This window comes from Mesoplodon bidens (genome assembly GCF_964165515.1).
Source record: "Mesoplodon bidens genome assembly, chromosome: 8".
In the NCBI taxonomy this organism is placed as follows: domain Eukaryota; kingdom Metazoa; phylum Chordata; class Mammalia; order Artiodactyla; family Ziphiidae; genus Mesoplodon; species Mesoplodon bidens.
The window spans coordinates 7,804,766-7,948,944 of NC_138165.1; positions in this window are offsets into that span (position 1 = coordinate 7,804,766).

Consider the following 144,179-nt stretch of genomic DNA (forward strand, 5'->3'; position numbering starts at 1 on the left):
GTATTCTATGGCTAACAGGCTAAAAATACCACCTCCCCCCCCTCTCTCTCTCACACACACACACACACACAAACATGAAGCAAGATAGCAAAGCTTAGCTCACTGGTTGGAACCAGAAACTGAGGCAGGTCATCCTTGCCCATAACTGAAATCTGAAGAAGTTGTCCACCTTGTCCTAGGGATGAAGAGAAAGTTTACAATTAAGACTTAAGAGAAATATCCTGCTGGCTCTTTAATCCCATGGGAATGAGAAACCCAAGCCACCAATATAAACCATAATGTTGGTCTGGGGCATCCCAGGAGAAGAAAGGAACACAACTACAAAGCCACTAGACACTAAGTGATAAGCAAAGGGAGAAAGAATGCAGAAAAGAAAAATTCTTATTCAGGATGAACCAACCTGCAAAACAAAGTTCCAGAATACATGAGGAAAAATGATTTTTTAAAAATCAGGTTAAAAATATCAAATTAGATTTGTTTTTATCCCAAATGAAATGAAAATAAGAGGGAACTCTGAAAGTGACTTTAAAGTATGACTATGAAAAATGTAGTAGGTTGTAGCAGACCACTGATTTATAGCAGCAAATTAAAAGTCTAGATAAATTGCAAAAAATCGTGTTTGTAAAGATTGAAGAGTTGTAGAAACAAAGGATTCAATGGACTAAAATTTCAGAGAAGAGACAGTTCTTCTAAGTGAATAGTCACTTACTAGTTGTTGGATTTAGCTGAGGGGCAGACCTAACCAACACAAGGGGATTTTTTAGAGGAAAGAGAAGTGAGCAAAGCTTTTGGAGGTTGTGTAGAGCTGGCATAACAATTTGGAAACCTCAGGAAACATTAATGCACAATTGGTGTTCCCCATGGTTAATTTTCTAAACTTAGGGTTATGTGAAAGGCTACAGAACTTTGACAAGGGGGGAAATACTGACTAACCTCACAATATTTAGGAGAAATTATCCTGCTTGAGGAGTGTGGCCCATCTCAAACACATGCCTGTCCTCCTCCTCAAGACATTTGCCAAATTTGGAAGAAGCAAAACTGAAAACCTCTGAAGGATGAGTCTAACTTTCTCTAGTATTTTAAGATTTAGGAGATAGAAAGCTACCAGTCTATCAATCAAAAGCTCAGGAGGAACATGTCTAAGAAATGAAGAGGAAGCAGAGGTGAATGAGATGAATCTTACTAAAGCTACAACCCAGTCCCAACCTGGCTCAAACTCTGATTAGATTGATGTGGTCAGCTCCTTATAGGTCTACCTAAAGGTTCAGAGAAACTTTGCTAGTGGAACATATTGTCCAGAGTGTTCATAAATCATTTTTAATAAAATGTCTATTATATTTTAAAAATTACCAGATAGTGAATTATAAAAGGAATCAAATGAGCATTCTAGAACTACAAAATACAATATCTAAACTTAAGAATAAGAACAGATAGGATTGGATAAGATAGGACAAGATAGGATAGGATAGAAACTTGAAGATAAGTGAATAACAGACATAAAAACTGAAGTTTAGGGAAAAAAATACATGTGAAATCATAGCAGCGCACAAGTGATGTGGGAAATAGCATAAAGGACAAAGGTATGTGTGACTGAAGTCCCACTAGGAGGAGAAAGAGAGAATAAAAGTAGGGATTATTATAGAGAAAATTTTGCAAAGCTGATGAGAGATACCAACCTACAGATTCAGAAACTCTAAACAATGTAAACACAAAGATAAAGAAAATTAAGGCATGCAGAGAACATGTTACTTTCAAAAGATCAACAATAAGACTGAAGGCTAACAATAAAATACTAATAAAACAACATCTTAAAATGCTGAGAGCAAATGTTCCAATCTAGAATTTTCCTCCCCTGAAAAATACTTTTCACAAATTTAGGTTAAAAAGAAAATAACCAATTACAAACCTTGGAAATGATGTGTATTCAACTTAATAAATAAAACTTCAAAAATAAAGTCTAGATTGGACACAAAGAGCAAACTGTGAAATGCAAGATAGTTCTGAGGACTTAACCCAGATTTAGCACAGGAAGATAAAGATATTTAATATTGTAAAATGAAGCTAAAGATGGGCTTAGAGGGAATTTTATAGTCTTAAATGTATTTAATGAAAAAATTATGTGTTTAGTTCAAGAAATTAGAAAAGCAATAAAAACATTAAGTAGAAGGAAGAAATAGTCATATGAAAAGAAATTAATGGATTAGAAAACAAGCTAAGAAATCAAACACATCAACAAAATCAAAATCTGGTTATTTTAATTAAGACAAATTTTAGCAAGCCTAGTCAAGCAAGTAGTAGAAAACACAAGTAAATGACATTAGGAAGTACAAATGAGACAAAATTATAGATATAATAGAGATTTTCTCTCTTTCTCTGTATATATATATATATATATATATATATATATACATATATATAATATATAATAAATATTGTTAAAACACATAAAGAATATATATTATGGATACCTTTTTAAAATAAATTTTAAAACTTAGAATGGTAAAGTGTCTGGAAAACATAAACTACAAAACTTGACTAAGAAGAATAAGTACTGTGGTACATTCAGACAATGGAATATTATTCAGCACTAAAAAGAAATGAGCTATCAAGCCATGAAAAAGCATGGAGAAATGTTAAATCATATTACTAAGTGAAAGAAGCCAATCTGCAGTGGCGACATACTGTATGATTCCACCTATATGACATTCTGGAAAAGGCAAAATTACAGAGACAGTAAAAAGATCACTAATTGCAAGGGGTTGTGGAAGGAGGGATGAAGAGTCAGAGCACAGAGTATTTTTAGGGCAGTGAAAATTCTCTATATGATATTACAGTGATGGAGACATCATTATACATTTGTTCAAACCTGTAGAATGTACTACACCATATAAACCATGGACTTTGGGTGATTATGATGTGTCAGTGTAGGTTCATCAATTGTAACAAATGTATCACACTGGTGGGGGGGGTGGTTATTGATAACGAGAGAAGCTATGCATGTGTAGGGGCAGGGGGAAATGTAGGAAAATTCTGTACATTCCGCTCAATTTTGCTGTGAACTTAAAACTGCTCTAAAAAATAAAGTCCTTTAAAGAATTGACAAAGGAATGAATAGAAAACCTAGATGATTCATAATCATTAAAGTAATTGAATCTATAAATATCTATATCATTACCTTATATCTTACAGATTAAAGCTTATCCATAAAAGATACCAACAGATGCTTTTCAGATGAGATTTTTACCAGCCTTTAAAGATCAGATAAGCTCTATATTGTATAAGTTGTTTCAGAAAAAATAAAAAGCAAGAAAGTGTCCCAGGGCTTCCCTGGTGGCGCAGTGGTTGAGAGTCTGCCTGCTGAGGCAGGGGACGTGGGTTCGTGCCCCGATCCGGGAAGATCACACATGCCGCGGAGCGGCTGGGCCCGTGAGCCATGGCCGCTGAGCCTGCATGTCCGGAGACTGTGCTCCACAACGGGAGACGCCACAACAGTGAGAGGCCCACGTACCACCAAAAAAAAAAAAAAAAAAAAAAAAAGTGTCCCAATATATTTTATGAGTCCAAACTTGACATCAACACTGGAGAAACATGGGCAAGAAAATATTATTGATCAATCTCACTTGTGAACATTCATGAAAAAAAAGTCCTAAGTAAAACTATAGCATATCAAACCTATCATTGTAAAAACAAAAACGTTTCAAGAGTAAGGTTTATCTAAAAACTGCAAAGATATTTAGGCAGTCCTATATATTCATATGTATGAATATTATCCTTTAACAAAATAAGAATAAAAACCTATAATAATTTTTAAATGCAAAAAAAGAGAAGCAATTGTAAACTTCAACAGTCACTCGTGATTTTAAAAATAAAATAAAACTGTTAGAGATCTAGGAACCTCTTTTAACTTGATAGAATATATCACAAATCTATGGAGAGAGAGCGAGAGAGATAGGAAGTGAAAAGGAAAGGGGAGAGGAGAGGGGAGGAGAGAAGAGTAAGGAGAGGGAGAAAAGGAAAAAAAGGGAAGAAAATCCTTACAAAACAGCAGCATTTCATTACAGTCAGGAACAACACAAAGGTGACTACCATCATTACACAGTATCGTCAGTGGGGAAAAAGATAAACAAAGATTAATTGCCATCGATTTTTAAACAGATTTATTAAAGTATATGTGACATATAATAAACTGCGTATATTTAAAGTGTCCAATTTGCTAAGCTTATAACCATCACCACAATAAAAGTAATGAATATATCCATCACTCCTAAAAATTCCTCCATATCCCTTTGTAATTCCTCTTTTTTTCTCCCAGACCCAACACTCAGCCCCATGTAACCACTGATGTGCTTTCTGCCACTATACAGATTAATGCAGTTTCTAGAACTTTATATAAATGGAATCTTGCAACATACACTCTTTTTCATCTGGATTCTTTCACTCATCATATTGATTTTGAGATTCATCCATGTTTTTGCATGTCTCAAAAGTTTGTTCCTTTTTACTGTTGAGTTGTATTCCATCATACAGATATATCACAATTTGTTTATTCATTAATCTTTGGATAGACATTTGGGTTGTTTCCAGTTTTGGGCTATTACAGAAAAGGCTGCTATGATCTATATATTAAATATAATCCCAATCAAAATCCCATCAAGCTTATTCTTTACAAAAATAGACAAGCTGATTCTAAAATTTGTGGAAATGCAAATGACCTAAAATAGCCAAAACAACATTGAAAAAGTGAAAAGTTGGAGGACTTAATAACTGATTTCAAGATTTATTATAAAACTACAGTGAAACCTCAAGACATGTAGCTCAATGGAACAGAATTGAAAATTCAGAAGTAAGTCTCACATATATAGAACTGATTTTCAACAACGGTGACAAGGAAAATCTTTTCAGCAAATGGTGCTAGAACAATAGGATAAACACATGCAAAAAATGAAGCAAAACAATAAACAAAAAAAACTCAAAAAGCTCAACACTTACCTGATGACAAAAATTAACTCAAATGGGCAAGGTTAAATGAAAGAGCTAAAATTATAAAATAAAACTTAGAGAAGAAAAGGAAAATCTTAAAAAACTTTATTTGGGTTTGGCAAAAAATTTTAAGCACAACACTAAAAGTATGAACTATAGAAGAAAAAAATCAATACATAGGACTTCATTTAATTATAAATTCTCTTCTTCAAAAGGTAATCAAAACAGCACGGTACTGGCACAAAAGCAGACATATAGATAAATGGAGCAGAATAGAGATCCCAGAAATAAACACATACACCTACGGTCAATTAATCTTCGACAAAGGAGGCAAGAATCTACAATGGAGAAAAGATAGTCTCTTCAGCAAGTGATGATGGGAAAGCTGGACAGCCACATGTAAATAAATGAAGTTAGAACACTCTCTCATACTACACACAAAAATAAAGGCAAAATGGCTTAAAGACTTAAATAAGAGACATGACACCATAAAACTCCTAGAAGAGAACATAGGCAAAACATTCTCTGACATAAATCATAGCAATGTTTTCTTAGGTCACTCTCCTAATGCAATAGAAATAAAAACAAACATTTAAAAATGGGTCCTAATCAAATTTAATAATCCTAATCAAATTTATAAGCTTTTGCACAACAAAGATAACCATAAACAAAATGAAAAGATAACTTACGGGACGGGAGAAAATATTTACAAATGATGTGACAAAGAAAGGCTTAATTTCCAAAGTATACAAACAGCAAAACAAAAAACAAACAACCCAATCAAAAAATAGGCAGAAGACCTAAATAGACATTTCCTCAAAGAAGACATATAGATGGCGAACAAGCACATGAAATGATGCTCAACATCACTAATTATTAAAGAAATGCAAATCAAAACTACAGAGAGGTATAACCTCACAGTGTTCAGAACGGCCATGATTAAAAAGTCTACAAATGATAGATCCTGGAGAGAGTGTGGAGAAAAGGGCACCCTCCTACACTGTTGGTGGGAATGTAAATTGGTACAGGCACTATGGAAAACACTATAAAAGTTCCTTAAAAAACTAAAAATAGAGTTACCATATGATACTGCAATCCTAATCCTGGGCATATATCTGGAAAAGACAGAAGCTCTAATTCTAAAAGATCCATGCACCCCAATGTTTATAGCAGCACTATTTACAATAGCCAAGACATGGAAGCAACCTAAGTGTCCATCAACAGATGAATGGTTAAAGAAGATGTGGTATATATACATACATTTGAACATTACTCGGTCATAAAAAGAATGAAATAATGCAGTTTGCAGCAGCATGGATGGACCTAGAGATAATCATACTAAGTGAAGTAAGTCAGAGAAAGACAAATATATCACTTGTATGTGGAATCTAAAAGATAGTACAAATGAACTTATTAACAAAACACAAACAGACTTACAGACATAGAAAACAAACTTACAGTTACCAAAGGGAAAGGAGGGGGGAAGGATAAATTGGGAGTATGGGACTACAGATCAAAAGCAATGATATACTGTATAGCACTGTGAACTATATTCTATATATATATATATATATATATATATATATATATATATATATATAAAAGAAAACAACAAACAAAAAAGAGACAAAAGCTACTGTTAAGAAAATGAAAAGACAAGCCACAGACTGGGATAAAATAGTTGTTAAACTATCTGTTAGTCTATCTAACAAAGGACTTTGAATATATAAAGAAATTTTACAAGTTAATTTTAGGAAGACAGACAACCCAATTCTAAAAACTGGGCAAAAGATGTGAACAGACACTTCATCAAATAAAATGTTCAGATGACAAGTACATGAAAAGGTACATAACTTCATAAGGCATTAAGGAAATATAAGTTCAAACTACAATAAAATGCTTCTACATACTAAGTAGAATATCTAAAATTAACAAAGCTGAACATATCAAGTGTTGGCAAGGATACCAAGCAACTGGAATGTTCCCACACTGCCAGTGGGAATGAATGGAAAAGTTTGCCACCATTTGGGAAAGAGATTGGCAGTTTCTTAAAAGTTAAACATTTACTTACCATAAGACCCAATCATTCCACTCTTTACTTAAGAGAAATGAAAGCTTTTGTTCACCTAAATATTTATACATGAATAATTATGACAGCTTTATTTGCAATAATCAAACACTATAAAAATTTGAGAGTAATAAATTCATTCTTATACTTATAATGTAAGTATCTAGTTAGAAAATCCAAGAAAAGTTTTGAAGCAGCAAGAAAGCTCATAAAGATTTCTAATGGACCTTGAGGGGATTATGCTAAGTGAAATAAGTCAAGGAAAGACAAATACCATATGATCTTACTTACATGTGGAATCTAAGAAACAAGCAAACAAAAAACAAGCTCATAGATACAGAGATCAGATTGGTGGTTGCAAGAGGTGGGATGTGGGAGATGGGTAAAATGGATGAAGGTGGTCAAAAGGTACAAACTTCCAGTTATAGAACAAATAAGTCCTGGGGATGTAACATAGAGCATGGTGACATAGTTGCTAAGAGAGTAGGTCTTAAAAGTTCTCATCACAAGGAAAAAAATGTAACGTGTGGTTTAGGATGTTAACTAGATTTATTGTGGTGATCATTTCATGATATATACAAGTATTGAGTCATTATGTTGTATACTTGAAACTAATATAATGTTGTATGTTAATTATAACTCAATAAAAATCAATTAAAATGATTTCTAGATTGACATACAAAAATCAATATCATTTCTATACACCAAAAATAAATTCGAAAATATCATGGAAAAAAGATAATATTCTAAGTGGTAACAAAACTAAATTTTTTTAGGAATAAATCTAACAGAAGACATTTTCAATAAACTTACTGGAGAAAAATTACAAAATATTATTAAGGAAATAAAAGATAATCCAAATAGAGGTATAGACCTCATTAAAAACTTTTAAGTGTTCAAAAAGATGGCAGTCTTACCCAAATGAATCTATAAATTCAGCATAATTCCATTCAAATACCAACAAGAATTTTCATGGAGTTAAAAGAAAATACTAAAACCCATATAAAGGAACAAAAGGTCAAAAGTAGCCAAGTAAAATTTGAAGAACAAGAGGGAAGATTTACCCTTTCAGGTATCAAAACCCATTATAAAACTATAGTAATTCAAACAGTATGGTGTTTGTTCAAAGATAAATAAATAGAGCAATAGAAGAGAGTATAAATATTAGAAAGAGAACTGCCGTGGATAAAAACTTTGTAAAATGACAGAATGGTAGAGCAAATCATAAGGAAAAGGAAGGACTATATCATATATGGTTTGGGGAAAATCAGAGAAAAATTAATTGCAATTCCTATCGCTTTACATACTGGGAAAGTATATTTGCTATTCATATAATTAACTAATGCTTGGTATACAGATGCTTGGTATATCGAACATATAAACAATGCTGCAAATTAATAACACCACCTAACAGAAAAATAAACCAAACATATGAATAGTCATTTTCACATACAAGAAAGTCTGATCAATATATGTCAGATAAATGTTCAATTTTATTAATAATTGCAGGAAGAATCTTTTGAACAATTTCACATCAGATTAGCAGAATTTTTTAAAGTTTCACAATACCAGCATATGGTGACTTGGGAACTCTCATACACTGCTTTTGGGAAAGTAAATTGGTGTAAGCTTTCTGGGGTACAATTTGGCAGCATCAAGTAAAATTGAAGACAGGACATGAGTCATAGACTGGGAAATAGTGTGATTTATAGATCTTTTAGTGAGGATCAGATTGGTATGTTGCTAACTTTGTATTTTGATTTCTTTCCAACAGCATTTCTCACAAAAGAAAGAAATACAGAGAGGAAGAAAGAAAGGTAGAAAAGAAGAAAGGCAGATAGAAAGGAAGGAGGCAGGGAGGAGGGAAGAAAGAAGAGGAAGGAAAAGAAAATTTTGAAAGGAAAAGAATAGAAAGAAAAAGGTTGGATCTTTCATATAAAAGTACTATAACCTATTGTTTTTTAAGCTGCTAGTCTTGGCAGTTGGTGTCAAAAAACAATTTAGTATAAACTAGCATCTTTAAAAAATATTCTTTGTTTGGGGATGGTTTTCCTTCATAGTTTATTTTTTACCTTTCATCACACTTTGCAAGAGTACTATTTTGTGAAATTTTGGTGTCAGATATGTGTGTGTGTGCATGTGTATGCACTGATTTGCAATGTGAAATATATTTATTTCTACGCATTGCAGAGAAAAAATGTTTGGAATACATGGCTATACGGTACCACTGTGAGTCATTTACTCATAGAAAGAATGGCGCCTGTCATGAATGTGTCTTTCTTTATAGAGCTATGACCCATGCCGAGGGGCAACCTTGGCCAGTGGGGTGCCATCCACACCGTGCTCTCATCCATTGTGCTAAGTAAACAGTGCTGTACAAGAGGACTGATCAGAGAAGTTTGTATGGTCACCAGAGTATGGCCTTACAGCCTTTCCTACTTGGATAGGGAGCAGGTAGCTGTCCAACTGACATCAGTGTGGAGTAGATACTATTTGGAAGGTGATGACATCTGAACCCACCTGCACTTAGGAAATAATCATTGTAGATCATTTACTCCTGGATGTTATCTGTCCACACTCTGCTCTTACAGCAAAGAAAAGCAATGGATCCTAACAACAACAATAACAACAGCATTTCCCAATTGTGTAGCACTTCCATGAAGGTCAAAATAAATCAAGAGAAGACATTTCCCCTTCCCTTACTCCTAACCTGTGATATATCTAGACCTGTGAATAGTGCATATAGTTCTGTCCTTGACATCCAAAAGAGGTGGGATAAAGGTGGGAGGCAATCATGATAAGCAATAACATTGAAACACTGTCACGTAAACTCTGACCTAAGTGCATAGACATTTTAACTCTGAGAATAAGGCCGAAAAGAGGTTAAATCGCCCATTTGTAAAATCTAGAGGAGTTTAACCACTCACTCCTTGAGTTCTGAAGTCATGGTACTTCCCACCAGTGTCACAGGAAAAACAAAGACCTACTTCATAGACATGGGCTAAACAAACAGAATCTTACTTAAAAGATGATAAAGAGATGTACTATTTTAAAAAGGGTCTGGATGAATTCTTGAGTGATAAATCTACCCTTGGTTAATATGGGAAACTAGAGCTATTTGAGACGCATCCCTAAAGATGTAATACACTCTTTTCCTTGGTGACTCTCATCGGGAAAAACAGAATCCTGGCTTGGTGAACCATGAAAGCGACCTTATAAAATGTTTCTAAAATCCTTAGTATATTACATGAGAACCCTTCAGACCAAGGACACCAAGCCACTAAATAGTCAAAGCCCACTGCTTCTCAGGGTGGAAGAGTAGCAATCTCATCTTTATTTGGCCCTGGCTCCCCCAGTACTGAGAGCCTCCTTCATTGTTCTCCTTCCCCTTTCCCAGCAAATTCCCAAAGGTCTACCAAGGCCAGATGTGAAAGAAGGTGAGACACAGATGCAAACATAAATTCTTCCCTCTGTGACAGTGATTGCTCAGCCATGCATGCCCCCACCCATGTTAAATGCACGGTTCACTCGGAAAAATCAGGGACACATGGTGTTGACATTGCTCAGGTTCCAGAAACAGAGCTGGGACAGCAGGTGATATGTGTGTGTGTGTGTGTGTGTGTGTGTTTGTGAGACAGGTGGTGGGGCTTGAGGAATGGAGTTGGTGTGCTGGTGTGACTTTATGGAAATGAACTTTATAGAAATTGATTTAATTTCTGGCCCGAGTCTGAATAGAGGGCAACAAAAGGAGGTAAGAGTTAGATTTAAAGGAAAGTCAAGGAAGACAGTAATACTGGCCTGGAGTCAGGGAGATGTGAGATCATGTACCGATTCTATCATAGCTGTGTGCCTTGAGGTCAGTCACTTGACCTCTTTAGACTTCACTTTTCTCTGGTATTAAAGGATAGAGTGAGAAGGTTCTGACTACCACGGGACTCCATGATTCACCCTGTGCCTAGCATCAGAAAAAAAGTAATAAATTGCTGCAGTGTAAAATTCAGTGTGTCTTTGCCCAATCTGGTTAAATTGTTCTCAGACAAGTAATACAGAAAATGTATCCAGTGTTTCTCACAGGTGCTGTCAGTGCTCTGGCCTCATGGTATTATTCATGTTACCTTGCTTACTTCTCCTGGTCCTTCATCCTCAGTCCCCACTCTCAGTGTGATTAGCATCCCCTCAACTGGTCTCCCTGCATCTCCCAGTGACTTCTCGGAAAGCAACTCTGACTGTCCCAAGACTATGCCTCTTGGAACCCAGAGTGCTCCTGATGCCACTTTCTGCCCTGTCTCCCCTTTATCCCTAATTTGCCTGGTGTTGAGTTAGAAGCAAAGCCTTGGGACAAAACCAACAAAGCAAAGACTTGCAGAACAACCGAAGCCTTCATGTTCCATCTCAATAGCAAAAATTTAATCTCTGCTTTTTACAGGTTAAACTCAATTAGTTGTCACATAACTTTTCCCTAGACTTTAACTATATGACAAGAGAAAGACTAAATTGTTTTTAGTATTTGATATCAAGAAAATTAGGTTCTTGGTTCTAAAAAATGATATGGTTAGGATCAGTGCTATGATTAACATACTCTTTTTGTTCTCTAATTAGTGCAACTTTCACCACCAAACAGCCAGTCAATGACAGAAGAATTATACAATGAAGGTTTGATGATGACATTTATTGAGCAATTATCAGACACTCTTCTAAGCACTTTACATGTACTGACTTCACTGTACTCTCCCTAGCCCTATGAAATAGCTACTATTATTATCCTCATTTCACAGATGAGTCAAGTTTGGGGCTCAGAGAGGTTAAACAACTTGCTTAAGATCACACAGCTAGTCAATGGTAAAGCTATGTTTCTAACATAGTGACTCCAGGAAGCTCCTGTGTCTTTGGTGTATTTATTTCCTGCAGGCATGTACCTATTCATCAAATATTTATTGAATTCTTGCTGTGTGCTAGGTAAGCTTTCATGTCATAAAACATTTTGTCTGGTGAGAGAGAGAGAAATTAAGCAAATAATTACACAAATAGGTATTTGAATAATGATTATAATAAGTGCTATAAAGAAGAAGCTCTGAGCGCTTCTTGGGGAAACTATAATAGAGAGAATGGATCTCTGCCAGGGGGTCAGGAAGGGCTCCCTGAGAAAGTGACCTGTAAGCTGAGAGTTGAAAGATAAGAAGGGGGAAGGAAACATGTACTATAGCAAAGACACAGCATGTTCACAACAAAGGCCCTGAGTCAGGAACCAGCTTAACATTTGGGAAACCAAAAAGATGAAATGATGGAGTCAAGTAAGAGTAAGAGAGGAGGGCAGGGTGAGAGACCAGTTGTGTAGACCTTTATGAGACAAAATAAATCTTTGGCCCTTTATCCTAAGAGCTCTTGGTAGCACTGTTAGATATTCTCCATTTGCCCTTCCAAATCCACTCTAACTTCCTCACCCACTTCTGGGCCCCATGGAGGTTGACCTGAATTGTCTATGTTCACAAGCTCCCTTATGCTCTGGTTCCAGTTGGGTCAGCCCTTGGAAGCACATGCAGAGCAAAGGGCAGGTGAGGAGGGAGGTAAGGGTATCTGCCCCCCAACCTCCCTCCATGCAGGTCATGGCCACTATATTCCTCTACATAAGGCCATAGATTTTATTTCTCCATCTTTTTTATTATTATTATTACCTCTTTAAGGAAACTTTTAAGACATTTTATTTTGCTAATCACTCCCAAGTGAAATGTGTTCATGTACTCTGTATATCTGTGCTCTATACATAAAATGGAAAATTGTTCATATCCCCCAACCAATTTTCTCCCTCCTGGGAGTGATATCACTCTTACTGAGAAAGCCTTAGTTATAGTTGTTCCCTCACACTGACCCTTCAGCCGAGAGGGTCATTGGTGATGGCTCCCACTGTTGCTAGACTGGGGATACACCACCATGCCTTGTTGGTTTCCCTCACCCTTGTCCACATTTTTGTAAATAACTCCTTTATTGAACTCCCCTGCTTACCATTTGAGCCATCATTTTTCTATCAGAATGCTGACTGGTACAGCACCATTAAAAATCTCTAAGAAGGAGAATGGCATTGTCAGATTTGCACTTTAAAATACATTGGAATTGTGTGAAGAATGCAGTGAAATAGGGTAGGAGTAGGGAACCAATTCCAAGGCCATTAACATGGTGACAGTGACAGGCAATGGCATTCTAGTTACTGGGGTAGACTTTTCAACTTTATCCAAATAATTGGTGTCACTTCATTAAACTCGAATCTCTGTATCAATTCCAACAGTAATGACCTCTTGAAGGAAAAACATTATGAGAGAATCTGCCAATTCATATTATCACACAAGCATTTGTAAAACTTACAAGAAGGCTGAGGAAGGAAGCAGGGGAAGTTTTCTCCCCTTTTGGATATTATACCCATTTTTGGTATGGGAAGGGCTAAGCTTAATTGTGTCTACATGCAGAGTCATGGACCAGATGGATCCTCAAGCTCTTTAAGGCTCAAAGCCAGTCATAGTAGGAGCCACAATTAACTGAATGTCCCCTGATACTCTAGTAGGCACTCTACATTTATAATTGTATTAATCAATCCAATAGTCCTGCAGGATTTGTCATTATTTCTCTACTTCAGAGATGGGTAAACCAAGGTTAAAAAAAATAGATGGTAACATTTCTAAAGTTAAACATATGCAGATGGTGCTTTTTATCATTTAAAAGTCAAACTCATTGTATCTACTAAATGGTACTAAACTCAGCGTGATCCTGTCCATAGGAAGAACATAGTTGGCAAATAAGTCTCATTCCTCATTCCAATTCCATCTGATTGGAAGTGACTGCCTGGAATGCTGTATTTAGAATTGTGAGAGTGGACCAGGCAAAGTGGGAAAGATGGCTATAATTGATTAGTGATGTCTGTCACAGATAAGAGTGGGAAATGGGGGCATATATGCTACTTACACTCCATCCCTCATAGACTTCTGCTATTGTAGGAGATATAAAAATCAATAGCCCTTACCTCATGCTTACCCCTCACCAGTCTGAAGCTTGCACTGACTGTTCTCAGGCCGTTAAGTCTATCTGTAAATGTGATGTTATACTTTCAAACAGGATTTTTTTCTGTTATTCCACAGCTTGAGCCAATGAGCCCATAAAAATAATGTGTTGGAACAATCTTCTTTCATTACCTGTCATGCACTCAGCATGTTGACATCTCCAAATCTCAAGGAAGTATTTTCACATCATATCACTGGGCCAAGGAGATGTAGACTAAGTTCTTTGGCGTTCCCCCCGCCATCCTCCCCTGCATAGGTTCTAAGGTCTTTCATGGAATAAAGGTTAGAAAGACAAACACTCAAAGCATTGTCAGTCAGGCAAGCACCCTAGGATTCTAGAGAGTGGTAATGTTTGTTTGTTTGTTTGTTTTCTGGCAGAGGAACATGAAATCTCCTATAAAATAGAACAGAAGCACCAGATCCCCTAGTAGGGATAACAGTTGAGGATGAAAAACACAAACATTTAATTTAAACTAGATATAAACAGATCAGTTATGTCATGGACTATTCTCTGATATACCATATATTCATTTATTCACCCAACAAGTCTATATGGTGGATCCATGCAAAGTAATATGAGATAGTGTGTCCACCTCAGGTTGCAACTGCGGCAACAGGTCATCTACTAAACAGAAAGGAAGCAGAAGAAAACACAAGAGCAGTGATAAGACCACACCTGCATCCTGGCCAGCTGAGCTACAGCTATCACAGTAAGTGGAACATGTTCACCAGTTGAAGGGACTGTGGCGGGCTGTGCTGGTCACAGAGATTGCATAGAGGGAGCAAGGGCTGCTCTGAGCTCTGACGGGGGGCAGACACTGAGTTTGTTCTGCTAAGACAACTTTACTGAAAAATAACTTCTAAATTTCAAAATGTATAGTGGATGAACCAAACCCATAGTGGTCAACCCATGCCCAAAACATCAGTGCTCCGACTAATATAGCAATAAAATGAGTGCAGTCCAGTGCCTACTTCAGAGGCAGTTTTAAATGATGAAATGAGTTAATACAGTGCCTAACACATGGTAAGTGCTTAATAATATTAGCTCTTATTACTATTATTATATCTGTTATAACAGATGATATTCACAATGATGATTATCCAGCTCCTAATAATATTAGCAAATACTGGTACAACTCAGATTACTAAATATCTTCTGCCTTCAACTGCATCTTCTTGTTTCTTCCTCACCACAGCTCTCTGCTGGTATGTATTACTATCCCCATTCTACAGATGAGAAAAGTGAAGCTCAAAGCATTGAAGTGGACTCTGGTCTGGGTCTCTCTGCTGTCAGAGCCTATTCTATATGTTCATCATGGAAAATCAGGGCATGATTAATTTATGCATCCCCAGCCCTGACTCCTGCTTGGGTTGTGGGGGGATTTCTCCACACCGCTCAGATTTTACCCAGGATAGCCAAGCAGGATTGAGTTTTAAACTCTGCATCTTGGTCTTCTGCATTCTGCCTGTCTTCTCCTAGCCTCTCTCACCTGGTGGTCAAGAGCAGCGGAGCCAACTCCGAGCTGAAATTCTGTCTGCCCTTTAGTAACTGTGTGAGTTTGGGCAAATGACGGAGTGCCTCATTGTCTCAGTTCCCTTATCTCCAAAAGGAATGATGATGATGTTGATGATGATGATGAAAGCTCCAGCACGACTTTCTCTGAAGTGGAGCCGGGGTGGAGGTAGGGCGCGTGGCTCTTCTCTTCTCCAGCCACGCACCTTTCCCTCTGTATCGCTTTCCTGACCGCCACTCCCCATTTCTTCTTCACCTCTACAACCTCGGCCCATCCTTGGGGCCCCCGGGGAACTCCGCACCCCTCCCGCCCTGCCGGGGACAGCATCTTTGCTGAACCCGCGCAGCGGTTCCACACTCACATACTATCGGCGTCTGTGGTGCCCTGTCCCCATCCCACCGTGACTTTCTCCCCTCAATGAGGTGGAAGGACTGGAACAGGACCACAACAAACACACAGCAATTCCTCCAGCCTCCTGGACGCACTCCTCATCTGCTTTCGTTTCTTCCCACAACCCCGGAGACTTTTGGTTTCTGGTGTTTCCCCGGGAACCTTCAGACCTCATTACATTCCTATCTCTACAATCAGCCGCCTTCTCCTCCTCAGAGATGGGTTGTACCTCATCCTGTGTCCTCTCATCCCTCTCTCCCTTCTGACTTTGTCTCTTCAAGGTATGCACACCAGGGACACAGGGCTGGTGGGCGGTGGAGGCACCTGGTGGGAGCAGGTTGGGGGTTACAATTTCTTACATCCCTGGTGTGCCAGGGCCCAGCAGGGGTGAAGGAGTAAGAAAGATTGGGCAAGTGTGCAGGATCGTGATCATCACAATAATGACATCATAAGAAATTACTTGGCATCTATCAATATTTTAATTTAATTAATTTTAATGTTTAATTTAAATTCTTTAATTTTAGTTTTTTGAGCTTTATAAAAGTTTTTTTTTGCGTTCTTCTTTTTGGCATTTTTTTTAATATACAACAGGTCCTTATTAGTTATCCATTTTATACATATTAGTGTATATATGTCAGTCCCAATTGCCAATTCATCTCACCACCACCACCACCCACCACCGCTTTCCCCCTTTGGTGTCCATACATTTGTTCTCTACAGTTGTGTCTCAATTTCTGCCCTGCAAACAGGTTCATCTGTACCATTTTTCTAGGTTCCACATATACGCATTAATGTATGGTATTTTTTTTCTCTTTCTGACTTATTTCACTCTGTATGACAGTCTCTAGATCCATCCACGTCTCTACAAATGACCCAATTTCATTCTTTTATATGGCTCAGGAATATTCGATTGTATATATGTACTACATCTTCTTTATCCATTCGTCTGTTGATGGGCATTTAGGTTGTGTCCATGAGCTGGCTACTGTAAATAGTGCTGCAATGAACATCGGGGTGCATGTGTCTTTTTGAATTATGGTTTTCTCTGGGTATATGCCCAGTAGTGGGATTGCTGGGTCACATGGTAACTCTATTTTTAGTTTTTAAGGAACCTCCATACTGTTCTCCATAGTGGCTGTATCAATTTACATTCCCACCAAGAGTGCAAGAGGATTCCCTTTTCTCCACACCCTCTCCAGCATTGGTTGTTTGTAGATTTTCTGATGATGCCCATTCTAACTTGTGTGAGGCGATACCTCATTGTAGTTTTGATTTGCATTTCCCTAATAATTAATGATGTTGAGCAGCTTTTCATGTGCTTCTTGGCCATCTGTATGTCTTCTTCAGAGAAATGTCTATTTAGGTCTTCTGCTCATTTTTCGATTGGGTTGTTTGTTTTTTAAATATTGAGCTGCATGAGCTTTTTATATATTTTGGAGATTAATCCTTTGTCCCTTGATTCATTTGCAAATATTTTCTCCCATTCTGAGGGTTGTCTTTTCGTCTTGTTTGAAGTTTCCTTTGCTGTGCAAAAGCTTTTAAGTTTCATTAGGCCCCATTTGTTTACTTTTTTAAAATTTCCATTACTATAGGAGGTGGATCAAAAAAGATCTTGCTGTGATTTATGTCAGAGAGAGTTCTCCCTATGTTTTCCTCTAAGAGTTTTATAGTGTCCTATGTTACATTTAGGTCTTTGATTCATTTTGAGTTTATTTTTGTGTATGGTGTTATGGAGTGTTCTAAATTCATTCTTTTACATATAGCTGTCCAGTTTTCCCAGCACCACTTATTGAAGAGGCCGTCTTTTCTCCATTGTATATCCTTGCCTCCTTTGTCATGACTTAGTTGACCATAGGTGCATGGGTTTATTTCTGAGCTTTCTATCCTGTTCCATTGATCTATATTTTGGTTTTTGTGCCAGTACCATACTGTCTTGATTACTGTAGCTTTGTAGTATAGTTTGAAGTCAGGGAGTCTGATTCCCCCAGTTCCATTTTTTTCCCTCAAGGCTGCTTTGGATATTCGGTGTCTTTTGTGTCTCCATACAAATTTTAAGATGTTTTGTTCTAGTTCTGTAAAAAATGCCATTGGTAATTTGATAGGGATTGCTATGAATCTGTAGATTGCTTTGGGTAGTATAGTCATTTTCACAATATTGATTCTTCCAGTCCAAAAACATGGTATATCTCTACATCTATTTGTATCATCTTTAATTTCTTTCATCAGTGTCATAGTTTTCTGCATACAGGTCTTCTGTCTCCCAAGGTAGGTTTATTCTTAGGTATTTTATTCTTTTTGTTGCAGTGGTAAGTGGGAGTGTTTCCTTAATTTCTCTTTCAGATTTTTCAGCATTAGTGTATAGGAATGCAACAGATTTCTGTGCCTTAATTTTGTATCCTGCAACTTTACCAAATTCATTTATTAGCTCCAGTAGTTTTCTGGTGGCGTCTTTAAGATTCTCTATATATAGTATCATGTCATCTAAAAGCAGTGGCAGTTGTACTTCTTCTTTTCCAATTTGTATTCCTTTTATTTGTTTTTCTTCTCTGATTGCCGTGGCTAGGACTTCCAAAACTATGTTGAATAATAGTCGTGAGAGTGGACATCCTTGTCTTGTTCCTAATCTTAGAGGAAATGCTTTCAGTATTTCACCATTGAGAATGATGTTTGCTGTGGGTTTGTCATGTATGGCCTTTATTATGTTGAGGTAGGTTCCCTCTATGCCCACTTTCTGGAGACTTTTTATCATAAATGCGTGTTGAATTTTATCAAAAGCTTTTTCTGCATCTATTGAGATGATCATATGGTTTTTATTCTTCAATTTGTTAATATGGTGTATCACATTGATTGATTGGCATATATTGAAGAATCCTTGCACCCCTGGGATAAATCACACTTGCTCGTGGTGTGGGATCCTTTTAATGTGTTGTTGGATTCTGTTTACTAGTATTTTGTTGAGGATTTTTGCATCTATATTCATCAGTGATATTGGTCTGTAGTTTTCTTTTTTTGTAGTATCTTTTTCTGGTTTTGGTATCAGGGTGATGGTAGCTTCATAGAATGAATTTAGGAGTGTTCCTTCCTCTGCAAATTTTTGGAAGAGTTTGAGAAGGCTGGGTGTTAGTTCTTCTCTAAATGTTTGATAGAATTCACCTGTGAAGCCATCTAGTCCTGGATTTTTGTTTGTCGGAAGTTTTTAAATCAGTTTCAATTTCATTCCTTGTGATTAGTCCGTTCATATTTTCTATTTCTTCCTGGTTCAGTCTTGGAAGGTTATACCCTTCTAAGAATTTGGCCATTTCTCCAGGTTGTCCATTTTATTGGTATAGAGTTGCTTGTAGTAGTCTCTTACAATGTTTTGTATTTCTGCATTGTCTGTGGTAACTTCTCCTGTTTCATTTCTAATTGCATTGATTTGAGTTCTCCCCCTCTTTTTTTGATGAGTCTGGCTAATGTTGTATCAATTTTGTTTATCTTCTCAAAGAGCCAACTTTTAGTTTTATTGATCTTTGCTATAGTTTTCTTTGTATCTATTTCATTTATTTCTGCTCTGATATTTATGATTTCTTCCCTTCTACTAACTTTGGGTTTTGTTTCTTCTTCTTTCTCTAGTTCCTTTAGGTGTAACATTTAGATTGTTTACTTGAGATTTTTCTTGTTTCTTGAGGTAAGATTGTATTGCTATAAACTTCCCTCTTAGAACTGCTTTTGCTGCATCCCGTAAGTTTTGGATCATCATGTTTTTATTGTCATTTGTCTCTAGGTCTTTTTTGATTTCCTCTTTGATTTCTTCAGTGATCTCCTGGTTATTTAGTAATTTATTGTTTAGCCTCCATGTGTTTGTGTTTTTTACGTTTTTTTCCCTGTAATTGATATCTAGTCTCATAATGTTGTGGTCAGAAAAGATGCTTGATATGATTTCAAATTTATTAAATTTACTGAGGCTTGATTTGTGACCCAAGATGGGATATATCCTTGAGAATGTTCCATGCGCACTTGAGAAGAAGGTGTACTCTGCTGTTTTTGGATGGAATGTCCTATAAATATCAATTAAATCTATCTGGTCTGTTGTGTCATTTAAAGCTTCTGTTTCTTTACTTATTTTCATTTTGGATGATCTGTCCATTGGTGTAAGTGAGGTGTTAAAGTCAACCACTATTATTGTTTTACTGTTGATTTCCTCTTTTATAGCTATTAGCAGTTGCCTCATGTTTTGAGGTGCTCCTTATGTTGGGTGCATATATATATTTATAATTGTTATATCTTCTTCTTGGGTTGATCCTTTGATCATTATGTAGTGTCCTTCCTAGTCTCTTGTAACATTCTTTATGATAAAATCTATTTTATCTGACATGAATATTGCTACTCCAGCTTTCTTTTGATTTCCATTTGCATGGAATATCTTTTTCCATCCCCTCAGTCTGTATGTGTCCCTAAGTCTGAAGTGGGTCTCTTGTAGACAGCATATATATGGGTCTTGTTTTTGTATCCATTCAGTGAGCCTGTGTCTTTTGGTTGGAGCATTTAAACCATTCACATTTAAGGTAATTATCCATATGTATGTTCCTATGACCATTTTCTTAATTGTTTTTGGTTTGTTTTTGTAGGTCCTCTTCTTCTCTTGTGTTTCCCACTTAGAGAAGTTCCTTTAACATTTGTTGTAGAGCTGGTTTGGTGGTTCTGAATTCTCTTAGCTTTTGCCTGTCTGTAAAGCTTTTAATTTCTACATTAAATCTGAATGAGATCCTTGCCCTGTAATCTTGGTTGTAGGTTCCTCCCTTTCATCACTTTAAGTATGTCATGCCACTCCCTTCTGGCTTATAGAGTTTCTGCTGAGAAATCAGCTGTTAACCTTATGGGAGTTCCCTTGTATGCTATTTGTCATTTTTCCCCTTGCTGCTTTCAATAATTTTTCTTTGTCTTTAATTTTTGCTACTTTGATTATTATGTGTCTAGGTGTGTTTCTCCTTGGGTTTATCCTGTATGGGACTCTCTGAACTTCCTGGACTTGAGTGGCTATTTCCTTTCCCATGTTAGGGAAGTTTTTGACTATAATCTCTTCAAATATTTTCTCTGGTCCTTTCTCTCTCTCTTCTCCTTCTGGGACCCCTATAATGCGAATGTTGTTGCATTTAATGTTATCCCAGAGGTCTCTTAGGCTGTTTTCATTTCTTTTCATTCTTTTTTCTTTATTCTGCTCCACAGCAGTGAATTCCACCATTCTGTGTTCCAGGTCACTTATCCATTCTTCTGCCTTAGTTATTCTGTTATTGATTCCCTCTAGTGTAGTTATCATTTCAATTGTTTTATTGTTTATCTCTATTTGTTTCTTCTTTAATTCTTTGGTCTTTGTTAAACATTTCTTATATCTTCTCCATCTTTGCCTCCATTCTTTTTCTGAGGTCCTGGATCATCTTCACTATCATTATTTTAAATTCTTTTTCTGGAAGATTGCCTATCTCTACTTCATTTAGTTGTTTTTCTGGGGTTTTATCTTGTTCCTTCATCTGTTACATAGCCCTCTGCCTTTTCATCTTGTCTCTCTTTCTGTGAATGTGGTTTTGGTTCCACAGGCTGCAGGATTGTAATTCTTCTTGCTTCTGCTGTCTGCCCTTTGGTGGATGAGGCTATCTAAGAGGCTTGTGCAAGCTTTCTGATGGGAGGGACTGGTGGTGGGTAGAGCTGGCTGTTGCTCTGGTGGGCAGAGCTCAGTAAAACTTTAATCCGCTTGTCTGCTGATGGGTGGAGCCGGGGTCCCTCCCTTTTGGTTGTTTGGCCTGAGGCAACCCAACACTGGAGCCTACCTGGGCTCTTTGTTGGGGCTAATGGCGGACTCTGGGAGGGCACACGCCAAGGAATACTTCCCAGAACTTCTGCTGCCACTGTCCTTGTCCTCACGGTGGGACACAGCTATCCCCAGCCTCTGCAGGAGACCCTCCAACACCAGCAGGTTGGTCAGGTTCAGTCTTATGGGGTCACTGCTCCTTCCTCTGGGTCCTGACATGCATGCTACTTTGTGTGTGCCCTCCAAGAGTGGAGTCTCTGTTTCCCCCAGTCTTGTTGAAGTCCTGTAGTCAAATCCCACAACTCTTCAAAGTCTGATTCTCTAGGAATTCCTCCTCCCGTTGTCAGACCCCAGGGTTGGGAAGCCTGAAGTGGGGCTCAGAACCTTCACTCCAGTGGGTGGACTTCTGTGCTATGAGTCACCACACCCAGCAGTTATGGGATTTGATTCTATTGTGATTGTGTCCCTCCTACTGTCTCATTGTGGCTCCTCCTTTGTCTCTGGATATGGGGTATCCTCCTTGGTGAGTTCCAGTGTCTTCCTACTGATGACCGCTCAGCAGTTAGTTGTGATTCCGGTGCTCTCGCAAGAGGGAGTCTTAGCTGCATTCTTACCAGTTTTGTAACATTGGACAAGCTATGGAAAGTTCTCAAGCTTTATAAAAGTTTTTAGTAAATGCTTCCATCAACTTATTTTCTATATTCCTTAAAAACAAAAAAAATCACATTTAATACTAATGCTTTAAAATATTAAAATGTTTTAATTCTATTTTTTAAAAATCTTTCATTTAAATATCATCTATCTGGATTACTGAGTTTTGGGGTACCCTCTTAAATCTTTCACCGGACAAGCTTTCTGTCTCATTTGCCCCACCCTAGTCCCCTCTTTACTACTAGCTTTTTAAACATACACAAGTGACTAAAATCTCTGTGCTTCAGTTTCCCATCTGTAAATGGGTATCATACACTCTCCTTCAATGCAGTCCTGAGAGTCAAGGCTAAGTGAAGAAATGCATGTGGAAACTTAGATCAGTGCCCAGAACATTGTCAATGCTCCAGAAATGTTATAATTATCATTACATGCAGAAGTGGAATGAGCACAGCCACGTTCTGCCTCATATTCAGATTATCTTCAACTATCATCAGAAGACTCCTTTGCAGTCTTCTCTCTATTCCTCCTCCAAACTCCCCTCAAGCGTACGTCATCCCAAGAATGACCCCAGCCACCTAGCAACATGTCACAGAACTAAAACTTCTCAAAATGAAATTGCTGATTTTTTTTAACATTAGCCAAAATTATCATGTGTAAGGATGCATATGGCAGGGCCTGCAAGAGTAAACCAAAGAAAAGACTCTCCAACTTTAAACATCACACATTTAAAATCCACATCTCTGAAAAAAAATTACCATTAAAATCACTGTGTTGAAAATCCATTGAAACTAAAAAGATAAGAGCAATGACAGTCAAGGGGTATCCTAAGAGGACCTTGGAAAGACCTTATGGTTTGGAGATGGCTGTGGAGGTGGAGAAGGGGTGGAAAATGAATCCCAGAACACCTATTATCTTGGGAATAATAAAGGCAGTTTCGGCTATCAGCTTTCAATGCAACCATCCTCCAAAGCTGGAGAGAGGCCATCACGGAAGACTTTTCACTTATCAGCTGACATATTTTTCAACTGAATTCACATTCGAATTGTCCAGCCCTCCACTTTGACAACTATTGTTTCCCACTATTTCCCCACTAGAAGGGAACTTTAATCCATATGTCTCTGATCCATTTACACCTAACGCATCACAACGTTACATTGAGAGAGCCGGTAGAGAGTCAGGAAGATTCCAGTCCTTCTTTCATTTTCTTGTTCTGCCCCCTCAATTCCCACTTCCCTCACTGTGTGGACCTGGACTCTTCCTTTAGCCAGCCGTAAATCACCTCCACTCCAAAGGCTGCAGTTGAATTCCTTGTTCCCAGCTCAGGATATTTCTATGGGTTTGCAATTTGGCAAACACAGTTTCCTATAAAATGGAAATCCAAACATATCTTTTATAGAAACCCCACACTTATCGACCCCCCTCCTGCTACCCCCTGACCTGCTACAGCCACCAGGCTGATACGAAATAAAACAGCTGTACTCCGAAAGGCACCACGCTCACTAGTCCTCCCTAAACCCACCAGACCCCCAGCACCCACTGCCAGCTCAGTGACTTCTACAGTGCAGACCAGCAAATTCTGGAGCTCAGTGCTCTTTTACTGTTGGTCCTGCCGAAAGTCCACAGGGTGTCATTTGCATGGTCAAATGACAGCCAGCAAGAGGTTAAAAAATATTCATCCCCAAAGCTCTTAGAGTATTTGGGATAGGTGGGTCAAATGTAGAGAGACATAAGAACACATTAAAATGGACAGTTTAAAGCCTGCAATTTGTGGCGGTCAGAGCTCATCTACTCAGCAAATGTCTTATTTAAAAGTAGTTGAGTGCGTGTGTGTGTGTATGTGTGTGTTGTATTTGGATTTTTTTTTAATCCTGTTCTCAAAGACTCGTTAACATATCAGATGCATACCCTTCCAGGAAAAAGTTATCAGTTTCATGGCTTGACCATTAAACTGAGAAAAACAAGTCATTTGTAAACCCTGTACAATTCATAAGTTCCCAGTTATAAAGTAATCCCTGATATCCACTCCAAAGCCCCAGGGACAGCTCAATACAACCAGTTTTTGGTGATCTGGTGATGAAAGATATATTATTGAAATCCAGGAAACCTTGGGAAAAAAATGTATAACAAAGCTATCTAAATTGAAATGAAATGCAGATCGCTTGACTGCCAGCAGAAGTTTCTTTCTTCCTTCCTTCCCACTTTTTTTTTCCTGCAAACAATTCCACATAAATGTCTCAAGGCTTAAGACATGCAATTAAAAGTTTTATATGTACAGTACACTGGAAGCAAAACAACTGCATGGGTTTCAGGGTCTGGGGCATTTTCAAGATGATTTGGAGAGGCTTGTGGAGGTTGCAAACTGACATATGACCCATTTCCTCTGCCCCACCAGCCGGGCTGTACTCTGGGTGCCACTCTCAGAACTCATTTTCCCAAGCTCTCTAAGTCTGTCCTGCTCTCTCATATGACTAGAATTACTAGAATGTCCACTACGTACAGTCGTTGGTGAAAGCTACCTTGTCCTGAGTGGCATTTTTCATTAAGCAACACCACTCGAGGCATGTTTGGGAAAAGAAACCCTATGGGAAAGTCAGATAGCTTAAAAAGACAAAAGAGTCTCTGTCTGGCACAATGATACAGTTATTGTAGGATTTCACACTTTCAGCTCAACTCGCAAGTCCTCTGTAAGCCAGACTTATGATCACAGTCTGACTGTCCCTCCTCCAATTCAAACAGGAAGGTCTCCAGATTCAGGAAGGATTTCACTTACAGTCACAGAACTTTGCCTGTGAAAGGGACACAGACTCGTGTCTAAAAGTTACCAGAGAAGACAATAATATTCATTAGAATTACCAAGCCAGCAAAAAGATCAGCAGTTTCTCTCATAATTGCTTCCCTTTCTCATCTGCCAGAATTAGAATTTCAAATATATTAGCTCTTTCTCCCTGGCCATTCTTTCTCACGACACCACCTCCATTATCAATAGCTCCCCAGAATTTAGTAATGAAACCCTGGTGTGGAGTAGATTCCTTCTGAAAGGAGATGTTATTAAGAGAGAAATGTACCCTGACGAGTTCAGTGTCTGCAGAAAGAAAAGTCGGATGTGATTCAGTGACCATATTTTCAGAACACTCTATCAATGACAGTTGGAAACATATGTTTTTTATAAATTTCTCATTCCAAAACAAAGACTGACAGTAAAGCCCAGGGCTTTGATATTTATATAAATTGTTAAGTGGTTCACTGGGGAAAGTACATTTCAATTAGCGTGTCACTGCTCATCGTGGAGTCTTCAAGAAAGGCGTTCTGATTAAGCTGGCTGTTTAGCAATACATCAAAAGTTGGGGCTTACCTAAGCGCTGCTCGCTTCCAGGCCAGTTGTGTCACCTGATGCAAGACAATGTTTCTGAGTTTTTATTTAAAACCAAATTAGGCGTTCAGAATCCTACTTTAACCTACATCAATTCAAAACATCACTCCATTTTAGTTCAATAATTATGAACCAAGTAACTGTGTGGTGTCAGGCACCAGGCTAAGCGATGTAAAGAACAGCCATGAATGAAGCCTAAGTAAGTCCTGGCTTCTTGGAAGCTATGATCAGGATGGTTCTTGGTGTAAATGATTACTGATTACCAAATGAAAAATAAATCTATTTCTAGTTATGAGTTCTTTGTGGGGAGAAGAGATGAGCTATGGCCAAAACCAAATGAAAATAAACTTTGCCTTTGCTTGTGGCTTTGCAAAACTACAATTCTACTTCTTCAAATAAGAGTTTTTCTTTCTTGAAACCTCTTCTCATTTGTCTCTTGAGGCTGAGATTATGTCTATAAACTGTAGATAAATCAACAACTCATCACTCAAAAGTCTTACTGTTAGTGGTACTTTTCCCCTTTTAGGTACTCTGCTGCTGCCCTTAGGACAGCATTGTAAGTTATGAGGTTTTCAGTTGGACTGTTTTCTTTGACATGTCACTATTTGCATCTCATTAGCTAAGCAGACTTCCTTAAGATTGACGGTAGAATTTTGTGCAACTCAATCCAGGGGAACATTCCAATCTCTCCAAGTCTGAAGAGTCCGGGAAAGACAAGGACACCAAATTTGTTCTCCTTATCTACCCAATTTAGTAGCTATTTGTCACAGTCAATTAGTCAAGGGTGAAGTAATTACCCATGGCTTCAGTTAGGGAACAAAGTCTGGTTGGCTGCAAAAAAGGGAACAATCAGTTCATATGGGAAATGTGAGGTGAGTAGGTGGTATGGTTAGAGGACACAGGGCAAGACAACGCCCAAAATATCTCTGACTCACGTCTGAAATTCTGCCATTTATGATTCATCCCTTTGTGTTAAACATTGCTTTCTTCCTGGAGTTGTTTTAAAACACCCACAGTCCAAGAAACAGTAACAAAATAAGTCTCTGCTTCAACAAATCTATATTTATTGAGCCGTTTCTACAAATCAAGTGTGACATTACAAAAAGTAATAAGATGTGGTCATAGCCTGCAAGGAGTGGTACACAAGAAGTTCCATTCTTGAGAGGACACACCCCTGATATCCCAACACTTTAATGACTGCTCTTCTCACTCCTTCATTTCTGACTCAAGCTTATTGAAAATAGACTTTACTTTCACTAACTCCACTCCCATGCAATTAATTTATTCCTCACCTCAAGGCTCCTGCCCTCACCAAGCCTTGGAATAACGTCACCAAGAACATTCCAATCACCAAACTCAAAGATCATTTTTGTTCTGTCCATTTCTTATGTAACCTCTCTAGAGAGGTTGACTTTTCCAAACACTTCTCTCTTGGCACTCTCCTCTATTCATTGTTCAAACTAAACCCTCTTTCTCTACCATACTTTTATTTATTGATTTATTTATTCATTTATTCATTTATTTATTTATTTTTAACATCTTTATTGGAGTATAATTGCTTTACAATGTTGTGTTAGTTTCTGCTGTATAACAAAGTGAATCAACTATATGTATACATTTATCACCATATCCCCTCCCTCTTGCACCTCCCTCACACCCCTCCTACCCCACTGCTCTAGGTGGTCACAAAGCACTGAGCTGATCTCCCTGTGCTATGCAACTGCTTCCCACTATCTATTTTATATTTGGAAGTGTATATATGTCCATGTCATTCTCTCACTTCATCCCACATTAACATTCCCCCTCCCAGTGTCCCCAAGTCCATTCTCTATGTCTGCGTCTTTATTCCTGTCCTGCACCTAAGTTCTTCAGAACCTTTTTTTTTTTTGATTCTGTATATATGTGTTAGCATATGGTATTTGTTTTACTCTTTCTGACTTAACTTCAGTCTATATGACAGCCTCTAGGTCCAGCCACCTCACTACAAATAACTCAATTTCATTTCTTTTTATGGCTGAGTAATACCCCATTATATATATGTGCCACATCTTCTTTATCCATTCATCTGTCAATAGACACTTAGGTTGCTTCCATATCCTGGCTATTGTAAATAGTGCTGCAATGAACGTTGTGCTACATGACTCTTTTTGAATTATGGTTTTCTAAGCGTATATGCCCAGTAGTGGGATTGCTGGGTCACATGGTAATTCTATTCTTAGTTTTTAAGGAACCTCCATACTGTTCTCCATAGTGGCTGTATCAATTTACATTCCCACCACCAGTGCAAGAGGGTTCCCTTTTCTCCACACGCTCTCCAGCATTTATTATTTGTAGGATTTTGATGATGGCCATTCTGATTGGTGTGAGGTGATACCTCATTGTGGTTTTGATTTGCATTTCTCTAATGATTAGTGATGTTGAGCATCCTTTCATGTGTTTGCTGGCAATCTATATATCTTCTTTGGAGAAATGTCTGTTTAGGTGTTCTGCCCATTTTTGGATTGGGTTGTTTGTTTTTTAGATATGGAGCTGCATGAGCTGCTTGTACATTTTGCAGAATAATCCTTTGTCTGTTGCTTCATTTGCAAATATTTTCTCCCATTCTGAGGGTTGCCTTTTCGTCTTGTTTATGGTTCCCTTTTCTATGCAAAAGCTATTTTCATTAAGTCCCATTTTTTAAAAAATTTATTTCCCTTTCTCTAGGAGGTGGGTCAGAAAGGATCTTGCTTTGATGTATGTCATAGAGCATTCTCCCTATGTTTTCCTCTAAGAATTTTACAGTGTCTGGCCTTACATTTAGTTCTTGAATCCATTTTGAGTTTATTTTTGTGTATGGTGTTAGGGAGTGTTCTAATTTCATCTTTTTACATGTAGCTGTCCAGTTTTCCTATCACCGCTTATTGAAGAGGTTGTCTTTACTCCATTGTATATTCTTGCCTCCATTATCAAAGATAAGGTGACCATAGGTGTGTGGGTTTATCTCTGGGCTTTCTATCCTGTTCCATTGATCTATATTTCTGTTTTGGTGCCAGTACCATACTGTCTTGATTACTGTAGCTTTGTAGTATAATCTGAAGTCAGGGAGACTGATTCCTCCAGCTCCGTTTCTCTTTCTCAAGATTGTTTTCACTATTCAGGGTCTTTTGTGTTTCTATACCAATTGTGAAATTTTTGTTGTATGTCTGTGCAAAATGCCATTGGTAGTTTGATAGGGATTGCACTGAATCTGTAGATTGCTTTGAGTAGTATAGTCATTTTCACAATGTTGATTCTTTGAATCAAAGAACATGGTATATCTCTCCATCTGTTTGTATAGTCTTTAATTTCTTTCATCAGTGTCTTATAGTTTCTTCCATACAGGTCTTTTGTGTCCTTAGGTAGGTTAATTCTTAGGTATTTTATTCTTTTTGTTGAAATGGTAAATGGGAGTGTTTCCTTAATTTCTCTTTCAGATTTTTCATCATTAGTGTATAGGAATGCAAGAGATTTCTGTGCATTGATTTTGTATCCTGCTACTTTACCAAATTCATTGGTTAACTCTAGTAGTTTTCTGGTAGCATCTTTAGGATTCTCTATGTAGAGTATCATGTCATCTGCAAACAGTGACAGTTTTACTTCCACTTTTCTGATTTGGATTCCTTTTATTTCTTTTTCTTCTTTGATTGCTCTGGCTAAAACTTCCAAAACTATGTTGAATAACAATGGTGAGACTGGGCAGCCTTGTCTTGTTCCTAATCTTAGTGGAAATGCTTTCAGTTTTTCACCATTGAGAACGATGTTGGCTGTGGGTTTGTCATATATGACCTTTATTAGATTGAGGTGAGTTCTCTCTATGCCTAATTTCTGGAGGGTTTTCATCATAAATGAGTGTTGAATTTTGCTGAAAGATTTTTCTGCATCTATTGAGATGATCGTATGTTTTTTATCCTTCAATTTTTTAATATGGTGTATCACATTGATTGATTGGTGTGTATTGAAGAATCCTTGCATTCCTGGGATAAACCTCACTTGATCTTGGTGTATGATCCTTTTAATGTGCAGTTGGATCCTGTTTGCTACTCTTTCATTGAGGATTTTTGCATCTATGTTCATCAGTGATATTGGCCTGCAGATTTCTTCCTTTGTGACATCTTTGTCTGGTTTTGTTATCAGACTGATTGTGGCCTCATAGGATGAGTTTGGGAGCGTTCCTCCCTCTGCTGTATTTTGGAAGAGTTTGAGAAAGATGTGTGTTAGCTCTTCTCTAAATGTTTGATAGAATTTCCTTGTGAAGCCATCTGGTCCTGGGCCTTTGTTTGTTGGAAGATTTTTAATCACAATTTCAATTTCAGTGCTTGTGATTGGTCTGTTTATATTTTCTCTTTCTTCCTGGTTCAGTCTCAGAAGATTGTGCTTTTCTAAGAATTTGTCCATTTCTTCCAGGTTGTCCATTTTATTGGCATATAGTTGCTTGTAGTAATCTCTCACGATCCTTTGTGTTTCTGCAGTGTCAGTTGTTACTTCTCCTTTTTCATTTCCAATTCTATTGATTTGAGTCTTCTCCCTTTTTTTCTTGATGAGTCTGGTTAATGATTTATCAATTACATTTATCTTCTTAAGGAACCAGCTTTTAGTTTTATTGATCTTTGCTATTGTTTCCTTCATATTTTTTCATTTATTTCTGATCTGAACGTTATGATTTTTTTCCGTCTGCTAACTTTGAGGTTTTTTTGTTCTTCATTCTCTAATTGCTTTAGGTGTAAGGTTAGGTTGTTTATTTGAGATGTTTCTTTTTTCTTGAGGTAGGATTCTATTGCTATAAACTTCCCTCTTAGAACTGCTTTTGTTGCATCCCATAGGCTTTGGGTCTTCGTGTTTTCATTGTCATTTTTTTCTAGGTATTTTTTGATTTCCTCTTTGATTCCTTCAGTGATCTCTTGATTATTTAGTAGTGTATTGTTTAGCCTCCATGTGTTTGAATTTTTTACAGATTTTTTTCTTGTAATTGATATCTAGTCCCATAGTGTTGTGGTCAGAAAAGATACTTGATTTGATTTCAATTTTCTTAAATTTACCAAGGCTTGATTTGTGACCCATGACGTGATCTATGCTTGAGAATGTTCCATGAGCACTTGTGAAGAAAGTGTATTCTGTTGTTTTTGGATGGAATGTCCTATAAATATCAACTAAGTCCATCTCGTTTAATGTATCTTTTAAAGTTGTGTTTCCTTATTTGTTTTCAGTTTGGATGATCTGTTCATTGTCTACTTTACTTTTAAATGTTGGTGGACTTCAGGGTCCTGTCCTTTGACCTCTTGCCTTTATTCTAACCAGTGGTTTTCAATCTGGGCCAATTGTGTCCTCCAGGGACATTTTACAACTTCTGGAGACATTTCTGGTAATGATAATTGGGGCAGGGGGATGTTATTGGCATCTAGTGGGTAGAGGCAAGGGATGCTGCTAAACATCCTACAATGCACAGGCCCGTCCCCCCACAACAACAGCGACAAAAGCAGTCCCATCCAAAATTACAATAAGATTGAGAACTCTATACTATCTGTGGATATTTTATACTCTCTGTGTTCTCTACTCTCCATGGGTGATAACAATCACACATATGGTTTCCACTTTTGCTCCTATGAAGATATTACTCAAATCTTTATTTTTGAATGAGATGGAGAGAACAGAAGTCCAGAGCCACACCCTCAACGGACTGTAGTTATATCTACTTGTGGGTCTCCCAGCTGCTGGAAGTGAAAAGGCCAAAACCAAGCTCATTTTCTTCTCTCAGAAAACGTCTCTTGGTTGATGACAAAATCCAGTCTCCCAGATTTGAACACTGGGAATTAACCTCAACACTTTCTTTCCCCACCACCAAGTCCTTCTGATTCTACCTTCCAAAGCACTCTCAAATCCAGCCTACCTCACCATCTCCACGGCCACTACCTTAGTTCAGACTCTCTTCATTATCACATGCCCTCAGAATTGACTTAGAACTGACCTTTTTATCTGCAGGTTCACACCCCTGCCACCCATCCTTTAAAGAGCTGCCTGAAAGGCTTTCCTATTCTGCTTTCTCTGAGTCCTCCATTCTTTTATCACCACACCCAGTTCATGTAATAATGTTTATTGAGCAATTTTCTATGTGCTTTACATGAATTCTCCATTTATCTCACCTACAGGATGGGGCTGATATCCTATCCATTTTACAGATGCAAGGACGAAACCATGGAAAATTAATTAACTTGACCATGGTCACATAGCTATAAGTAGCAAAGTAAAAATTTAAGCCTAAGATTTTCGGGTTCCAAACCCAATACTCATAATAATCATATGCTTCTGTCTCCTTTGTCTTCACCCTGGGCAGATCCTCCTATAAAAGAGGATTAATTGAACATATAATATATAATGGAGGACTAAGTTAACATGGATTAATTTATTCTCAGGTATAAGTAGTCCTTGTCCAAACCTCTGCATTGTATTTTATTTGTTTAATTCAATTCAAATCAATTCCACAAATATCTGATATATGGTAAATATGCATATATCAATATATTTATAAATCATATGTATCACACACACATTAAAACATTGTATATGCTTGAGACCAAGAGCACATAGTCAAGTAAATACTCAGAGAAGTAAATGGCTGGAGTCTAGACCCTGGGCTTTTGAGTGTCAATCTATAATTCTTACCCTAATGGAGTGGCTCCCAGACAAAATTCATCAACTTTTCAGTTTTTCTGAGGATCACTCTAGGCTCTACAAAGACACCCCATGGCCCTCAAGTTTCTCCTTTGTAAAATGAAAATAATAGTTTTCTATACTTATTATCTTCAATTACTCTTCTTCTATATCTCTTGAGTCCATCCCAAGCAGGCTTCCATCCTGCCTCTCCACCAATGTTATCCTAGTTAAGGCCATGTTATTAATCCAATAGTTTCCATTTTACTTGATTTAACAGCAGCATTTGCCCGAAATGTCACATATCCTAAATGGTAGAGATAGAAGACAGAGGAAAGCTGCATTATACACACTAGAATTTACATAAAAAGAAACAAACTTTTATTGTGTTAAGTCACTGAGATTTCAGGTTATGGTAGGCAGGAAAATGACCCTCCAAAAATGTTCGCACCCTAATCCGCTAGACCCTGTGAATATATTTTCTTACATGACAATGGAATTTTGAGATATGATTAAAAACATTGATCTAGAAATAGGGACGATTATTCTGAGTTATCTGGGGGAGTCCAGTCTAATCACATGAGTCATTAAAACTTTTCCCAGGTAGGTCAGAGAGATGCAATGGGAGAAGGACTCAACATGCCATTGGCACTATGAAGATGAGCAAAGGGGACACTGAGCCAAGGAATGCTGGGAATTGGGTCCTCATTTACAGCTAAAAAAAGGGAGCCTGAGTCCTACAACTACAAGGGACTAGATTTTACCAACAACATGAATTTAAAAAGTGGATTCTTCCTTATAGCTTTCCAAAAGAAACATAGCCTTGAAGGCACCTCAATTTTAAACAGGTGAAACCCAGATCAGGCTTCTGACCTGCAGAACTGTAAGATAAATAAATTTGCATTTTAAACCATTAAATTTATGATAATTTATTATGACAGAATAGGAAAATGATAATCAAGGTAATTTTGTTACTGTGTCATATCCCAGCCTGTACTGACTAATGCATACATGCAAGTCATTGCATGGAAGGATATAGTGAACACTCAGTAAACCTTATCTATAATAATTATTTTTATTGTATGGCATAGCTGTTTCATTTGAACAGCCCCTCATAGAAAAGCCATATTGGGTTTCACTGCATAACAACATTTTTAGATTTTTCATGGTAATTTTTCAGGTGCTGACTGAAGTGACTGCAGAGGCCATAGACAATCAGTCCAGGCTACCTGACCTACCCAACACTTCTCTTCTCACTTATGGGCAGGACTGTGGTGGTAGGTAGCTTCTCACTGAGTCAAGTAACCTCTTCCACCAAAGCTTTCCTTGAATGAATGGCAGGGAAAACACAGCCTTGAGGAAGGGCTACTGGTCCTGACTTTAGATACCACTTCACAATAGTGGTGCACTGGTGAGGAAAATGTTCTGACCAAATCAAGGCATTTGGGTGCAACTCCTGACTCTACCACTAAGCTCTGTATACCTTTGTTTTCACAGTTCATCTTTTCCATTTTTTTAAAAAAGATGATTGAAAAGAACTATTTTTAAAATGGAAATAATATTGATTTACAATGTTGTGTTACTTTCAGATGTAAAGCAAAGTGATTCAGTTATACATACATATGTGTGTGTGTGTGTGTGTGTGTATATATATTTTTTAGATTCTTTTCTATTACATGTTATTACAAGATATTGAGTATAGTTCCTTGTGCTATACAGTAGGTCCTCATTGGTTATCTATTTTATATATAGTAGTATGTATATTTTAACCCCAAACTGTTAATTTATCCCTCCCTCCCCTTTCCCCTTTGGTAACCATAAGTTTGTTTTCTTTTTTATTTATTTATTTATTTATTTATTTATTTATTTATTTATTTATTTATTTATTAGTTTCTGCTTAATAACAAGGTGAATCAGTCATACATATACATCTGTTCCCACATCCCTTCCCTAGGCATCTCCCTCCCTCCCACCCTCCCCATCCCACCCCCTCCAGGCGGTCACAAAGCACCGAGCTGATCTCCCTGTGCTATGCAGCTGCTTCCCACTATCTATCTACCTTACGTTTGGTAGTGTATATATGTCCATGCCTCTCTTTCGCTTTGTCACAGCTTACCCTTCCCCCTCGACATATCCTCAAGTCCATTCTCAAGTAGGTCTGTGTCTTTATTCCCATTTTACCCCTAGGTTCTTCATGACATTTTTTTTAATTCCATATATATGTCTTAGCATATGGTATTTGTCTTTCTCTTTCTGACTTACTTCACTCTGTATGACAGACTCTAGGTCTATCCACCTCATTACAAATAGCTCAGTTTCGTTTCTATTTATGGCTGAGTAATATTCCATTGTATATATGTGCCACATCTTCTTTATCCATTCATCCGATAATGGACACTTAGGTTGTTTCCATCTCCAGGCTATTGTGAATAGAGCTTCAATGAATATTTTGGTACATGACTCTTTTTGAATTATGGTTTTCTCAGGGTATATGCCTAGTAGTGGGATTGCTGGGTCATATGGTAGTTCTATTTGTAGTTTTTTAAGGAATATCCATACTGTTCTCCATAGTGGCTGTACCAATTCACATTCCCACCAGCAGTGCAAGAGTGTTCCCTTTTCTCCACACCCTCTCCAGTATTTATTGTTTCTAGATTTCATGATGATGGCCATTCTGACCGGTGTGAGATGATATCTCATTGTAGTTCTGATTTGCATTTCTCTAATGATTAATGATGTTCAGCATTCTTTCATGTGTTTGTTGGCAGTCTGTATATCTTCTTTGGAGAAATGCCTATTTAAGTCTTCTGCCCATTTTTGGATTGGGTTGTTTGTTTTTTTGCAATTGAGCTTCATGTGCTGCTTATAAATTTTGGAGATTAATCCTTTGTCAGTTGCTTCATTTGCAAATATTTTCTTCCATTCTGAGGGTTGTCTTTTGGTCTTGTTTATGCTTTCCTTTGTTGTGCAAAAGCTCTGAAGTTTCATTAGGTCCCATTTGTTTATCTTTGTTTTTATTTCCATTTCTCTAGGAGGTGATTCCAAAAGGATCTTGCTGTGATTTATGTCATAGAGTGTTCTGCCTATGTTTTCCTCTAAGAGTTTGATAGTTTCTGGCCTTATATTTAGGTCTTTAATCCATTTTGAGCTTATTTTTGGGTATGGTGTTAGGGAATGATCTAATCTCATACTTTTACATGTCCCTGTCCAGTTTTCCCAGCACCACTTATTGAAGAGGCTGTCCTTTCTCCACTGTACATTCCTGCCTCAATTATCAATGATAAGTTGACCATATGTGCGTGGGTTTATCTCTGGGCTTTCTATCCTGTTCCATTGATCGATCTGTTTTTGTGCCAGTACCAAACTGTCTTGATTACTGTAGCTTTGTAGTATAGTCTGAAGTCAGGTAGCCTGATACCTCCAGCTCCGTTTTTCGTTCTCAAGATTGCTTTGGCTATTCGGGGTCTTTTGTTTTTCCAAACAAATTGTGAAATTTTTTGTTCTAGTTCTTTAAAAAATGCCAGTGGTAGTTTGATAGGAATTGCATTGAATCTGTAGATTGCTTTGGGTAGTAGATTCATTTTCACAATATTGATTCTTCCAATCCAGGAGCATGGTATATCTCTCCATCTATTTGTATCATCTTTAATTTCTTTCATCAGTGTCTTATAATTTTCTGCATACAGGTCTTTTGTCTCCTTAGGTAGGTTTATTCCTAGGTATTTTATTCTATTCGTTGCAATGGTAAATGGGAGTGTTTTCTAGATTTCACTTTCAGATTTTTCATCATTAGTGTACAGGAATGCCAGAGATTTCTGTGCATTAATTTTGTATCCTGCTACTTTACCAAATTCATTGATTAGCTCTAGTAGTTTTCTGGTAGCATCTTTAGGATTCTCTATGTATAGTATCATGTCATCTGTAAACAGTGGCAGCTTTACTTCTTCTTTTCCAATTTGGATTCCTTTTATTTCCTTTTCTACTCGGATTGCTGTGGCTAAAACTTCCAAAACTAGGTTGAATAAGAGTGGTGAGAGTGGGCAGCCTTGTCTTGTTCCTGATCGTAGTGGAAATGGTTTCAGTTTTTCACCATTGAGGACAATGTTGGCTGTGGGTTTGTCATATATGGCCTTTATTATGTTGAGGAAAGTTCCCTCTATGCCTACTTTCTGCAGGGTTTTTATCATAAATGGGTATTGAATTTTGTCAAAAGCTTTCTCTGCTTCTATTGAGATGATCATATGGTTTTTCTCCTCCAACTTGTTAATATGGTGTATCACATTGATTGATTTGCGTATATTGAAGAATCCTTGCATTCCTGGAATAAACCCCACTTGATCATGGTGTATGATCCTTTTAATGTGCTGTTGGATTCTGTTTGCTAGTATTTTGTTGAGGATTTTTGCATCTATGTTCATCAGTGATATTGGCCTGTAGTTTTCTTTCTTTGTGACATCCTTGCCTGGTTTTGGTATCAAGGTAATGGTGGCCTCGTAGAATGAGTTTGGGAGTTTTCCTTCCTCTGAAATTGTTTGGAAGAGTTTGAGAAGGATGGGTGTTAGCTCTTCTCTAAATGTTTGATAGAATTCGCCTGTGAAGCCATCTGGTCCTGGGCCTTTGTTTGTTGGAAGATTTTTAATCACAGTTTCAATTTCAGTGCTTGTGATTGGTCTATTCATATTTTCTATTTCTTCCTGATTCAGTATTGGCAGGTTGTGCATTTCTAAGAATTTGTCCATTTCTTCCAGGTTGTCCATTTTATTGGCATAGAGTTGCTTGTAGTAATCTCTCATGATCTTTTGTATTTCTGCAGTGTCAGTTGTTACTTCTCCTTTTTCATTTCTAATTCTATTGATTTGAGTCTTCTCCCTTTTTTTCTTGATGAGTCTGGCTAATGGTTTGTCAATTTTGTTTATCTTCTCAAAGAAGCAGCTTTTAGTTTTATTGATCTTTGCTATTGTTTCCTTCATTTCTTTTTCATTTATTTCTGATCTGATCTTTATGATTTCTTTCCTTCTGCTAACTTTGGGGGTTTTTTGTTCTTCTTTATCTAATTGCTTTAGGTGCAGGGTCAGGTTCTTTACTCGAGATGTTTCCTGTTTCTTAAGGTGGGATTGTATTGCTATAAACTTCCCCCTTAGAACGGCTTTTGCTGCATCCCATAAGTTTTGGGTCGTCGTGTCTCCATTCTCATTTGTTTCTAGGTATTTTTTAATTTCCTCTTTGATTTCTTCAGTGATCACTTCGTTATTGAGTAGTGTATTGTTTAGCCTCCATGTGTTTGTATTTTTTACAGATCTTTTCCTGTAATTTTATATGTAGTCTCATAGCACTGTGGTCAGAAAAGATTCTTGATAAAATTTCAATTTTCTTAAATTTACCAAGGCTTGATTTTTGACCCGAGATATGATCTACCTGGAGAATGTTCCATGAGCACTTGAGAAAAATGTGTATTCTGTTGTTTTTGGATGGAATGTCCTATAAATATCAATTAAGTCCAGCTTGTTTAATGTATCATTTAAAGCTTGTGTTTCCTCATTTGTTTTCATTTTGGATGATCTGTCCATTGGTGAAAGTGGGGTGTTAATGTCCCCTACTATGAGTGTGTTACTGTTGATTTCCCCTTTTATGGCTGTTAGTATTTGCCTTATGTATTGAGGTGCTCCTTTGTTGGGTGAATAAATATTTACAATTGTTATATCTTCTTCTTGGATCGATCCCTTGATCATTATGTAGTGTCCTTCTTTGTCTCTTCTAATAGTCTTTATTTTAAAGTCTATATTGTCTGATATGAGAATTGCTCCTGCAGCTTTCTTTTGATTTCCATTTGCATGGAATATCTTTTTCCATCCCCTTACTTTCAATCTGTATGTGTCTCTAGGTCTGAAGTGGGTCTCTTGTAGACAGCATATATATGGGTCTTGTTTTTGTATCCATTCAGCCACTCTGTGTCTTTTGGTGGGAGCATTTAGTCCATTTACATTTAAGGTAATTATTGATATGTCTGTTCCTATTCCCATTTCCTTAATTGCTTTGGGTTCATTATTGTAGGTATATTCCTTCTGTTGTGTTTCTTGACTAGAGAAGTTCCTTTAGCATTTGTTGTAGAGCGGGTTTGGTGGTGCTGAACTCTCTCAGCTTTTGCTTGTCTGTAAACGTTTTAATTTCTCCATCAAATCTGAATGAGATCCTTGCTGGGTAGAGTAATCTTGGTTGCAGGTTTCTCTCCTTCATCACTTTAATTATGTCCTGCCACTCCCTTCTGGCTTGTAGAGTTTCTGTTGAGAGATCAGCTGTTAACCTGATGGGGATTCCCTGTGTGTTATTTGTTTTTTTTTTTTCCCTTGCTGCTTTTAAAATGATTTCTTTGTGTTTAATTTTTGACAGTTTGATTAATATGTGTCTTGGCGTATTTCTCCTTGGATTTATTCTGTATGGGACTCTCTGTGCCTCCTGGACTTGATTAACTATTTCCTTTCCCATATTAGGGAAGTTTTCAACTATAATCTCTTCAACTATTTGCTCAGTTTCTTTTTCTCTTCTTCTTCTGGAACCCCTATAATTCGAATGTTGGTGCATTTAATGTTGTCCCAGAGGTCTCTGAGACTGTCCTCTGTTGTTTTCATTCTTTTTTTCTTTATTTTGCTCTGCATCACTTATTTCCACTATTTTATCTTCCACCTCACTTATCCGTTCTTCTGCCTCAGTTATTCTGCTATTGATCCCATCTAGAGTATTTTTTATTTCATTTATTGTGTTTTTAATCATCTTTAGTTCTTCTAGGTCCTTGTTAACTGTTTCTTGCATTTTGTCTATTCTATTTCCAAGATTTTGGATCTTGGAAATGGAATCTTGGATCATCTTTACCATCATTATTCTGAATTCTTTTTCAGGGAGACTGCCTATTACCTCTTCATTTGTTAGGTCTGGTGGGTTTTTATCTTGCTCCTTCACCTGCTGTGTGTTTTTCTGTCTTCTCATTTTGCTTATCTTACTGTGTTTGGGGTCTCCTTTTTTCAGGCTGCAGATTCGTAGTTCCCGTTGCTTTTGGTGTCTGACCCCAGTGGCTAAGGTTGTTTCAGTAGGTTGTGTAGGCTTCCTGGTTGGGGGGACTAGTGCCTGTGTTCTGGTGGTTGAGGCTCGATCTTGTCTTTCTGGTGGATAGGTCCACGTCTGGTGGTGTGTTTTGGGGTTCCTGTGGCCTTATTATGTTTTTAGGCAGCCTCTCTGCTAATGGGTGGGGTTGTGTTCCTGCCTTGCTAGTTGCTTGGCATAGGGTGACCAGCACTGTAGCTTGCTGGTCGTTGACTGAAGCTGGGTGCTGGTGTTGAGATGGAGATCTCTGGGAGATTTTCGCTGCTTGATATTATGTGGAGCTGGGAGGTCTCTTGTGGACCCGTGTCCTGAAGTTGGCTCTCCCACTTCAGAGGCACAGCACTGACTCCTGGCTGTAGCACCAAGAGCCTTTCATCTACCCGGCTCAGAATAAAAGGGAGAAAAAGTAGAAAGAAAGAATTAGTAGAAGAAAGAAAGAGAGAGAGAAAGAAAGGAAGAAGGAAAGAAAGGAAGGAAGGAAGGAAGAGAGAAAGGAGGGAGGGAGGGGGGAAGGACGGAAAGAAAGAAAGAAAGGAGGGAGGGAGGGAGGAAGGAAAGAAAAAGATAGTGAATGGAAGAAGGGAGGGAGGGAGGGAGGAAAGAAAGAAAGAAAGAAAGAAAGACAGGAGGGAGGGGGGGAGGAAGGAAAGAAAAATAAAAAGTGAAAGGATGAAGGGTGGGAGGGAGGGAGGAAGGAAAGAAAATGAAAGGGTGAAAGGAAGAAGGGAGGGAGGGAGGAAGGAAAGAAAGAAAGAAAGAAGGAAAGGAGGGGCGGAGGGAGGGAGGGAGGAAGGGAAGGTAGGAAAAAAAGAAAGAGCAGGTAAAGTAAAATAGAATAAATATAAAATATAGTAGCGTTATTAAAATTAAGAAGTAATTATTGAAAAAAAAAACGGACAAATAGAACCCTGGGACATATGGTGGAAGCAAAGCTATACAGAGAAAATCTCACACAGAAGCATACACATAGACATTCACAAAAAGAGAGCAGGGGGAAAAATCGAAAATCTTGCTCTCAAAGTCCACCTCCTCAGTTTGGGATAATTCGTTGTAAAAAGAGGAAAAGGGGGAAAAGTCTTAAATCTTGTCCTCAAAGTCCACCTCCTTAATTTGGGATGATTCGCTGTCCATTCATGCACTCCACAGACGCAGGGCACATCAAGCGGACCGTGAAGCTTTAATCCGCTGCCTCCGAGGCTGCACAGAGAGATTTCCCTGTCTCTTCTCTGCTCTCACAGCTCCCGGGTCTCAGCCTTGGGCCTGGCCCCGCCTCTGCCCGTAGGTCGCCGGAGGGCGTCCCTTCTTCGCTCAGACAGGACGGGTTTAAAGGAGCCGCTGATTCGGGGCCTCTCGCTCACTCAGGCAGAGGGGAGGGAGGGGCGCGCAGTGTGGGGCGGGCCTGCGGCGGCAGAGGCCAGCGTGACGTTGCACCAGCCCGAGGCGCTCCGTGCGGTTTCCCGGGAAAGCCGTCCCTGGGTCCCGGGACCCCGGCAGTGGCGGGGTGCACAGGCTCCCCGGAAGGCGGGGTGGACAGTGACCTGCGCTCACACACAGGCCCTGTGGCGGCGGCAGCAGCAGCCCCAGCGTCCCACGCCCGTCTCCGGGGTCCGCGCCTTTAGCCGCGGCTCGCGCCCATCTCTTGTGCTTCTTTAAGCAGCTCTCTTAATGCCCTCTCCTCGCGCATGAGGAAACAAAAGGGAAGAAAAAGTCTCTTTCCTCTTCGGCAGCTCCAGACTTTTTCCCCTGGACTCCCTCCAGGCTAGCCGTGGTGCACTAACCCCTTCAGGCTCTCTTCCTGCCACCAGCCCCAGTCCTCCATAAGTTTGTTTTCTATGTCTGTGAGTCTATTTCTATTCTGTAAATAAGTTCATTTGTATAATTTTTTTAGATTCCACACATAAGAGATATCATATGATATTTGTCTTTCTCTGTCTGATTTAGGTCACTTAGTACAATAATCTCTTGGTCCATCCATGTTGCTGCAATGGCATTATTTCATTCTTTTTTATGGCTAAATATCTATGTGTATATATATCACATATTCTTTATCCATTCATCTGTTGATGGACACTTATGTTGCTTCCATGTTTTGGTTATTGTAAATACTGCTGCTGTGAACATTGGGGTGCATGGATCTTTTTGAATTAGAGTTTTCTCCAGATATATGTCCAGGATTGGGATTGTTGGATTATATAGTAATTATACTTTTAGTTTTCTAAGGAATCTTTATACTGTTTTCCATAGTGGCTGCACCAAGTTACATTGCCACTAACAGTGTAGGAGAGTTCCTTTATCTCCAATTGAAGACAACACAAACAGATGGAAAGATATACCATGTTCTTGGATTTGAAGAAGCAATATTGTCAAAATTACCATACTATCCAAGGCAATCTATAGATTCAATGCAATCCCTATCAAATCAACGATGGCATTTTTCACAGAACTAGGACAAAATTGTTTTTAATTTGTATGGAAACAGAAAAGATCCTGAATAGCCAAAACAATCTTGAGAAAGAAGAATGGAGCCAGAGGAATCAATCTCCCTGAGTTCAGACTATACTACAAAGGTAGTCATCAAAATTGTATGGTACTGGCACAAAAATAGAAATATAGATCAATGGAACAGGTTAGGAAGCCCAGAAATAAACCCACACACTTATGGTCAGTTAATCTACAACAAATGAGGCAAAAATTAACAGTGGAGAAAAGACAGTCTCTTCAATAAGTGGTGCTGGGAAAACTGGACCGCTACATGTAAAAGAATAAAATTAGAACATTCTGGTCTAAGTGTAAGACCAGATACTATAAAACTCCTAGAGGGAAACCTAGGCTGAACAGTCTTTGACATAAATCACAGCAATATTTTTTTGGATCTGTCTCATAGAATAAAGGAAATAAAAACAAAAATAAACAAATGAGAACCTAATTAAACTTAAAAGCTTTTGCACAACACAGTCCTTCCTTGTAAAATCTTAATTTCTTCAGTTGTGAAGTGGAAATAATAATAGTCTCTTCCCTACCAGCTTTATTAGCTACTGTGAAGATCCAATGAGAAATCAATGTTTGTAGTTTTATGGTTTGAAGAAAGATAAGAAGGATACTGCAGTAAGTGTTAGGAGGAGGAGGGTTCCAGGAACATTGCAGAAAATGAGAACAAAGACAGGTGTAATGAAGTGACCATCTTCATAGTACAACTCTAAGGCCTGGGGTGGACCTAATGCTCCCCAAATTCTACCCTTCCCTGTTGGCTGATGTGGAAGACAGAAATACATTTTTTTTTACAGTGACAGATGAGACTTAAAAATTAATACACCAGAGGGAAGGAGCATTCCTGCAGTGATTCATTCCTGCTAAGATGTAAACGGTAGACAGATGCTGGTTTCCTGAAATCAACTCTGGATAGCGCTGAAGTAACTCAAAAGGCCTGTGTACCTAGGGGTAGATACAGTCACTCAGAGGATGAGGAGGTGAACCTCAAAGACAAACACTTTTGACTTCTGTGTGAGAGTCAATCCTGTGAGAATATCTAGGATGGGAACAATCAGATTATGCCAACCACCACCTCCTGATGGGGCCAACTGAGTAGGTGTGTCCTTCCTCTATCATCCCATCTGTGATCCTTCCCAATCAGGACACTTAAAAATTGTTAAGGAGCATCCATTTTTGGTCCAAGATATTCAGAGATCTCTGCTTCTCTGTGAAAATCTCCAAACCAGCTCTGAATATTTGATGCTATCCCTAATAAGACAAAAGGCTGCCCTTGAAAGGTAAGCCAGAGTACTTGGAATTCTTCTTTGACTTCATTAACAGTAACTTCTTAGAAACATCAGCTATTTTAGCAAACAAGGTGTTTTTTTGGTCCTGCTCTAGCTAGTTTTCCAAGGTTTTCAATATTATTACTACTATAACAAGAAATAATTCCATGGCTTCTCAAGCCTCTTCTACAACTATTTATTGAGAATCTATCATATGCCTTAGACCTATGTTTGTAAAAATGAGAGGGTTATAAAATGAATAAACAGTGTAATTTCTTTCCCTTTGGGGCTCTTGCCCTCATCTGGAGAAGCATATGTTCTCCTTGGAATAACCACATAGACCACTCTGGACAACGCATCAGGTAAAATGAGATCAGGTCCAGCTTTGAGCCACCCAGCACAGTTACATTTACAAGAAACCTTCTTCTGAATTGGTACTAGTAACAAATTCACATCTATGTGTATGATTTTTTCTTTTATCTATGTCAGAAAAAGACCAGAAGGAAACATACCAAAATTTAATTAATATTTCCCCTTGAGTAGAACAACAAGAATGCTTTTTCTTCTCTTTTCTACTTTTGTGTACTTTCCAAATTATTTTTAACATGTAATGGAAAAGATAGGACACATTTTATTTTTGAAAGGACAAATAGAAGGCAGTTGCCCACATGCATGTTGAAAAACTCTATGTTTTTAATGAATCCGGCCAATATGTACTCACCGGCAATGTGTTCCTTTACGTACAACAATTGTAAAGGTTAAGTTCTGTTATGATCCCCATTTTACCATGTATGAAGATTTTGAGGCATAGATAGATTACATTTTTGCCCAAGTACACACAGTTGGTAAGTAATAGACATGAGAAGTAAAGTCAAGCAATCAAGCTCTAGCTTGCCCCCTTGGCCATTCTGTTCTACCGTATAATTTTTCAGTAAGTAAGTGATCATACATTTTATTTTCCCAAAGCCTGTGATTCCTAGAAAATCTTTTGAACTTTCCTGAAATTATTTCAAAAGGAAAAACGAAAGGAACCCACAGAGGAAAATGATTCAGCTTCAACATATCCCTTGACCATTTTCACCATAGGTTGTAGCTAGGATGATGAGCACATGTCTTTAATGACGCATTCTCCCAAAATGTGGAACTGTGATCCTAGAGGGCTATGAAGTGTGAAAGCTGGTGGGAGCTGCCGACACAGATGCGGGCTCCCCAGGAATCCAGGCACTGAAGTCAAGGTTTACAGTAAGTGATGAATGCCAACCAGTGTTCTGACCTAAGCATGGCCTTTTGTGAAATTCATACTCCAGTGTCTTAAAATGCTTCATGCATGAAACACATGGACCAAAGGCTTAAACCTTTCCTCCATTTTCCACAGAAGCTATAAAAGGGGATTGAGGCAGTTTGATGTGGTGAAATTTTCTCACCATACTTTCTACACCCTCCCCTCCTCGAATTCTTCATCCTAGCAGAGCATTATGGAGGGATAGGGGACTGTTGCAGGGGGGGCGGATTTCTTGACTTAATTTTGAAGTTCTCTTGTGAGAAGGTGGAATGCCTGTTTGTGAACTAATCTCCTGTATGTTAAAGAGACCAGTTCTTTGATGAGAGAAAGGGACGACTAGAGATGTGAAGAAGTGAGGCCAGATTCCCCAGAGTGCAATGGTTCACGTGCCAAAGGAAACAGAAGACTGAGGATGTAAAGATACAGGTAACTTCCTTAATGAAACAAATCTTAACTCATCTAAGTGTGCATTAGAGACATTATTTCCAGCTAAGGTGGGTCATCAGGCCACTAAGTTCGCTGTTTTTTCTCCGCAAGATTCTCCTTCCCCTCAGAGCTCTCTCAGATTACCCCTGCCCCACAACACTGACCTCTGGGGATAGGAGAGACCACTGTCTGCTGACACTCTGTTCCTAGGGCAGGATTATGGCCCTTCCCAAGACACCCTGTGCAGAGCTGAAATGAATTTCGTACATGGTAGGATTTCCAAGGGGAAATCAATTCAGAACTCAGAGCATGGTTCTCAAGATGGAACTTCCCCTTCATTCAGCCTGAAGCCAGTTTCCAAGTTGTCCTTCTCCTTCAGCCTGTCTCCTGTAGTGGGTGCTGCCTTACTATTCCTCCTCCTCCCACCCCGAGAGCGCCACCAGGAGTGCTTGTCAAGAAGTCTTTCCTGCTCAAAGGTTAGGCTGAGTAGATCAGGGAGGGTTCAGAGAACCTGAAGTTCCTCTCTCCTGTCTCCCTCTCCAGCCCACTCCTTTCCTGAAGGACTGACTCTACATGTGAAAATCCATTCTGAGAAGACCTGCCAGGTCTTCATATAAAACAGATGACAACATTACAAGAAATATACAAAGAGCAAAGGTCTTTATATATATATACACACACATATATATATACATATAAATTCATATGTATATGGTGAAAGTGTATTCTTTGTATTTTTCATAGTGAGTCAGAGATGTTAGAAATCTCTGTTGATTTAGAATTTTTCTTACCTAGACTGTAGATTTGCTTCCTCCATTCACTTTATATGTTACTCCAGCAAGTCTCTTCATCTCTCAGAATTGAAGTTTTCTCTTCAGTAAGATTTGGGAGTTGCATCAGATCATCAGATCTAGAAGTTTGTCTGCTGGGTCTCCTCTCTGTGAGAGAAATTAAAGATACAGCTCTCATTTATTATATATAAAGAGGTACTAGATTTGTTTCTTTCCCTCCGGAAGGTTATAGTAGCATAGGGTTAAAATCAATGTACAGACAACTCTCTAATAAAAATGTCTATGCTAAGGGGAAATGAGACAGGAAGGAGGGACATAGTACAAGAGACTGGGGCAATTAGAGGTGGGTTCTGGGAAAAGAAAGTAGTAAGGAAAGAGTGATGTTTGTGTTGGTCTCTTTCTGATTTTCTATCTTTTCCATGAGCATGTGGATATGTCTTATATGCCATAATCTTAATTACCATAGTTTTATATTGTCTTGATATCTGGTAACAGAAGAACTATATCTTGGTTTCTCTTCTTCAGGCTTATTTTGATCATTATTGGCCCTTTGTATTCTCATACACATTTTAGTATGAGTTTGTCAATTTCCATTTTAAAAAGCAATGAAAATTTTGATTAAGATTGCCTTGAATCTATTGATCCATTTAGGAAGATCTGACATCTTTACAATATTGAATATTTCAATCTATGAAACATGATATATCTTTCTAGTTATTTAGGTCTTCTCCAATTTCTCTCAGTTATGATAGTTTTTATAGTAGAAGTGTTGGGCATCATTTGTTTGATTTATTTCTAGGTATTTGGTGGATTTCTATGCTATTGCTTACTGTATCTTTTTAAAAGTTCATATTCTAGTTGTTTGTTGATTGTATGTCAAATACCATTAATTTTAAAATAGTGCTTTATATCTAGCAACCTTAATAAAGTCACTTATAGTTTACCTATAGATTCTTTTAGTTTATGATTTATAAAATCATGTTGTCTGTAAATAATGATAATTTTATTTATTCATTTTCCATCTGTAGTAGATTGAGTGATGACTATCTAAGGATGTCAAATCTTAATTCTTGAAACTTGTAAATATTATCTTGTTTGAAAAAGGCTCTTTGTAGATATAATTAAATTAAAAATCTTGATCTAAGGAGATTGTTCTGAGTTATCTGAATGGGCCCTAAATGCCATCATGAGTGTCCTTATAAGAGGGAAGGAAAGGGAGATAATAGACACACAGAGAGGGAATTGATACAAACATGGAGGCAGAGACTAGAGTCATAAAGGCAACTGCAAACCCAGGAATACTAGGTCAACCACCAGAAACTGGAAGAGACAAAGAATGGATTCTCCTCTAAAGTCCCCAGAGGGAGCACAGTCCTCTTAAATTTTGGACTTCTAGTCTCCAAACCTATAAAAAGAATAAATTTCTGTTGTTTAAGCCACCAAGTTTGTGGAAATTTGTTACAGTAGTCACAGGAAACTAACACACCACACCATCCTAATGGTATGCATGTATGTATGTATTGCTTTCTTGCTCTGCCTAGGACTTCCAGGGCAATGTTAATATGAATAATACCTTTATTTCAGTAGAAAAATTATTTCCTAAAAATAGCGACAACAGTGTTTCTTTTTTTGTTGATAACAGATATTTTTGTCTTGTTTCTAAATGATAAAACTTTAAATATTTCAGCATTAATTATGACGTTGGCTGAAAGGTTTTTGTAAGAAATTCATTAATTTTATTTGGGTAAGTTCTGTTTGTTCCTGGTTTGCTAAGGATATTTTTGTGAACCGAAGTTAAATTTGATAAAATTTACAATTATGTAAATTTTTCTGCAATTATTGAGATGAAGACATAGTTTTCCTCCATTACTCCATTTATGTGTAAAATATACTAATTGATTCTTTAATGTTAAATATGCATTGCATTCCTGGAATAAACAGTTTGCTCGTGCCATATTTTCCTTCTCTACTCCTGGATTTGATTTGCTAATATTTTGTTGAGAAGTTCTGTACCTATGCTCATGAAAGAGATTGGATTGTAAGAGTGTCCTCTTTTTCTATTTTCTGAAATAGTTTTTGTGAGATTTGTTTTATTTCTTCCTTCAATGTTAAGAAAAATTCACAAGTGAATTTATGTGGGTATGGATTTTTGTTACAGTTTTTGTGTGGACACATGTTTTTATTTTTGGGGGGTATATACCTAGGAGTAGAATTTCTGGGTCATATGGTAACTCTATGCTTAACTGATTGAGGGACTGCAAGACTTTTTTCCAGAATGGTTAAATCATTTTACATTCCCACCAGCAGAGTATAAGGGTTCTGATTTCTCCATACTCTGCCCAAAACATGTGATTATCTAATTCTCTTATACTAGCCACCTTAGTGACCAAGAAATAGCATCTCATTATGGTTTTGATTAGCATATCCCTTATAACTAATGATGTCAAGCATCTTCTCATGTGCTTTCAATTATCTTTTAGAGTAATAAAATAGAAGAGAAAAAATTTTTTTGTATTTTCCTTAATTTTATAATTTCCACTATTTAATTACTTTGTGTAGGACTAAATGTCCATTTATTAGAATATTTATTCTGCTTAGAGGGTTTCATTTACCATTTCTTAATACTTAGTGCAGGTCATTTGGCAATATTTTTTTTCAGCTTTTGTTTATCTGAAAAAAGATTTTCTCTTCATTTTTTAAAAAATATTTTCACTGACTTTAAAATTCTGAGTTGACAGCTTTTTTCTCTCAGTTGCTTTACAGATGCCTCATTATTGTCTCCTGGCTTACATAGTTTTGACTACATGTCTGCTGTCATTCTTTGTTGCCCTGTTTATAATATTTCCTTTATTTCTGCCTACCTTCAATATTTTCTCTTTAATTTTGATTTTCATCAGTTTTGTTATCATCTATCTTAGTGTGTATGTGCTCTCTCTGTCTTTCTCTGTGTGTGTATGTGTGTGTGTGTGCACTTGTGTGTGTTTTTGTTCTGCTTGGATCTATAGTTTGTTGTCTTTTATTAGGGGAAAATTCTCAGTCATCATCTCTTTAAGTGTACATATTTGACCGTGTTTCCCCTTTCCTTTCCTTCTGGGTCTTAAGTTACCCTTATGTTTGACCATTTGATATTGTCCCGCAGTTCTTGGATGCTCTGTTTTTGTCACTTATTTTTTTTTTCTCTCTCTCTGTTTCAGTTTGGATTATTTCTATTGATGAATTTTTGAGATCATTGCTTCTTTCTTCATGGGTGTCCTGTCTTATTATAAGCCCATCTTCGGAATTATTCATCTCTGATATCCTGTTAGGTTTTCCCTCGGATTTCTATTTGACTCATTTTTATAATTCTCCACTCCTTTGCTGAAATTCTCCATTTGTTTATGTGTGGTTTTTGTTTTTCATGAGATCCTTTAATATAAATTATCATAGTTATTTTAAAGTCTCTATCTCATAGCTCCAACATCTGTGTTATCTCTGAGTTTCTGAGTATAGTTCTGTCAGTGGCCTTTTCCCTTGACAATGGGGTAGTAGTCTTTTTTTTGCTTGTTTCTATGTATATCTCATAATTTTTATTACATATCTGATATTATGTATAGAAAGACAGTAGAGACAGAAGCAAATAGTATTTTTGCCTGAAAGTAGCCATGTATCTCCTTGTATCAGACAAGAGTGTGTGTATCTGCTGAGGTGTAGTGAGGGGGAGGTTTGAGTCAATGCAGATAATAATTAATTTGGGTTTTTGTTTTGTTGTTGCATATTGACCACAAACTTTAAGTTTCTCCCTCAGTGGTGTGCTGTTAACTTGTGCTTGGAGAGAGGTCTAGCTGTGGGAAGACTTTTCTCAATGTCCGGCTCCACTCTCAACTTTCAGGAGTCTCTGGATACCTGTGCCATGCTCTGGTCTCTCCTCTAGGATTAGACAAATGTTGCTTGTTACTCACTGCTAAGCTAGTAGTTGGGGCAGGGGGATTCTTCATTCTTCTCAGTCAGCTTTCGTCTTACATACACTCTGTGCACCTGCCTCAGGAGTGAAGCATTTTCTGTGTTGCTGTCCTTCCCCATCCATGGCAGTTGAACCTTTCCTTTTACTTGTGGAGGCTCTTGGACAGAGATAATTTCTTGCCCCTTCCCCAGTGATAGCAGACTTCTGCTTTATATCTATTCAGAATCCCTAGGATTAAAAATGTTTTCTTCTCTCTCTCAAGAAAAGACAGCTTTTGACCTCTACTCTTTCTTTTAGAAGGTACGGATTTTGCTGAGCCCTGGGCAGGAAGATTTCCTACCCCTCCTTCAGTGGCTTAAGTCTTTGTTTCATATGAGAAAAGGGTTCAGAGATGTGTATGGTGTTTCATGCCTGTCTCCCCACCCCACAGCTATCAAAAGCTTCCTGCATGTCTACACCATGGAAGGAAGTTTTCTGGTCTCTTGACCTGTCCCCAATCTTTCTTGGGAGAACACAGTGGAGGCTCATAAAGCATAGCTTGCAAGTAAGTACAGCTTCTTCTTGTGGCTGAGGTTCTCAATATTCTAAATTGTCACTCTAGCCCACACTTAGCCTTAATAATGTATTAAATTGATGGAGGCCATCTCTTTCTCTCATGTTCTGTCAAACACGATTTGTGTGACTCATCGCCCTTCAAAGAGGTTTTTCACTTTTTGGAATTTAGTTCATTTGTTGTCTTGTGACCTCTGTCTGTGATAGGCTCAAGGAAAGCTTGATTTTTTAAATGATCCTGTTTTTTTCTTATTGACAGGTTGGGAGCTATGTTTTTCTGTGGTTTCCCACATTTTAAGAATGAGCACACACTCTGTGCCAAGCTCTCTTCTGGAAAAAAAAACTGGCAAGACTCATCCTTTTTAGGAATTTATATTCTAGTAGAGACAGACAGAAAATAAGCACACAGATAAGTAAATAAGCAAATAGGAAGTATAGGATAATACATAGATAAACTCAATCCATGAAAAGAACTATAAGGAAAAACAAAGCACAATGCAATGACTGAGGGTGATTTTGAAATGTTACTTTCCAGTAATTATTGAGAAGAGACTTGAGAATTAACCGGCTATGCACAGATGTGGGAGAATATTCCTGGCACAGTAAACTAGGAAGTGAAAAAAGTGCATGAAGCATGGACTTAATATTTTCAAAGAAACAACAGAGAACTGATCTGGATAGAGCATAGAGAGTTATGGACAGAATGGCAAGAGATGAGATAGGAAACACTGGTGCGGGGGTATGATGTAGGACTTTATGGTCCATGGTAAGGAGTATAACTTTTATTCACTGGAATGGTTTAAGCCAATTATATCCTGATGATCAGTCACTTGATTAGTTATAGTCATTCTAGTAATTAGGGATTACATGAAGTTGATTTATTTCTAAGACTAAAATCCCTAGCACATCTTGACCATTTCTTCATATACTAGTCAGACTTGTTGAGGTGGAAAGGATGGTAGAGATCACCTAGTCTCACCTCATTAGTGAGGTTTCTTATCTTGACACTTCCTGGCTTCTTAATTCTACTCATGCAGTTTTATGCATCTCTTTTGAAAGAAAAAAAAATCAAAATTCACTCTGTAACCTTGAATTCAGAATTCTTAGACATCTGAATTAGTCTCATATCCCAAGAAGAAATGCCTCTAGTGGAATTGCAGCACTTTCCAGATTAACTTCACAATACAGTTCCTACAAGGTTGCACTCAAAGTTCAATATATGTATCAAATTTTAAAATACTAATGCATTTTACCCTAACCCAACCTAGAGACTTTCTTGAAATGTACACTTTCCAAGGGATTGTCCCACTTTTCTATCCTTTGAATGAGGAAAAGAGACATAAGTATTTATAAATTTGATTTTTGAAACCTCTGAGACTCAGATGCCAACCTTCTCACCTTTTAAATGTAGCTAACAGCATTAGAAGCCACTTACTACTTATACACTAATCTCTTAGAAAATATGATGCACAGATTTTCAGAGAAGGCACGCTTTTAAAATGCCATAAGACCTCCTATAGTCACTAAAGTCCAGAGAACTCAAAGCTGAGGTTCCCTTAAGAGAATATCTTGCTTTTTCAATCTGTTCATTCTCTTATTTATTCTTTTAGCAAGTGTTTATTGAGTATATACTACAAAATCCCTATTTGACGTTCTGTGAGGGCCACAAAAAATAAGAAACACAGCTCCTGCACTGAAGGAGCTCACACAGTTTAAAACAGGGGATGAGACAGGCAAAAATAGATATAGCTGTAACATAGGAGTCACTTCCATGCTGCCAAAAGCTACAGAGAATGAAAGGTATTTAGTTTTTGGCCACTACTGAAGTAAGAATGCTCAATTTGTTTACTGTATGTAACATTGGAACGTTCAGGGCTACTTCTTATTGAAGGAGTCTTCTTAATGTGAGGGTAGCCTCCTCCTCTAAACGCACCCTTTCCAAAGATAAGAAGTTGGAAAGGGAAAAGTAGTTTTAGGTGTTGGTGGGAGTTGTGTGCTTGGGTAATTGAGACAGTGGGAACATGGTAGGCACCTCACCTGAGTGTCAGAACCAGTGATCCAAATACAGTAAAAGATGGAAGATATGGCTCTGGAAGACTGCTCATATTGGGGTAGTAATTAAAGACATGAGGCCAGATGCATTCTTAAATAGAGAGGGTATAAAATGAGAACAGTGAGAGCTGATCCTGGAGCTTTGGGGAATACAAATTCTTTCATAAAATCTGCAGCCATGGCAGAGCTCTGCCTGGGTGGAAATCACATCCAGAGCCCTTGAGTCATTAACACACATCTAACTAACTGCATTTTTTCCTGATACAAAGCACCATGCAAAGCAATTATGTACCACTGACTCCAGGCTGGATGTTTATGTGAAGGCTAAACATGGATTCCAAGTTATTTAACTTGACCTCTTGTGTATAAAAGCACTTTAGTCAAAGGTTGCCTGTCCATCTTTATTTCGTGTAAAGCAGATCCCCCATTGTAAGGACCTCTCCTTCTTACTTTTCACTCCTAAGTAACTTTATCCTCCTGGTCCTCTGGGGAATCACCCAGGTAAATTGACAAAGCACATAAACCCAAACTGCCTGGGTCAAGCTTTGGTTTCTGTTCTTTCTTCAATTATAAGTACCTTTCTCAGGGGGCCCTGGGGCTCAGAAGACAGATAGAATTTATCTAACTGCTGCCAGAATGTAATTTAAAATGAGTCCAAGAGGAAAAGGGCCTTCCCAAATATTCCCACTGTGAGACAAGGGGTGGGAGGGTGCTTGCTGGAGCCAGGCAGGAGGGGTGAGGAAGCTTGGGAGCTGTTTCTGCTGACAGCCTTTCACGGACTTTAGAAAAGTAGCTAACATGACTGGCTATATCTTCTACCCTTCTACTATGAAGAGTGGGTGCTTTCTCCAAAAATGACTCTATCTGATGTATATTTAGTTCAAATCTCATGGGATTTTTCAATTTACAAACAGATCCAGCATTAAGACACGGTTGTAGTGCAACTCTCTGCAAAACAGATTTAGTAAACATCTATACAGACTTCCCAGATGCTTTGTGACCGAGCCAGGATTTAAATTCAGACTTTGCACCTTTTCCAATGCTCTGCACTTAATTCTGAGCAACTGGAAGCATTTGATGTAGAGCATGAAAAATTGCTGGTAGGAGAGTGGCTAAAATGTCATTCATTATTCGTCTAGGCCATTGACAGGAGAGGGAAAGGAGACAGAGGAAGGAAAGACAGGAAGGAGGAAGACAGAAAGGCTGAGGAGAGAACAGAAGGAGAAAGCAGGGGGAGAGGAGTAATTCTAAGTGGGTGAACAGTCAGGGAGAAGGGACCCAGGAGGGTGTTAAACCCTGAACATTTGCACTCTCCATGGTAGAGCAGGATTTGTATCATCGTGGAGCGTGAGGCCAGGTGACGCTGTGGACCAGGCAGGAGGCTCCTCCTCTCAGTTCACTGAGGAGTTTATTAAGCCAGAGCTGCTCAGAAAGGAGGAGACGACGATGAGATTTGCCTACCTCATCCTGTCTCACACTGGAGGCAACACAAATGGGGAGGGGGAAAGGAAGAACATCGTAATGGCTTGCTGGAAAAGATGAGGAGGTCAGAGTATCCAACAAACAAATAAAACCTGAACTTGAGACTTCCCTTTAAGGCTGAGGATAGCTTACACCAGCCAAGATGGAACTAAGAGAACATAACGGGTGGGGAATGAGAACATACTTTGAAGCCTCTCTCAAAGATTTTTGCATGATTTAGGCACACACACATCCCTATAGACCACAAGGGCTACCAACAGATGTTCCACAGGCATGGACTACTTCCATGACAAATAGGGTGACCTGGCCCTACGGGGACCTAATAAGGAGAGGAGGGAAGTACAAAGGAGGCAAATGTGACCAGCAGTGATTCTAACTTAGAGTAATTCTTATTCAAAGGCAAATGCATACTTATAAATATTTTCTCTTTCTTTTCCCCATGAAACAAATGCAGTGGCCACTTACCTGGAAGGTGAGTCTTCATTCTGTTTTTTTTTTTTTTTTTGACTTTATCAATATTAAAATATTTAATTTGTGAATGATATTATGAAGAGAACGAAGAGGCAAGCTATAGGCTGCAAGAATATTTAAAAACCACTTATCTCACAGTGTACTTATATTCAGAATATATAAGAACTCTCAAAACTCAACAATAAGAAAACAAATAATTCAATCAAAAAGAAGGCAAAAGGATTGAACAAATGTTTAACCAAAGCATTTACTCACATACACGTCTCAATGAAATCACTATAGACAAAGTACTCCATTGTTCAACCTGAGTCGTATGCCAATCTCAAGAACAGGGAGATAGATCCATGCGACTGAAAGCCTCTCTAGCATCATGTAAACTAGAACAGAAGACTTCCAAAAGAAAAATAAGGGTCTTCTTATTATGAAAGAAAAAAGTTGGGCAAGCAAAACTAAAAGTTATCTGCCTCACCTTCAATGCAAAGTGAAGAAGGTTATCATGCACAATAGAAACAGAATGCAGGGGGAGTGATCAACTCTATTTTGGAGAGATGTAAGGAACACTTTAACATAGAAGATAGTGAGGTGGGTTTTGAAAAATAAGTGTAGATTAATCCTATCAAGGGGAGGACATTATAAGTGGAAGGAACATTCGCCTAAAATGAAAGCGAATGATACATTTAGGGAGCTCTGAGTAGTTCAGTACAGCTTGGGGGAGAGGAGAAGTTTGGGGAATGCTGTAACATGAGGATGGAATAAGTACGTTTAGACCACAAAGGTCTTCTATGTCACTGTGCTAGTCATTTTCCCACTTTACTTTCAGTTCCATTTCCACCTTTGCTCTGCAGGAAACTACAGTGTAAAATCCTTCATTTATTGGCTACCTGGGAAGTTTAAACAATGAAAGGCACAGGTAGAAACTGGAGGGTAGAAGCAGGAGAGAAGCCAGGTTATTTGTTTCTTGCTCTTCATTGAGTGACCTTTTTAGCATCAGCCACTTATCTCTGTGGCTGAAGCTCCTGCTGGCACCCCCTCTCAAAGATCTCAGTCCCACCTCTACGCCTACCTGTTCCTTGTTAATGTCTGCATTGCCTTATCATCCTCTGTTTGGTTTTTTAGCTCTTCCATTAGCTGTGAAAGCAATTCCCTCTATTAAGCTCCATCTATTTGAAAACCTAGAATAATTGCTCTTTTCCTCACTGGACTATGACTAATATGGTAATACTATAGAAGTTGGACTTTATCCTGTGCCCAATAAGAAGGGTCTTATTCAGGGAAGTGGTAATTTCTAATTTATACCTTAGAAAAACCCTTCAGGCAACAGTTGGGGAGAAATTGGAAGAAGGAAGATGTTATATAAGAGAGATATGATGAGTGTCTGAGCTAGAGCAGTGATTGAGAGAATGTATTGGATTAATAATATATAAAGGAGGTGGCATTGTCAAGTTCTAATGACTTATTAGATAGGAGTGTTTGCACATAAGTATCATCCATTTTAATATAAGCCTATGAGGACTGTGAGGGAATGGTACATTTTCTCCCTCATCCCCCATCTTTTAATTCACCTCAAAGTCTAGCATCAAATGATTTGTGTCTGGCTCACTTGGAGAGCAGGCTGAGAGTGCAATTAATAGGAAGGTCCTAGAGCTGGCCAAGGGAGGAGTTCATTCCTGATGAACACATTCTTGGGTATAATATGTACAGAGGGAAAAACCTAGCTGGAGAAACTAGGAGACTAGTCAGAGGCAAAAATGAGATAAGCAATGGATTATTAGAATACCATTGAATGACCCAGAGTACACTGAGGGCAGAATCTTAGAAAATGAGTCAAGAAATTTGGATCTTATGATCTCCTCTCAATTGGCTACAATCTTGTTCTCTTTCCATTAGCACTGCTAACTGAGCTTTAATAGGAAGACAGAGTGATAATCTTCACTTTCCAAACACAACCGTTGAGCACTGATCAGTGATCAATCATAACTACTCTGACCCTTCTAGACATGAATTTCCTCCTACTGTCACTTTTTTTTCTCCTCATAGGCATAAGGACATCAGAATCTTCTTCATGTTTCATCCAACCCATTATTATATCTCTGTCAGAGGCACCAGGAACTTTGTGGTAGGAGAGTATGGTTGACTCTTTCATGTCTACATCAGAAGATTTAGGTCCATAGAGCAAAGGTGATTGTTGTGACTCAGCCTAGCACATCCATATACAAGGTAAGGTATAATACCCCAGAGATGTTCTTGTTTCCAGCTTGTTCTTGCTCTGGTCACACTTTTGCTTGATGTTAAACCAATGACTGCATTTATCAAACCTGATCAGAGTGCTGATCCTTGAGTATTCCCTGACTCCAAGCTTTCCCTAATGGGCTCTGGCCTTTCTAGATTTGGAATGTCTCAGAAAAGACATTCAGGTTTCACTTCCACACCTAGAAATTCAGTCATACCTGTCTCAGTTATCTATTGCTATATAACAAACTAACCCAAAACATAGAGGTTTAAACAACAAGTATTTTATTATTTCTCATAATTTTGTAGATTAGGAATTCAACCAGAGCTCTGCTGGGTGATTCTTCTGTTCTACATGGCATCAAATGACATCCGTTGAGATGTCAACCTGGTACTTAAGTTGGGTCTGGATCTGGTGGATCCAAGATGACGTCACATCTATGCTGGCACCTTGTACGGGGTGGCTGACCAGATGGCTTAGCTATTGATCAATATACCTACAGGTAGCCTAGTGTCCGGATAGTTAGATGTCTTAAATGGTAGCTTAGAACTCCAAATGTACCTTCCTCCCCACGGATACACCAGAAATACAGCTACACGTGGAACAACTCCTACAGAACACCTACTGAACGCTGGCAGAAGACCTCAGACCTCCCAAAAGGCAACAAACTCCCCACATATTTGGGTAGGGCAAAGCGGAGAGATTCCCGCACAGAGGATCAGTGCCGAGCGGCACTCACCAGCCCGAGAGGCTTGTCTGCTCACCCACCGGGGCGGGCGGCACTGGAAGCTGAGGCTCGGGCTTCGGTCAGAGCGCAGGGAGAGGACTGGGGCTGGCGGCAAGAACTCAGCCTGAAGGGGGCTAATGAGCCACAGCTAGCCGGGAGGGAGTCCAGGAAAACTCTGGAGCTGCCAAAGAGGCAAGAGACTTTTTCTTGCCTCTTGGTTTCCTGGTGCGCAAGGAGAGGGGATTAAGAGCGCTGCTTAAAGGAGCTCCACAGAAGGGCGTGAGGCGCGGCTGAAAGCGGGAGCCCAGAGACGGGCGTGGGACGCTGGGGCTGCTGCTGCCGCCGCCAAGAAGCCTGTGTGCGAGCGCAGGTCACTGTCCACACCGCCCTTCCGGGAGCCTGTGCAGCCCGCCACTGCCGGGGTCCCGGGATCCAGAGGTGGCTTCCCTGGGAGAACGCACGGCGCGCCTCGGGCTGGTGCAACGTCACGCCGACCTCTGCCGCTGCAGGCTCGCCCCGCACTCCGTGCCCCTCCCTCCCGCCCGGCCTGAGTGAGCCAGAGTCCCCGAAGAGGCTGCTCCTTTAACCCTGTCCTGTCTGAGCGAAGAACAGACGCCCTCCGGCGACCTACGCACAGAGGCGGGGCCAAATCCAAAGCTGAGACCCAGGAGCTGTGAGAACAAAGAAGAGAAAGGGAAACCTCTCCCAGCAGCCTCAGAAGCAGCGGATTAAAGCTCCACAATCAACTTGATGTACCCTGCATCTGTGGAATACATGAATAGACAACAAATCATCCCAAATTGAGGAGCCAGGAGTCAGTGCTGTGCCTCTGAAGTGGGAGAGCCAACTTCAGTACACTGGTCCACAAGAGACCTCCCAGCTCCACATAATATCAAACGGCGAAAATCTTCCAGAGATCTCCATCTCAACACCAGCACCCAGCTTCACTCAATGACCAGCAAGCTACAGTGCTGGACACCCTATGCCAAACAACAAGCAAGACAGGAACACAACCCCACCCATTAGCAGAGAGGTGGCTTAAAATCATAAAAAGTCCGCAGGCACCCCAAAACACACCACCAGACGTGGACCTGCCCACCAGAAAGACAAGATCCAGCCTCAACCACCAGAACACAGGCACAAGACCCTCCATCAGGAAGCCTACACAACCCACTAAACCAACCTTGGCCACTGGGGACAGACACCAAAAACAACAGGAACTACGAACCTGCAGCCTGAAAAAAGGAGACCCCAAACACAGTAAGATAAGCAAAATGAGAAGACAAAAAAACACACAGCAGGTGAAGGAGCAAGATAAAAACCCACCAGACCTAACAAATGAAGAGGTAATAGGCAGTCTACCTGAAAAAGAATTCAGAATAATGATGGTAAAGATGATCCAAGATTCTATTTCCAAGATCCAAAATCTTGGAAATAGAATAGACAAAATGCAAGAAACAGTTAACAAGGACCTAGAAGAACTAAAGATGAATCAAGCATCGATTAAAAACACAATAAATGAAATAAAAAGTACTCTAGATGGGATCAATAGCAGAATAACTGAGGCAGAAGAACGCATAAGTGAGGTGGAAGATAAAATAGTGGAAATAAGTGATGCAGAGCAAAATAAAGAAAGAAGAATGAAAAGAACAGAGGACAGTCTCAGAGATCTCTGGGACAACATTAAATGCACCAACATTCGAATTATAGGGGTTCCAGAAGAAGAAGAGAAAAAGAAAGGGACTGAGAAAATAGTTGAAGAGATTATAGTTGAAAACTTCCCTAATATGGGAAAGGAAATAGTTAATCAAGTCCAGGAGGCACAGAGAGTCCCATACAGAATAAATCCAAGGAGAAATACGCCAAGACACATATTAATCAAACTGTCAAAAATTAAACACAAAGAAATCATTTTAAAAGCAGCAAGGGAAAAAAAAAAACAAATAACACACAGGGAATCCCCATCAGGTTAACAGCTGATCTCTCAGCAGAAACTCTACAAGCCAGAAGGGAGTGGCAGGACATAATTAAAGTGATGAAGGAGAAAAACCTGCAACCAAGATTACTCTACCCAGCAAGGATCTCATTCAGATTTGATGGAGAAATTAAAACGTTTACAGACAAGCAAAAGCTGAGAGAGTTCAGCACCACCAAACAAGCTTTACAACAAATGCTAAAGGAACTTCTCTAGGCAAGAAACACAACAGAAGGAAAAGACCTACAATAACGAATGCAAATCAATTAAGAAAATGGGAATAGGAACATACATATCGATAATTACCTTAAATGTAAATGGACTAAATACTCCCACCAAAAGACACAGATTGGCTGAATGGATACAAAAACAAGACCCATATATATGCTGTCTACAAGAGACCCACTTCAGACCTAGAGACACATACAGAATGAAAGTAACAGGGTGGAAAAAGATATTCCATGCAAATGGAAATCAAAAGAAAGCTGGAGTAGCAATTCTCATATCAGACAAAAAAGGACTTTAAAATAAAGATTATTAGAAGAGACAAAGAAGGACACTACATAATGATCAAGGGATCGATCCAAGAAGAAGATATAACAATTGTAAATATTTATTCACCCAACAAAGGAGCACCTCAATACATAAGGCAAATACTAACAGCCATAAAAGGAGAAATCGACAGTAACACAATCATAGTAGGGGACTTTAACACCCCACTTTCAGCAATGGACAGATCATCCAAAATGAAAATAAATAAGGAAACACAAGCTTTAAATGATACATTAAACAAGATGGACTTAATTGATATTTATAGGACATTCCATCCAAAAACAACAGAATACACATTTTTCTCAAGTGCTCATCGAACATTCTCCAGGATAGATCATATCTTGGGACACAAATCAAGCCTTGGTAAATTTAAGAAAATTGAAATTGTATCAAGTATCTTTTCTGACCACAATGCTATGAGACTAGATATCAATTACAGGAAAAGAGCTGTAAAAAATACAAACACATGGAGGCTAAACAATACACTGCTTAATAACGAAGTGATCACTGAAGAAATCAAAGAGGAAATTAAAAAATATCTAGAAACAAATGACAATGGAGACACGATGACCCAAAACCTATGGGATGCAGCAAAAGCAGTTCTAAGAGGGAAGTTTATAGCAATACAATCCCACCTTAAGAAACAGGAAACATCTCGAATAAACAACCTAACCTTGCACCTAAAGCAATTAGAGAAAGAAGAACAAAAACATCCCAAAGTTAGCAGAAGGAAAGAAATCATAAAAATCAGATCAGAAATAAATGAAAAAGAAATGAAGGAAACAATAGCAAAGATCAATAAAACTAAAAGCTAGTTCTTTGAGAAGATAAACAAAATTGATAAACCATTAGCCAGACTCATCAAGAAAAAAAGGGAGAAGACTCAAATCAATAGAATTAGAAATGAAAAAGGAGAAGTAACAACTGACACTGCAGAAATACAAAAGATCATGAGAGATTACTATAAGCAACTCTATGCCAATAAAATGGACAACCTGGAAGAAATGGACAAATTCTTAGAAATGCACAACCTGCCAAGACTGAATCAGGAAGAAATAGAAAATATGAACAGACCAATCACAAGCACTGAAATTGAAACTGTGATAAAAAATCTTCCAACAAACAAAAGCCCAGGACCAGATGGCTTCACAGGCAAATTCTATCAAGTAGTTAGAGAAGAGCTAACACCTATCCTTCTCAAACTCTTCCAAAATATAGCAGAGTGAGGAACACTCCCAAACTCATTCTACGAGGCCACCATCACCTTGATACCAAAACCAGGCAAGGATGTCACAAAGAAAGAAAACTACAGGCCAATATCACTGATAAACATAGATGCAAAAATCCTCAACAAAATACTAGCAAACAGAATCTAACAGCACATTAAAAGGATCATACACCATGATCAAGTGGGGTTTATTCCAGGAATGCAAGGATTCTTCAATATACGCAAATCAATCAACGTGATACACCATATTAACAAATTGAAGGAGAAAAACCATATGATCATCTCAATAGATGCAGAGAAAGCTTTCGACAAAATTCAACACCCATTTATGATAAAAACCCTGCAGAAAGTAGGCATAGAGGGAACTTTCCTCAACATAATAAAGGCCATATATGACAAACCCACAGCCAGCATCGTCCTCAATGGTGAAAAACTGAAACCATTTCCACTAAGATCAGGAACAAGACACGGTTGCCCACTCTCACCACTCTTATTCAACATAGTTTTGGAAGTTTTAGCCACAGCAATCAGAGAACAAAGGAAATAAAAGGAATCCAAATCAGAAAAGAAGAAGTAAAGCTGTCACTGTTTGCAGATGACATGATACTATACATAGAGAATCCTAAAGATGCTACCAGAAAACTACTAGAGCTAATCAATGAATTTGGTAAAGTTGCAGGATACAAAATTAATGCACAGAAATCTGTGGCATTCCTATATACTAATGATGAAATATCTGAAAATGAAATCAAGGAAACACACCCATTTACCATTGCAACAAAAAGAATAAAATATCTAGGAAGAAACCTACCTAAGGAGACAAAAGACCTGTATGCAGAAAATTATAAGACACTGATGAAAGAAAATAAAGATGATACAAATAGATGGAGAGATGTAACATGTTCTTGGATTGGAAGAATCAACATTGTGAAAATGACTCTACTACCCAAAGCAATCTACAGATTCAATGCCATCTATATCAAACTACCGCTGGCATTTTTCACAGAACTAGAACAAAAAATTTCACAATTTGTATTTAAACACAAAAGAGCCCGAATAGACAAAGCAATCTGGAGAACGAAAAATGGAGCTGGAGGAATCAGGCTCCCTGACTTCAGACTATACTACAAAGCTACAGTAATCAAGACAGTATGGTACTGGCACAAAAACAGAAAGATAGATCAATGGAACAGGATAGAAAGCCCAGAGATAAACCCACGGACATATGGTCACCTTATCTTTGATAAAGGAGGCAGGAATGTACAGTGGAGAAAGGACAGTCTCTTCAATAAGTGGTGCTGGGAAAACTGGACAGGGACATGTAAAAGTATGAGATTAGATCACTCCCTAACACCATACACAAAAATAAGCTCAAAATGGATTAAAGACCTAAATGTAAGGCCAGACACTATCAAACTCTTAGAGGAAAATATAGGCAGAACACTCTATGACATAAATCACAGCAAGATTCTTTTTGACCCACCTCCTAGAGAAATGGAAATAAAGACAAAAATAAACACATGGGACCTAATGAAACTTAAAATCTTTTGCACAGCAAAGGAAACCATAAACAAGACCAAAAGACAACCCTCAGAATGGGAGAAAATATTTGCAAATGAAGCAACTGACAAAGGATTAATCTCCAAAAGTTATAAGCACCTCAATAACAAAAAAACAAACAACCCAATCCAAAAATGGGCAGAAGACCTAAATAGACATTTCTCCACAGAAGATATACAGACTGCCAACAAACACATGCAAGGATGCTCAACATCTTTACTCATTAGAGAAATGCAAATCAAAACTACAATGAGATATCATCTCACACCAGTCAGAATGGCCATCATCAAGAAATCTAGAAACAATAAATGCTGGAGAGGGTGTGGAGAAAAGGGAACACTCTTGCACTGCTGGTGGGAATGTGAATTGGTACAGCCACTATGGAGAACGGTATGGAGGTTCCTTAAAAAACTACAAATAGAACTACCATATGACCCAGCATTCCCACTACTGGGCATATACCCTGAGAAAACCATAATTCAAAAAGAGACATGTACCAAAATGTTCATAGCAGCCCTATTTACAATAGCCCGGAGATGGAAACAACCTAAATCCCCATCATCGGATGAATGGGTAAAGAAGATGTGGCACATATATACAATGGAATATTACTCAGCCTTAAAAAGAAATGAAATTGAGCTATTTGTAATGAGGTGGATGAACCTAGAGTGTCATACAGAGTGAAGTAAGTCAGAAAGAGAAAGACAAATACTGTATGCTGACACATATATATGGAATTTAAGAAAAAAAATGTCATGAAGAACCTAGGGGTAAGACAGGAATAAAGACACAGACCTACTAGAGAATGGACTTGAGGATATGGGGAGGGGGAAGGGTAAGCTGTGACAAAGTGAAAGAGCGGCATGGACATATATACACTACCAAACGTAAGGTAGATAGCTAGTGGGAAGCAGCCGCATAGCACAGGGAGATCAGCTCGGTGCTTTGTGACCGCCTGGAGGGGTGGGATAGGGAGGGCGGGAGGGAGACGCAAAAGGGAGGGGATATGGGAACATATGTATATGTATAGCTGATTAAATTTGTTATAAAGCAAAAAAAAAAAAAATTAAAATTAAAAAAATAAAAAAAAAAGAACTCCAAATGTGATGTGGCAGAAGCTATGTGGGCATGCATGATCTACTTAGAGCACACTTCTGCTGTATTCTATTGATTGAAGCCACCCAGATTCAAGGAGAGTAGACATAAACCATGAAGCCATGTTTTAAAACTACCATATTCCTGGAATTTACTTGGTGGTGCAGTGGTTAAGAATCAACCTGTCAATGCAGGGGACACGGGTTCGAGCCCTTGTCCACATGGCAACTAAACCCATGCACCACAAATACTGAGCTTGCACTCTAGAGCCTGTGAGCCACAACTACGGAGCCTGCGTGCCACAACTACTGAAGCCCACATGCCTAGAGCCCGTGCTCTGCAACAAGAGAAGCCACTGCAATGAGAAGCCCTAGCACCGCAAAGAAGAGTAGCCCCCACTCTCCACAACTAGAGAAAGCCCATGCACAGCAACAAAGTCCCAAAGCAGCCAAAAATAAATAAATAAATTAATTAATTAATAAAAAATAAAATTAAATTAAATAAATAAATAAAATGTAGGGGAGACCTTCAAGATGGCAGAGGAGTAAGACATGGAGATCACCTTCCTCCCCACAAATACATCAGAAATACATCTACACGTGGAACAACATCTACAGAACACCTACTGAACACTGGCAGAAGACCTCAGACTTCCCAAAAGGCAAGAAACTTCCCAGGTACCTGGGTAGGGCAAAAGAAAAAAGAATAAACAGAGACAAAAGGATAGGGACGGGACCTGCACCTCTGGGAGGGAGCTGTGAAGGAGGAAAAGTTTCCACACACTAGAAGCCCCTTCGCGGGCGGAGACTGTGGGTGGCGGAGGGGGAAAGCTTCGGAGCCACGAAGGAGAGGGCAGCAGTGCAGAGGGCAAAGCAGAGAGATTCCCGCACAGAGGATCGGTGCCAACCAGCACTCACCAGCCCAAGAGGCTTGTCTGCTCAACCGCTGGGGTGGGTGGGGCTTGGGAGCTGAGGCTCTAACTTTGGAGGTCAGATCCCAGGGAGAGGACTGGGGTTGGCTGTGTGAACACAGCCTGAAGGGGGCTACTGCACCACAGTTAACCAGGAGGTAGTCCAGGAAAAAACCTGGACCTGCCTAAGAGGCAAGAGACTGTTGTTTCAGGGTACACGAGGAGAGGGGATTCAGAGCACAGCCTAAACAAGATCCAGAGACAGACACGAGCCATGGCTGAGAGCACAGACCGCAGAGACGGGCATGAAATGCTAAGGCTGCTGCTGCAGCCACCAAGAAGCCTGTGTGCAAGCACAGGTCACTATCCACACCTCTCCTCCCCGGAGCCTGTGCAGCCCGCCACTGCCAGGGTCCCGTAATCCAGGTTCAGCTTCCCCGGGAGAACACACGGCATGCTTCAGGCTGTTGCAACGTCATGCTGGCCTCTGCCGCCCAGGCTCACCCCGCATTCCATACCCTCCCTCCCCACCCCGGCTTGAGTGAGGCACAGACCCCTAATCAGCTGCTACTTTAACCCCATCCTGTCTGGGCAGGAACAGACACCCTCAGGTGACCCACATGAAGAGGCAGGGCCAATCCAAAGCTGAACCCCAGGAGCTGTGCAAACAAAGAAGAGAAAGGGAAATTTCTCCCAGCAGCCTCAGGAGCAGTGGGTTAAATCTCCACAATCAACTTGATGTACCTGCATCTGTGGAATACCTGAATAGTCAATGAATCATCCCAAAATTGAGGAGGTAGACTTTGGGAGCAACTGTAGACTTGGGGTTTCCTGGATGTGACTGACTGCTGTGTAGCTAACAGGATCTTGTTGCTCTGGTTGGGTATCAGGCCTGTGTCTCTGAGGTGGGAGAGCCAAGTTCAGGACATTGGTCCACCAGACACCTCCTGGCTCCATGTAATATCAAATGGCAAAAGCTCTCCCAGAGATCTCCATCTCAATGTTAAAACCCAGATCCACTCAATGACCAGCAAACTACAGTGCTGGACACCCTATGCCAAACACCAAGCAAGACAGGAAAACAACCCCACCCATTACCAGAGAGGGTACCTAATGTCCTAATAAGGTCACAGACACCCCAAAACACACCACTGGACGTGGTCCTGCCAACCAGAAAGACGATGCAGCCTCATCCACCAGAACACAGGCACTAGTCCCCTCCACCAGGAAGCCTACACAACACACTGAACCAACCTTAGCCACTGGGGACAGACACCAAAAACAACGGGAACTACGAACCTGCAGCCTGTGAAAAGGAGACCCCAAACACGGTAAGTTAAGCAAAATGAGAAGACAGAGAAACACACACCAGATGAAGCAGCAAGGTAAAAATCCACCAGACCAAACAAATGAAGAGGAAATAAGCAGCATACCTGAAAAAGAATTCAGAGTAATAATAGTAAAGCTGATCTAAAATCTTGGATATAGAATGGAGAAAATACAAGAAATTAGCAAAAAGGACCTACAAGAATTAAAGAGCAAACAAACAATGATGAAAAAATACAATATATGAACTTAAAAATTCTCTAGAAGGAATCAATAGCAGAGTAACTGAGGCAGAAGAATGGAGAAGTTACCTGGAAGATAAAATAGTGGAAATAACTACTGCAGAGCAGGATAAAGAAAAAAGAATGAAAAGAATTGAGGACACTCTCAGAGACTTCCGGGACAACATTAAACACACCAACATTCAAATCATATGGGTCCCAGAAGAAGAAGTGAAAAAGAAGGGACTGAGAAAATATTTGAAGAGATTATAGTTGAAAACTTCCCTAATATGTGAAAGGAAATAGTCAATCAAGTCCAGGAAGCACAGAGAGTCCCACACAGGATACATCCAAGGAGAAATATGCCAAGACACATATTAATCAAACTATCAAAAATTAAATACAAAGAAAAAATATTGAAAGCAGCAAGGGAAAAATAGCAAATAACACACAAGGGAATTCCCAAAATGTTAACAGCTGATCTTTCAGCAGAAATTCTACAAGCCAGAAGGGAGTGGCAAGACATATTTAAAGTGATGAAAGGGAAAAACCTACAACCAAGAATACTCTACCCAGCAAGGATCTCATTCAAATTCCACAGAGAAAGTAAAACTTTTACAGACAAGAAAAACTAAGAGAATTCAGCACCACCAAACCAGCTTTACAACAAATGGTAAAGGAACTTCTCTAGGCAGGAAACACAAAAGAAGGAAAAGACCTACAATAACAAACCCCAAACAATTAAGAAAATGGTAATAGGAACATACATATCGATAATTACCTTAAAAGTAAATGGATTAAAAGCTCCCACCAAAAGACATAGACAGGCTGAATGGATACAAAAACAAGATCCATATATATGCTGTCTACAAGAGACCCACTTGAAACCTAGGGAAACATACAGACTGAAAGTGAGGGGATAGAAAAAGATATTATATGCAAATGGAAACCAAAAGAAAGCTGGAATAGCAAATCTCATATCCGACATAATAGACTTTAAAATAAAGACTATTGCAAGATACAAAGAAGGCCACTACATAATGATCAAGGGATCAACCCAAGAAGAAGATATAACAATTATAAATATATATGCACCCAATATAGGAGCACCTCAATACATAAGGCAAATGCTAACAGCCATAAAAGGGGAAATCGATGGTAACACAATCATAGTAGGCGACTTTAACACCACACTTTCTCCAATGGACAGATCATCCAAAATGAAAATAAATAAAGAAACACAAGCTTTAAAGATACATTAAACAAGATGGATTTGATTGATATTTATAGGACATTCCATCCAAAAACAACAGAATACAATTTCTTCTCAAGTGCTCATGAACATTCTGCAGGATAGATCATATCTTGGGTCACAAATCAAGCCTTGGTAAATTTAAGAAAATTGAAATCGTATCAAGTATCTTTTCCAACCACAATGCTATGAGACTAAATGCCAATTACAGGAAAAAATCTGTAAAAAATAAAAACATATGGAGGCTAAAGAATATACTACCAAATAACCAAGACATCACTGAAGAAACCAAAAGACACCTAGAAACAAATGACAATGAAAACACGATGACCCACAGCCTATGGGATGCAGCAAAAGCAGTTCAAAGAGGGAAGTATATAGCAATACAAACCTACCTCAAAAAAGAAGAAACATCTCAAATAAACAATCTAACCCTACATGTAAAGCAATTAGAGAAAGAAGAACAAAAAACCCCCAAAGTTAGCAGAAGGAAAGAAATCATAATGATCAGATCAGAAATAAATGAAAAAGAAATGAAGGAAATGATAGCAAAGATCAATAAAACTAAAAGCTGGTTCTCTGAGAAGATAAACACAATTGATAATCCATTAGCCAGACTCATCAAGAAAAAAAAGGGAGAAGACTCAAATCAATAGAATTAGAAATGAAAAACAAGAAGTAACAACTGACACTGCAGAAATATAAAGGATCATGAAAGATTACTACAAGCAACTATATGCTAATAAAATGGACAGCCTGGAAGAAATGGACAAATTCTTAGTAAAGCACAACCTTCTGAGATGGAACAAGGAAGAAATAGAAAATATGAACAGACCAATCACAAGCACTGAAATTGACACTGTGATTAAAAATCTTCCAACAAACAAAAGCCCAGGACCAGATGGCTTCACAGGCAAATTCCATCAATCACTTAGAGAAGAGCTAAGACCTATCCTTCTCAAACTCTTCCGAAGTATATCAGAAGGAACACTCCAAAACTCATTCTACAATGCCACCATCACCCTGATACCATAACCAGACACAGATGTCAAAAAGAAAGAATACTACAGGCCAATATCACTGATGAACATGGATGCAAAAAGCCTCAAGAAAATAGTAGCAAACAGGATCCAACCGCACATTAAAAGGATCATACACCATGAACAAGTGTGGTTTATCCCAGCAATGCAAGGATTATTCAATATACATAAATCAATCAATGTGATACACCATATCAACAAAATGAAGGATAAAAAACATATGATCATCTCAATAGACACAGAAAAAGCTTTTGACAAAATTCAACACCCATTTATGATAAAAACCCTCCAGAAAGTAGGCATAGAGGGAACTTACCTCAACATAATAAAGGTCATATATGACAAACTCACAGCCAACATCGTTCTCAAAGGTGAAAACCTGAAACCATTTCCTCTAAGATCAGGAGCAAGACAAGGTTGTCCACTCTCACCACTATTATTCAACATAGCTTTGAAAGTCCTAGCCATGGCAATCAGAGAGGAAAAAGAAATAAAAGGAATCCAAATCAGAAAGAATAAGAAGTAAAGCTGTCACTGTTAGCAGATGACATGATAGAATACATAGAGAATCCTAAAGATGCCTGCAGAAAACTACTAGAGCTAATCAATGAATTTGGTAAAGTTGCAAGATACAAAATTAATGCACAGAAATCTCTTGCATTCCTATATATAAATGATGAAATATCTGAAAGAGAAATTAAGGAAACAGTCCCATTTACTATTGCAGCAAAAAGAATAAAATACCTAGGAATAAACCTACCTAAGAAGACAAAAGACCTGTATGCAGAAAATTATGACAGTGATGAAAGAAATTAAAGGTGATACAAACAGATGTACCTTGTTCTTGGATTGGAAGAATCAATATTGTGAAAATGAATATACTACCCAAAGCAATCTAGAGATTCAATGTAAACACTATCAAATTACCAATGGAATCTTTCAAAGAACCAGAACAAAAAATTTTACAATTTCTATGGAAACACAAAAAAACCACGAATAGCCAAAGCAATCTTTTTTTTCTAATTTATTTATTTATTTTCTTATTAGTTTCTGCTTTATAACAAAGTGAATCAGTCATACATATACATCTGTTCCCACATCCCTTCCCTCTTGCATCTCCCTCCCTCCCGCCCTCCCTATCCCACCCCTCCAGGCCAAAGCAATCTTGAGAAAGAAAAACAGAGCTGGAGGAATCGGCCTCCCTGACTTCAGACTATAATACAAAGCTACAGTAATCAAGACAGTATGGTACTGGCACCAAAACAGGAATATAGATCAGTGGAACAGGATAGAAAGCCCAGAGATAAACCCACACACATATGGTCACCTTATTTTTGATAAAGGAGGCAAGAATATACAATGGAGATAAGACAGCCTCTTCAACAAGTGTTGCTGGGAAAACTGGACAGCTACATGTAAAAGAATGAAATTAGAACACTCCCTAACACCATACACAGAAATAAACTCAAAATGCATTAAAAACCTTAATATAAGGCCAAACACTATAAAACTTTTAGAGGAAAACATAGGCAGAAGTGTCTATCACAAAAATCACAACAAGATCTTTTTTGACCCACCTCCTAGAGAAATGGAAATAAAAACAAAAGTAAACCAATGGGATCTAATGAAACTTAAAACCTTTTGCACAGTAAAGGATAACATAAATAAGATGAAAAGACAACCCCTGAATGAGAGAAAATATTTGCAAATGAAGTAACTGACAAAGGATTAATCTCCAATGTATACAAGCAGCTCATGCAGGTCCATATCAAAAAAACAACGCAATCCAAAAATGGGCCGAAGACCTAAATAGACATTTCTCCAAGAAGATATACAGATTGCCATCAAACACCTGAAAGAATGTTCAACATCACTAATCATTAGAGAAATGCAAATCAAAACTACAATGAGGTATCACCTCACACTATCCAGAATGGCCCTCATCAAAAAATCTACAAACAATAAATGCTGGAGAGTGTGTGGAGAAAAGGGAACCCTCTTGCACTGTTGGTTGGAATGTAAATTGATACAGCCACTGTGGAGAACAGTATAGAAGTTCCTTAAAAATTAAAAATAGAACTACCATGTGACCCTGCAATCCCACTACTGGGCATATACCCTGAGAAAACCATAATTCAAAAAGAGTCATGTACCACAATGTTCATTGCATCTCTATTTACAATAGCCAGGACATGGAAGCAACCTAAGTGTCCATCGACAGATGAATGGATAATGAGGATGTGGTGCATATATACAAGGGAATATTACTCAGCTATAAAGAGGAACAAAATTGAGTTATTTGTAGTGAGGTGGATGGACCTAGAGACTGTCATACAGAGTGAAGTAAGTCAGAAAGAGAAAAATAAATCCCGTATGCTAACACATATATATGGAATCTAAAAAAATAATAATAATAAAATAAAAAATGGTTCTGAAGTACCTAGGGGTAGGACAGAAATAAAGACTCAGACCTAGAGAATGGACTTGAGGACATGGGGAGGGGGAATGGTAAGCTGGGAAGAAGTGAGAGAGTGGCATGGACTTATATATACAGTACCAAATGTAAAATAGGTAGATACTGGAAATCAGTCCCATAACACAAGAAAATCAGCTCGGTGCTTTTTGACCACCTAGAGGGGTGGGATAGGGAGGGTGGGGGGGAGATGCAAGAGGGAGGATATATGGGGATATATGTATATGTATAGCTTACTCACTTTGTTTTATAGCAGAAACTAACACACCATTGTAAAGCAATAATACTCCAATAAAGATGTTTTTTAAAAAAGTGTAATGAGCACTTAAAAAAAACTACCATATTCCCTTTTTACACAAATCTTCTAAATTCAGTTCTAGAAAGAACTATTGAACATCTGTGCCAAACTTATCACTTATAACTTATCACTTACGAGTTTTGCAAGGTGTAGTTACACGAGGTTAAACAGTATTCTTAAGTATGCAGGGATTCTCAGAGCCTTTAGAAGGCTAATATGCCTTGGAAATCTCCAAGAGTAGAATATGGTGTGTGTCATCTTGCAAAGTATTTTAACATTGGAATGCCCTAGGGTTAGTTTTCTGTATAATGCATCTCAAAAACCATGACTTAAGACAATGACTGAAACAAATAGAGAAGAAACAGACATCATCTCTTACATTCTATAAGTTTGAGGAGGACAAAAGTAAGAATAAAAATTTTAAGAATAAAGTGGGCATGGTTTTCTAAGATGACTTAAGTAACTAGAAGACACCTAAAGCTGAATGACAACAAAAGTGTTATCATGGGTTAAAGAAGCAAGCTCATAGATGCCCCCAGTTACTATGGAGATAAAAATAAGTACCTGCTTCAAGAAGTATTAGTCATAATCTACCCAGAATCTTTTATAGTCTTTTTATTTTTACTGAACACCTTCATTAAAATTTAAAATGACTGACAATGTTAGCTTCCTTGAGAACTGAAGGAGTTTCCATAGAAGTCCACAGAATGTGCAATTCTTGCAGTCCTTGCTGAGGACAAAGCAACCCCATAAAACAGTAAGATATCAATTATTTATTATAGTGCTATGGAAGAAGCCAGGGTATCGGGCCTCTTTGATTTTGGGGATTTGGATTTGCAAGTTACAGGACAGAGGGGAAATAACTGAAATTACAGGAAATCAGAGACAGGAAATGTCAGTTTTGGTCAAAAGCCGTAATGTCTTTTGGGGAACTCCATTTGGTGAACCTGAATAATAACTAAAGGGGGTAGGGGAGTCTATTAAGCTGTTTCAGGACCTGGATATATCCTTCTGGAAAGATATATGGCTTCACATTACTTTCAGCATATTAAGGTGCTATTCACAAACAAGATGATCTACTGTATTCATCATTCACAACTCACTTCCATACAGATTGGGAACAGTACCCTGAAGAGATCCCACCATGTATCCAAAATGCAACATACAAAGACATGAAGGGTCTGGTTTTGATTTGGGGACAGGATGAGGCTACAGGAAGCTGCCCCAACACCAAGATGACCTCTGGGCTCCCACTGCATCTCGGTGGGGACAGGCATGGAGGGTGAAGGAAGAGCCAGGACCACTGAAGGGACAGACAAGGTTGGCAGCATGGTGAGGCGCACAGCCCATTGACCCCTTTCTCTCTTTATCCTGGTGACATGAACAGCTTTGTGTTGCTGCTCCCATTGAAACAATGAGGGAAAGGGGATGTAGGAACACAGGGACAAGGAACCAGTTGACACTTGCAAAGCAAAGGGTTTGTCTCACATTTTTCCCTTTTTCAAAGGGAGTGACTTCTACATACTCTCTTCTTCACCATTTGTCCACTTCCCTACCTCTTGCTAGCCAGGTTCTAAAGGATCATTGGGCCAGTTTCCATGGTATGGTACAGTACCTCCCCCAGGGCTCAGAAGGATGATTTTAGGTGGTGTGCAGGCAAGGCATGAGTAACATTGGCTTGCACAATGAGAAAACGAGTGCTTTTCAATACTCTCCAAGCCTTCTGATTACATCAAAGAGGTCTCTAACACTAGCTAATCTCTTTTGCTTCTTGTGCTCAATACAATCTAGCCAGATATACCACAGGGTTTTGTTTACATTGTATCTATTTTACAGTTGTCTTCTGTTGTGATTCTGGTTTTTTGTTTGGTTTTTTAAAATTTTTATTGAAGAATAGTTGATTTACAATGTTATGTTAGTTTCTACTGTACAGCAAAGTGAATCAGATATACATGTACATATATCCCCTCTTTTCTGGATTCCCTTCCCATTTACGTCACTGCAGAGCATTAAGTAGGGTTCCCTGTGCTTTACTGTAGGTTCTCATTAGTTATCTATTTTCTACATTGTATCAATAGTGTATATATGTCAATCCCCATCTCCCAATTCATCCCACCCTCTCCTTCCCCCTTGGTATCCACACGTTTGTTCTCTACGTCTGTGTCTCTATTTCTGCTTTGCAGATAAGATTATCTATACCATTTTTTTAGATTCCACATATATGCATTAATATACAATATTTGTTTTTCACTTTCTGACTTACTTCACTCTGTATGACAGTGTCTAGGTCCATCCACATCTCTACAAATGAGCCCATTTCGTTCCTTTTTATGACTCAGTAATATTTCATTATATATATGTACCACATCTTCTTTATCTGTCCATCTGTTGATGGACATTTAGGTTGCTTCCATGTCCTAGCTATTGTAGATAGTGCTGCAATGAACATAGGGGTGCATGTGTCTTTTTGAATTATGGTTTTCTCTGGGTATATGTCCAATAGTGAGACTGCTGAGTTATATGGTAGTTCTACTTTTTAGTTTTTTAAGGCACCTCCAAACAGATGGAGAGATATACCATGTTCTTTACTGGAAGAATCAATATTGTGAAAATGACTATACTACCCAAAGCAATCTACAGATTCAATGCAATCCCTATCAAATTACCAATGGCATTTTTCACAGAACCAGAACAAAATATTTTACAATTTGTATGGAAACACAAAGGATCCTGAATAGCCAAAGCAATCTTGAGAAAGAAAAATGGAGCTGAAGGCATCAGGCTCCCTGACTTCAGACTATACTACAAAGCTACAGTAATCAAGACAGTATGGTACTGACATAAAAACAGGAATATAGATCAGTGGAACAGGATAGAAAGCCCAAAGATAAACCCACACACCTATGGTCACCTAATCTATGACAAAGGAGGCCTATAATATACGATGGAGAAAAGAATGAAATTAGAACACTCCCTAAAACCATACACAAAAATAAATTAAAAATGGATTAAAGACCTAAATGTAAGGCCAGACACTATCAAACTCAGAGTTAGCACTGAGGGAAATTGAAGCCCCAAGGGTTTAGATAAACTGCCCATGCTCACAGGAATACATTTTTATCTCTTCATTCACCCATCCTAGCTCCTCTCCATGCTCAGGAGACTATGTACCACCCCTTGTAGGAGGAGATAAAGAACAGACAGTGGCTGCTATTTCTATACAGAACTACAACATGCACGTTACAATGCCTACAGCTGCAAGTAACAGAATAGCCAACTAAAAGTAACTTAAACCATATAGGGTCATTATTTGGTCACCTAACAAGAAAGTAAATATTGACCCAAATCAGATAATAAACTTTAAAAACATTCTGAGTAAGATCTTAAGTGAGAGATCATCTGTGGCATCTTAGGCATTAAGCCAAATAAAGTAGCAACAAACCAATATTTCCCCTTCAAGTCCCAATGAGCTTGCCCACTAAACTCTGGGGAAGGGTATAGTACCCTTCTCCAGTATGGACAGGAAGTGGAGTGAGACATGGAGTTCAAGTGAGGGCCAGATACTGAGAGAATCTCAGGTGGTGGACAGAGAGTATGGTCTAGATAGCAGGCAACTGAGCAGGAGAGAATACAGAGCAAAGCAGTGGGGTTGGGGCCAGATTGCAGTGTGGGACTTGAGGCATGTAGTCAGGTAATCAAAGGAAGAAAGAACAGCCAGCTCCAAGTTCCTGGGTCAGGGGCACAAGAAGGGTGAAACTCAAAACCTAGACAAGACCTATAATGCCCCTATCTGTCTAGTCCCATACTTTGAACGTTCTACTGAAGTATAACATGCATAAATTAAAGCTCATATATTTTAAGTGTGTAGCTTAATGAATTTTCCCCAACTAAACACATCCAAGTAACCAGCACCCAGATCATGAAACAGAATATTGCCAGCGCCCTAGAAGCCCCCTCAGAACAGTCTTCTGATCATTAACCCTGCAAAGGTGAACAACTACTCAGCTTTGGCACCTTCTATCAGCACAATCATAGCATGTACCTGCTTGTGTCTGATTTCTGTCACCCAACCTTTTGTTTGTAAGACTCCACCATATTGTTGTGTATAGTTGTGGTTCATTCATTCGCATTCTGACTAGTTTTCCAGCGTGAATGTATCATAATTCGTTTATTCATCCTTCTGTTGATACGCATTTGGGTAGTTTCCAGTTTGGGGATATTACCAACACTGACTGCTGTTATGAACATTTGAGTACATATTTTTGGCACACAATGTATGTTTTCCTGTGAGGTATATACCTAGGAGGAGAATGGTTGGGTCATAGGGTCTAGCCTATTTTTATGCTATTCTGACCCTTGCTCATTTTGCTTTCCTCCTGAGGGTCTTCCCATACATGCCATTTTCTCTTCCTGGTGCGTCTTCCCCCTCACCCTTAACCTGGCTAATCCCCACTTGTCAGCTGATGGGGCAAATGAAGCTGTCAGAGGAAACTTATGGTGTCCTTACTATGACAAGCCCTATGTTGATTTGTTATTTCCTAAATTCCCACTGATAATGAGCAGGTTTGTTTTCACGGCCTGGGATAGAGCTAGAGCTACAGGCAGGAGTCAAGTAGCCCTTGTATGAGCTCTTATGTGTCTGGGGAGGTGGGGGGAGCAATCTGGACCTGGCTCATGGATTTTACAAATAGTCTTCAAAGAAGAGCTTGTTTCTAAATGATGTAAGCTGGATTTGCTCTAAGGAAGATTGTCTCCAACCCCCTTCCTCCAACTTCTTCCTCTTCTCTTAGGACACTTCTCTTTCTTCTGTTCATCCCTTCTCTGAATTATAACAGCTGGGCCCCCACCAAGCTTGCAAGTATTGGCAGGCCACTCCACAGATCATGGCCAGCTTCCATTTCTTCTTGGCATTAGGACACTAATCTATAAAAAGATATTAACATTTAAATAGCTCTTTCATGTGTATAGGAACCAAAATGCAATTTCAGAAACCTCTTTTCAGAATTATACTCCAACTTCACTTTAATAGCCACAACAATAAAAACACACTATATAAATGTTAAATAACATATGGGTTTTTAAACTCTTTTCCTTTATTACAGATTATAAACCAAGGGAAAAAAGTTTAAATAAGTTGCCAAATTCACACAGCTATTAAATACAAGAGTCAAATTCCAATCAAGGATGTATGGTTCCAGCCACTGTCATCTGAGATGGGAGTCAACAACATTTCTAAGTCCCTTTCCCTGAGCTTTCCACCAGATCACCCCAGTTATACATTGGTAACCTGGATAAGAAGAAATAGCTGAATCAGTCTACTGTCTTTTTTCAAAGCTGTCACACTTTTTCTAACTTCCCAATCAGTGACTTCCATACTGTGAAGTTGTCATTCTTCTATGGCCATTAACGGTAAAGAAGGAGTAAATATCTTGGAGGAGGATGAAGCCACAGTCAAAACAGGTTTGTGGTAAGTAGTGTTTTTCTCTTTTATGGAAAAACATAGGTATTAGGTTAATAAATTTAACTATGTATATATTTGGAATCCATTGTATATGTATAATATTTATTAAAGTGCTGAAAATTTATTATTTTTTAATCAAACATCAATCCACCAAAGGTAATGGAGAGAATAAAGGATTCTTCAGAAGAACAAAAGATTCAGGACATACTGCCCAAGATGTGTTTTTGTGTTTATAGCTTAGGAATCTGTTTGATTGAGTTACTGGTTCTTTTAAAAAGGTGGAGTACAGGGAGAGCTCTTTGTTCTTCCCCATCTTGAAGGGTGTATACTCACCTCCCAGCTGGCATGAACCTACTAACCCATAATTTGACTGTCTGCTTAATTCTAGTCTTCCACCAAAAATAAAACAAAAAGTTCACTTCTAAATCATTTTGGTGAGATTTTCCATGTCACGTACATGGTTTTTAGGTCACATCCAAAGGTCTCTTATTGCTATATATCCCTCATAGACTTTAGAAGAAAGAAAAACTTACTCATCTCAAATTTAGGATATTTGATAATAGTCTGCTACAAGGAAATGATTAATTTATCAACAAAGAAGGAAATACTGGCTCACCAAATTGAGAATTTCTTTTCATTAATGAATAGATTTAAACAACCATCACAGCATTTGACACATGATGGGCCTTCAATGACAGTTTCCTTTGCCTCTCCTGCTATAAATTAATACATTCATTCACTCAATCACTCATTTATTTGTTTGTTTCTTAGTTTGTTATTCCATTCGACATTCACTGGGCACTTAACGTATACCTGTCAGTCCCTGTATCAGTCCCTCTTGAGATAAAGAGATGAGTTTGAGTTTTTAATCTCATCATTTCTTCCTTTTGATAATTATTTTTGCAGTACACAATTTCTCTCCTTGAAGCAGTCAAATAGAGTTGAACTTTTCCAAATTGATCATGGGCCCATCCAGCTCTTGAGTTTAGTCTGGTCAGGAAATGCATCACAAATCTTTTCCTATAACACCGGCCTGCCTTAGAGCATGGTGTCAATCTCATATCCCCAAATCAAAAGAGCACACAAGAAACTGAATATAGGAAACCAAATATAAATGACAAAAAAAAGTAAAACCAAGAAAAGGATGTATTTGTCACTGAAAGGGGGGAAGAGGAGTCCTTCATTATTCCACAAATATATGTTGATCTCTTACTATGTGCCAGTTATAAGTCCTGGGGAGACAGCAGTGAGCAAAGATGAAGATTTCTGTCCTCATTGGCTTTACCTCTGGAACAATCCCTGAACACATCCTATTTGCTGGACATTTACATATAATTCCACCTGTCCTCCCCTCTCCCAACAATCTCTCTGAAGTTCAGATGGATTAAACAGCTACAAGGCAGCAGAGCTAGACTCTGAATCTAAACAATGATCTGTCTAACCGTGGGGCTGCTTTGACAGCTGGTCTGGGGAGTTGAGACAGTCAAACTCTGTCCTCCCTCTACCACTGCCTGCGTTGGTGGCCTTTGTTAGCAAATACCTGTTTGAAACCAGAGCAGGACCAGATAGCTACTGGTGGTGTCTTTCGGCTCCAAGAAATGTTATTTGTGAATAAAAGTTAAAGGCATTTCCTAAAGGCCTTCCCTAGAGGGTGCTGTGGGGATGCCTGCCCTACTAGCCTAATTATGGGACCAATGTCTGTCTCAGAGACAAACTAAGAGGTGTCACAGCTACTGAACTTACCCCTCTGTAGCTTGCCCTCCACTGTTCACAAACGTGTCATGATTTTAAACCCTCCATGTTTGTGCACTTTCCCCAATCTAGAAACCCACCTGCCCGTTCCATGGCCCTAACTTCTGTGCCTATTAAATCTAATTGTTCTTCAGGGCCAGGCAAAGCCCTCCTCCACAAAATCACCTTCTTAGTCTGTCTTGCCTAGACCCTTTGCTTGGGCCCCCTCCCCCAAATTTCTTTCTGTTTTGAAATGCATCAGGGTTGTGTTCCTATATGTCTACCCCACCTGACTGAGAACCCCCGAGGGCAAAAACATGTCTCATTTCTCTTTCTTTTCTCAGGCTCTGGGTCTGGGTCTGATACAAATTCATTGCTAACCTTATTTTTTATTAAGTGAAGGAACAAATTAATCAACTTTGATTTGTGGGGAAATGAATGAATGATTGAATAAGTAAATAAGTGACTGAAGGAGTGAATGAGGAGTGGCAATGCCATTTGAGGCAAGGGGAGATTTTACAATGGTGAGCTACATCAACGCTTAGTAACAGTGGGGAGAAGGGCATTTGCTCTGAGTGGTCACTTTCTGAATTGAAGCCCTAAACTGTTATAGATCCATAATCCTTTAGGCACAATTCCCAAACTCAAAAAACTCTGAAAATCACAAGTTTTAGCATAATTCATTTGGTGACATGAAATTATGGGTAGTGTTTACTGACACCACTTAATGGAAAATAGTTGTATGTTTTTCTGCAGAAATGCTTCCACGTTTGATTGGAGGTGACTCCCAGATCCTCCTGAGGTGTTACTTAATATGAAATATATGGACAGTATGGTTTTTATAAAATCTAAAGCTGGTTTCTGAAACACATCAGGCCCCCAAAAGTACAGACAAGGGACTGCATGTGAGTCTCCCCTATATTCAGGAGCCAAGGAACCAAAGTCCAGAGGATGCCCAAAGAGGTTACAAGAAGAATGGATGGAAAATCTAGTACCATCTCTAGAAGTAGATGTCAGGAGAGAAAGAAGGACATAAAAGCCCAAACCAGAGTACTTCCCTCCTGTGGACTGGATTCCATCCCAGGGGACATGGGTGCATGTGGAGATCTCCCTAGATCACTAACAAGAAATGGCTGTCCCCAAACCCTGACCACCATAGCCAGTTCCTCATAAGGCCCCATACCCTCATCACTATGCTGGGCTTGCTGGCCTTCAAATGCTAGCTTACTATTAATCACAATAATGAAATCTGTGTCCTGCAAATGCTTTCAGTTTGCACTGTATCTTAAATGTCCATTCCTCCAGTGCCTCGCTCAGGCAGTGACATAGAATAAATAATAAATGGGCTCAATAATTTTTTAATGAATGTATACAATATCTTATTCTTCATAATGTGTTTTTATATGCATTGTCTCATTTAATCCTCAAAATGACCCTGTGAGTCAACCAAGTGAAATGAGTCCCAGGGAGGTTAAGGGATTTGTCCAAGATGACAGCAAGCAAATGGTTCTGCTGGGACTTGCACCAAAGTTGTCTGGTAAAAATCCTCCTCTCTTTTTGGAGCATTATTGTGCTTCCTTCCTATGTCAACTGAACCCTCAGAGACGAAGATGGTCTGGTAAAAATACTTGGTCACAGGAAAGACCTGGGAAAAAGAGAAACCACTGATACACTATTAGCAGGTGTCTCGTGGACTTCAGCTAGAGCCACCGGGAGATAATACCTTTGCCTGTGTCTATCCTCTAGGGAAGTTAATTTGGTGAGAAATGTAGGACTGCCAGGAGAAGAGGGTGCCAAGAATGCATAGACAGATGTCACAGAGGAGCCAAAGCTTGTTCCAGGGCATCCTAGATCCCAGCACTGATGCACCCCTTTTTTGTCCATGTCTGAAGCTGACCTCAGGACCAATGAAGGGATGGGGACTTTTGATGGTTAATGGAGGAAACAGGAACGACTTGACAAGGAGACAGATGGTACCAGTGCCCACCTCTGGTAATGAAAAGATGAACTTGCTGCAAGCAAGAACTCCATAAACGTCTTTGGTAGAGGAACTTGCCCAAGGTAAGGAGGCCACCTCCCTCTGTGAGAACAAGTCTGTAAAGGAGGTACTAACCTCACATGCAGTCATCCCAGCTCTCCTCCAAGTGAAGGGAAGGATGATTCAGCCTGGTACCCATCCCTCCTCTGTGGCCTCTGTCTGACCTCTGGAGAACAGATACTGGGTCTGAAGGGAATGAAGTGTGGTGGGCAGAGAGGGGCTCCGTGTCCTGTGATCCTGCACATTCCTCAGCAGTAAGCAGTGTCCTGGGAGCCACCCCTGCCCTGCGATTCCCCACACCAGGGAAGGGAGCAGGTGTTCCACACTTAGTATGGCTTTGTTTCCAGTGACTCACATGGACCCATTCTTCCTTCCCTTCCCCACTCTGAGCAGCTCAAAAGCTGGTCAGATACATGTTATGTGAATTTCAGGCCAGTCCTCTAACTCCCTGATGGCAGAGAAACCACAAAACTGAGAAACCAGGTTAGGCCACAGCCTCTCTCTCATCTTTTACTCTTGGCCTGGCCCAGGCCATCCATCAGGAAACACTTCATGGGATCTTCTTGTTTCCCCTCTATTTACAGATTCCTTGGGCTCTTTATCCAGAAACTCTGGATCATGTTTGCCTGTTGGTGCCCTGCTCACCACAGGGCTGTGTGCTTTAGAGACATAGGTTTTGTGAAGGACATTATATATTGATAAAGAGATCGATACAAGAAGAAAATACTATACTAGTTAACATATACACAACCAATACAGGAGCACTTAAATATATGAAGCAAATTCTAACAGATGTAAAGGGAGAAATTGACAATAACACAACAGTAGTTGGGAGCTTTAACACACCCCACTGACATCAATGGACAGATCATCCAGACAGAAAATCAATAAGGCAGCAATGGTCTTAAATGACACAATAGAGCAGTTGGACTTAATAGGTATCTACAGGACACTACATCCAAAACCAGTAGAGTACACATGTTTTCAAGTGCACATGGAACATTCTCCAGGATAGATCACATACTACAGAATAAACCTCAACAAATTTAAGAGGGTAGAAATTATGAGTTAGTGAATGCTGGAATCACTTGCTCTCCCAGAGAGTTTGTTAAATGCAGATCCTTTGGTCTATTCTAGACTCACTAAACCAGGATGTTGGGATGGGGGATGGATTCCAGGAATCAGTGTTTTAACAAGCTCCCCAGAAGATTCTGATGCAGACACATAGAAAATTCTTTGAGAAACACCTTTATAGGCCTTGGAGTCAAGCCTAAGTTAAACCTTAGCCCCATTGGGTAACCTTGGATGAATTAATTCCTCTGAGTCTCTGGTTCTTCATATAAAATGAGGCTAATAATATCTACTTTATATGATTATGTAGAATAAAGAGAATATGTATATAAATTGTTCAGCAGATAGTTGGCAATAAACAGCAGCTATAACAATCCTGAGCTGTGGATCAGTTTCCCTGACCCAGTGTCCTTCCTCATTCCCTTGATCTTGCAGTGGCTCCCAAGTGCTCAACTCTGTTTCCACTTTTTAACTCAGTGAGCAGAGCTCATATATCTGTGGTAAACAGAATAACACCCCCTCCCTAAATGTCCATGTCCTAATCCACAGAACTGAGGGAATCAATGTTTAGATGGAATTAAAGTGGCTAATCAACCAACCTTAAGATAGGAAATTACCCTGGATTATCTGGGTGAGCCCAATGTAATCACAGGGTCATTTAAAGTGGAAGAAGGGGACAAAAGAGGCCAGGGTGATGCAATGTCCAGCAACAGAAGGACTCAGCCTACTGTTGCTGACTTTGATGTTGGAGGAAGGCGGCCAGGTGCCAGGGAATGCAGGAGCCTTTAGAAGTTGGAAAAGGCAAGGAAACCAATTCTCCCTGGAGCCTCTAGAAAAGAATACAGCCTTGCCAACACATGGATTTTAGCCCAGTGAGACCCACATCATATTTCTGACCTATACAACAGTAAGACAATAAATCTGTATTGTTTTGAGCCACTAAGTGTGTGACAACAGTCATAGGAAACTAACAGTACCAAAGACTGAGCTGCTAGGTTCTGGAAACCTCACTCTGTTCCCTGTTTAATGACTTTGTGGTGGCATCAGTGTTTATACCATCTTTGGGGTCCAAATGGCACAAATGGGATCTCCAGATGAATTTCTGTCCTACCAGCTAATACTACTACTAATAATCATAATGGCTAAAATGTATTGAGTGCTTGCTATGTGCTGAGTGCTTTATATCTCATTTAATTATCAAAACCCTCTCTGCAACTCATTCTACTATCAAACCAATTTTACATGGGGAAACAGGCTAGGAGAAGTACTCAGTCCAAGGCCACACACTAGTAAGAATCAGAGCCTGCATTTAAAGCCAGGTTTGCTGTCCCCAGAGCCCAAGTCCCTAACTGTATCATTAGCCTAGTTCTGTTCTGTGGCCAATGGAAGAGGGAGTGTGTTCTCATGAAATCTCAGGTTGAACTACCTGCTAAACTTACCCATACATGAAAAGCTGCCTCCCACTAGCCTGGCAGCTTCCGGGTAAAAGCTGGGAGAGCTAGATGGAATGGGAGAGTACTTTGGAGTCATGCTTTTGCCATGGTTGGTGGCATCAGCAAGAGAGAAAAGTTCAGAGACCTAACTAGAATTCCACAGCCAGGCACAGGGGCAGTCATGTTTAGGTTGTCCCAAGTGTTCTGTAAAAGTGCGGGACTATTAAGACTGGGGCCCAGACTCTTTACCAGCCACTGATAGGCTGTGTGACCTTGAGTGAGATTCCTGACCTCTTTCCATCTGGTCTGAAAATGGGGCCAATTGTACCAACACTTCCCCATCTCACCTGGCTGCTGTGGCAATCCAATGAGATCATGTTTGTGGGCATGCTTTGGGAATTACAGAAGCATCACACCCTTAAAGAGTCCTATGATCGCTATTATTTAATTGTTATAACTCGAGGTGAATGTGGCTCATTATTGCTGTGATTCGTAATAATTATTATATTAAACCACACCAGAGAGGAGAATGTTCTCTCACTGTCTTCTTCAGCAGGATCTGTGGAGTAAGCATTTCTCAAAAAAATGTTTTAAAAAATCAACAAAGCTGTAATGTTCTGACACATCATTGTGAGGAATGTGCTTTGTTTCTTTGTTTTGTTTTGTTTTATTATTTTTAAAAGAGAAAGTTCAAAAGGATGACACCTTGAACATTAGGTTAAGATTTGCTTCTGCTTAAAAAGGATCTTAAGTGAAAATGCCCTTTCCAAAAATGTTTTTTCATCAGGAACATGGAATCAAGCTTGGCCGTGGCCCCTGGGGTGATTCCAATGAGAAGTGAAGGGTAGACACATCTTAGAGACTACGGTAAAATGTACCCAGGGAGCACCCCACGCAGAAGAGGGATCACCACTACCCAGAGAGCGCAGGGCCATTGCCAACTGTCCTAGAGTAACCAGGAGCCCCTGGGATCCATAGCAAAGCCCCAGACCCTAGGAAGTGTGGTCCTCTACCCAGAGATGGAGTCGCTCCCCACCAGGTGGAGGCCAGTCTCGCCTAGAGATTCACTCGCTTGACTCTGCCACCACTATTAATTCAGAACTGTGGGTAGATCATCTGCTTCTCATAGGCCATTACTTGTTAACACATTGGGTCACAGTGGTCTCCAGGGCCCTGAGGCAAATTATTGGACCAGACTCAAGACCATTGTTCCTTCTTTCCTTCACTCATTTTTTCCCCCTCTCCTTCCCTCCCTCTCTCCCTCTCTAATTTCCTTTCATTAGTTGTCAACATTTAATGAAAACATACCATAATAATTATAATACCAGATGCTGGGCACAGATGAGTTAAGTACCATTCTAACTCTCAAGGAATTCACAGACTAGCATGGAGTCCAACATGTAGACACATGGTACCGTTTAGCGGCTTCATTGTTTTCACAGTGGCAGGTGCCAAGTGCAGAAGAGAAGGAGGCTTTGTGCCCACCCTCCCAGATGGAGAGTCCTCAGCAACTTTGTGAAGTAATGTGCAAAGCAAGGGGTAGGCAAAACGCAAGCCTTGGGTCAGACTCGTTGGATTCAAGTCTCTGGTCTGCCCACTCCCTCACTTGCTATATGACCTGGAGCCTCAGTGACCACGACAGTGACAAGAAGTTTATGCCCAAGTCATGAGGCTGTTGCAAAGGGCCTAGTACAGTGCTTCACATAGCAGAGTGACACTGGCTAGTACCTATCCAGATAGTGACTCCCAGGTGGCACACCCTGTGTTGATGCAGATTCAAAATCATGTGACTGTGATTGACTCCTTGCACAGGCTTGCCCCCATCCTTTCCCAAATCTTGCAACCATGCAACTCCACATGAGATTGGATTGGGCCTAATGACCTCACCTCTAGCACTGTCACTGCCAGAAATGGTAGTAATAAGAGTATTAATAGCATAGTAGTGAAAACACTCCTCAGCCTCATCTCCCTCAACAGTTACAAACTAATATTTGGAGGCAAGTGTCTCCTTTTTCTCTGTACTTCACCAATACAGTGCCTGTACAAATGTTACATTACCTATGTGTCCTTGGATTCAAGAACCTCATAAACATTTATAATGAGTGTGTGCATGTTTTCCACCAAGATTTCTTTGGGCAGCTTTTAGTGACTCATCAACAGAATCCCATAAATTCAAAATTAAAATCTGAGTTTTAATTCAAACTAAAAGAACTAACAGGATTTTTAAAATTCTAATACAAATTTTAATGCTGATGAATGTGTGGAGAAATGAGCACCCTTGTGTACTGCTGGTGGGAGTAGGTTTGGTACAACCTTTCTGGAGAGCAATTTGGTGATGTGTATCAGAAACATTACCTAACGTTTTTATCGTAAACTTAAAAAAATTAAATTTTAATTTAAATTTTACCAGTGGTACCACCTGTAAAAATTTTTATCCTAATAATCATGAATGTGCAAAAAGATTTGTCTTCAAGTATGCCTATTGCATGATTCTTTATAACAGAGAAAATTTGGAAACAACATAAATGTACAATAATAAATTCTCATTAAATACATTGATTTAATAAAAAATGAAATTTACTTGCAACCGTTACTAGTAGAGGAGTATGTAACAATACAGAAAGTGTTTATGGGGACTTCCCTGGTGGTGCAGTGGTTAAGAATCCACCTGTCAATGCAAGGGACATGGGTTCAAACCCTGGTCCAGGAAGATCCCACATGCCACAGAGCAACTAAGCCCGTGCACCACAACTACTGAGCCTGCACCCTAGAGGCCGCTAGCCACAACTACCGAGTCCACATGCCACAACTACTGAAGCCCACGTGCTTTAGGGCCTGAGTGCCACAACTACTGAGCCCATGTGCTGCAACTCCTGAAGCCCACACGCCTAGAGCATGTGCTCTGCAACGAGAAGCCACCACAATGAGAAGCCCATGCACTGCAATGAAGAGTAGCTCCCACTTGCCACAACTAGAGAAATCCCACGTGTAGCAATGAAGACTCAATGCAGCTAAAAACTAAATTAAAAAAAAATTTAAGTGTTTATGATATATTAGAGGATGCAAAATAGTTTTTAAAACTGTATAGTCTAAATGAATTTTGTAAATTGAAAAAAATGCTTAAAAAAGAAACTAATCCCAAATGTTAGTAGTACTTATCACCAAATTGTGAGATTACTAATAATTTGTGTGTGTGCCTTCCTACACTTTTCAAATTTTCCATAACCAATGTCTTGCATGGTGAAAAAAGAAAAACAAAACAATTTAAATCTAAAGTTTAAAATTTAGGAGGTTTAAATTCAAATGATCACTTTGCTATGTGTCCTAGGATAAACTACTTAACCATCCTAAATTTCATTTTTTTCCATCTATAGAAAGTAGGTAATTATACCTACCTTATAAGGTTGTAGGAGGTTATATTAGATAATACATGTAAAGGGCTGTGCATATAACATGAACCCAATAAATTTATATTCCTCTCACTTCTTCTTCCAGGAGTTCACTAACAATGTTTAATGCTTAATGCAGGAGGTAGGATCAGAGCTTCAGTAGGGTCTTAGTTTAGGCCTGAAGTTAAACCTGTGTGATGACAGGAGAGAGGAAGGTATATGACGGGAGAGCATAAGAAAAGGCATGGAAACACACAAAACGAGTAACCCGGGCACTGTTTCTTAGCTCTGCTTCTCCTGCTACTCTATTGAGCAGGTCTTAGATGTTGTCTCAATGCTGACTCCTCATCTTTAGCAATTCTGCTGAAAAAATTTTTTTCACTCCCATACTTGTTATCTGTGTAACAAATTACTCCAAGATTGAATGGCTTAAAATGGCAGTCAGCATTTATTATCTCATATAGTTTCTGTGGGTCAGAAATGAGAGAGCAGCTCAGTTGGATGGTTCCGTCATGGGAATCTCTCCTGAGGTTGCATATAAGATATAAGCCAGGGCTGCTGTTTCTGAAGGCTTGAGGATCTGATTCCAAGATGGCTTATGCATATGGTTGGCAAGTTGGTACTGGCTGTTGATAGGAAGTCCCAGTTCTTCCCCATGTGGACCGCTCCCCCCCCCCACAGAATTGCTTGAGTGTCCTCATGACATGGTGGTGGGCTTACCCCAGAGTGAGTGATCAAAGAAAGACCAAGGAAGAAGCTGCAATGCCTTTTTTGAACTAACCCTGGAAGTCACACTATAGTTCCACAATGTTCTATCGGTTATATGGGTCAGCTCTATTCAATGTGAAAAGGGACCATACTGGAGTACACGTGTATTAGGAGGCAACAATCTTTGGGACCTTCTTGGAGGCTGGCTACCACAATTACACTTATAGTCCCTCTGCTTGGAATACTCTTCCCCCAGGTGTCAGCACAGCTTACATTCTCGCTCCCTCCGGGTCTCTGCTCAAAAGTCACTGTACTGGAGAGGCTTTCTCTGAACTCCCTCCCAGAATGGAATCTCTCTCACCATTCTCACTCTCTCTCCTCTTACTCTGTTCTATTTTTCCTTAGAGTACTTATAACATCTAACATGCTACATACTATTTGTTTGCAATCTGTTCCCCACTGTTTCCCCCTCCCTAGTAGAATATAAGCATCATGAAAGGCTTGCCGTGATTTCTCCTGGTACCCAGAAGGAGCTCAGTAAACAAATGAAGGAGGCATGACATCACCTGACATTTCTGGTACTTTCGTCGAAGTGGTGTTCATATCACCCACAAACACGTCAATAAGTCCCTCTTTGGTTCCACCACCCTAGCTTGTAAATGCTTCTAAAACTGGTGGATCTAGCTTTCTGAATGCGATCTTCTTGCTTTACACCCCTCCCAACCCAGGCTCCTGAGCCCTCCCTGCCTGCCCTGCCTCTCCTAGTACTTAGCCTTATCTATCCAGACTTCCCCCTTCCCTGGCTGCCTCAGTGTCCTCCCCTTGACATCCACACTGTTGAGGCTTCCTTATTCTGGGCCTTACCTCCTAAATGCCTACAGAAACTGATAACAACTAAAAAGCATATATGCCCCCACTCCTCCTCCCATACCCATGGCAAATATTGCTAAGAGATCAGGCCATCTCTGACTATATCTGGGCCAACAAGCTAATGACACTTTGCCAGGAAGATAATTGGTCTCTGTTGCTTAACACACTGTCAATTCTAGTAGCAGGTACTGTAACAGGGAAATCATAGAAATATTTGAATATGGGAGGGACAAATGATACAACGTAAGTAATGTATACTAAACACCAAGCATTGGTCTTAAGAAATTAATGTGGATACCTCTAACATTTAATCTACATAAGCATCTGCAAGGAAGTTACTATTAGTCTATCTATTTTACAGATGAGGAAACTGGGGCTCAGAGAAGTAAATAACTTACACAGGATCCCTTAGCTAAGAATTGGTACAACTAGTCAAAATTCAGGCAATCGGGTCTGGAATCTTCTCTTTAACCATTATGATATTGCCTTAAGGCCTTCAATAACCAACTGGCTTCATGGGGTCTTAGGAATAAATGTCTAGTTGTCGGGCCTAACTAAGAGTCCTCAGGAAATTTTCTCTGTCTGAAATTTCCCCCAGAGAACTCTCACTCACCCCTAGAGATCCAATTCACTTCTTACCACCTCTATGAAGTTTTCATTGATATATTTATGCCAGCACTGATTAGACATCACACTATTATTTAAATTACCAGCCTTAAGTGCAAACCCATGTTTTCTTGTAGGTTTTCTTTACTGCATCATGACTCCTCATAATTTAGCAAAGTATCTGGCCTATGATAAACCAGGTAAATAAATAAACATCTCTATTTCCACGATATGCTTTCCCAGGCTATTTTCAAAACGTAACATTCAAAGATAAGCTAAGTTGTGTGTATATAAATATATATATATATATATATATGTATGTATGTATGTATGTATGTATGAGTCACTTTGCTGTACAGAAGAAATTAACACAACATTGTAAATCAACTATACTTCAATCGAATTTTTTTTTAAAGATAGGCTAAGTTGTGTGTGTGTATATATATATATATATATATATATATATATATATATATATGTATGTATGTATGAGTCACTTTGCTGTACAGAAGAAATTAACACAACATTGTAAATCAACTATACTTCAATCGAATTTTCTTTTAAAGATAGGCTAAGTTGTGTGTATATATATATATATATATATATATATTTATATATGTATGTATGTATGAGTCACTTTGCTGTACAGAAGAAATTAACACAACATTGTAAATCAACTATACTTCAATCGAATTTTCTTTTAAAGATAGGCCACGCTGTACATTTTTTATTGGTACTGCCATCATATCAAAATGAAGAAGTTGAGCAAAGCATAGCTTCCCAGGAAATGCAGCATGGAAATCTTCTCTAGAAGAGCACTTCATGGAGAGTCATAGCCCAGAAAATGAGTGTGAGCACTCCAGTTCTGTCCTAGGAAAGTAATGAGACACTGTATTTAAATATCACTCACCATGGCATCGCCAGGCAGAGTTTCTCTACTACTGAGCTTATGACTCCCCTGCCTCCAGCCCTTCTAGTTGATTTGCTAAAAGGAGGTTTAGAAAATCTCTGGGAAGTCACAAAACTGACACTGCAGCAAGAAAGCTGTGTTAACTTCCTCCAGCTCTTTCTAACCACAGGGCTCTGCCGAGCTCAGAAGTGCTCATGGGCTTGCCAGGAGAGCTGGACAGACACGGTAATGCAATGGGAAAGCTGTGAAGGGTGAGAGTTACATTCTTTTAAAAAGTGGAAAAAGCTTCCAGACTTACTAAAAGAAGGTAGACTTAAAGCATAAATGGGGGTTTCCCTGGTGGCGCAGTGGTTGAGAGTCCGCCTGCCGATGCAGGAGACGGGGGTTCGTGCCCCGGTCCAGGAAGATCCCACATGCCGTGGAGCGGCTGGGCCCATGAGCCATGGCCACTGAGCCTGCGCGTCCAGAGCCTGTGCTCCGCAACGGGAGAGGCCACAACAGTGAGAGGCTCGCGTATCGGAAAAAAAAAAAGTATAAATGAATATGGAATTAGTGCCAACCTGCCCAGGATGGGCCATCAGGTGGCATGATATGGTGTTCTTTAAGTTGACACCTATGTGAAATAAAAATTGTTGTAACCTGGGGGACAAGAAATGTGACCTTCCATCATCATTTCAGGACCTTGGTTTCTTCCCTGTAAAATGAAGGGAGTGGAGCATGTGAGGAAACATTCCAGTCTTAGTGAGGGTATATAGAATGTGAAGTCAGTCATTCATGATGTCAGAGTGTAATTCCTATTGTAGCCCTTACTCCAGTTTGACTGTGGTCTGTGTCTCTCTGCTCCAGGATGTATGTTTGACTCACCTCTGTATGTAGTCCTCATTGTACATTGAACAGTGTTTGACATAAGATAGGTGCTTGGTAGGTGAACAATGAATTGCTTAGAGTGAACTGAAATCTACTTTGAAACATTTTTTCCTATCAGACATCCCACCGTATTTTGGGTTGGACCAAAATATCTTTACTAACATAAGCTGGCTGTCAATCATGTTGGGAAAATATGGAGAGGGATCTGTTTTCTGGATCTGTCCAGAAATACAGGGATAAATTGAGCGCAGTGTACCTAGTTTACTTAAGATATCTCTCCAGTAAATGGTAGAACGAAGTAAAGAACAGTTCTGTCAGACTCTGAAATCTAGTTTTCTACTAAACAAGGGGGATGTTCTTCCATAGTCATAGAAAGTTCAATGTTCTATGTGTAAATAAAGTCTACAGACACAATTTAAAGATGCTTAATACTTGAGTGACCCTAAAAATGAGTTCTCCATTAAAATGTAGAAGGGGATTTGGCAATACCAAGATTATGATGGGGAACACAACTTTGGAATCCCAAACAACTTTCTTACCTGCCATCAGTGTGAATAAAATGGGCCAGCCATGTCCTATACTTGTTCTACACTTTCTCTAGTCCCCCTTGTGATACAAAGAAGGAGACGGGATGGACAGCCTTCCCCATAAATATTTATCAGCAGTATGTCAGCATAATGAACTGTGGACTCTCTGCAGATTTTTCTGTAAGGTAAAGCTCATCAGGATAATGGGAAGGCTATGAAAGCTCTGCATTAGGACATGATGAGCAATGCTGGCTGTAGTAAGCAAGGACATGGTGTTGAGGTATGAGGACCCTAAAGCTATGAGATCTGACATCCTTGTTAGCACAGAAATTTGACCTAGAGCAATGATTTCCAACATTTTAAAAGTCACAGTGCCTTTTTCAAATAAAATCTTAATGGAACCCCAATATATAAAACAGATACAAGCAGACCTGATTGAATCTAAGTTGGGAGGCCCGTGGCTCCATCTCCTCATTTGTTCCCTCCCTTCCGAGATGTCTCAAGACATTTCCCTGGAAACCTAGGGCTTCACAGAACTCAATATGAAAATCTCTGGCCCAAAAGACACATCTCTGTGACTTTTTTCCACATCAATACCTAATTCTCTAAAATTAGAGATGGTAATTTTATTGTTTGGGTAAACAAATTGATATCAATATGGAAAAACATCATACTTAAAAATGGACTAAGCCTTTTCCACTTATTGAAAGAGGACAATGTGAAACACTGCTCAAAATTTTTTTTAATCATTGCAAAGTGCCTGAGGATATTTTCTGGTGGCCAACAGTCTAAAGGTCTAAGGGAGACACAACAGTGTCAGCTTAGCTGAAGCATACACGAAGGACAGAAGAGTCCCTTGGCATCCAGCCATCTCTCTGCCCAATATTCAACAGGAGGGCAGCATAGAAAGCAATCTAGTAGAGTGTTGACAGAATTAATCAGGCTCTATTTTCCAGTTTTCTTTTGCTCCCTGGGCTAAGAAATTAGAAGGCTCTGGCTGAATCAGCTACACTTTGAGATTTCCCCAGAAACACAGTTTTCCTGGGGAAATAAAGCTAATGAAAGGAGAAGTTGACAACGTTTGATTTCCTCAAAGCCCACTGCCTGATTTTATGTGAACTGTCTGATTTCTTTTAGACCTTTAAGTCCATAGCTCAGTGACACTGCATTGCTCAGAGAAGACAGAGAAAAACATTTGTGAATAAATCGAAAAGTCACGTACTGTACCTTGTGCATGGATGGCACTCATCTAATGTCAAAGCCCTTCCACAGATTATTTCAATACATAGTAATAAATATCTACCATTTATTCAAGTCTATCTCTCATCCTTATCATAATAGGTGAGTTAGATATTATCCCTCAATTTTACAGAAGTGGAAACTGAGCCAGCACAAGAATAAATTACTTGCCCATACATGGCAGACTTCCATTTTGAATTTAGGACTCTTGGACATCGGATCCCCGAGTCTGACTGCCTCTCCAGGCTGCTCTTCCAATCTCAGTCCTTCTCAGGCATGATGCAGTATTATAAAATTACCTCAGGAGCTGGGAGTGTGGTCCTAGCCAAGACAAATTCTCTTCAAACAAGAGACTGGAGAAGTGTGTTGATCTTCAGAACTCAGGGTAGACAGTCAGCATGGTTCTTTCTCAGGGATGGGCAGATGGGCCAGTTTAATCTTTCTGGGTATTGGGGGAATATTGTGGTCTCCATAAACATGAAGCAGTTTGTCTATTATTCTAAAGGCAACAGGGAGGCACCGAATCTTCTGTAATATTTTACAGAGGTGGGATTGAAGGTCCAGAAAGGCTTATCTTGTCCAAGATCACTGGTCTCAACCCTGGCCTCAGTATATGATTCACATTCCCTGCAGCATCAGCATCAGCTGGTCAGAAATGCATAGTCTCAGGCCCAGACTCACTGAATCAGAAAATGGTTTGAACAAGATCCCCAGGTGATTCAAGGTGCATCAAAGCTTGAGAAGCACTGCTCTAAAGCATGTGTGCTTTCCCGAATCCTGGGCCCCTGCCTGCTGTCAAATTCTGCATATTTGGGCTTCCTGCCAGTCAGAGGCAAATGGAGAGTGGGAGGGAATATGTGGTTTCCTTTAGGGGTGGTTGTCAACGCCCTCCGCTACAGGCTCCGCCCCACCAACCAAACAATTATCAGCTCCTGGACAGGTGGAGCCCGAGTCCACAGATTGGCCCACTCGTGGTACAATACACGTTTGCTTAATCACTGTTTCCAGAGGCGCCTCATCAATCATCACCTCAAAGCACCCAGGAGAAAGAGGTCCTGGTCGATGAGCGCTCGGCGCTGAGAAGGATCGAGGCTCCGAGTCGCCGATAAGAGGGGCACGTGGAGTTGGGATGAGGAAGGTCGGGACTAAGGAGCATTAGGAATTCACCCTGCTGCTCTGATTGTTAATTAAGTGACTCGTCTACTGGAGGACAGTCCTGCATGTTCCCCCAGGCATCTGTTAGTTCTTCGAAAACCACTACTGACAAAATGAGGTTTGCCCTTGGTACACACATAATGAGACTGAGCTTGACAGGTGTGGCGCGATTAGAAAATTTCTACATGAAGCTCATTTTGCTAGCCACTCCACAGTAAACAGACTCATTAGAACTTGCAGGTCCCTGGAGGCAAAGCATGTTTGACATTATTAATTGGCTTTTCTGTATAAGGAGTCAAATAGATGAAAAGGTTTATCAAGCTGAAATAATTAATTTTGCCTGAATTCGCTGACAGTTCATTTCTCCTGTAAAAGACCATTTTAAGGTTCCTTTTTTTTTTTCAAATTTCAAAGTTCAAAAGACATAATAGTGGCAAAAGTGAAGCTTTTTAGTAAATTATAATTAAAGGGAATTTAATTAACTTAGACCTGGGGAAGGGGAAATAAAGGAATTGCTATCTGTGTCTATACAGAGGTCTAGATGGTTGAACATATCATGACTTAATAATGCATTAATTTTAATCTAATCAAAGCATAATAAAAGAGGTAATTATATGTTTAAAAATTACCAGGCTCCAATAGTGGGATTTTTAAACACTTAATACGCACCCAGTTTCTCGTTAGCAAAGTTATAATTGTTGTTCTCAGATTCTGCTTATTTAAAGATGGGGGTTACAGGCAAGAGGTTAATTGAATAAATCATTGTAAGAACCCATGTTGAAACTACGATGAACTACAAAGTTTGCAATTCCTGGCTGCAAAAGATTTTTTTTCTTCCCTTTTTTCTCTATGTCTTTCTGTGTCTCTAAAAATAGCAAATTATTTCCATTCCTTTATATGTGCTTCTGAATCCTCCCACACCCACTCTTTGCTCCACAAAGCCAAAATCCATTTCACATGAGATTCTGAAAAGTTTTCCCTCATCTTCCAAATTTTACCACTTTCATCTCCAACAAGTCATTTTGTAGTTTCAGTGTGAGACTTCCCAGCCTTAAACAATGGATGATAAGGTGCCGGGATTGGGTGCTTGGTGAAAAGTATCATGATCTCTCCAAGTGGTCATAAAACAGTGGGGTTTTGATTTCTGTAAAGGCCAATGTGTCTGGGCATTTCATTGATTAAAGACTGAGTTCTTAGAAATGTCTTAAAAGGTATAGCTGTTTTGCAGCAAAGAAGCATCTTGCCGCATCAGCCAACATACTCATTTTGTAGTTCAAAGATGATCCAATATTTCCTAAATCTCTCTGACCCTGATGAAATAAAAACTGGTGTGGGAGGAGGAAGACCAGGTAGAGGAGTTATGGAGAGTGGTTCTTCCATACCTAGTAGTATGTTTTCAACCGGTTCCTCAGGCCTCCACCTCCTTCCATCACCTAACCTCCCCCAGCCCCTACTCCACCCCTTGGTGACGGGCCTCCTGAAAACCTACTGACAATGTTCATTCTTTTCAGCCTTTCATTGATGCTTTTCTAATCCAGAAATACCTGTTGGCTCTCTTCATTAAACAGCAGGGTGTTTATGGAGTCTCCTTGTTTATTCCCCATCCTCAATTGGAGGCAAAAGCTTGGTTACCTGAGACTCACTCTTATATTCCTTCCAGTAGTGTCTTTAAAAATGATCCCATTCAAGTGAAAATTTACACAGAAATATTCACATTCTATTGCATTATTTTGCAAAATGCAAGTTCACTTCTGCCTTTTGCCAAAACATCCTTAGGTACACTCTTCAAATGAGGAAGGAGAGAGGTAGGGCACGTATAGTGGCCACTTTACACGTACCATCTCAGTTCTCAGAACAACCAAGTGAGATCACCCCCATATTAAAGGTGAGACAATTGAGGCTCAGAGGTAGGAAGAAAGTTCCGTAAGTTCACACACTTAAGCAGAGCTGCTCTGCCTGACCTCAGGCCCTTATAATTTCCATTAGACAGGAGTAACCCAAAAAGTAACAGACATCAGATTCCCAAACTGTAAACACTTGTAACATTTACCAAAGAGTTAACATTTGGGGTAAGAAATGTCATAACCCAAAAAGCAAATATCTACTTCCTTGTACAGAGGAATACTCAAAAAGACATATTAAAAAAAAATCCTGGGAACCTTGAGACCTTCCGGTGCAACAATCACAAACTTACTGTTGATCATATTTCCCATTCCTGCTTCCTTATATTAGTTCCTTAATTAACCACATAGTAATGGCCAGGGACCATTGTGATTGAATAAAGGGTTGGACATGAGGGGGGCAGGAAGCGGGAGGAGGTTGTATGTGTCAAGATTCAGGGCTTGTGCTGTCATCACTCACCAGCACGTTTTCTTCTGAAGTCAATACGTTGTTCCATTTCAAACACACTTTAAGAAAAACATGAACTGATTTATTTACAATTCTGAACGACTTATTAAACAGTCATGCTCAGTGCCTGGTAAAACACAGGCTGAAAATATGCCATGCAATGCTTAGTCATTCTGCTAATGGAACTAATATTTCTCCTCTATGCCTGTCGTTTTCTCATTCGACTCTCCCTGTGCTTCTCTTTATTTCTTTCTATAATTCTGCCTGATAAGAATTAGAAACTCAGAAGGGATCTGTGTTAGTGTGGTCAGTTCCGAAGACTCCAAAGCCCACATCTCCCCAGCACCTCCCTTTCATTCATTAACCCACCAGGGGCCAAGACTAATTAGATCAGCCTGCTCATTTTGAGCTGATAATTGATTTAAATAGGTTGCTCATTTAAAATAGAAGAAAAGCCTGCTAAACATTTGGTTCTGGGATTTTTTTTTTCTTCCTTCCCCGTAACTTTCAATTGCTTGTGCAATGTAGCATAAAATGTAGAGGTCTCCCTTTCTTTTCTCTCTTTTTTTAAAGGGGCCATAAAATTAATTATAATAAGTAGGCAACGGGAAGGGTCAGGGGGTTAGCTGATGGCTCTAATGAGCAGCGGAGCTTTGGGAAAGCTGGGCCACTCATGCTGTTTGTGGGCTGCAAGGGGGCCGTAGCTTCCAACAGGAGCACAGCCTAAAAAGGTCCTTTGGACTGATTCTGTCTTCATGGCAACCAAAGTAGCTTTGCTAAGCTTCAGACAAAAGGAGCCTTCCTTTCCAAATGTGGGGACATTCTGAAATTGTTTCCTTACCATTAAGCAAGAAAAGACGTTCAAAAGGCCATTCCAAGATACACTCCCTGCCCACTCCCCCCCAAACCCCTGGTTTTTACACAACTTGTGAGTGGGAAAGTTAGAGGAAAACTTGGACCTACTCTATATTCTAAAGACCTTTCCCTTCTCAAAGCGTCTTTCATGACCCGTCCTGCACCACATTGATTTATTTCAAGTGCGGATCAAAAAAGTTTAGACTAGGCTCCTCTTGGAAACTAAATTGTCCTACTAGTTTATACTGTTCGTCTGACTGTATCCCTTTGACACGATGAAAAGAGCTTTTGTCTGCAGCCTGGAGGGCAAGAGGTGGAAGCAACACTTGTAATTTGTCCTGTAAATTTTATTTTGCAGTGTTTCCCATCACAGGAAGGGAGTTCTCGGCCTGGTGAGGGGAGCTGAGGGGTGTTACAAAACCTTTAAAGGTAAATAAAATGATTGGAAATAGAAAAGTTACCCCCCAAACTACATGTGCTATATTTCAGATGTTCCTAAGTTCCAACTTTACAAAGCAACACGATCCACATGAGAAGCATGTGGGTTTTGAAGGCAGACAGACAAACCTGGGTTTCTAACCTGATTCAGTCACTTCTAAGCTCTGTGTAAGTCACTGGCTCTCTCTAAAACTCATTCTCTTTACTTGTAAAGCGGACACACTAAAGTCTATTTTGGAGGCATATCCTAAGGGTTAGAGATAATGTCAGCCTAGCAGAAGGCCTAACTTTAATAAGCACTCAAAAAATAGTATCAATAATGCAAAACTGGCTTCCTAATAACCAGGGAGGGTCACTCATACCTGTTTTGTTGTTGGAGTCCAGGCACTTAGGGAGACGGTGTCATTGTATTGCACACAGGGCCAGCCTCAAGAGTGTACAACCTGAGCAGTGACACATGGCCTGACACTTAGAAGGACCCCACGTTGCTGTCTTAAAATGCTTAATTTTTGAACAGGGGACCCTGCATTTTCAGTTTGCACTGGGTCCTGCAAATTATGTGGCCTGTCCTGATGGCCCATTCCCCTCTGCTAATGCTGTTCCTGCCAATCTTGGTATCTTGAAGGGTCTCCTTCCATGAGGTCATGTCTGTGTTGGTGGCACACTGCTATTGCACTTATAAATCACATTTTTTCTGCCCCTTCCACAAATTAGAACCAGAGGTGTAGCCTCTCCGTTCCTGTGGGCCCAGGGCATGACTGCCATGAAAACCTATTCAAGAGCACATGCTAGTGGCCGAAGGTCAGAATGGCACCTCTGCGGTCCCATCGCTGGCCCACTGAGAGAGCTCGAGTCTCTCAAGTAGAGAATGGAGGCCTGGGAGATGACAATGAAGACAGACCATCCCTTTGTTAATTCAGCATTCTCTTGGTGGATCGTTTTCACTGTTAATGACATACGAGTTGAGTCCCAGGTAATTTTTTTCAAAGCAACCAGTTGTGAAATATCTTGAGAAAACACTGCCAATTTCCAATCCTAATGACAGAGACACTGAAGGTAAATAAGATGAATATTTATGGGATACCTGATTGCCTAAATGAGTTCCCCAAGGTATGAATAATTGAATGTGCATACGCTAGTTAATTGGGAAAAGCCAGTAGGTAACTCCTTTCTATTTACGTTAGCCTCATTTTATTTTATTTCTTAGAACTATTACAGTTCCCAGTTATTTCCTATGCTTCAGTAAATTTGAGTGTCATTGAGAGAATTTTTAATAGACATCTTGAGTCTTAATTTCAATAAATGTATAAGCCATGGTAGAATATGTAATGATGGCTCTTAAGACATAGTTACTTGGGTTTCCCTAACAAAAGCTATTGTTCATTGGTGCCTACTGCTGGCTAGTTTTTTATGTACGTCTCCCTATTTAATCCTTACGCTAACCCTATAAGGTTAGATATCGAACAATTAGCTCCATTTTACAGATGCAGAAACTGAGATAACAGTTAAGTGAGCTGCTCATGGCCAAGTGACTCTAAGTATTGGAGCACAGATTCAAATCTGGCCTGCTTCAAAGTCGAAAGTCTTTCCAGAAAGGGAACACTGACTTTCGCTTAGAGTAGAAGTCTGGGAAACACAGTCCTTTCCTTATCATGTTGCAAATATGGTCCACGAGGACTTCAACCTGATGTCTGTCATCATTCTCAAGGAGCCACCCAAGTCAAACCAGTCGAAGCAACTATTTTTTTTTTCAGAGGCTATGCTTTTTAAATAGTTTTTATTTGGTCTATTTTTTTTTTAGTACACAGAACGTACAGAGAGCTCTCATAGTCTCCCTTTTGCCACACCCAGTTTCTCTTATTATTAACATGTTGCATTCCTGTGGTATATCTACTGTAATTGGTGAGCCACTATTGATACATTCTTATTAAGTAAAGTTTATAGTTTACAGTTCACTCTCTGCCTTGTACCTGCTATGAGTTTTGACAAATGCATGTAATGTATCCACAATTATGATATCATATGGATTAGTTACACTGCTTTTCCTCCACCTATTCATTCCTCTGCCCACCTTCCCCATCATCCCGCATCTGAAACCCTGGCAACCACTGATCTTTTTACTGTCTCTGTAGTTTTGCCTGTTCCAGAATGTCAGTTGGAATCATACAGTATGAAGCCTTTTCCGACTGTCTTTTTTCACTTAGCAAAATGCATTTGTTTCCTCCATGTTGTACCATGCCTTGATAGCTCATTTCTTTTTATTGCTCAGTAATATTCCATTGTAAGGATTATCACAGATTATTTACCTATTCACTATCAAAGAACACCTTGGTTGCTTCCAAGCTTTGGCAATTATGAGTAAATTTGCTATAAACATTCATGTGCATGTTTTTGTGTGGACATAAGTTTTCACCTCATTTGAGTAAAGACCTAGGAACCTGATTGCTAGATCCTATGATAAACCTATGTTTAGTTTTGTTAGAAATTGCCTGACTGTCTTCCAAAGTGGCTTCACCATTTTGCATTCTCACCAGCGATGAATGAGAGAGTTCCTTTGCTCTACATCTTTCACCAGCATTTCATGTTGTTATTGTTTTGGGTTTTAGCCATTCTAACAGATGTGTAGTAGTATCTCATTGTTGTTTTAATCAGCCATTTGTTCTTGTTCAACTAAGAGTAAGCAGCCATCTCCAAAGTAGGATGTGTACATCCCATTATGTGGACAAGATAATCCATTGAAATACGCAGAGAAAAAATGCAACCACTATTTTTTTCATTCATTATGTGAAAATTTCTATTCTTTGTGTATATTCTTAATGCATATGTTATTAGCATAGAAATTGTGTATATTTAATAAATTAAAAATACTTATTTTGTTGAGATTCATGTCTTCCCTTTTTTTTAATTGACAAAAGTGTTCTATTAAAAGAGGACCCCACTGCCATAGAGAACCATGGATCTATGAAGACATCAAAGACAGAGACCTAATATTTCTTTGAAAAAGTGAAACTTGATTTCCATTCAATATTGAATTTGGTGTTTAAAAGTCTGAATTATGTCAAAGCTGAAGTTATCTATGCTATTTTGTACTGGATACATCTACTAGTGTGACAAATTGGCTGTTTTCCCAGAGTGGCAGTTGTCTGAATTCATCTGCAGGAAGAATACATACCGGTGTGTTTTCAGAATATTGTCAGAGTGGTCTTAGCTTTTCAAAGCAGTTTTTCCTATACCATTTCACTTCACACATTAACACAATGGCTACTGCTGTTTTAGATTCCTTTTCAAAACTGGTTTTTGAGTATGGCTAAAAGGTGTAGAACTGATAACCCTTACAGAGTTAGCTCTATTGTTAATCTCATTTTACAGATGAGCAAACTGAAGCATAGAAAATTTAAATAACCTGCCAAATGCCCCCCAATTTGTTACTGGCAAAACCATGATTCACACTCAGGCATAGATGCCAGAGCCCAAGCTCTTACCCACTAGATTATTTGTGCCTAAAAGCATCTATATGCCAGTGCCTACATGATTTAGAGAAAAACCTGACCAGTTTAGCAAAAGGAAAGCCAAATTGTGGACTGCACCATCAATATAGATCTGTGTTTTCAAATACAAATATATGCTTTTTTTCCAAAGCAATGTGTGTGCAGGGCAGGCACTGGCAAAAACTTTGATTGCTACACATCCTGTGAGTTTGATGGGAAATACTAAGTATCCTCTGTATATACAGAGAAGGTCTAAACCAAGAAGATCATATTTGTAAAAATATCACTTTTCACATCATGATAGCAGTGTGAGAGCCTGTAAAAACACCAAGGAACAAGTTGATACAACCAATAGAGAAAGAAATGTATGTTTGGAACTCATTAATGAGCCTGATCCTTCAAGATGAGATATTGGAAACTACTATCTTCAGTGTGACAATTGGAACTCCAGAACACTTTAAGAACAAAGATGAAAAACATTAAGTAGGATTTTCCTCCCTTCCTCCTTACTTCTTTTCCTCTTCCCCCCCACCCCTTCCTTCTTTCTGAAATAAGAGAGGATATTAAAGATGGCATACTCAATTCGAGAACCACTGGTTGGGAACAATAGCTCTAAAGAAAGTTAAGGAGGAAAGTATATTCATAAAATACAAGAGAACCTTTTTCCCGAGATACGGAATTAATAGCTGGGCTGGTCAGAATTTTAGATTTGGACCCACTCTTGAAAACTCAATGAAGCATGATGATAATGTGGTTGTCAGTCTTTGATATGGTCTCCAATAATTTAGTACCTTCTGGTATTATCTCCTTTGAGTAGTCTCCTTAGAGGCCTGCTGGTGTGACCAACAGAATGTGGGGAAAGTGATGTGACCTAAGCTAGGTCACAACAGACATTGGAGCTTCTGACTTTCTCTCTTAGATCTTTTGCTCTGAGAGAAGTCAGTCACCAGGCTGTTAGGAGACTCAAGGTGTCCTGTGAAAAGACCCACATGGAAAGGAACTGAGGCCTCCTACCAATAACAAGTACCAACTTGTCAGCCACATGAGTGAGCCACCTTGGAAGAGGAGCCTCCAGCCACAGTCAAACCTTCAGATAACTGCAGCCCCAGCTGACATCTGACTGTGACCTCATGAGAGATCTCAAGTCAGAACAGCCCAATCTGGATATTTAACCCACAGAAGCTAAGAAATAGCAATTATTGGGTTTTTTTGTTACCAAGTATTAGAGTGATTTGTTATGCAGCATTAGGTAACTGATTCTGTCGGTAAGCCTGGAAATTTGGTCAGAAATACAAAAGGTCTGAGGCTACCACTGAGCTGAAGGGATGCAGGTTGCTTAGCAGAGGGCTGTTTGGTGGGAGACTTAAGATATGTGGAACTCTGACCCTAGAGCAAAAGTGTGAAGTAAAGGATGTCCTGAAGACTGTAGACAAAACCCACCAAGTCAAAAATCACCTGTCAGCACCAAATTAACACTAAAAAGTGCCTGAACTAAAAAAGTAAGTGGCTAAATTAATGTAATGCAAACTGGAAAATATTTTGTTTTTCAAATACTCCTTGAAACATAGTAGGTTATCAAATTAGTGAAGAGAGAGAAAGAGAAGGAAAGAAAAGTAAGAAATAGAACATTCTTAGGAACATTTTAGCTTTATCAATCAAGCATTTCTCTAAGTCTGTGTTCTTCAGATAACAGTAATAATAATAAAGCTATTAAATTAGTTCAAAGACCAAAAATTTCTAAGGTAGAGAAGATGCAAGCTTAATTGAGGATGTCAGAATGAAATAGATATATCTATTGGGCACAGGATACAGATTGTGGTGTCACTGTTTTCCCCTGTGGGACAGAGGCATGTCCCAAAGATAGTTTACCAGCATGAGGTACCAGGATATAAAGCCAGACTTGACATCAACAAGTGTGACCAGAAGGGATGTTAGGTGAAGCCACCTGTTCAAATAATAACAGTAGCAACAACAATAATAATAATAGCTAGCATTTATTTAATGCTTACTATGTACACAAGGACTGTTCCAATTCCTTTATAAGTATAAACTTGTTATTAATTCAACTTAATAACCCGAACATCTGTCAGTTTTCTATTATAGCTTCCTACCTTTGAAGTCTCATTGCATTTCAATGTCTAAAAATACCCCTCTTAGAAGAGGGCTCCTTTAATTACCACTATTCACATGCCTACTGTGTGCCAGGAATTGTGCTTTATGTTTTATACAAGAGCATCACTATGTGCAAATGTGTAGGTTGTGCAGATATACATATGAACCCAACTCCACATATTAGCATATCTCATCCTTCTAAAAATCTATGTCAGAATTATTATCTTCATTTTACAGAATTCTAAACCTTGACTCAGAAAGATTAAATCACTTAATATAGCCTCAGAGCTTATAAATGGCAGAAATAGAATTTAATACCCAGAATTCATACCCCCAAAATGTATGCCCTTTCCTCTCTAACATGCATATTTAACAAGAAAAACACATGCTATAGGAGTCTCATTTTAAACAAGAGCTAGTTTCTGAGGTCAGCTACAAAAATGAAAATAGCTTTTAGTCTAAATTGAATAAATCCATGAAAACATATTAAATAGTAATTTCAGATAAATAATGTGGCAATTCCATATAAACATTCTTCCTCCCAGCCCCTTCCCCCCAAAAATATTAGTGACTTAAAACAATAACCATTTTTGTTTGCTCATGATTCTGCAATTTTTTTTAGGGCTTGGGGAAGGTTAATATGTAACGTTAGTTGAGCTCAGCTGGGTGGCTCTTTGCTCATGCAGTGTAGACTGGTATCATCATGAGACTGCACTTAGCTGAAGCTAAGACAGGTAGCCTTAGTGCTCCTCTATATCGCCTGCATTTCCATGTGGTCTATCACAATTAAGTGACTTAACCTAAGATTCTTTACATGATGGCTGAATTAGAGGTTGAAAGGAGAAGATACAAGACCTTCTAAGGCCTTGGCTTGGTGGTCCAAGAGCATCATTTCAACTATATTCTATTGATCCAAGCAAGTTTCAAAGCCATCCCAGATCAAGGGAAGGGGGAATACACCCCACCTCTAGAAGGAAGGATGAGTATATATGTACAAGAAAGAGAGAATTTGCTTTTGGCCATTTTTGAAAATGATCTACCACACTATATCCTCTAATAAAACCTTCCATGTCTCCCACATTTGAAATACATGCACTCCTCTTTCAAAAGTCTCATTCCACTATGGCAGCAGCTCAAAGTTCAAATCTCATCATTTGCCTCAGATCCACATGTGTATGAGTCTCCTTTGTACAACACTCTTGGTCTGGAGATCTGTAGACTATAAACATGTTATCTGCCCTCAAATTGTCCAGTATAAAATGGTAAGATGTGGATTGAATAACTGTACTAGAAGCTTTCATTCAGAATGGGAAAAATGAAGTGATGTCAGAAAAATAGCAAACTAGGAACTTCCAAGCCTTTGTTTACCCCATGAAAATATTTTAAATAAATAAATAAAGTAAAAAAGAACTGGCTGAACTAATCTTATAGGAGCTTTGGAAGAGTGAAAAATCTACAGCAACCAAACAAACACCCAATAAAGAAAAGTCCACATTCAAAATTGTAGGAAATTTTGCAACATTATTACTCAAACTTTCCACACTCTTTCTCTGTATGGTGTGGTCTTGGTTTGAAGGAGACAGTAGCAGAATTTCCACTTTTTACCCTTGAACTGGAAGGAGCAGAGTAGTTGATACAATGTTCTAATCTGTCTGGGTGTTGCCTAAAGAACCAGTCTCTGTCTTACCTAACTCAAATCTTGGATGAGGAAGAGTGGCAACTGCTACTTGTGAAAGCTACAAGGGAACTATAGAGCCACATATACTGGGCAAGAGATTGTTCATGGAAACATACAGTAGACCATGTAAGGCCCCATGGGATGAGAATGTTTGGGAAATTAAGGCATTCAAAAGGAGATGTGTATAAAGGGAATAGAGAAAGTCATATAAGCCCAGGCAAGATGCATACTCAGAAAAGACCTGAGAAGACCTTAGATTTCTGCTCAGGTTTATTCCTAGGCTCAGAGCATGCCCAGCTACTCAGTGAATGACTTTCTAGGCAAAAAAAAAAAACAGTCTTCAAAAACTGCGAGAAGTGGCTGTCTTTACAGATGCCCAATTTCAACAAAAAATTACAAGGCATACAACAAAATGGGAAATCAGGATCTACTCAGAGAAACAAAATTAATTGATAAATACCATATATGAAGAAGCATAGACATCAGACTTACTAGAAAAATACATTAAAAGAGCTGTCTTAAATATGCTCAGAGAGCTAAAGAAAAAAGAACAAAAAAACTAATGAACTCAGTAAAACAGTATATGAACACAATGAGAATATCAACAAAGAAATTATTTAAAAGAACCAGATTCTGATGCTGGTAAAAAGCAATAACTGAATTACAATAATCACTGGAGGGTTTCAACAGCAGATTGGAAAAGGCAGAAGAAAGTATAAGTGAACATAAGGCAGAAAATGAAAATATCAAGTCTGAGGAGCAGAAAGAAAAGATAATGAAGAGAAATGAATAGATCCAGAGGGACATGTGAGACACCATGAAAAAGAACAATATATGCATTATAGGAGTTTCAGAAGAAGAAGAGAGAGAGAAAGGAGGAAGACAGATTATTTGGAGAGAGAATGTCCAAAAAACTTCCTAAATTTGCTTAAATACATGAATCTACAAATACAAAGAAGCTCAACAAGCTCCAAGTAGAATAAATCCCAAAGAGGCACATGTTATAATCAAACTGTCAAAAGACAAAGACAAATAGAGAGCCTTAAAACAACCAGAGAGAAGCAGCTTGTCAGATACAAGGGATTCTCAATAATATTATCATCTGATCAATCAGAAGAAATCTTGCAGGCCAGAAGGCAGTGGGATGATATATTTAAAGTGCTGAGTGAGAGAGAAAAAATCCTGTCAACCAAAAATTATATATCTAACAAAACTGTCCTTCAAAAATGAGAAGAAAATTAAGACATTCCCAGATAGACAAAAACTGCGAGAGTTCATTAGCATTAGACCTGCTAATAAAAAATGCTAAAGGGAATTCTTCAGGTTAAAATGAAGGTTACTAGGCAGAACCTCAAAACCATATGAAGATATAATAATCTCTAGTCAAGGTAAACACATGGGCAAATATAAAAATTGGTATTATTGTAATTTTGGTTTGTAACTCCACTTTTTATATTCCTCAGGGCTTAAATAATAAATGCAAAATTATAAATCTATGTTAGTGGACATACACTGTATAAAGTTGAATTTGTAACATTAATAATATAAATGAGGGGGAGGAGCTGTAAAGTAGTAAAATTCTTGTATACAATTGAAGTTAGGTTGATATCAATTTAGATTATATTGTCATAAGCTTAGGATATTATACATAGTTGCCATGATAACCATATATATATATATATATATATATATACACACACACACACACACACACATACGGACACAAAGAGAAATGAGAAGAAATCAAAATATGACAATGCAAAAATTAACTAAACACAAAAGAAAGCAGGAATGGAGAAAATGAGGACAAGAAAGCTATCAGACAGAAAGCAAATTAAAAAATAGAAAAAGTAAGTCCCTCCTTATTAGTGATTATTAATATATAAATAAAAATTAAATTTCCCAATCAAAAGGTATAGATTGGCAGCATAGATTTTTTTTAAAAGGGCATGATCCAAAGATATGCTGTCTACAAGAGACTCACTTTAGATCTAAAGACACAAATAAATTGAAAGTGAAATGATGGAAAAGTATATTTCATAATATAGTCACCAAAAGAAAGCTATAGTAAAATTAGATCAAATAAATTTTAAGACAAAAACTGTTAAATGGATAAAGAGAGACATTATATATTGATAAAAGGATCAATACACCAAGAAAACATAATAATTATATGTGTCAAATCTCTGAGCTCTAAAAATATGAAGCAAACATTGGCAAAACTGAAGGGAAAAGTATGCAGGTCTACAATAATAGTTGGAGACTTCAACTACCCCCTCTCAATTTGGTAGAAAAAAAACAGACAGAGATCAATAAAGAAATAGAGGACTTGAGAGCACTATAAGTTAATTGAACCTAATGGACATATACAGAACACTCCACCTAACAAAAGCAGAATACATGTTTTTTTCAAGTGAGCATGGAACATTCTCTAGGATAGACCATATATCAGGCCACAAAACAAGTCTAACTAAATTTTAACAGGTTGTAATTAGACAAAGTATCTTTTCTGATCACAATGGAATGAAACTAGAAATCGATAACAGAAGGAAATCTGGACTATTCACAAATATGGACTATTCACAAATATGTGGTACAGTTGCTGCCGAAAATTATGGCAGTTTGCCAAAATGTTAGACATGGAATTCCCATATTATCAAGCAATTCCACTTCTAGGTTTATAAACAAAAGAATTGTAAAGCAGGGACTCGAACAGATATTTACATACCAGTTTTCACAGCAACAATATTTACCATAGCTGAAAGATGAAAACAACTCAATGTCCATCAACAGATGAATATACATGCAAAATGTGGTATATACATACAATGGAATAATATTCAGCCTTGAAAAGGAATGAAATTCTGATGTAAACTACAACATGGGTGAACCTTGAAAACATTATGCCAAGTGAAATAAGCCAGATACAAAAGGACAAATATTGTATGATTCCATTTATATGAGGTGCTAAAAGAGTCAAATTCACAGACATGAAAAGTAGACTAGTGACTATCAGAGGATGGATGGAGGCAGGGTAAAAGGAATAAATGGGATAATGAGATAATTCTGAAGATGAATACTGTGATGGTTGTAAACAATGTGAACATATTTAATGCCACTGAATTGTAAACTTAAAAATGGCCAAATGGTAACTTTTATGTATTGTATATTTTTTCACAATTATACATATGTAAGATACATAACAGCAGCTAGTCCTTAGTAATTTTGAAATTCAGCTGGGTACATATTGTCAATTCTCTAACCTGAGGCAGGGAATATTCCTTGATTAGTTACCAATTCTGCCCTTTGGGCTTGGTAGTTTAATTCCTGTAGGCTCTTGGCTATACCTTTACAATAAGTGGTCCATATTTGCAGCAGCATAGCTCTCTCAGCCTGCTTGCAGAAAACTGGAAGTTCAGAAGCTTCTGTTCTTTATGAACTGCTCTGTCTCCTTTCATCCAAGCTGGTGATATTTTCACTAATGCAATCTTCTTTAAGACTCTGTGGGTTTTCTACACATTCCACTGGGCTTATCCTATGTTTCAAAGCCATATCCATAGTTCATTCTGATACAGATATTTCTGCTGAGAGACACTGCCTTAAGATTATTTTTTAATTGGAGTATAGTTGAATTACAATATTATATTAGTTCCAGGTGTTCAACACAGTGATTCAATATTTTCATATATTACAGAATGGTCACCATGATCAGTCTAGTTACCATCTGTCACTTTACAAAATTAATATAATATTATTGACTATATTCCCTATGCTGTATGTTACATTCCCATGACATTTATTTTATAACTGAAAGTTTGCACCTCTTAATCTCCCCCTCTTATGTCACTCACCCCCAACCCCTCCCTCCTCTGACAACCACCAGTTTGTTCTCTATATCTTTGAGTCTGTTTCTGTTTTGTTCTGTTTGTTCATTTGGTTTGTTTTCTAGAATTCACATATAAGTGAAATCATGCAGTATTTGTCTTTCTGTGTCTGACTTATTTCACTTAGTATGATATACTGTTGACCCATCAATGTTGTTGCAAATGTCGAGATTTTATTGTTCTTAATGGCTGTGTAATATTCAATTACATATATGTGTGTGTGTGTGTATCTTCTTTATCCATTCATCTATCAATGGGCACTTAAGTTGCTTCTATATATCTTGGCTATTGCAAATAATGCTGCAATGAACATAGGAGTGCATATATCTGTTCAAATTAGTGTTTTTGTTTTCTTCAGAAAAGTGACAAGATTTGGAATTCCTGGATTGTATAGTAGTTCTATTTTATAATTTTTTAGATTCCTCCATACTGTTTTTCATAGTGGCTGCACCAATTTACATTCCAAACAACTGTGCATGAGTATTTCCTTTTCTCCACCACCTTGCCAACACTTGCTAATTGCTGTCTTTTGAAAATAGCCATTCTGACAAGTGTAATGTGGTATCTCATTGTGGTTTTGATTTGCATTTCCCTGGTGATTAGTGATGTTGAGCATCTTCTCATGTGCTCACTGGCCATCTGTATGCCTTCTTTGGAAAAAATGTCTATTCAGGTCCTCTGCTCATTTTTTTTATCAGTTTTTTCTTTTGACATTGTGTTGTATAAATTCTTTGTGTATTTTAGATATTAATCCCTTACCAGAAATATTTTCAAATATTTTCTTTCATTCAGTAGGCTGCTTTTTCATTCCATTGATATTTTCCTTCCCTGTGAAAAAGCTTTTTATTTTGATACAGTCCTACTTGTTTGTTTTTGCTTTTGTTTCTTTTGCCTAAGGAGACATATCCAAAACAAAACATTGTTAAGACTGATGTCAGAAAGCCCACTGCCTATGTTTTCTTCTAGGAATTTTATGGTTTTTCAGGTCATACATTTAAGTCTTTGATCCATTTTGAGCTTATTTTTTGTACATAGTGTGAGAAAATCGTCCAGTTTAATTCTTTTGTATGTAGCTCTCCAGTTTTCCCAACACCACTTATTGAAGAGGCTGTCTTTTCCGCATTGTATATTCTTGCCTCCTTTGTTATAAATTAATTGACCATAAAAGTGTCGGTTTATTTCTGGGCTCTCTATTCTGTTCCATTGATCTATGTGTTGGTTTTTGTGTCAGTAACATACTGTTTTTATTACTGTAGTTTTGTAGTATAATTTGAAATCAGGGAACACTGCCTTATAATCTTTAGAAGCTCTTTTGTTTAGCTGAAAGAGTCTATGAAGCACTACTTTAAATCTTTCTAAGGTCTAAACAGAGTCTTTCAGCTACAGTCTTGATTCAATTTTTACACTAAGGACTCTAGGTTTGTTCTTTTCCATGAGGCCATTTCTTATTTTGAATATCTTTTACCAGCTGAAGAAATTGTCCTAAGTCCTCTACATTTCTTCAAAATTATGCTTGAAAACTAAACGGTTCATTTTTTAACTCAATTTTCTCTTGCAACAATTTATTATATGTTTTTAAAAGAAGCTAGTTGGTATTTTCAACAGTCATCCTGGAAATATTCTTAGCCTGATCCACTAGTTTACCTGGTAATTTTTCTTTTTCCAAGTTATACCAGGAGGTAGTCTTGTTCATAGTTTTTCCATTACATAACATTGGTCCCTTTTTTCTCAGCTTTCAATAACAGTGCCCACACTGAATGTTCAACATTTTGCTAGCCTTCATGAAGACCCTTTTGCTGCTTTCCCACAGTCTCCTTGCTGACTTTACAGTCTCCTCTTGGTATTGTGTCCCAAAGCCAATACCACACATTTGAGGCTTTTTGGTTGGTAACAACCCCTTTTAAGAAAAACCTCTGTTTTAGTTATTTATTGTTGCATAAGAAAGCACCTTCAAAAAACTTTGTGTCTGAAAACAATAATGATATATTACTGCTCAGAATTCTGTGTGTTGGCTGGGCTCAGCTGGCTGGTTCTGCTCCATGTAGTATTAGTGAGATTATTCATGCAGCCTCATTCAGCTTGGGCTGGAATATCCAAGAAGGCCTTTTTCACATATCTGATGTTTGATGCTGGCAATCCCCAATTGCCTCATTCCTCCCCTCTATGGTGTCTCTGCTCCTATAGTCTAGACTAGATTTTTTATGGAATGTTGTCTGGGTTCTAAGAGGGTAAGTGTTAAAGTTGCAGGTCTCTCAAAGTCTAGGCCTGGACTCAGCACCGTCCACCACACTCTCTCCATCAACCCTATTTGCAAGGCCAGTCCACTTTTAGAAGATATGGGAGAATATCCAGCAGTAATGGCATATAAGTTTTATCTTATTTTAGAAATGCTTTACTGCTGGATATTCTCCCATATCTTCTAAAAGTTTTAAATTTTGGCTTTTCACATATAGTTTTTAATATCTGGAATTTGGCATTTGTGTATGGTGTGAGGAAAGGATTTTATTTTCTCCACACGAATGACCAATTATCCAAGGTTAGTTTATTAAAAGTCTATCCTTCCTCACACTCCTGATTTGTAGGTGCATTCAATTTAGAGAGCACGGTTGAGTGAATAAAACCATGACTTCTTGAAAAATAGAATTCTCCCTTGAGAACATAAAATCATAATCAAATTATTATGTAAGTACTGAAATAAGAATGGAATATACTCTAATCTTGTAATTCTTAATCTTTTAATGCCAGAATAGGTTCTGATTAAACCTCTGGACCTCTCTCTAAAAGGAAATAAATGCACAAACACATTAAAAATGTTGCATGTCATTTCAAGAGTTCACGGACTACTTGGAGCTTGTCCATGGGCCCCTTCCCCTTCATTTCAGAGTGGGGAAATTGGGGGCATGTTAGTATATTACTCAAAAGCTCGCAGGTATTATATGTCATAGCCAGAAAAAGAATCTTCTATGTCTCTGCTTTGTACCATTCCACATGTATACTTACAGTTGAGCCATTAAAGTAGAACAGAGAAACACCACAAATTGTGATCACATGCTCAAAATAATCAAAGAATTGATACCAAAACAGTAACATGAGCTCCATTCCTGACCTAAATTTAACAGTTGATTGTAGATGACAGATGGAACTGTATAGTTGTAAAGAACAAATTGAATCTGAGACAAGGAATTAACTTCAATTTGTTTATTGGGTTCTGCTCCCCATTTAACCAGAAGGTCTTTAGTAACAGGTTATTTCTAGATTGATTTATGGTTTTGGCACCCTATAAATAATCATTGAAAGACCTAATTTGTTTGTTATATGCAAATTACTGAAGTGAGCTTATTAAAGATAAGGTTGGACTGGTATCAGATTTAATTCAGGGCAAACCAAGAAGGATTAGGGTGCTTTGTGACTGATTGAGCCAGGAAGTTGAAAGTCAGCAACCAGACAGATTGATGTGTTCAGTGGGGCATTTTTAACCAAGAGCCATCACATACAATGTAGGAAGCTCAGTTAATAAATTAACCATGAAAAGAATGATCTGACTTTGGAGGGATACAATGATAGGAACTTCATCCAGGATATTAGAGAAATTTGGGATTAAAGGCGTTTTAAAATGGTAAAAAATTAAAAGCTGTGGAAATGAACCCAGTTGGGCAGTGAATGAGAATTGAAGGTTATGACAAATCTACTGGTGGTTTTGGTGATATTGATCCAGGTATTTCTCTACCTTTATCATTCTGGGGGAAGAGTCAAACTACTCTGCTCTTAGCTGAGCCCAAACTGCCAAATCCACAAAGCTTTGGTTCCCATCCAAGCTGGATTGATGTGAGGCTATACCCTGAGAAGCTCTTGACGTCCATGATCCCTGAGATAGTTCCCAATTATTCCAATGAGACTGGACCACTGAAAGAGTAAAGCTACATCTCCAAGGAAGTGGTTTTGCATACTTGACAACCCTGTTTCTTTGAGCCATTCATTAGACTTGCTCTTGGGCAAGCAGCTTCTGCACCTTCTATAAAACTGAGGGGCTTAAATGTCTTCCCTCCCATGGGAACAAATTGTATTATACCATTTTTGTGGTTCTTTATCTCATTTTAATTTTTTTTTATTCCCAGCATTCTACCCCATCAGGGAATGAATCTCAGTCCTCCTTTCTTTCCCTCTCACAGCATTTTTTTCTCCTCCAGCCTTACTCTTTCACTTACAGAATTCTCCCCTCTTACCTGATTTCACCACCACCACTCAACAGTCCTCTTGCTCCACAATTTCATTGGAAGATTCTGCTCAAGTCTTCTGTGTTTTACTTTGAGCCTTTGTTAGATATTAGCAGTAAAAGTAGTACTGAGTGTCAGTAGTAAAAATGATAGTGGTGGTATAGTAGTAATAGTAATGGTATTTGTTATTTTTATAGAAGTGCAGCAGCAGTAACATCACACTCTTGCAAAAGCATTCAACACACTTTCCCATTGTTATCCCTTTGATCTTCCCAAAACCTACTCTCACAAATCTTTAGAGGGTTAGCTATCACTTAATGAACCAACTTACTGAGAACAAATTAAGTCACTGGGGAGCCCAGAGAAATATAAACTGAGGCCTCCAACCAGAAAGAGCTCCCACAGAGCTCATTAAAAAGCCAATGGACTAAGAGGCATATAAGTGAACAGAATTCAGTGCTATAAAATTTTACAGCAAGTAGATACAATGCCCTGGGGTGGTCAGGGGAGGTATCTAGGAGGTGTTAAGCTCTGCCAGGCATTTAGCTGGAATTGGGCATTCCTGATAAGGGGAACACAGTGAGGAAAGGCACAGATATGGGGAAAGGGCCAGAGAAAATGAAGAAGAAAGATAGATTAAAGATCCAGTGCCATCATTAGTGGAAACTGTGAAAGACATGATATGAAAATGAGCTCTTTTCTAATAAAGCCACAATTACATATATGAGCTAAATGTAGTGAGGCAGTGGATCCCAAACAAATCTAACTCAGACTCTTTGCTTTCCATCTACCACTCTCTTGCTTGCACTTGGCAATGATTCTACCTGTGGCACTGTGAGAGTGTATTTTGCAGGTTGGGGTTTGTGTTCTATTGAGACAGACGTGTAGAGCATCATCATGATAACAAGGGACATGCCTTAACCTGCAGGCAGCTGACACAATGGCTGCATGGTACAATTTACAAAAGGATTTTAGTGCTCCTTATTAATAAAGGTCCATTCGTAAGCCTAATTACATCCTTGGCAAATCATAGAGTTGTTTTTTGTGCCATTTCCTCTTCAGTCGAAAATGGACATGTTCTTTATTGGTAGACTTGAGAAGTCAGACAAATTTGTGTTCAGGGCTCCTGCTGCACAAATGTATATACCTGTCCCTTCTTTCAAGCTCTGTTCTCCTGCCTAGCCCTCTTATCCTTCCAGATTCAGTAGCTACAGAGGATCAAGGATCCCTCTAAATGGAGGAATTCACTCACATGTAGGTGGAACTCTTTGAAAACAGCTTTATTGTCTAGCCATCTTGTAGGAACGTGCTCTTATGAAGAGGATACTGGTCGAAGCCGTGTTCAACTCTCCACAAGTCTACGATGCACAGGCCAGCAACCCCCAACCCCGCCCCACAGCAAAGAATTATCCAGTCCAAAATCTCCATAGGGCCTAAGTTGAGAAACCCTGCTCTAAGGAAATGAGTGTTCTATAAGACTATTTTTGTTTCTTATTAATTTGTTCAACAAATATTGATTGAATGTCTACAACGTACCAGGCGTGTACTGAGTTTCATATACGTATTTAACGCACACAACAGATCACAACATTGATATTATTATTATCCCTATTTTACAGAGAAAAAATTCTGAAGTCCAAAAAGGTTAATTTACCTACAATCATCTAATTAGTAGTGAAAGGGGATTTTAATGCAGTTCTTTTTTTTTTTTTTTTTTTTTTGCGGTATGCAGGCCTCTCACTGTTGTTGCCTCTCCCGTTGCGGAGCACAGGCTCCGGACGCACAGGCTCAGTGGCCATGGCTCACGGGCCCAGCCGCTCTGCGGGATGTGGGATCCTCCCGGACGGGGACACGAACCCGTGTCCCCCTGAATTGGCAGGCGGACTCTCAACCACTGCGCCACCAGGGAAACCCTAATGCAGTTCTTGACAAGTACTCTATACTTTGATATGCACGAATATTAATGGAACAAATAGCATTCTGGAGCCAGCCAGACCTTGCATATGTAGTGGAGACAAGCTAACTTCTTTGAAGGAGGTGTGAGGAGTGAAATAGGCGCTGAAAGCATTGTATGACAGAGCCTGTAATAGTGGGTGCAACCAAAATGCTAGCTACAATTATTTCATTTCCATCCCTTAATATGAATGTCCCAGATCACTTCATCCAGCCACATGCTAGAATTCTTGAGAAATGAAAAAAAGGGGGTGGGGTGGGGGGGTTGATTTTTCTACTGAAACGTGAGCAGATTTTCTTGATTATTCCGGCCCCGGGGGAGAATGTGGCTTCTTTGCCCAATGGCAGGACCCCCTCCTTAAAGCGGGCTCTGGAGTGAGGATAGGCTGCTTTCTGCGGAGGGCCTTCTCCCGTCTGTCCAGCGCTTCCTCCTGCGGAGCTGCCCCGGCCGGGATTAACCCGGGAGTGACAGACTGTCAGCCAGCCCTGCTCCAAACACTCCCTTCGAGCACTCGCAACTGTCAAGAAGGTTTTTTCTTGACGGGAGAACACAGTCTCACATTTTCAGAGCTAAGGCATAACGCACGAGGCAGCTGGAGATGCGGAGCCCGCTGCCCTCAGAGCGGCACTTCACAGAGCATCAGCAGACAGGACACTCTCCCCCGGCTTTAAGCAGTGGGCTTTGTCTTTTTCATTTCTCCTTTTGTCCCAAGGCTGAACACTTTACAAAGTTAAGTCTATTGCCTTGCCATATTATTTCTAGAAAAGCAGAACAAATTTGGCTCTGGGATAATTAGAGCATCACAACCTGCCTCCAGCTTGGGAAGGAAGAATTTACCAGGGCTTTTTTTCCACAGTTCAGCTCTGGTACCGTCCTCAATTCTTCCCCGTCCTCTGATGGTCCCTTCTTTTCTCATCCACTCCGTAATCATCCAGTCTTCTACTACACATCTCTGTGCTTAATTCACAAATACAAAAAGATAACCAAGGACCAGCAGATGTTTGCAGAAACCAGCGATAGAGATGGGAAGGATCGGAGAATACCAGACTTCATAGTAAAGGGAGATTTTAAGAATAATATGCTCAAAGGAATTTACAAAACGAGAGTAGGCTACAACTAAATAGGGGCAATAAAATAATTTTTCAAATAAATATTAGAAATTAAAAATAAGATGGTCTAAATAAAAACACACCCAAACTGTTATAGAATTTATTATGGAAAGCTACTTTAAAAAGTACAGCAAAAGAACAAAAAAAATAGAAATCTGAGATTTGAAAAAGTGAGAAACATAGAGGGATAATCTAGGGACTTAACCTCTACCAACCAGGAGTTCCAGGTACAAAAGAAAAAACTACATGGAGGGGAGAAAATAACCAGTGAAAGAATAAAAGATAAACTTTCCAGAACTAAAGAAAGATATTGAGCCAAGATTTGACTGGATGCTGGCAGACAATGGAGCAACTCCTTCAATGTTCTGAAGAAAATTGATATTGAAACTAGAATTCTGTACACAGGAAAACTACCAAAAAAGAATAAAGATAGATATTCTCAATCATACAAGGCCATAAAGTTTACCTACCACGCATTATGAAAAAAACAATTTGCTCAAGGATGTACTTCAGTACAAGAGAAAGGAATCTAGGAAATAAGAAATCATGGACTCTAAGAAACAAGGAGACTACTACAGAGGGCATTGAAAAAACTACCGGCTTCATGTGAACTGGAACCAGCAGGTGGAGGGTCCCAAGGAAATTTTCTTCAAAAGAAATACATTTTATTCAACAAAAATTACGATTTAAGTAGAAGCAAGTACCATGCTAAAATGGTACAGCGTTTTTTCTCAAAAAGGATAAAATATGTAAATATAAACTCCAGTAAAAATGAAAAAGCATGAGAAAGTTATGAATCTTAAGCAGGGCATGCTAAATTATGGCATTAATTTAAGCACTTTATGGCATATTTAAAAAAGAGAATCCCTTAGGCTTTGACAGTTGGAATATTGTCTTATAAACAGCACGTTTGATGATATGAAATTACTTTTACTTTCTCCATGGACCTAATCACACTATTTAGTTCTGTAGTAAACAACAGTTACATATCATGATACTATAAATTTTATTTATTAATTTTTATATTTGTAATAAACATATGGACAAAGCACTTAACACATAATTGTAATTACAAAACAGAATATCAGTGCCCAAACCTTGATAATATAAAAAAATAATAAAACTGATGGAGGATGGGAAGTGGAGCAGAGGGAGAGAAAATGGAAAGTATCACAGAGGTAGTTTATTTCTGAATAATGATGAATCAAGAAATAGCGTGTGCCTAAAACAGATAGAACCAAAAGTAGAAGCTTCATTATATTAAGAAACATTTTAAAGATCACCAATACAACTGAAAATAACAATTTAACCAACAAATTCAGAAGACACGTAGAAAGGAAGATAAAGTTAGTACACGTAGATGAGTTAAATTCCTCACCTTCCAAATGAGGGAATCTATAAATTAAAAACAAATTATAAATAAATTTAAAACTATGGTGCTAACCAATGAAAAAAATAAAAAAACCTCTGGAAATGAGAGTGGGGATAGGAAGACTATTATTGTCTCAATTGTTAATATTCTGTACTACATCAATTATTCTTTTTTTCTAGGTGTATTATTTGTATAATTTATAAACTAGAGAGTGACAACAAAATAAACACACTTCCTAAGAAGTAAATGTGGAGACATTCTGGATTCGTGCAAGTGTTGGGCTGCCTAACATGGCTTTTACCCACATATTTAAAGCTCAATATATATTTAACTAAATTTATGATAATAACTCTATAAGAAGATAAAACTAAAATTCTGTTGGTCTAAGCCTAGGAGCTCAAGTATGTCCAATGGCATAAGAAGCAATAAGAGCAGGATTTGCAAAGTTATACAAGAGGTTTTGTATTCATTCTATAACTGGATTATGGAATACTGGGAAGCAAGAAATTATGAACCCCGATGTTAGATCCAGAAGACATAATTTAGATATGTAACGTGTATCGGACTAAGCATTATTCTTTGTTGCCGTCAATCGTAGGCAGTTCAGTCCCAGTAACCTTCAACTGTTCCCCTCCTTATAAAAAACTGATCATGTCCAGATTTATATAAGATGCATTTAATGCCCTTTACCATCTGAGAACATTCACCCCCTCCAAACTCATCTCCTACTACTCCCGCTGTGAGCTGGAGGTAAAACTAAACCAAAACACCTGCATCCAGAGCCAGGGGCAATAAAAGGACACAGGGACACCAAATTTTTTAGTATTCTTTAGTGCCTAGATTATGTTTTTTTAAATACCACTTCCCACTATGAGGTACCAGAGGTTCTTGGAGAAATGCCTGATTCCAGCTTGAGGGAGGATAATGTAAAAAGTGAACCAGGCACATCTTGTCATGCCACATTTCTTTTCTCTGACGTGGAAAATCTTGGTTCCTGATAACGCTGACATAACTTATTTGCTTTACCCTATGATGACCATTATATAGTCTTCAAAATTATAACACCAGTATTACTTCTAACGTGAAAATACTGAATGGAGTCAGTTCTGTTTGTTCTTAGAATATATATTCTATGCATGCTCAGTCATAGGCCAGTGTTCAAATGTCCCTTGGGAGCATTTTTAATTTTAGGTACAATTAGATTGATTTGTTTCCTTTATTTTCAACTTTAACATTTACTTTTCCTTAATTCAAGACATTTACAAAATTCAAAAGTAGAACTATACAAAAAGACACATTCAGAGTAATCTTGTTCCCATCCTCTACCCTCCACTTCTCTCCTCTACCTTATTTTTTTTTTTGGGGGGGGGTTACATTCTGGTTTATCCTTTCAGCGTTTCTTATTAAATAGCTAGAATCTATCCTGCTCTTGGCAGTATTCACTTAATATACATGGAAATCAGTTGATACCAATTCCAAGATATCTTGAGAGATTATGTCCCAGAGACTTTTCTCTAGTAATTTTTCCCCCCCTGGCCATATGGTGTGACATGTGGGATCTTAGTTCCCTGACCAGGGATTGAACCCAGGCCCTCAGCAGTGAAAGTATGGAGTCCTAACCACTGGACCTCCAGGGAATTCCTTATAATAATATTATTTTTATTTTTTAAAAAAATGCTAGTATACACACATATATAACAAAATAGTCCAGGCCCTTTTTAGTTGTATCCTGAGGGCACATAAGATTTTTCTTTGGAGCCATTTTTTTCTTAAGCCACAGATGAGAATCCTCCACTCTGACCCAGCTGTTCTATTTATCAGAGGCCAAGCTGATCCTAGCCTCTATATCCATGTTCCCCATGCTTGGGATGTGATCCTCCTTCTTCATTTGCCCTATATTTGAGGCAAGTTCAAATCCTATGCCTCATGATGACTTACCTAGGCTTCCTTCCTCCCAGGAACTGTGCCTGTGCACCCCGATGTCTAACATGATGGCCAGCACATAGGAAATGTTCAGTAATGTTGAGGATGACTTTAGGGTAATGTGGAAAGAAGATAGGTTTGGAGGTCGGGTAAGCTCTCAGTTCAAATTCTAGTTTAGCCATTTTGTAACTACATTAGTTATCTATTGCTAGGTAACAAATTGGCCCAAACACAGCAGATTCAAATGACATACATTTCTTTTTTTTTTTTTTTTTTTTGCTGTATGCGGGCCTCTCACTGTTGTGGCCTCTCCCGTTGCGGAGCACAGGCTCCGGACGCGCAGGCCCAACGGCCATGGCTCACGGGCCCAACCGCTCCGCGGCATGTGGGATCTTCCCAGACCGGGGCACGAACCCGTGTCCCCTGCATCGGCAGGCGGACTCTCAACCACTGCGCCACCAGGGAAGCCCGACATACATTTCTTATCCCACAGTTTTTTGGGTCAGGAATCTGATACACCCTAGCTGGATGCCTCTTTGGGTGTCTCACAGGCCACAGTCAAGGTGTTGGCTGGGGCTGTGGTCTCTTCTGAAGGCTCAACTGGAGAATCCACTTTCAAGTTCACACCTGTGGTTGTGGTATGAGTTCAGTTCCTTGTGGTTGTGAGACTGAGACCTCAATTTCTCATGAGCTGTTAGCTAGAGGCTTCCCTCAGTTCCTTGTCACATGGGCTTCTCTACAGAGTATTTTGCAACATGGTGGCTGCTTCATCAGAGTGAACAAACAGGAAGGGAAGAGAAGTACCAGACAGAGAGAAAGTGGAAATCACTGTTATAACTTAATCTGGAAGAGATAACCCATCACTTCGGCCATGTTATGTTCCTTAGAAGAACTTTTTTGGACCAGCCCACAATCAGGTAGATGGGATTGCACAAAGGACTGAACACCAGGAAGTGTGCCAGAAGCTGCCCACCACAGAAATATTTTAACCTTAGGCAAATTACTCCAGCTCCCTTCCCTGCAATATGGGAATAATAATAGCAACATTGTGGTGTTATTATGAAAAACCAAAAATAATACATATGAATCACTAGTAAGAGCTCAATATATGGTAATCATTACAATATTAACTATGCTGTCTGACCAGTTACAACCTTCTTATCCCCCTCTACCCAGTCTTTACTCCTCATGCTTCTGCTCCTTAGAACCTAAATGTCTTCACTTCTTTACCTCCCTAATATTTTATTAACAACGTGCCTCAAATGACCAGTGTGATAGGGCAATTTCTAAGATAAAATATGTTTTCACAACTTGGATTCCCCAGTTCAGCTTTACAAAATTAGTTGATTCTTTTCATGACTTCCTATTTGAATCTAGTACCTTCAGAGAAAGAAAAACCAAGTACACCAGCACCCCAGAAAATACTGATTTACAAACTAGAATGCTCTTTCCTTTTTTTGTAAACCTAGGTGAGAAACTGACTCATCATAAACCAGCTAGAGAAGTCATGGTTTTGCAAGACATAGTATTATATTTCACAATTATGCGACATTCTAACAGATTTTTGCTAGGTTTTTGTTTTGTCTTTTCTTTTCTTTATTTCTTTTTTTTTCCATTATAGCAAGAAATTTTCTCATCAAGTCTCAATAGTTTACCTTTGTTAGAGTCTGAGAAACTCTTGAGAAACACATGTCTAAAGGAAGAAATTCTTGCAGCCAAAATTTTAGGAAACTCCTACCTGTGTGAATCCATTCTAATGTGTTCTGAATTATTTTGCTTATGAAAAATATAGGAAACTATCTTTATTCCAATTCTTCTTCCTAATCTCCTATGAATCAGAACATTGACTTGAGGGGTTAGGGTGATCCACTCACATGACCTTTCCAAGCCCCAGTTTCCCATCCATAGAATGAGCCTCATGACCTGTCACTTGATCTTTTTGCAGGACAAGCAGGACCTGGGCAATGCTCTAGGACTACCTGGGAGGGACCCCTAGAGACCCAGCAGTGGAAAAAGTGTGCTGTGTCTCTTTTAACTGTGGTCAGAGAGATTGATTTTGAAAAAAAAAATCAACTCAAGGGAGTAAGCATCAAGCTAGGGATTAAGTTAGAACTGAGTTCCTAATCAGGGGAACATGGGGACATGGAGAAAAGAGGGGAAGTCCAGATGCAAAATCCACATAAAAGACAACAAGAAACAAAAAGGAAAAAAGAGGAAAGATAAGTTAGTTCTAAGAAACTAGAATGGCCTGGAGCTGAAGAACTGGGCAGTGATAGTCTCCTGTTTCTTTAGCTCCATGGGAGTCTGCTGGAAACATTTAAAGGGAAATCCTTGGAACAGACACCTACCACCTGTGGCTATTGAAAAGATATATATCATTTAGATACCACTGAGTGAAAAAAAAAATGCTTTAGAACAAAACATCTTGACTAACAGCAAGGTGCAAAATTATTTCATTTTGCTCTGCATTTTTGGAAACAATTGACTTCAAACCTCCATAACTTTGTGCCTTAAAGTCTCCATCGCAGCTGTGAAGAAATTCTTCATGTTCTCTGCTATGACACTGGGATTTTTGCAGCCATGAACAGACAAAAAGATGTCAATCATACCCAGTAATGAAAAGTTCATTTCTCACTCCCTATTGTGAAAGCAGTGCCTTTGTGATAGCCATTGTATGAGTCTGTGTTCAAGCTCATTTACCTTCACATACAGAATATCTATTTTATATTAGAAGTTTAGACTATAGTCACCCCAGATCACACCTAATGCATTAGAATTGTATTACCATTATCCTCTATTAAATCTGTGATGACATTATAATATCTATGTCAGAAATAATGAAGAGATTAATGTGGAGAAAGAGATCCTGGTGTCACCTCCCTCTGCATTTTGACATCAAATATTGTTGGCTCTAAAAACCAGTCTCCGTCAGCCAGTGAGAACAGGGACTTTGACAATGGAGAATCCATTGAGAGATGTGAGAGGAATTTTCCAAGTCATGTAGATAGCCACTGAAGTGATAATTTTGAATAAAAGTGAAAGTCCTTCCTTTTTCTTCTCTTCTAGAAAAATCTATATTTATTCCCTTAACTTCACAGAACATATCTTCCTCAGGGGGTGGTGATATATGCTAAGGAGAGCTTATTTGAAGTGGTTCCTCCACAGCTGGATTTAAGAATGGATAGAATAAAGACACTTGAGGAGAAGGAAAGTCAACACTAAACATGCTGATCCCAGATTGTGAAGCAGCATCCCCCTCAAATTTAAGGCGCTAGAAATTGTCTCCCCTACTGCTTTGTTTCCCTTCCCCATCCAGTGGGCCTGAATGGGGGAACAGAATGACAGAGGCAATTCACTCATCCACACAACAGATATGTATCGAGCAGTGGATTATCATTTCTTACTTCATAAAGCACTTTATATTGTATATATCTGATGACATTTCATCCCATTACAAAATAGGAAGGGCATTCATTATCATTCCCACTTTTTTTAAAATTTTATTTTAGTTTTTTTTTATACAGCAGGTTCTTATTAGTTATCTATTTTATACATATTAGTGAATATATATCATTCCCACTTTATAGGTGAAGAAACTAAGTCTCAGAATGGCTTTTGTATATTTATGTAGCTATTAAAGACTGGAGATATGAACTCATACTTCAGAGTTTGGGTTTTGTTCCATAGCCAGTTGGGGCCAGTGATGGACTTAAAGTGGGACTACAGGAGTGGAGTTTTATTTCAAATGCTCACTCTGGATGTAGAATGGAGACTGAGTCTCAGAGAAGGAAGATGGGGGGCATGAAGGCTGGAAGCTACCGAGGTAATCCAGGCATACAGTGATGGTGACCTGAACTAGCAAAAGAGAATCAACTACAGATGTATTTAGGGAGTGCTTAGTAACTAGTAGTTGGAGGCTGGAAATTGGAGGGTGAGGAAACACGAGCTACTGAGGATGTCTTGCATCTGCAATCTGAACAACTGGATCCATGACAATGTCGTTATCTGAGATAAGGAACATGGAAGGAAGAGCAAATTAAGAAGGAAAGGGAGGATTGTAAGCTCCATTGTGCATCATTTGAGGAAGCAGGTGGAAATAGTTTGTCAGAGGTGGGTACATGGTTTTGGAGCTCAGGAGAGGCATCTTGCTTAGGTTGAGATTTGGGGGCACAGGATATTCTAGGAACAGAGATCCCAGGTACTTATAGCAGGAGAATTTCCAGGGAGTGGTGGAGGTGGAAGTCAGACTACAGGAAGTGGGGAGTGAATGGACTGAGGATAAAGAGTAGACAACATTCTGAAAAAAAGTAGGACTGAAGAAATAGAAAAAGAGTAATAGGTGGAGGGAGCATGAGGTACAGGGAGACTGGTTTTATTTTTTTAATGAAAGAATTTGCTTAAATATTGGTAAGAAGGAAGCAACTGAGAAAGAGAGATTAAAAGTACAGGAAATTCACTCTGTGAACAAAGAGGTATTGAACCCCTACCAGGTGCTTACAACCCAACAGCAAACAAAAACGACAACATCCCCACTTCGCGGAAATTACTTTCTGGTAAGGAGACAATAAATAAATAAACACATAATAATAACCTCTATTAAGTATAAACTGCAGTATAAAGCTATAATGCTTGAAACGCTCTGGCACTGACACAAGAACAAACAAGAGATGTATAGTGAGAAAGACACCTCTTGCCCAAACTCTAGCCAGGCTCCTCTGAGCCCTCTTCTTGACTAGACCTCAACCTTGGCCTATATGACTTGAACAAAAAGTAACATACTTTCTAACTGCTCAAGACCACATCCCCAGGATGACTTTAGCCCTCCATAAAGTACCTGCCTGGGAAAACTCAAAGTTACCGAAAGAATCTACTGTTTGTTCCAAATAACACCCGAAGACAGAGTCCCAGTCTCCCAGCCTCCATGGGAGGTAGGGGCCGAACCTCAATAAGTGTGAGGTAACAAAGCCAGAGGGCTTTACAAGGACAAAGCCCTCTTCCTGCATTTTGTAATTTTTCACTTCTCTGACTCTACTGAGTCCCCACTTACCTGGATCCTTATTCCATCATTCTCCCTTAAAAACACCCAGTCACCTCTGTACAAATCAAAATTGAGTTCAGCTCACACTGGACTGTTTTCTCCACTGCAATAGTATATTACTGATTCAAATTTGTCCTTACCATACTCACTAGTCTCCACCTTTGTTTATCTCTGACAATCAAACAAAATAGAGTCTAAACTCTGTAGATATATGGAGTTTATTATATGATAAATTTGACATTTTAAATCAGTAGAGAATGGACCAATTTAATAAATGGTGTTAAGAAAATTGGATAATTTGGGGGAAATAAAATGAAAACTGGCCACTTAAGAGACAGATGAAAGGTAGCCTTAAACAGGAAGAGGGTCACCTCTTCTATTTTCATTGGAGAAGAAGAGAAGGGTGAGTATGATGCAAGAACATTTGGGTGGTGGGGGAGCACAAAGAGGGAGAGGTCCCACCCATTGGCTCCTCCATTTTCCTTGTGAAATGGAATCCAATATCTTATACTGAGAGTAAAGGAGCATTTGTAAAGTTAGGAACCTGGAGCAGATTGGGGGAAAGTGAAAAGAGAATATAATGAATGAAGTTCAAGGCACAACTGGGGACTGTTCATTTGGAATAATTGAAATAAATGTAGAATGGGACCAAGCTGAAATGTTTGCAGGGCAGATGATGCGTAGAGTTCAGAGAGGTGAAACTGACTCCACAGCTCTGCAGACCATAGGGCAAACAGAGCCATGTACTTCAAGTTTAGATACCAAGCAGGAAATATGCTTCCTGGAGCTCTGGGGCAGCAGTGCAGACCTACTATGGCACCCCAACATCAATACAACCTATTTGAGAACCAGGACAGGTTTCTTTATGAAACGAGAAAAAAGTCCCAAAGGGCTGAGCTTTCCATCAATGTATCTTCCTCAGTATTTATTAGGCAACTTCTATAGTCCAAATTATTCTCTACTGAATATATTATCTTCACTTCCTTCATTTTGAATGGCAGGACTTATAGAAAATAAGGGGGTGCTGATGGGTATTAGGTATCAAGGAAGGGAAGCAGGGTCTGAACTAGGGAAGGCACAGAACTGAGCAGGGCTGAAGCTGAACCTGGAAGCTGGTGGTCACTGCAACCCAAGGATTTGAGACCAAACACCAATTTCCTCATAGTAAGTAAGAAATCTAATAGGCAAAAAAAAAAAAAAACAAAACCTTGAAGAATCAAGCACAGAGAATTCCAGGTTGTCTAGTAGTAAGAATTCAGAAAATCAAGGAGGCTTATTTGTCTGAAACAAGACAAAGAATTTAGGAAAGAGTCTAGAAAACTGGTAGAGGAATAAGAGGGACTGTAGACTGGGCCATAGACCGTCAGAGCTGGAGTTGTGGACTTATTGTCCTCTCTGCCCAGAGCATTAGCTAGAGCTGGGGCAAGGAAAGGGCAGTTTCTGGCATTGACTTTGAGGAAAGTACCCCAATTGCAGACGTACCAGGCAGGCAGTCAATTATGAGGCATGTGGAGAAGAAAGAGCTGCATCTTTGTGAACATGATAAGGTTGTTTCTGAGTCTGTTCAGGCTGCTATAACAAAATACCATAAACTGGGTGGCTCATAAACAAGAGATGATTTATTTCTCACAGTTCTGTAGGCTGGGAAGTCTAAGATCAGGTTGCTGGCAGATTCAGTGCCTGGTGACAGCCCTCTTCCTGGTTCATATATGGCCATCTTCTCCCTATGTCCTCACATGACAGAAGGGACAAGGAATCTATGGGGTCTCTTCTATAAGGGCACTAATCCTATTCATGAAGGCTCCACCCTCATGACCATTAGGTCACCTTGCATAGGCCCTACCTCCAAATACCATCACACTTGGGATTAAGTTTCAACATATGAATTTGGGGAACATAAACATTTAGTCTATAGCCGTTTGCCAGTAGACTCCAAGGCTTGTTAAAGAGGGAGGCAAGTCATCTTTGTGATTCAGGGTGGGAGAGATTTCTAGGCAACACCAATCTTTCAGTAACATCAGCATAGTCTTTCAGAAGTCTAACCATCATAGTTCATTAATCCTAACAAATAAATGTGTTTTACAGGGAGTACAGGATAGAGAAACTACATTTAAGAATATCAATAATCTGGTCACTTTCCTCCTTCCCAACTTTCAGGCAGACATTTTACTCCATGGGTTTCTAATATGCCATATTTCTATGAGCTGGTCCAGTATCTTTAAGAGTTCTATCCTATGAGTAGGTGAGGACCAAGATATCTCATAAACTCCTTGCCTCTCCACCCTGGGGCTTATAAAGTTTTTCCAAGTTCTAATACCTGAGCCTCTTACTTCCTCTCACTGCTTCTGGTGTTTCTCTGGTTGCCTCTATTCATTTTCACATTTGTGCTTTACCTCCCCACTTAACTTGGATCGCACAGTGCTTGGATCTTATTGTGCGTACTTAGTTGTGTGCACACTGTGTTGGCTTTGCCCCCAGCCACCTGATTGCTCCTTGCTCCTGCTCCTCTGTGTGCTCAACCCCAGCTCCTGGAATCTCCAGTCCCCCACTTATCCAGGACAAGAATTCAGGTAATATTCAGTCTCCTCCCCAGTGCCTTTTCTTTCTCTCCCCTGAACTGCTGCCTGAACTGCTCAACAATCAGAGTCACTTTCTCACAGACTTGGATTCCATGAAGACCATTTGATGTTATAGCAGGACATGGGGGCTACTCACCCCTAATTCAACTTTCTTACAGAAACACTGACCAGTTTGCTGTTCCTCTGAGAGAGAGAAAAAAAGAAAGCTAGAAAGCAAGAAAAAAAGGCACCCCTCACATTGAGAAGTTGACCTGGCACTCACAGCTAATCATTGTAATTCTCCTATCAGATGTAAACTCACAGAACACCAACCTCAGACAAGGTGACTCCAGGGTCATGATAAAATAAGACCAAGCAAGGCCACGTCATAATTGCATCTAAGAAAAGAAAAAGACAGGGTCACTGTGCCACACACGACACACCCAGCACTCCCATCTCTGGGCAGAATGAGTGACTACTTCTTTACCAGTTACAGCTTTATCCTTACTCTTGCCTCCCCTCCTTAGAGATCAGATTTATTGAGACACCCAATTATAGAATTACCCCCATTTTCTGACTGAATCAAACCCCTGCTTCCTTAGACTCTCCCCCAAATCACTCAACTGAAGCCCAAATCCCATCATAGCTTCTTTCAAACACCCCCTTAGTGAGACATTCCACGGTTCCCAGAACCTATTCTCTCCCTTGCTGCAATGAGTAATAAACCCAACTTTCTCAAATACAAGTTTGTCCCTGGTGGCCTTCAGCTGAAGGACATTGACTCTACCCAACATGAAATGGCCCCTCCTGTGTTCCAGGCCCTGTACTGGGCCATGTGGATAAAAGGACAAACATGGCATGGCCTTATTAAATACTTACAGCTATGCTGTGAGATGTATTTTATCATCTTCACTATACAGCGGATGAAACTGAGACCCAAAGACAAACAACTAAGAAGTGGTAGGGTCAGAACTAATTTACCAATCTGTGGGTTTCCAAAACTCCTACCCTTCCCTTAATTGGAAGCAGTGGCATTTAATTTCTTCCCATAACTTGGAACAGAAGCAGACGTCACCCAACATCTCCAGGAGCAGCAAAGAGTAAAACAAGTCATGGCTGACCAGTAAAACAAAAAGGCAATAGACTAGGTATAGTACGATGGCAAAATTAGGTAAACTCGGTAGAGGCCAGGAGACACAGTTCTTGAGCCAAATGGCCTAAAAGGCAGTATGGATTTGAGAATGAAACAGAGCTCCACTAATTTCAGGCAATTTGCAATATCTCAGTTAATAGGAACAAAAACCAAGGAGAATAAATGGATTGACTCATGATGAGCTCATCTGAAGGGACAAAGGTACAATAGGAGCTGCAAATATTTCGAGCAGTAGGCAGAGCAGGGGAATCAATGCTCCTCGGGTAATGAGGGCAAATGAAAGGTTGAGAAATAGAGAAAACAAAAACAGCAAGGAAAAAAGTCATCATTATCATGGAGTTATTGAACCAGGGCTCCCTGGGGAAAGGCAGAAGCCAGACCTTGGGCACAATTTCAGCCTGATTGTGTATATTGTCAGGAGTCGCCTTACACTGGCAGAGGACCATCTGTGTGAGCCTCACTGGTGTTCTGGCCTTTGGGGTCGAGGATCCTGCAGTCTGAATTCATTTTCTCTTGGCAAAATGGGTCTGTCCGCTCCTCTGAGCAGAGACCCAGAGCAGGAGAGAGGGCCTAGAAATCTTATTGCATGTCACGTTGCTCTTAAAAATCACATTTTTATGGGTGTAAATGAATCAGAAACATATGGATGAAATTTCCTGGCTTGACGTGAGCAGCCTCATACCCCAGGCAGTGCCCTCAGAGAGGATGCTTGGAATGTCAGTGCTGGTGCCAGAATCCTGGGTGGAAAGGTCAGGGGAGGAGCCCTCCCCCACCCTTGTACCCAACCCCTGCAGCACAGACCCTGCAGCTGGACCTCACCAGACCCACGAGAGATGTTCCTGCACCAGACCACTGCCCATTCCCTAATGTGCTCGTTCTCATCCAGTAACAAAGGCTGAGGGTGTGTGCACACACATGCACACATTACACACACAAGCATGTGCCCACACCCATTTTCACTCTCCCAAGAAATATTATAAACTAAGAGGCCAGGATGAACACAAAGCTGTGAAATAACAATGTCTATTCCTGTTTAAATGATGAAATCTTCCTACAGAAAAAGTAACTTATAAATAGAGACAAATACTAACACTAGATAGTTGAGCAATTGCAGGAAAATTCAGCCATGTGATTGTGGCATAAAAATCCATGGATATGAACAGAGAACATTTATTGAACTACTGTTTAAAGCCTTGAGAAGAGACACCAATCTCCCAAGGCTTTGTTTACAACCATCTGTATTTTAGGCCACAGCAAAGAAACATAACTAGGCTGTGTCATATTCTTCACATGTGGATTAAGTCAAAAGTCAAGATGATTGGGATGAAATTATGCACAGATGCCTCTCTGTCATACAATGTCTGAAAACCTATATGGATATAACCTGAGTGAATGAACAAACGTGGGCTTTGGTGTCACTGCACAAAGGCTGAACCCTAGCCTTGCTATTTGCTAGTTGTTTGACCTTGGGCAAGTCACTCAACCTCTCTGAGCTGTTTCATTATGATATATAACATACCCCAAACTTTAGAGTCCAATAAATGATAACTCTCATCAGAATGAAAAGTTTCTCATTTACATTTTAAAACTGGACCTTCAGAATCATCCAGATTTTGAGCTGAATTATGAACGTATTTCTTAAGTTCAGGTGTGAGCACAATCCGTCCCAGATGCTAGCTCAATTTTTCATTCTCTGCCCCTGAGCCCACCTCCTTGACTTGATTACCAAGTTGGGCAATTCAAAGAAGTGCTGTCTGACTGCCCAGACACATCCGGAGCACTCTCTCTGGTTTCCCTCATCACACCAGCCAACATTGCTTGTTATCTGCATTGTGCTCTTACCACACCACTCTAAGCGCACCTTCCTCTCTGGGTCCAAGTCCTGGATCTCTGCCATTATTCCTCAAGGAACAATAAAGTTGGGAAACCTTTTTCCAACTACTTAGGTCTTCCTGTCTTGCCAGCCGACTGTACCATACTCAGGTTGACTCTGCCTCTGCTCCTCCACCCTGATTTTTGTTTGCTTACCAAATAAAATCCAAATTCTTTGTCCTGCCACAGTCTCATGCCTGCCTCCCTCATCAGCCCCTCCCAACATCCTTTCAACTCCAGCCAGACAGGTTTACCCATCATTGTCCAACCAAACTCAGCTTATGCCTAGCTCCGTGTCTTTCCTTGGGAAGTTTTCTCCACCGCTATCCTCTTCTAGATGTTTGACTAAATTCTAGTCTTCTTTGAAGAGCTCCCATGCCCCCAGTCCATCTTCTCCCATTCCAGTACAGGGAGCTTTCCCTGCCTGCTTCAGCCCACGTGACCTTCCCTTCCCCAGCACATCCATTTCCGAAGCCAGTGTGTGGTCCAGCGTGCAGAGGCTGCTACAGCAGTGACTTTTCCCATGAATGTCCTAGCTCCCTACTCTGGGTGGAAACCCCTAGTGGGTAATCCCTAGTGCCTCCATTGTACAGGCTCTGCAGTGGGTGATTAGTCAGTATTTTATTTTCTTAAAGACAGGTTGGAGCAGCTAGAGGTTGACACGAAGTGTTTACTTACTGCTGTAACATGCAATCCGTTCTTTAGTTCTTATCGTCTTATTCTCTATAAACAACATGGCCTTTGAATCCTTATCAGGAAAGGAAAAACTGCAACCCCCTAGGCTCTGCCTGAGGTGGACACTGTAAATGGACACATTGTGCCCTCTGAGAAGCAGAATCAAAGTCCCAGCAGAAGAGTGTTCCTTCTCTCCATGTACCCTGCACTCCAGACTATGGCCCCAGGTTGTGCTGCAAAACCACAGAGCTCAGGGCATGGGGTGGGTCAGGATGCTTCCTGAAGTTACAATGTGCAGTGGAACCCTGAGACGGAGAAGAGGGAGGGCTCTGGGTGGGGGCGACCTATGTGAAGCCCTTGTGTAACGCGCATTACATCATGCATCCGTGTTGCATGGTTACAAGCCTGCTCCGTGTTCTGCTAGGGATGACAATAAGCAAGTTAAACGGAAAATACTTATGTGAAATGATTATATTTTGCAGACTTTTCCTAGAATAGGACCTAAAGCAAGTTATTGCATCTTTCTATGGCTTTCCCTATGCTTACCTATGGAGATGATAATTGCACCAACCTCCTAGGGTAGTTGTGAAGGTCATTGTAAAAAACAAAATGTGGTACATCCACAAAATGGAATATTATTCAGCCATAAAAAAGAATGAAGTACTGATACATGCTACAACCTGGATGAACCATGAAAACATTATGCTGAGTGGATGAAACCAGATGCATAGATGCAAAAAATATGCCATGTATGGTATGATTCTATTTATATGAAATGCTCAAAATGAGCAACTCCACAGAGGCAAAAAGGAGATTTGTGGTTGTCAGAGGCTAGGGACAGGGATAAATGAAGAATGACCGCTAAGGGGTATGGGGCTTCTCTTAGGGAAGATGAAAATATTGTGGAATTAGATAGCGATGGTGGCTGTACAACCTTGAAAATATACTAAAAAACACAGAATTGCACGCTTTAAAAGTAAAAAGCATGAATTTTATGGTCTGTGAATTATATCTCAATTTTTTAAGAAAAAAAAGCAATATAGACAGCATGTTTGGCAGACAGCCTGGCAGAAATGAATGCTCAGCAAATACTGCTGTGATTGGGATACAGACTATTGGAAAGAGTAAGATAACAGAAAAAAATTAGATGTGGGATTAAACCCTGGTTTTTCCATTCACTAGCTGTGCTGAGTAACCTTGGGCAAGTTATTTCCACTGTCTTCGATCCAGGTTCTGCCAAGTTTAATTGGGAGCCATAATACTACCCATCTTGTTGTATTAGGTAACACATGTAAAGTTCCCTTGCACAGCACTTGGCATGGCAGGAGATGCTCAATAAACCATAGTCCTCTTCCTCTTTAGTTCCTATTAAATCTCATTCCTGTAATAATTCTCATAACACAGCTGGAGCTGGCCAGGAGTTGGGGTGCTATCCCTGGAACTAATGAGACCCCAGCAGGGATGCTGGGTGGGGTCACGCAAAGTGCTACCACAGAGAGCCCCAAAAGAGAATAACCAGAAAAGCAGGTGAGAATTGCAGTCAAAAGGGAAGCAGAGCTCAGCACTGGGAATGCAAGCCCACAAACTAAGTCTCAGCAGCGTCTGAGACCCTGGGTTTGGTTGCAAAGTAAGTCAAAGGGTCAGGGACCAAGCAAACAAGATCTGGGAGCCAAGACACACTATGTAGGATAAAAGCCATGAAAAAGCAATGGTGTTAGGGCCCAAGGCAAGGCCAGGCCTGTTTATTTAAAAGACACTAAACTAGATTGGACCTAAGAACTGATATCTGTTATCCTCACTAGTCAGTAAATCATTCTCCCTGTCACAGAAGCCTACGTAAAGGGAGGGGATGGAAGGGGAGAGGGGGAAGGGGAGAGGGGGTTCTTGGGAACTGGACGTGATTAATCATCACCACCTCTCCCTGGACAATGCAATTCAGTGTGCAGCAGTTGGGGGTAGGAAATCCTTTCTTGAAAATTCTTCCTCTTCTTATCCCACGGTCTAACAATCCTGCCAAAATATTGCCACAGGATAAATTTAAGGACAAAATACAGTGATTTGTTAGATGCAAAATTTCTGAGATGGGAGACTTTTTGCTCAAGAGTTGAAATTGTTGCATTGACAAATGTTGGTGTCTACTGCTGCTGATTTTCTCAGGGGGTGGGAAAGGGGAGAATTTGATCCCACGAAGAAATTCCTCCTAGCTGTCTCTTAATCTCTTCTGTGATCAATACTAACACTATCATAATACTTAAACTCTTCTCCCTTGTTGTCACTAGTGTACGTCTGAATTCATCACCAAGGCCAGATGCAGGACAATAACGGGTCTGCAGATAAAACAAGGGCAAGTTATTTTATTATAATCTATAGAGAAGGTACCTGGTCAGCATAATAAATGATACCAGGCACCTTCCCTGCAAATGGTGTGGCCAGTGCAGTTTTTCCTCCTTCCCTCAGATCCATTTCCTTAAAGGCCATTGGATTCCAAGGCAGAGACGTGCACATATGTTTTTGCTTAGGGCCTGCATGTCCAGTGATGTCTAGGCTGTTTCTCTGGGACTTGGCCAACACAACTTAGTGAGTTTAGGCTTGCAACAGCAGACATTCTGCATTTCAAAAATTTCTCCTTTCAGTAGAGTATACTGCACCTCAAGGCAGAAGCTGAGGACTGGAGCCTACTGGGAATGCAACTATTAACAAAGAGCCGTGAAAGCCTTTGGCTGCTAGGACAATGCCAGGATTCTTACTGGATGAACTCCACATCCTGATTTGCACATTTAAGTGCTCCCTGACACACATACCCACTTATACAAATTTAGGTGCACACATACAAGTGACCATCAACACGCTTATCCCACGTGCATATGCATCTCACACACTTATGCATATTTACACAAGTACCCTTGTGCACATGGTTGAAAATAAACACATGCACACATATGCATTGTTCATATATATGAGCACAGTTATAAAGACCCGCAGATATACATGTGCCTGTACACACACATGTGTACATACATGCACACACACGCACGCACACACTCTCTCTTCGTGCATGTAGGTCCTCATATCCATGGCAGGAATTCTGTGACAATCTTGCGGTGTTCAAATTATAGCCACATTTATAGCCTTCTAGACAATTGCACCCTACTATAAAAGTGACATATGTTAGGAGACATAATGAAAACAATTACAGTATTTGCTCCACCACAAGAAGTCTATAAATCACAGTGCCTTACTTTCAGCAAAAGGAAGAAGCAAAGCATTGCTCAGAACATAACCAAAATGTGACCAGGTATTAATGTTGGACAGAGCTTCAAGTGGAAACATCAAGGTGACGGTATTAACACAAGCCAGTAAATAAATAAGGGCTGATTTGGCCACCAGCAACTTCTGAAACCATTCTGATTTGAAATGGATGAGGACCTGAGGGTGAGGCTCATACACATCTCTGTGGCTTTCAAATTGAGACAGGCTTCCTGCATTTCTCCTGGCTTGGGGATATTATTTTTGCTAATGGCATTTCAAGGGTCCAAAGAGGCCATTTGCTTACACAAGAAATGCACTGGAAAGGAGCGACATCTTTTTTGTTGTCATTTTTCAGCTTGGCAAAAACACATCTCAGAAATAAAGCAGAAATTTTGGAGGCAGTGTGCCTAAGACCCTAAACCAGATTTACAACCAGATACATTCTGTAGTGGGGCTATATTTGTTCCTAAATAGTTGGCAGTGGGAATTATGATTTTCTTAGACTTCGCCTTAACAAGCGTTGACTCTTCCCTCCCTCCCAGTCCTAATGGTACTTCCCACCTCCCACTGCCCATCTCAAACCCTGAGAAGCAAATCTCTCCTTACACCATCAGCCTCAGAGAAACATGAGCCAGTTGCTCTGGAGTTGAGTTCACAGATGCTTTCTCGGGGCCACAGTAGTGTGCTGGAAGAACTGGAAATCTGGTGGCCAGAGAAACAGGGGTGGGAGGAGATTAGGGGTGGGTTGGGATGTAGGGCTTAGGGAAAGCTGGGCAAAAACTTTGAGTCTGAGAAATCAGAGCCCATGGTGCTGCCTGGAATTCCAAAATGGGGAAAGATTTCAGCTGCTTTCATATGGAAATTGGCCTGGAAGCAGACGTTGAGTGGAACTGAAGCCAAGACCAAGTTCAGTGAACCTAACACACCGTTCAATCAGCCATTGAAACCCAGGAGAAGAGAAGGCAGGAAAGGGAGGGCAGAGGGTCAAAGAGGCTCCCTTTCATTTGGACTTGGTTATGGAGGTGGCAGTTGGAGGAATTAAACGCTGGAAACAACTTGAAGGCAAAATCCCGTCTATCCGGAGGATGAGTTCAGCTGGGCTTTAGGTGAGAGAAAAGAAGAGGAGAGAAGAAGGAAGTAGAGGAAAGCAAGCAAGCTAGGCAAGAGAAAGAAAGAGAGAAAGAGGAAGATAATGATGATCACTCAAAGCAATGATTCTGAAATTGACAAAATAAGCACAAATACATGAATGTGGTGGGTGTACTAGAAAGAAGGAAAGAGCTTGAACTTGCCTCTATTCTGCCAAGATTCCTCCCACCACCCCCCTTAGATAAAGGCTTTCAGAGAGATGAAGATTCTTAAGGCAGATACAAATTGCACTTATGGAGGTTTACTTTTGGACTTGTTTTTAACTTGTTTTTTTTTTAAATTGTATATTCAAAAGAAAGTTAAGAAGCATCTACTCTTTGCAAAAATAAGCTAATATGGTTTATTCCTGGATACTTTTTGGGGGACTAATTTCCTGTCTTTTGTCCTTGATTTATTATTGCCTTTATTTGTTCTCCCCCATTTGGTTCATTTCATTCTTATTTTAAAAGAACAGCTCCAAAGACCCTTCTATTTTCATGGAAATTGTTCAGTAGTAATAATTTCAGATAGCTTCCAGAAGAATAATCATCATGCTGGCTGTTTCACCCAAGATGCTTTGCAGCATTTCACATAACAATTTACTAATTAATGACAAATTAAATGGAATTTGGTAAGAAGAATCAGAGGTTAGAGTACTGGTGTATACTGTGTGTAAAAAGGTATGCAAATACCTTCAGCCCATTTGTGGTTCATCAGTGGGAAATAATAGCTATTCTACTTGAAAATTTCAAATGCAGGAGGGCTGCTGCATAGAAGCAGAATTTGGAAGTTATTCATCGTTTTAATTTTTGAACAGTTTCTTAGATTAGATACTGTTCCTTCATTTTAGAGGAACAATGAACGTAGTCTTTTTGTTTTAATAACTTTAAAATCATAGGAATTTGGCCATACTTTGCTGCTTATATTAATTACATATTAGGAGGTGAGAGGCAGTTTTTGGAAATCAGCACTTTGCCTGATCTCACACCCCTATGGCAGAGTTGCAGCAGCCATCTTGTGGCCGGCAAAGCCTAAGGTATTTACAGAAAAATTTGTCAACCCCTGTCCTACAGGGTAGAGCTAGAGAGAGAACACTTATCCTAAAGAGAGAATAAAGGTTTTTAACTGAGGAAATAGTAAAAGTATTTTAATGTTTCTTACCACTGCTTAAAGCCCACAAATGGTCGTTATCAATCCAGCTGTCGTAAAATTTGCCAAGTATTCTTTCTTGCTCAATGTACATTGAGGGGGGGAATGCTTTCTTTAGCCAGTTCTTCAGTAGCCCAATAAGCAGATGACTCACCACAGGGAAACACTGGTCATTCTTAATGAGAAAAGCTTTGCAAAGAGTGAAATGTTTCTGCTCTCTGTGGAAGATCCAGGGGAACAAAGAAGGTTTCCTACGTCAAATAGAGTGATTACTTTGGGCATGTGTCAGTTAATTTATTTTTATTGTTTCTAATTTTGAGAGTGAGGCAAAGTATCTTTATTTTTCATTTTCAATTAATCTTATTTTCAAAATATTAACATTTAAAAGAGTTTTGGAAAATGAAATTTTTTTACTACATTTAATATGTTCCCCCCAGGATACCAGGTGCTACAACCACACATCAATTTAATTCCAGATCATATGGAATGTGTCATGTTGATGGGAGAAGAGACAAAGCCCAAAACAGAATAGCCCTTGCATGTCCAAAACTTGGTAACACCCAACGGTTGCTATCACAGCCTGGCCAAACGTCAGCTTAAAATGACAAATTTCAAGATCATTATTTTTATGTGAAGTGGTCACTATTTTTCCCCATCAATAGCTTGATTACGTGTCTGAATTGGCCGGCTGCATGGTCTCTCAGCACACTCTCAGCACCTTTCCTCCTGGAGCTTACAATCTCTTACAGTCTCAGCCTCGTACACACAGTGGTTTGGAAGATGCACTGGACTAGGAGTTTGCAGTTTGACAGACCGTGTGAGCAAGTAATATGACCTAAAGACTCCATAGTGGAGAAGGAAATGAGATTAGGTTGGGATGTCCAAACTTGGTATTTGTATCACATCTCAATCACCATTTCAACAAATAGTACTGAGCACCTTCTGTGCCCCAGCACTGTGCTAGGTGCTGGATAAACAGCTGGGGAAAAATAGACATGCCCTTGCCCTCAGGAAGCTTGCTGGTACATGAATGTATTGTGAGAAGGAGGGTGAGGAAAGGTAATTAAACACTCATACACACAAATATACAGTGACAAATTATTACAAGAGCAATGAAGAGACATTATCAGGGAGGGTTCTACTTTAGGTAGTGAAGGACTCTCCAGGGAAGAGTCGTTAAAGGTGAATCTTGAAGGATGAGCCAGCTAGAGAAACTGTATGTGGGTGGGGACCATTCCAAATAGACTGTGCAGCAAGGGTAAAGATGCTGAGACAGGAAAGAGCATTGCACAATAGAGTAACTGAAGTAAGACCTGCACTCATGGCAGACATTACTAATCGACCAGAGCTCTTCTTTCTGTTGAAAATAAACAAAGCCTCAGAATTCTCAACACAGCATTCCAGGCAGCCACCACCAATCAATTGGAGTTGATGAATGATGGAATCCATTTGTCATCCCTGGACCACATGATTTTGGAAGGTCCTCCCAGCCCTGGAATTTTCTGATACTCTGGTTCTCATTTTAGTCAGTGTTTGAATACTAACTCTTAGTCTGAACATCCTTCATGTGCCTGTTTTCTTCCAACTTTATCAACTTCCGGGAGATAATGAACTTTCTCTCTCTCATCCCATTCCATTCAATTCCTATAGCCAAAGCCCCTTTCTACACCTCTATTTTAAAGGAAATTCCCCTTCCATGGTGAACTCTCACCCACATGTAGAGGTTATCTATTGCTGTGCAACCAATCACACCTAGTGACTTAAACTAACAATTAACCTTGCCCTGAGGTTTTGTGGGTTGGCTGATCAGTTCTCGTTCCCACAGCAGCCGTCAGATGGGGGCTAGGGTCAGCCAGAACAGATGGGAGAGCAGAGATGGCTGGGCCTCACTCCCCACTTGGTCCTTCACCCCAGCTCGTTCTTGGCATGGCAGACTGGAGTACAGTCATGAGAAGCAGAAGCAGATGCTGCAGGGCCGCTTATGTCCGAGTCTCAGAACTTCCATCACGTCACTGCTTCCTATTGGTCAAAGCAAGTCACAAGGCCAGTCCATATTCAAGCCCTCTCCCTTTTTTATGGGAGGAACATCAAAGACACATTGTCAAGGGGCATGTACACAGGAAAGGGGAGAATTTGTGGCCATATTTTTTTATCCAGCCCAAGCCCAACAAAACATTATTTTAAAATTGCTGAGGTGGAACAAACAGCCAGGCTGCCTAAATCTTAGCCCATTGTTCTCTCTACCCTTCAACACTCAGGTCTTAAGGCATTGCTTCCTAGTAGGTAATTGGGAGGCCTAAAAAAATCATGATCATAATTCTGAAGAGCATGGTGGGCCTTGAGCGTCATGTAAGCTAAAGACAAACAAAACATTCAATTTGGAATAGACCTGCTTATTGCTATAGTGACACCATACCATTGACAAGGAAGTTCCTGATTAGTTCAATTTCCAGAGAGGGAAAGACAGCATTCACCTCTGAATCACCTGTACTTTTCCTTTATGGCTTATCTACTTATCGCTTTCTACCTTGTAGAGATAGCACTGATTTTTGTAGATAGCATAGTAGAAAGATCTCAAACTCAGGGCATATATGCAATTTGTATCCCAAATGCACCTCATACTAGCTGGGTAGCCTAGAGTTAAATCTCTTTGCCATTGCATTTTATTATTATGATTATTTATTTTTATTATTATTATTTTTTTGGCTGTACACAGGCCTCTCACTGTTGTGGCCTCTCCCATTGTGGAGCACAGGCTCTGGACGCGCAGGCTCAGTGGCCAAGGCTCACAGTCTCATCCACTCCGTGGCATGTGGGATCTTCCCAGACCGGGGCACGAACCCGTGTCCCCTGCATCGGCAGGTGGAATCTCAACCACTGTGTCACCAGGGAAGCCCCATCCTCACGTTTTGAATGAACAAATAGTAACCTGCAAAGTTGTTGTGAGAATGAATGGAAATAAACACAAAGCTTGTAGTGAACTTGCTAGCCTATAGTGGGGACTCAATAAATGCTACTATTGCTATTGTTAAGTAGGTTGGTCCAGGAAGACTTTCTATAAGAGACAGTATTGGGCTGAGATTTGAAGAATGGGTAGGATTTGGGTGTTGGGCAGGAACCTGATAGAGAAAGTATCAGACAAAAAACACACAATGTGACTCATTTAGGTGAAAATAACTGTCCCAAACTAGCTGAGAGTCTCATCCTTAAATTTAGCCTCCGTCCATGGGTTTAGGAAATAAAGTAAGGAAGGAGGCTGCGGCCAGATACACAAGGATTTTGACTCTGGATAAGGAGCCTGAGCTTTTTCTAGCAGACAATTGAAGGCCACTAAAGGAGAGAGTGACAAAATGAAAAACAAACAGAGGAAGATTTAGAGCCTGCCTGGGCGTGGCAGGATGGCAAGACTAAAAAGACCAGAGGGAGGAGAACCAGTTGGGAGGGGAGACAATATGTGGAGGTACAGTGCTCTTGGGAACATCTATCCAAATGAATACTTCATATCTCATCAACTGAGTAGGTGGGTGATTTAGAAATATGTCCACAAGTTCTTTGACACTCCTCCTGTGGAAAGACAGGGCCTACTTTCACTCCCTTGAATGTGGGTCTACCTCAGTAACTAACCTCTAATCAACAGAATGCAGCAAAGTGATGGTGTGGAACTTCAAAGGTTGGGTCATAAAAGGCCCTAGAGCTTCCACCTTGTTCTCTTTCTCTTAGGATGTTTGCCTTTGGAAGCCCGTCCCCAGGCCATGAGGAAGCCAACACCCCCATGGCAAGGCCATGTGTTACAGCAGACACAGGCCCAGCTGAGGTCCCAGCTGATGGCCAGTGTGAACCTCCCCGCATGCAAACGGGGTAGCCTCCAGGTGGCCCAGGCCCAGACTCTGTTCCCCTCTCTGTGCCCTGCCCAAAGTGCTGATCTGTGAGCAAAGTGAATGTTGTTGATATGTTAAGCCATTAAGTTTTGGGGTGTTTTGTTTCCTCAGGAATACATAACCGGAACCGGCTGTTTTAGGTGCTGGCTGGATGTCCCGTACAGTCACCTTCTCCTGTTTGTGCAAAAGGTCAATTATCTAGAAATCATAGTATTTTTTTGTGGGATGCTCCTCATCACATCACTCTCTCCATTTCTTTCATAACATTTATCACAATTTGCAGTTATAGTCTTTATTTGCTCATTCACTTATTTTCTTTTCCTCTCCCCCAGAACAGAAGCTCCCTGGGTACCCTGATCTTTCTCACTGTATCCCATCGCCTAGCTCAGTGCCTGGCATGTGGTGAGCAGGTTAAAAATATCTGTGGAAAAGTAATGAGCGGATCAACACCATGAAATCCAGATACATTCAATTCCATTACACAGGACCCACTTACAAAAGCCATGTGTCAACGTTTTAAGAGAAGAAAAAAATCTATGCAATTTAGGATGTTTAAATTAAAATGATTTGCATTGGGACTTCCCTGGTGGTCCAGTGGTAAAGAATCTGCCTTACTATGCAAGTGACGGGGGTTCGATCCCTGGTCAGGGAACTAAGATCCCACATGCCGCGGAGCAACTAAGTCCGCACACACCACAACTACTGAGCTCCCGCGCCTCAACTAGAGCCCGCATGCCGCAAACTACAGAGCCCATGTGCTCTGGAGCCCATGCGCCACAACTATAGAGCCCATGCACCATGGAGCCTCTGCGCCACAACTGGAGAAGAGAAAACCTGCACGCCACAACTAGAGAGAAGCCCGTGCATCACAACGAAGAGCCCGCACGCCTCAGCGAAGATCCTGCGTGCCGCAACCAAGACCCGAAGCAGCCAAAAATAAATAAAATAATAAATAACTCTTTTAAAAAATGATTTGCATGAATTTTTTTCTCATACAAATCGGTAACAGGCAGCCTGTGACCCATCGCTATTACACACACACCTCCCAGCTCACAGAAAAAGAATCATCTTAGATGCTTCTCCCAAGAACCATTAACAACACAACATCTCAACAGACTCTCAACAGCTCTGTGTGGCAGGTATTCCTATTCCCAATTAAGAGTTGAGGAAGCTGAGGCTTAGAACGATTCTGAAACTCTCTCAAGATCCACGGCTATGCAGTGAAGAAACCAGGATACAAACTCAGGTATGACTCCATACTTGTGACATGCGGGGCTAGCCAAGTTCAAGTGGACCAAGAAAGCCTGAGGGGATCTTTCTTTTTGTGTGAGGGCAATCCATGGATGCGCGGCATTTGCTCATAGGCAATTCTTGAGGGTATGCAGAGATGGGGTAAGAGTATATACTGATCCTTCCTTCATTCTTTTAGTCATTTAACAAACTCTTGATAGGCACATTCAATGTAGAGGCCAGAGCCTGGGAAAAGGACACGAGCTCGGGGAGTTACAGGCAACATGGCAAACGTGTACCAGACATGTAGAGAAGACAGAGGAAAGCACAGAGGATGCTCTGTGGCCCTGTCCGAGGGCTTCACGGTAAATCTCTTCCTCTCCCACACAGCCAGGCTCTCGCTTCACCCCACTTTAGCCTGCTTTCCCCTGAGATTCCTTCTTATCAAGAAACAGTGGGTGGGGCTGAGGACAAATCCCTCTTAGGCAAAAGCCAGTGTCTGCAGCCCTCCCGGCTGCATCCCTCACATACTGCATCATCCTTCTCTTCTGTCCCCAGGCCTCCTGGGCAGGAGCAGCGGGCCCAGTGAACACATTCATGTCCTCAGATGTGGCAAATACAGAGCAACAGGGAAGCCTACCAATGACAGGGACGAAATCAATTTTAATTGGGTCCCATGACAGGATAAAATGTTTTTGTTGTAATATTGTCTTGATAAAAGCCATTGTAATATTTAAAATGTGGTATTGATCCTTCTGCAAGGACCGTAAATCCTTGCAGATCTGAGAGCCTGACCACAGAGGATGGGCTGGCTGCCGGGAGACCGTGAGAAACACAGTGCCCTTGGACTCCGCCGTCACCTGCAAGAGGGGAGGAGACCAAGCCCGGCCAGCCCTCGCGTTCCTCCCACATCAAAGTGGAGATGCCATGATCCCCGAACTGACACAGGAGAACTTGAGAGAAACTGTTTAAACACAGGAATCAAAATATGAAACTAAATCACCTGCTCGTGTTTTATTAGACCTTGTTCTGAATCAATACAAGACCCAGGGCCCATGATTCCTCACGCTGAAAGGGAATACTTTTTCGTCCTAAAACTGAATCAGGCTGCTTAAGTAAAACAGATGTTACCATTGAGTTCCATGATTCCCAGCCCTCCCCCAGCCATCCTCTCTCCCTGAACTGGACAGAGGGAGCCCTCCTGTTGTCCCTGAAATCCAGGTCAGGGCTGGAAAATCCAAAGCCTTGGAATTTCTCAATCCTGAGCCCACAAAAGTTTTCTCTTGTGTTTACTGGGGAGGGAGACCGAGCGGGGTAGGCAAGTCTGTTAGCAGAGGATTTGAAGATACAGTGGCGAACTGAAAGGCAGAGAAGATTTTCATTTCCTGTGTTACGGGGTGAAATAATATCAGGATAAAAAACCTGGCAGCGAGATGGGAGATAGCAGTTTTTACATTGATAAGTATTTGTTCATTTCCTGACAACAAAAAAATATAAATCTCTTCAGAAATTAAATGCCCCGGCTTGTTGGAGCACTTTTGTGGCGCTCTGTGCAAGGCTGGCTCCCTTTCTCTGGGCCTCTGCGGGCTGGGTAATCACAGCATCAGTCATTATCCCTGGATCACGCGGGCAGCAGCAGCCGGGCTGCGCAGGGCCCAATTCTCCCACTTTTTTGTGTCACTTATTTTCTCGGCGGGCCCGATTTGCATTTTAATGGAAGTAGTTTATAGACTTCTCCGCTGCCTTCAGAGTGCCACAAGTGGCATCATTAAGTGAGCTAAGCCGGATTAATGCTGATAGTAAAGTCAGATAATACAATAACAGAGGCCTCCTGCCATTTGCATTAGGTGAGGAGCGAGGGGCTGCCTGGTGCCTGGCGATAATTTGTAAGTGCGATATGTTGTACTTGAGAGGATAAGATTAAATTTAGTGGGTTTAACTGTCATCCCAGTAAGTCAATTACTTCATCTTTTCAGCCTTTGAATTTCTTTTATAAATAAAATAAATGGAATATTGAGCTGCTCCGCAGCCATTTCGAGCTCCCATGAAGAAGAATTACACAGGCTGGGCCAAAAAAATAAAAGGCTTCGGATTCAGCTCCATAAACAAAATATAAACTCCATTCAGGTGCCAGCATGGCAGCAACCTCGAAATATTGTCCATCTCTCATATCACAAGCATGACAGATCCCATTGTGACTTTAGTTCCTCCATAATAGGAAATATTTATGTCGTGCCTGGGTCTTTTCTATTCCAATTCCTCCCATTGTGGGAAGCAAACGCTCCAACACAGAGCCATGGGCCTCTCCTCTCCCTCCCTCCTGGCCCCTTGTTGCCCAGCACTAAATATTTAGTGTTGGGGGCAGATATTAAGAAAGCCTCATGACCCAACTGAGAGAGAGGAGATGCATCCAATTTCAGGCAGGTCTCAGATAAACAGAAGGCTTCAACTTCCTTCACACCAACTTCCTCTCCTCCACCCTGGGTTGCTACCAGTGAAGATGGCATCTCTGGATGAAAAGCTGAGCTATCTAAGTTAGGGAGTGGGATCTTGATAGAAGACCATCAGCATCTTCATTTATTCACAGAAAGAGGGGAGGAAAAATCAAGGAAAGAAAGAAAATCAAGCAGTTAAACCTTTACAGGCACCCACCAGTGCAACTTAGGTCTTAGGAGACCTGACTCGAGCATCCTTTTTTTTTTAATAAATAGGTAATCTCTGTGACTGCTGTTCTCAATCATGGATGGATGGATGGATGAGTGAGTGAGAGAAAGACACAAAGGGCATAATCTTTGTCAAGACCCTAGAAGACTGGTAGCTAAAAAGCACAGCACCATGTATTGATGACCCACCCCTGGGGAGAACCAGGATTCCAGCCAAATGGATTTGACTGTGTATGTTCCATGCCCTGACCTGTTTGGGGTGCTACAGAACAAAAGGAAAGGCATAAAATATGGTCCTTGGAGAGATGCAGGAAAATGTTCAAGCAACCAGCCTTTAATGAAGAACCCACGGTGATGCATAGATGAGAATGAGGGCCCAAGTGCCTCTCTGGCTCCTGAGCAGCCTCCTACCCTCCGCTCCCACCTCCACACAAATCTACTTCAACACGCCCCGCATCGGCATAGGCTCCGCCTCCTATTTTGGCGAGCCTTCCTCTTCTTTCTTCACCTGGCTAAACCCTAGCCTTTTGCAAGACCCCGGTCATGCATTTCCTCCTCCGTGAGCCTTGCCCAGCCCACACAAACCTATGAAGACTTTCCCTGAGTAACCCCTGATAACAGCACTGTGTGAACTGCTCTGCAAACATTTATTGGCATGCAGCCTCCCCTACCAAGCAGCAGTTTCCTTGAGAAAACAACACCGTAACTCCCTCGTTCATTCATTACTTCATTCTTACACCCATCGAGTACCATGAGGTTCTTGGTATGTTTCTCCAGTCATAGACATCTGTTGTTTCTGAGTAAAATATCTTGGGTAGACCAATAGACTCCATTGCTCTTAACCACTGGGTGGTGTTTTCTGTGCGGAGATCTGCGCGGAGTGCCGTGCTACGTACTGTACCAACTGCTAGGGACACAGAGATGAATGTGTCGCAGTTCTCGCCGCTGCAGACCCGAGTGCAGGAGGTGAAACAGGCGTGGGAGCAACTCAAATACAAGGCATGC